We start from the raw sequence: 144,179 nt of genomic DNA, 5'->3' as shown, positions 1-144,179 counted from the left end.
GGTCCAATATACCATTATATTCCAGAAAGAAGACAAGGCGTCGGTTAATCATCTTTTCAAATACTTTGAGTAAGCAGCTAGTGAGTGCAATTGGTCTGTAACTGTTAACTAAGGAAGGGTCTTTGCCGTGTTTGAGTATTGGTAGGACTATTGCTTCTTTCCAAGATAAAGGTATATGACCGGTAGCAAATATCTTATTGTAAAGGCCTAAAAGGCAGTTTAGGGTCTCATAAGGCAGATTGTTGATTATTTCATAAGTTATTGCGTCAGAACCAGGAGCCTAGCTACCACAAGAGCCTAGGGCAAGCTTGAGTTCATGGAATGTTAACGGTCTATTGTACACTTCTGATGACTTGTTTGGACGCAGAGGAGTATTTTCAGCTATTCTTTCATGCTTTAAGAAAGTTTCGGAATAGTTTTCCGAACTTGATACTCGCTCAAAGTGCTCGCCAAGAGTGTTTGCTTGGTCTTCTATTGACTCACCAGAGCCATTGACGAGAGGGAAAGGATTTGGACGTTGTCCTTTTAGTTTACGTACCCTGTTATATACTTTGCTAACATCCGTGTATGAGTTTATTGAGGATATGTAGCGGGTCCAGCTTTCTCTTTTGGATATTCGGCGGATACGGCGTCCATTTGCTTTGAACCACTTAAATTCTATTAGGTTTTCTGTGGTTGGATAGCTTGAAAATCTACTCCATGCTTTGTTCTGGCGTTTTTTTTTGCAGTTTCGCAGTCTTTGTTCCACCAGGGCTTTGGATTGACTTTATCTGTGCAGGACTGAGGTATGCAGTTTTTAGCAGCACAGAGGATGTGTTGAGTGATGTAGCTGGCCAGTTCCTCTACACCTAGGTGGTCCACATCTTCCAGGCACAGTTTACATGAGTTTCTGAATTTCGACCAGTCTGCACTATGAATTTTCCACTTTTTGGGGTAAGCTGGTCCATCGTGCCACTTTGTTGTTTCTAGGAGTGTAGGGAAATGATCGCTCCCATATGGATTGCTGATAACTCTCCATTCCAGGTATAGAAGAAGTGACGCTGACCCTATTGCTAAATCTATACATGAATACGTGTTGTGTGTGGAACTGTAAAAGGTTGGCTCTGCCTTGTTAAATAGGCAGGCTCCAGAAGAAAGAAGGAAGTTCTCTATTGCCCGTCCTCTCGCATCACATCTTGAGTCACCCCAGAATGTGCTGTGAGCATTAAAGTCCCCGATTATTATATAGGGTTCGGGAAGTTGGTCAATCAGTTTTTCAAATTCTGCTGTGTCAAACCGTTCATCCGGTGGTATATATATGGAGCAAATCGTTATAAGATGATTGAACAATATAGCCCGAACAGCCACTGCTTCAAATGAACTCTGGAGTGATACATGCTGGCATGCAACTGACTTTTGGACTATGATTGCCACACCACCTGAAGAAGAATTACCATTATTTCTATCTTTACGGAAAACTATGTACTGTTTTAAGAAGTTCTGGTGTGTAGAGTTTAAATGTGTTTCTTGAACACAGAACAGTCGTGGCTGATATTCCGCTAGTAGATCCTTGATATCATCCAGATTGCGAAATAGGCCCCTAGCATTCCATTGAATTATTTGTGTAGCCATATCGAGGAAGATTTTGGTTGCCTGTGTTCAAGAGCACGTGGTAAAGATAGATGGATATGCACACTAGGGCGGTAACCGTTTAGGTTACCGGTCCCTTTCTTTGAGCAGTTACAGGAATTTTCTCTCTCCTAGCGCGCTCCTGAGAGCGCTGATCTTTCGGCGTCGATGACGCCGGGGATTTTTGATCGACCTCCATAACCTTTTCCGAGGTGCTGGAGGATCGTGAACTAGGCGCTGAAACTCGCGTCCCAGGCCGTGGAGTTCGGATTAGCTTTGAGACCTGCGGGACTGGAGTCGGCAGGTCCACTTTCGATGTTGATGGAGCAGCACTTGCTGCAGCCACCAGGGGGGCAGGCGGAGTGATTACCGGGCCACTGTCAGTGACCGCGGTAGACTCCCGAGGGATTTGTGACGCTGGCCCCCGTCGCGCCACCTCAGAAAAGCTCGTGTGATTCAAGTACGACAGACGTTTTCTTGCTTCGTGAAATGTTATATTTTCTTTGACCTTCAATGCAATGATTTCTTTCTCTTTCTTCCATTTAGGGCATGTTCTAGAGTAGGCTGGATGGCTTCCATCACAGTTCACGCAATGTGGAGATGAGTCGCAAGTGTCTGATGGGTGATCGTTCGAGCTGCATTTTGCGCAGGTCTGCCTTTCTCGGCACGTCTGGGATCCATGCCCATACCTCTGGCACTTAAGAGGAAGCTTTAGCTCGGGCCCAACTCCGACGCGGCCTATTCAAATACATGTAAAAACGCAAAAACGTTTTTCTGAGATAACCCCTGGACCGATTTTGATGAAATTTGTTGCATTTGAGAGAGTAGGATAAATTCTAGTGACTGTTGGAAGCAGAATTTTGATTTAGGGCTTGAATTTTGTTAGAAAGATTTTCAAAAATTCAGAAGTTTGAAAAAAATAGAAGCGTGAAGTTTACAAACTAATAGCTCTGCATCAAGAACAGATATCGCGGTTCTGTAAACGGCATCCATTAGATCATTCAAAGCGGACAAATATTATATGTAATTTTACATCTTACGTGAATTTGTTACATTGTTTACGAGGGTTCTGCAAAAATTGTAATTACATATTATTACATTTTTCGAGGTTCATGTGTAACATATCAATTTTTTCCGCTTTAGATGTGCTATCAGATACAATATACAGAATTACGATATCATTTTTTCTTGTTGAGTTACAGAGTTGTAAACTTGATAGTTTCGTTTTCTGAAAATTTGCAATTTTTGTCAATTTTTTATAAATTATTGAAGGCCTAACTCAAAAATTCTAAACCAACAGTCACTAGATTTTAAGTTTTTCTTTTAAATGCAGCAAACCTAGTCAAATTTAGTGCAGTGGTTGCCGAGAAAAACGAATTATCCTTTTACATGTATTTAGATAGGAGCACCCGAGCTAAAGCTTCCTCTTAAAGCACCGTCGAGGATTTGGGATGTACGGCCTAACACGTACTTTGATATAGCCTGCATCCAATGTACTAGGCAGTAGACTGGTACCAAAGGTTAATACTATGTGCTTTGTTGGAAGTTGTTCATTGTTCCTCCGGATTTGGATTCTTTCTACTTTGATCACATTTTGGTCCTGGAAACCTTCAAGCAGCTCATCGTTACTAAGGTCTAAGAAGTCGTCTTCAGAGATTACTCCACGGCTCGTGTTCATGGTTCCATGTGCCGACACAGTGACTGCTACATCGCCAATGCATTTCAAGTCATTAATTTTATCGTGTTGTGTTTTATCCTTCAATTCAAGGAGCAGGTCTCCATTCGACATCTTTGTAGCTTTGTAGCCAGATCCTATAGTGTTTGCGAGGCATTTCGCCACCAAGAAGGGGGAGAATTTACGCACGCTCTTGTTGCCTTCGCTGTGGATTACTTGGTATTTAGGGAAGTGTTCTTGATTGTTCTTCAAAAAGAATTGAAACGTTGCATCGGTGCGCCCTCTTTTTAGAGGGCGATCAAGGGAAAGTGGTTTGCTAGAAGCCATATAGAAGTCTTGAGTTCGGCAGCAGCGCCAACCGCCCACCACCGAGCCCAACATGGGGACGGAGCAAGTCTTACGAGTAAGACAAGCCCTCGCCAGTTGTACGGTGCCACTATAACCCAATTTGGAGTACCCAAGGTTGGCCACCCCCACAAGGTTAACCCTCGCTGCCAGGAAAGTTGGAAGTAAATAGAAGAGACGAGAAGACAGGAAAGATTGAAAGGAAGAGAAAAAGACGCAGGATGGAGAGGAGGACAGAAAAAGGCAACTACCGATTTCCCCCGGGTGGGTCAGTCCGGGGGTGCCGTCTACGTGAATCCGAGGCCAAAGGGGTGTGTTGCCGCCGCCGAGGGGCCGTAAAGGTCCAAACGCCCGGCATTGGCTCAACACCCAGGATCCCCTTTTCCCCGGACACAGCTAAGCCGCGCACGGCTACACGCGGGAGGGTCCAACCCTCGTGTGCTCGGGTACGTGGTGTCGCAACACACCAAACGCCTGCTTGCGCAGACGCCCCTGCGGGGAGGGCGTTGTTCCTCCTGAGCAGCAGTAGTTTAATTGCATGCTGCGTCGTGCCAAGGCGTCGCACTCGCGCATAGTTTTATACTTCCTTGGCTAGAACCCCGTCCGACGTGTTTGAGCAATATGATAAACCCTGCTATTGTTGCAATGCTTGCCCCCTGTGCCTTCTTTTTTCTTATTTTTGCATAAGCTGAGAACTACCGCTGGAGTTCAAAGAATGAAGGTGGATTGAAAAGGAAAGATGCAAAAATAAAAGAAGGGACAACTACAGAGAACACCTTGCGTTTCATTTGTTACATGACAGATTGATGAAAGGAATTGCATTTTACTCAGCCAGTATTTGCCGCGACCAGCCAGGTCAATGTCAAGAGAGAGAGAGGGAACCCTTTAATGAAAGGCAGAAATTTTAGCCGGCGTATAGGCATCGCAATCAATATCAAAGCAACGTTCATATACATGCATACTCCGATATAAAGACGTACCACACGGAAATGTTATCATGTAAGTCGGCACAAAGTAGTTAAACGAAAATATAAAGTTATTAGACGCTTCAAACCGCTTTAATTTTTTAAACCCGCGTCACGGGCCCCCTCAGCACGCGTGGTAATGGACTTTGCGTTAGCTTATCCAAAAGACAAATGACGTAATATAGAGAATGAATCACACAAAACGCGAATCGCGCGGTGTGAGCCATTCGAATGCTTCCTGTGAAGTGCGGTGAATCGAAGCTGCGCGATGGCCGCCGGCAGTTGTTCAGTGAATGTATGGTGCTCTGTGGCAGTGAAAGAGGTATCGCGTTCGAGTCCTGCAGGGCACTGCGTTTTCATTCACGGAGTTCGCACGTTCACGATTTCACGGCGTTCACGGCGGAACCCAAAGTTATGAAACGCAACTCCATGGCTGACGGTTCCTGCAATAAATGCCACGAAGAGAGCGTGATTTCACTGGATATACACAGCCACGTTGAAGGCGAGGGAATATGCAGCGGTGACCGGGCAGGCATAGTATATCGGCGTTCACCAGCGGCGCTAAATATGCTTGGAATGGTAAAGCATATTCTTTCAATACCATTTTCTCGTTTATCTGGTGAAAAAATGTTAATTGTTAGTGGAGGAAGCGAAAGTCGAGCTTCCACTTTCTTCAATTACGCACCGCTTCCTCAACAGCGGAGCGTCTGTGTGACGTATCGACGTACTGTCTGACGTACCGCGTGCAGCGATTGGAATGCTGGTCTGCCCGCTCGTCGCATTCACCTACAATTAATCAGGTCACGAAATTGCTAGATAGCTCGCCCTTTCATCTTCTGCATTACTGTGACCTCCTTCTGCGCTTCAACACCCTGGTTACGTCTGCTTCTGCGTGAAGCACTTCATAGACGCTCATGATGGCACCATCAGTGTCGCCATCACGGCACGCAAGGTACAGCTCTCGATCGACTCTCTTCATGGCAGGCTACACATGCCGTACATATAGATCTCTTTGTGATCGTCTACACAGAAATGCATGCTTACCTCGGCGCTCTCTAGTCCTGCTCTGGCTCCCACGTCGTAGTCTTGACTTTGTGAGAAACTCTTGTCGCGCTATATGGGGCCCTATCGAGTCTTTCACCGAGTTACCTCTGTCGCCTTTGAGATACGTCCAGTGATACCCTGGTGTCACCGACTGCCGCAGCACGAAGTTAAAGCGCCCGCGTTTCCCGACTGAAACCTTACTAATGTGACATGTGACGCGCCGCCTCAATCATATATCAAGCACCGAAAGGGTAGCCCGGGGTAGCTTCACGGCTACTCAAGATCACGATGCTCGTGCTCTTCAGGGGGGGATGAAGACAGAAAAAACGATGCCGGTGTGACTGAACGCTCGGGGCTGCCCTGAATCCTGCGCTTTTGGGTTGGGTAGCTTTCCGCATGCCAACTAGCAGGTGCTGTGCATGCCGCATCTCCCAGCTAACGTTAGCCAATTTGTTCGAAAAGACATTAAATAAACACGCTGCAAGATACGATTAAAATACTTACGGTGTTCAGTCGCCAAAGGTCTCGTGACCGAACAGCACAGGTATTAAAATCGTCTATTGCTCCGCGTCTTTTAAAGCTCCTTTCTTGAACAGCTTAAATAACTTCAGCTGGGATACACTATACACCCCCGTAACAATATAATTTTGTATTCTGACAGTTTTGGCGCAGGAAAAATTATCTAAACTTGCTATCAGCCTGAGCAGAGTTTGTTTCTCGAGTGGGGTTTCTCCTTAGCCCTTGCAGAAGTAAATGTCGAAATTCTCTTGTTTTTTCTGCCGACTCTTTATAGCATTACACAAAAGTTCTGTTGATACACAACTGTGCATCATGAGCTTTTTGCATGAGAACTGGGCGCTAGTAGGCATAGTGAAAACCAATGGCGCCACGGCAAGCGCTGCAAGGGTGCTTCTCTGGAGACTGTGGAATTTATTTATTTATTTATTTATTTATTTATTTATTTATTTATTTATTTATTTATTTATTTATTTATTTATAATACCTCAAGGGCGGCGTGAGGAACATCGCATGATCCGTGAGTACTTTCATAGCGAATACAATGACATCAGATGAGCAGAGTACTGCAGGTATTCTCATGCGTTATCACCGGTAGACACGATTTCTTCGACGATGGATTTGAGGTCGGTGATACCACCACGTTTCCATGCTGAAACACTAAAGGAAAGTGTAGACGCCCTGCGAGTCAATCCGAACTGGTTAGATGGCTGCGGTAATTCGAAAACTTTACGGATTTTGACACTGGGAAGAATACCACACCCCGCGCAAGAAACGCTAGCGAATACCGTGCTTCTGGCGCACGAAATTTCCGCCATCCCCTTACCGGCAAATATCATCAGACTTACTCACAAGCTCTATATAAATTTTATTGTTTTTCCATTCTCCACCTGCAGTTGCCTTCTCCCCTGGAGTCTCTTCTGCTTCCCTCCCTCCCTGCCCACTCCCCCCATGGAAAGTAGTATGTCAACTGTCAGCGTTCATATGCACATAGCAAAAAAAAAAAAAAAACATCTGCCTTCCAATAAAGTGCTTCTCTTCCTCTCTCTCCATCCATCCAATTGAAATTGAGTTGTCGTGCCTTTACGCATTAGACCACATTAAAAAAAAGTTGTGACATCATACGTATAACGATCACCAACAAGAGCGAAAGAAATCACAAGGAAGTAGTTATGACTTGCGAAATAATTTTCCCCATAATGTGCATGAGGGGTTCCTTCCGTTTTGATGTGCAATAAGGAGCGCCTATAGTGTTGGGGCTTTATTTTATTCATCCGTACAGCAGCGAGTAACTGGTGAAGACAACGAAATCCGCAATTGCACCGTTGAACACATCGTGCTTCCAATAAAGTGCTTCTCTTCCTGTCTCTCCATCCATCCAATCGAAAATGAGTTCTCGTGCCTGTCAGTTAGCGGCTCCATCAGAAGAGGTTCAATCGCAACTACCACGGTCAAATCCAGCTTGGTCACACTGCCTGGCACTGACGATGTATCCGCCAATCATGCGCCGAACGCAGTTCGTCCTTCTCCTCTGGCAGTGACACGCGACACCAGACACGACACACAGAGAGAGAAGCGGAAGCCAGCGACACGCGAGATTGATCCGACTACCACCACCTCGCACCCGCGACGGCACGGTCCCACGGGACGCGCAAGCCTGCCGGCGGTGCTGCGTATAGATTCTCTGCGCACGGCCCGCACATCGGGGCCCTCGGCAGAGGCTACAGACCACGTGGGACGGGCGTTCTCGACTTCGTCACGATCGAGCCGTCGTCTCGCACCGGCGAGCAGGAAGTCGTGCAGCCGCGGCCTTCGAACATCGGTTCGGTTTGCATCCGGTGCCGACGCTGCCGAGTCGCATTCCTTTTGCCCCGCATTGTGTATTGTGTGCGAGCGACGACCGGACGTGGAGGGATCACCGCTTTCTTGGGTTACGCCGAGCGCTCACGAGGTGCTCGCGAGATCTGTCGGTCGGAGCCGGCGGAGACAGGCTGCGCCGGCTCGGGTCTTAAAGGGAGACTAAATTGAGAAATTATTTCTTCTGCGTCAGTAAATTACCGTTCTAAAACACCAAAAACACCACTCTTACAACTACAAGACGTTTGGTAAGCCAACCCGCCGTGGTTGCTCAGTGGCTATGGTGTTGGGCTGCTGAGCACGAGGTCGCGGGATCGAATCCCGGCCACGGCGGCCGCATTTCGATGGGGGCGAAATGCGAAAACACCCGTGTGCTTAGATTTAGGTGCACGTTAAAGAACCCCAGGTGGTCAAAATTTCCGGAGTCCTCCACTACGGCGTGCCTCATAATCAGAAAGTGGTTTTGGCACGTAAAACCCCAAATATTATTATTATTATTGGTAAGCCAGAAAAAGCGCAAGAACGAAATGCGGGTGGCGACGCCTGCTTAAGTTCCCGCACCTGGGGGCTGTGACGTCTTGGATTTTGATGGCATCTTCTAGGGCCTACTAATTACACATAGCGGTACAGATTGACTACACTGTGTTCTAAAGGAACCAAATATTAAACATGGCAAGTTTCGGGAACTTTTATTCAGCCAACGCGGCCCAAATAGGAAAACATACTTTGGAATCCCTGACGTCACACTGACGTACTGGCACTGGGGTTTCGGCGCGGAATTCAAATACTGATACTTGGACTTTCATTTTCTCATCTAATAATCAAACTATTTTTTTGAAATGACTGCCTGCAGGGATCTCAAACAATGCTTCATTAGTCTAAACTGATTTATTGTGTCGCTTTAGTGTCCCTTTAACTTTGCGAATGGATATAGACCGGATATATGATTGGTACATGAGCGGTTGATCATTTTGGAGTTGCAGAATGGGGGTGCCAAGGGAACGGAAGCGCAGTCGAGGAGGGTGGGAGGCTAGGTGGGATGAGGAAATTGGGAAATTTGCAGGCGCAAGCTGCGATCAGCTAGCGCAAGAGAGGGGCAATTGAGTGATCGTAGGGAGGGGCGTTCGTCCTGCAGTGGGCATAAATATAGGACGATGCTGATGGTGATTGTCTACAGACGCCCACTAGGTTCATCATGTGGATGTATAGACGTGCACTAGATTCATATTGTGGATGTATGTAGTCTTCCAGTAGATGCCTGTTGTGGTTATATGTAGTGTAACAGAATAGATTACTGGGCTTAGTTGCATCTCGAAACTGTAAAAGCGCACAAAGACGAGAACGAAGAGAGTAGACAAGACGAAGCGCTGACTCACAATATTTCAGTGCGCTTCGTCCTGTCCACTCTCATGGTTCTCGTCTTTGTGGGCTTTTCCAGTTTCAAGATGTGTGTAGTCGTTTTAGTCGAGTCATACTGCGCAACGCAACGGGGAGGGAGACAAATTTGGAAAAGACATAGTGCAAGCGGCCCATAATGTTATTCTTGTACTGTTGTAGTTATTGCAGTGTGACTTGTGACAAGGATAAAATACGAAACAGCAGACGAAGACAAACGATGCCTTGGCTTCAATCGCTATTTAATTGCTCCGGCTGCTGCGTTGTCCACGCTTGTTTTAATTAGAAGTGATAAAATCTAGTGTATCCTGCGTAATATACCTAGTGGACAACGAAATCGAAGTATTTGATATAGCTTAAACGACCTGCTTTGCTAGGATACCTAACTTTTGAGACGTTTCGTGAAGCTCATAAACCAAATCAAATTCTGAAGCTTTACGTGCCTAAACCATGATCTGAGCTTCAGACACACCGTGATGGAGGACTTTGACCACCTGGGCATCTTTAACGTGACCCAAATCTATGCGCATGAGCGTTTTTGCATAAACGACCTGCTTTGCTAGGATACCTCATTTTGGAGACGTTTCCTGAAGCTCGTAAACCAAATCAAATTCTGAAGCTTTACGTGCCTAAAGCATGATCTGAGCATCAGACACACCATGGTGGAGGACTTTGACCACCTGGGCATCTTTAACGTGACCCAAATCTATGCACATGAGCGTTTTTGCATTTCGAAAAATATCATGAAGCTCCTAAGGAACGAACGTAATTTGAGGTGAATGACACATTCCACCCTTTATCAGCGCTCATTGTCCTAGCTTTTTAACAAAACCGCGATAAGCACACCGACATATCAGATATTCTCAATAACACGAAAGAAAGCATTAGCTCTCCAGTTGCTGAATATCGGGGATGGATTGATGTCTAATACGAAGTAACAGAATCTGATCTCGAAGGCCATGTTTTTGTGCATCGGAAACACAGAAAGCAATTGCGGCAGCCGGAAACACGTCACGGTCGCCAAGTCTTCGACGTTGACTATAACCGTTATCCTTTTTTGCAAGCACTACGACTCTGCGCACCCGGTAGTGGCATGACGTACCGTTCTGCACTGGAAACTAGCGAACGCACAATGTTAAATAATGAAAGTGGGCACGACAGATTATGGTTATTGTTGAGGAACAAGGTAGGCCCTAAGAGAGTGTAAACAGTTTTTAAGGCATATTGGTCATGTATGCCGCGGATCTCAGAATGACCTCCTTTTACTCTGTCTTTTTTCTTCTACTTGCACTGGATTGCCTAGCTCAGCTGGTGTAATTTCCTTTTTTGCCTCTACTCACGTAAATTTAGCTCTGTACGTCAAACGAGAAAACGAAGGCAAAATTCAAAGAGAAAGTAGAGTTTGTGGCCAGTGCTTCAACAACTGCCATACTTTACTCCGTAGTTTGCAGGCGCCTATAGTACTGACCGATGGCGCACTTCATTACACACGTGGGCTCGAGCTTCCACGAAACGTGTTGGATTTCACACCTTCATCAGTCCTGTCTCCAAGGGATCGTACCGTACACTAATCTCGGGGCGTTCCTTTAATCCGTCGTAGTTAGTCTCCATTATTGCTCAAGTTGTGCATATTAAGGTAGCACACTGTCTTCGCCGGCAACGACGCGCAGCGGGCCATTCGTGCCCGGCTTGTGGCCACTGCATCGAGACGCTTGAACACACACCGAATGCCCAAATCTCTAGAGTTGTCGCTGTGCGCTGCTGAGTGAGTTCCAGCAGCTTACTTTTCCTCGAACTGCGCTTGTTTCCAGTTTCCGAAAGCTCGTGCTCCAACTCGATATGAAGCTCATAAACATGTCCTGCTATAGTCGGCTACAAGCGAAAAAACAAAACTTTGGTGGACGCTTGAGCTTCACCTTTAAGAGTGGAACGCGATAGCATTCAAAGACCCCTGATTGCTTTTCATGGGTCCCGGCAACTGCAGTTTATGTAACCGTAACGTTTACCGGGAAGCGCTGGCTCCGAACGCTACGCACGAAGGCAAGCTTTCTGCTTGAAACGCAACCTCTTTCGTGGATCGATCTAGTGTTAGTGTGTCGCGCTTCTAATATTTCAGTCTTTGAAGAACTAACATAAAGGATATACGCTTTCGGTGTTTTCTATTTCCTTTATATCTGTTTGTGGGCGGCAGTTCTCAAAATTCCGACGAATAACGTTTAGAGAATTAAAGACAAAGTATGAGCAACTTTGGTGGTAAAATAGCGTGGTTCGCAATTGAGTTCCACACTCCCTTTGCCTAGCTCACCTCACCGTTGAATCGATGTCCGACGCCGACACCGGATTTTCTGCGAAATGGAGCACTTAACGCTGTCCAACTCAACAGCAATTTGCATTGATGCGCCAGGCAATTAGGTTAGCTTAGTGCACTGATGTCAAGTGGCACTACACGTTTAAAACGGCTGTTTTCTCCGCACAGGAATGTCTTTGCGTCTCTGGTTGTAGGACAAAACTCAACATCTGTGTTGCTTTTGTGAGTTATACCGACATCAGTGCTCGGCCAAAGGTGGCACTTAAGCTTTGAACGACAAGCTTTTATTTTGCATTTAGCCTAGCATTTACATATGCAGAGCAAATTCATTAAGCTGTGAGTGGCCTCTAGCTTGTTCAGTGAACTCTGTTTCAGTGGTAAAAGGCAGGTGCACTGCGTTTTGGGGAGGGGAGCTTGTTCTGTATTCTTAGGTTGCCATCAACTATAGAAATCTTGCTACTTGAAGACCGTCCCCATCGCTCGTCCGAATGCCTGAAGACGCCACCGGGGCATAACGGCTCCTCGCTGCCGCCTAATGGGGGAAGAAGACAGAAGAGGATCTCCCGCCTCTTCCCCTTCCCTTGACCCCATCCCGGGCATACAGTAAAATTGTTCTCTCTCTCTCTCTCTCCCTCTCTCTCGTCAGCCCACAAAGCTGTGAAGGCACTTTTGTCTTTTATGCGGGCGGCTGGCCTATGTGAACGCCTTTGATTTGCTCAGGCCCTCCGCGAGCTCACCGCGTCTTTTCTACCACCCACCCTCTCTCTAACTCTTTGTTCCCTCTTTTCCGTCCCCCAGAGTAGGATAGCCAACGCATTCCTGGCTACCATCCTTGCCTTCTCTTAGTTTACTCCTCCTCCTCAACCACGTGACCCAACTGGCCAATATGAAATGCTCGTATACTCTACGTGTGATGTGATGTGTTGTGGTGTGCCATCCTATTTCTTTATCTCCTTCTTCGCTATTTCTTTCTCTCTCTCTCTTCACCTCTGCAAACGGGTGGGAGTCGTGTCCCTCTTGGGAGAGAATTGCTAGCCCGCTTCTCTATCTATCTGTGTGTGGTTGGGTTAAGTTTACATGATCATTAGTGTGTGAAGAGCTCACACAACGCTTTGCCGCACGAGTTTTGTTGCCAATCTGGTATTCGATGAGTGTAGAAGAGATACTCACAGAATCCTCTCAGGTAGGCGTGAGTAAGGCTTGTGTGGATACTACTGAGTGCATTAAAGTGCTCGCCGTAAATACGCCAAATCCCGTAATTATTTGTTAGAGCAGTTGCTATTAATAGCTGCAAGAAACATAGGAAGTACACGCAGCCGGGCTCGGCTGAATATTACTTTCGTTTACGTCCTAAATCGGAGCGTCACCACAGCGTTAACAGTGATTATATTCTTGAAGAACGCCGCAGGCACTTGGTGAAACTGCAGACAGCGAGCAGACATGGTGTAAATACAAGGCGCTCTGGTAAAATTCTTAAGCTCGTATTCATTAATCATATTTGTGAGGGCCCATGCATTACGTTTCTAATGTCCCGCGGAGATGTGAGAAGTATGCGCTGTGCGTTTGTGCGTGCGTGCGTGTAGCGGGGGTGAGGGGAGGTGTACGTTCGTGCGTGCGTGGGCGTGTTTGCAGGTTTGTATGGGGAGGGGCGAAAGGGTACATCTGCGGCTGCACGAGCGTTCAGAAAGGAGCGCGTGACACATGACGTAGGAACAATGGAATTCCTTGCATGATTGCTCATGCGTGGAAACCGCAGTCATGCACGAGCTGATTTACGTAGAGCGACACCGCTTTGCTATACCATGCTAAGTGCCTGCGAGAAAAGCTCCCGCCGGATTCTAAACCGCGACGTCGAGAACTGTCTTAATTTTTTTCAAGAACGGGTGAGCGTATACAGGTGCTTGCTAAGAAATTGCAAGCTTGAGCGCTGCACATGGATGGATGGATGGATGGATGGATGGATGGATGGATGGATGGATGCTATGAGCGTCTCATTTGGAGCGGGGCGGTGGGTGGCGCTATCAACCTCTTGTTACTATATTGCCTAATATCCTACATATGTAAAAAATGAAATGAAGAAAAGAAACCCACGAACAATTCCCATCACCAAACTTTCTGAACCCCTATTAGGAACTTTGTCTTTATACGCCTCCGTTGTTTTTCGTTTCTCTACTTTTCTTCCACCAATCTGCCAATCGCCTCTTACTAATGTCTATTGCATACATGTTTACTTTCCCCCGGCTCTCGCTGAACCCAGGCGCTTCAAAGAATCCAGCGGTGCCTAAATCGACCGCTTCACGTTCTTCACATTCCAATAAAACGGGCTACATCGTTTCCCTAGCTTTACCACAGCAAGCACATGCTTCTTCTTCCTTGTTTCATCTCGCTTTATAAGTGCGTACTCTAAGGCGTCGTGATCGCGCTTCGAAAAGTAATGAGCTTCCTTTTGAGTTATCATAAATTGTTTCTTTCCTGATTTCGTTTTTGCCCTTATATAGTTACTCATAGCAGGCTCCTTTTCCACTGCCGCCACCCATGAGATTATCTGAGCCTCTCTGAATTTCCGCTTGATGTTCTTTGTCGCCATGTTGCACACCACACATTTCGCATGCTTGCTGGTAAGCTTCTTAGTTCTTTTCTTCCACTGTGGATCAAAGTTTTTCCTGTACAACTATCTGAACACTCTTCCAGTCAATTTACTTTCCTCCATATTCCCCAGTCGTTCTTCATACTCAATTTTACTGCGAGCTTCCCTCACTTTAAATCTTGTCCAGCCCAAATCACCCTGCAAGGCTTCATTTGCAATCTTCCCGTGAACGCCCAATGTGAGGCGTCCCACTGACCTTTGGTTGCCATCGAGTCCTGATTGTACGCTTGACTACAAGCAAACAACTGCATTCAAGTAAAAAAAAACGGCAGCCAACGTGTCACTTCGTCTCCTCTTTTACAAACAGTGCACGGTTCGTTCCTGTTAATGTCTACCAGTGCATAGCGCAAGGTAAATAAACTATACGTTAGGTCCTGTTCGCGCCCGACGTGCCTTTCATTTTTGAAGCCTTGGCTCGAGTTACGTGAGACAACCTGCATACAGAATAGATATTGCCTTTCGGTCCTATATAGACATTTATATACAAGCCACGAGTTCCGCTTTTTGACGGCTACATTGGAATATGGTCAATTTTTCGTATTTCGCTCCTTATTACTGTCTGTCTGTCTGTCTGTCTGTCTGTCTGTCTGTCTGTCTGTCTGTCTGTCTGTCTGTCTGTCTGTCTGTCTGTCTGTCTGTCTGAATGAGTGAATGAGTGAATGAATGAATGAATGAATGAATGAATGAATGAATGAATGAATGAATGAAATAGTCGGTGTTTCGTATGTCACTGCTTAATGAGAACAACACTGCCGACTATAAACAGCCACAAGTGCGGAAGTTGCGAGAACGCGGGTAACACAGCATCGGAGCCATTATAGGGCCGAGTGCAATCCCAGCCCGCTATCTGTGCCCCAAAAATGGCGCAAGCCTCAAATATCGCTATTCCGGCATTATATTCCTCGCTAGAAGCTCGCCTAACTTGGCAAACATTGTTACACTACCACCCGAAATGAGAGAGTGTCTCACGGAGGCAGGGAATGAGGACGTGGCACGTACGTTTAGAGGCGATCTTGGCAAACATGTGTCACGTGGCTTATCTGGAGCTTCTTACGCAGAAAGCGTAATAAAGATCCCGAGTTCGTGAGAACTGAGCAAACCTAGCAAACACATTCACATGATCTCTCGAAGAGTTTCCTTTGCTGGGCAACGTAATAGGTGTCTCGAGGTATCTCGCCCAGGGCAGCAGTAAGCCTGGCAAACGCTTATCTCAAAGAGCGTTCTACAGGGAGCCTATAGTATGCAGCTGGTCTCGCTAGTGTTCTCTACATCAAGAGAGAGAGAGAGAGAGAGAGAGAGAGAGAGAGAGAAAGAGACAAATGAAAGAAAGACAAAGAGGTTAGCCAGTGTAAGTACCGGCTTGGTAGCCTCTGCTAGGAAAAGGGTTAAAGGGAATAAAAAGAGAAAGAAGAGAAAAAAAATCAAAGCAATGCGTGTCACTAATGCATATCCGTGAGCCCCGAGTGTCCCGTGCAAATCCCCTACGAAACCACACGCTTATCAGATAACGTCTTCACCGGCGTAAAGCTCTGAACGTTTTGCAATGATAAAATGGAAGGTACGAGAGGTTCACACATACACATCTCGAATACAGGGAAGGGCTCCGACGGAAGTGCGCGTGCTCTGTTCACCGGCAGCGCGCTGTGTACGCACTTTGCGTTATCTTTCGGCAGCGGAAACTCCCTTGGCACTCGAACGGGATGACGAAGTACCGCGCGTTATCGCCGTTTCTGAGTGTCCGGCGGCAGACAGCTACGAGTAGCGATAAGCCCTCTGGACGCCGCGTCTGCGATTTTGCGTGCCAAGATGTGCAACCTCAGAATCACGTGCACTAAGGAAAATGCCGGCATCTGAAACCTCTTCCATAGATCTTATGAATCTTAACGGGGCAGTTTTAAAGAAAACATTGAGTGAGTCTAGCCTGGCAAATAACTTTTCTTTATATCCATTTCGCATTTATACTGCGGAGAAAGGTTGTTTACCTTTGAGAATTTGCCGTCCGATCCACACCACCGAATAGCATGTCGTCAACGTATATTTTTTTCACGCTTGCCCCGTTCTTAACTGTCCGGAATATGCTATTGAACATAACTACGTTTTATCTCTTAAGTTACTTCTGTATGCCGATATAATCATTGTCGATAGGCTGCTAACCAGTACCCCTGAACAGACGTGGTCCAAATCGCAAGAGTTCACGAAGAGAGAGAGAGTAAAACATCTTTATTATTAATATTTGAACGGCGAGAGCAGTGTGGGAGAACCCTCAGTCCAGGGTTCCTAAGATGATTGCGGCGGTGTTTTACGAAGAGCTATAGCGTGGGAAGCCCCTCTTTCGTTTGTCACGCCTTTGCTTCGTTTCTCCTCATGTACGTATTCTCGCTTCACCACCATGCACTTGCACTCACTATTATATTTCTCGTAATTTAGACATGTAAGTGTCAAATAATGGTTGGCTTGACATTATTCCTGTTTGTCGTCCCACTATAGGATTGTACCTTTTCCGCAAAACTGGTTAATGGTACACCAAAGAGGAAACCAAGCCCAACCGCACTAGTAAATCACCCTTCTGCAATACCAAAAGGCCGCTCTCATTGTTAGACCAGCTGTGACTTGTGGAGCGGGGTCGACGGGCGACGTCTGCTGCGGTACTTCTGGACTGAGCAATCTACTCGCCGGAGTGTCAAGATGCAAGACCGGCTTTCTCTTTCTCTTTCCGATCTCTTACTCCTTTAAGCCTGTAATAAAGTTCCAGACTACTACTACTACTACTACTACTACTACTACTACTACTACTATTACTACTACTACTACTACAACTACTACTCATACTACTACTACTACTACTTCTACTGCTATGGCAAAAGGAGGCGCAGTATGCCAGGAGAAAAGACGCGAAAAGTGAGGACAGGTGGCGACGATGCCATGAAATTGGAGGTTGGCTACGGCACTATGCCACCGACTGGCTACGCCATTGCGAGGAGGTCAGGGATTCGAATCCCAGACGTGGCGACTGCATGCTGATCGGGTCGCAACGAAAAAAGAAAAATTATCTTGTACCGTTCTTTGGGTACACGTCAAACAACAACAAATGGTCGAGGTCTATCCAGAGATCCAACAATTACAGAGTCCTTGTAGCCAACGCCAGCTAGGGTGCACAAGGCCTGCGCACTGCGAACCATGACGTCATGCCATCTGGCCCGACTGCCATATAACATAATAGGGAAACTCCCGAGTAAGCAGCGGTGATTTTGACGTCATCGCTTTCGTCACACCAAACTTGGAATTTGTAAATTTCAAGCACAGTAGCGTGACGTCATAAAGCACAGTGCACAGGCCATAACGTCATAAGCACAGGCCTTGTACTATCTAGGGGGCGCTGTGTGGCCTGCTTGTTCGTTTCGGTCGCTTAACAGCATAAATTCTCGCTTTTGTTTTTGCCAGTGCCTAACATCCTTTCCAAAACATGATTTACATGGGAGTAATTGAAGTAATCCGCAAGGGTAATTCTGCTATGCCTTTATTTTTCTTTCAAAGGATGTTAAAATTTTATTGTGAGAAAAAGCGTTAAAATTACTTTTTTTTTAATGACTTGCTGAGGAGAGGGCCTAGGTTATTATTTACTTATCTGTACATACTGCAGCTCGATAAGCGCTACCTGAGGAGTCGGTTGACAGGGGGAAATATACACAGCAAAACAGCATACAGCGGTAAGGATGGTGTTCTAAGACCATACACCTTGGTCTTCGGGATGGGCATAGGGAATACTTCATGCATAGTAAGTGAGGCACACAACTCGAAATAAATAGACGATGAAAAGCGCCGCTCTCAGCCACATGTTTATTTTATAACGCTGTCATGAAGTGCCTGGGGCGCGCATGACCAGCTGTCGTAATGCTCCTTCGTGTTGAGTGCATATTGTACACATTGTGCGTGTATGCACAATATGTGGACAACACAAAAACTTTTGAATGCGCGCGCGCGCGCGTATGTATGTGTGTGTGTGTGTCGCACACTTGGTATAGCAAATTTTCACCGTACGTACTTGACCAATCAGCTTGTTTCGTGTGATTTAGTGACTACAGTGAGCTCATGGAATGGATGGTCGTCTGAACGCAATAACACTCCGCTAATAGAAAGAAATTTGTTGAGTCACTCAGCCTACGACGTTGCGCGGGCGGGGGGAGCACGTTATCAGCGTCGCGTGCCTTGAGGACCTGCCTATACACGTGCTGACGCGGCCAGACAAGAGAGATTAGAGGGACGTTTTGTTCGCTTGCTTTTTTGTCCGATATGCGGAGTTGCCCAGACTCGCTCGCCGCGTATACAGAGCGTCTTGCAAGGCTCCCTTATCGCTGCCCAGTCAAAAGAGAGAGAGAGCAAGACTTCGATATGGACTGGAGGTGACATGTGCGTGCATGCGTGCGTGCGTGGAGGCCGTGGCGTGGAGAGAAGGGGGGGAGGGCTTAAGAAGCAGGACGAGATACCGCATGACGGAGGTTGGTGAATTCTGCTTCGTCATGTAAAGATTGCGGTTTCGAGACGAAATGTGCAAACCCCTTCGCTGCTTTCCTTCTTCTTTTTGATGTTTACTTTTCTCAAAGAGGATCGTCTGCTCGGTAGTCACGTAGGTGGCTGCTGGACGCGTTCGAGAAAGGGGGAGAGAGGGAGGGTAGTGTTTAACTCTTAGGTCGGGGCGCTTTGACCTGGCCGAGAGGTAGATATAGGGCCCGGTATTTCCCAGTATCGCTGACAACTGCTTCTGGTATAAAAGAGCGAGATCACCAGGAAACCCCCCCGGTTTCTTTTCTCAAACTGCTGTCGCTGGAGTGCGCGCGCATATCGGAGCTGAAGCCTCGCTTCGCAATGCCCGAGCACGAGTCCACCGAATTGAGGGACACCAGCCTGTTTGTGTACTCGTCAAAAAGCGCCTGCAAGACATTCTGCCACGAGGATTTGTGCAGTGACGTCGAGGTATATTGCTTTTTTTTTTCTAAATTACTGTTATTGTGAATGTTGTGCTGCACTCTTCAAAAAGTGTACACCCTTCGGGGCTTATCTCGTCCCACAACGATAATCGTAATTTGCTTTGCTTGCATTTCTTTTCTTGAAAACTTAGCGCTCGCTATTTTTCTGTCTAGAATGCTGTGTCACGCTCATAACGCGCAACCCGTTCGTGACTTGAAGTACAGGGTTCGCAGCGTTAAAGAAAGGAAATGCGGGCAAGACAGATGACGATTATCGTGGAACAGGATACGACTCAGATGATCTAAACTTTTTTTGGAGTGTAAGTGTAAAGGCGCGAATGTTGTCCGGATATGAATTTCAATAGCACTTGTTGAGGCGGGCGAGGTAAGCTACGAAAAGGTTTGGAAGAACTCAGTGCCATGATCACAAAGTGCATTGTCACGATTACGTGGGTGCTTCTAGCGAAGCCTGAAATCTCCAACGAGATTAAATATCCCATCTTTGAAGTCCTTTCTCGTTGGATGTTAGGACTGTCTGAATATTCATTCTGCCTGGTTATTCCATTTCGTCTACTTGCGTGACCCTTCGGACATTTTGGTTCATTGAAAATTCCGTCGTCGTTCGATACTCAACTCACAAGTGCTGTCAGCGCCACCGATAGGACTCGACACTCCACATGCAATCTGATGGCCAAGGCAAAAAATGTGCCTGCACACAGATGACTGCAAGGTATTGTTTAAAGTTATTTCTCATAGCTGACTACATAGCTAAAACTAGTTACATTTTGGAATTTAACTCAGTGTTCGGGCGAATCACTTCCGAAGCAATAGGCATCAACGAAAGTGCCAGATATGTCCGGCGTGCAATGCGAACGTTGTCGCAGAAGCCTTGAACCAATAGTAGGGAAGCTCGTTCGTGTAACTTAAGCACTGCGCTGTTTATCATCTAGAGGCAAGCCTCCATTGAATAAAGAAGAAGAAAACTCATTTCTTTTCAAAGTCAACTGCGCAAGGATGGCGTGAGCAAATCCGTATAGCACTTCTCATCGCCGTAAACAGTGAGATAAAAGGAATAACTGACGTTACTTATTAGGTCTCGATGCAAATGTTCGCAAATTCTGCAGTGGTATGATTTGATATCGGACTCGTCGTTGCAGTTTAGAGTAGAGGATAACCGAAGAGAAGGAACATCAACGTAGAGACGAAGCGTTATACTAAAAGGTCAAGACAAAAATTATCGTTTTCGTATCAAACAGCTGCGTTAAAAGAAGCAGCTGCGCAAGCGACAGCCTAGCGCAGAGTAGTTTCGTAATAAGCTATACGCTCGGCCACAGTCATGCGCTATTTCGGTGCGCGCTTTCTCGAACTCGGCGCTGAAAAAGATCCAGCGAACACAATAGAACATTTAGGCGTCAACACCCGAGGCGCCTAAAAGGTCGCAACGCCATAAGGTAGGAAGTGAGAGCTGCATGTGTGTTTACAACGAGCTGAAAACGCGAGACGATCGCTGCGTTTAACACGCGCTTTCCGGGAACAGAGAAGTATTGTTGAAAAATTTGGCGAACCAGGTTTAGTGTAACGATCTTTCGTAGTATACTTACTGGGCACTACATAAGCGTATGCGCGGAAAACACTCCGTCGGCAATACAACACACTACCTAAATACGCATCACTGCACGAGAAACGCCACCGGAGACGGCCATTTAATAACGAGATCGCAAAAACTGGAACGCGGTGAAGTTGACGCACAACAGGTTTGACTTGAGATATCTATGTGGCAGAGGACTTAATTTGGCAGTCGCATATCGTCGGGGTGGTGGTGGAATTAACGCTAAAACAAATAGTTAGGGGCACCGCCTAAGTTTAGTTCACCATATGTATCGCACTCAGCTTGCGTAAGTGTCACACAGAGGCGCGAGTGCAAAAACAAAACAGACTGTCATTGTGCGTCCTGCGAGTCCGAGTCCCAGTGAGTCAGGCTGAATAGACTTTCGGTCTGTCTCAGTCAGTGAACTATACGGCAGCTTTAATACTCTAAATGCTAGGGAATGTCGGGGTGCCTACAGAAAAAAAAAAATAGTGCGGCCAATTTTCTCGTGGGGAAGCCTGTCCTACAGTGCACGCAATTATCCGGTTTCTACAGAAAACGCACCTGCACACTACTATTTAACACATGTAATATGAAATGCGGCCAATATGGCATTACGAGGTGTCTGTGCATGAAGGCGACGACGGTACAGCCGCGCTGTGCCTTACAGAGCGAACAAGGTGAGCTGAAGAAACAAATGCTTTCGCAAGCGGCTGGTTAGAGTTTCCTGCGGAAATCACTATAGGGTGTTCAGGCACTTCGATCGTTCCGCTACATTGTAAATGTTGGTTAGTGCGTACGCATTTTGTCTGATATGCGTGCTTGTGGCTTCATATACTGAGCATTGTGGGCCTCTATTGTCCTCAATTAAGAAGCAATCCCATTTTCTTTTCTAACTACAGAAGGCAGTATACGTCTCTGCAAGCATGCGCAATCACTGCAAAATGATGGATTTACAATGCAGTGCTTCGTTTACAGGGATGAGTCTGCAAAGTCCCGAAGCCGTTTAAAGCCACTAGAACGAAGCTTAGGCCCAAACCCATTTAATGTCCATAATTCCCACACTGGTCAAAACAACATGGTTGTAGCTCCCATCAACACTACAGCGCCGGAGTTATTCCGTCTGGTAATTTTTGTTGAAGTCGCTATGGTTAGAACAAGAGCATTTAGGAAGTTGTGTCTATTAAGGAGGAAATTATATCAAAAGCTCCAACAAAGTTCATGTTGTTGGTACAGGATACATACGCGACCTCTGAAATAAAATATGTTTCCGAGATTGGGGGTGGGGGGGGGGGGGGAGTCGAGGGGGACCGCGAATCAAACAGCGTATATAAAAGCTATAGATGTTACAATGGAAAGCTGTCAGATTTATTTATGAGAAATGTAAAAGGAATGACTCCCCTGTTATGCTTCTCCGTGATAATGATATTTAAACTTTACAAATGCGTAGAAAATATGCTCGCATATGTGTATTTGCATAATATTTTAACGGGCAAATTAGACATGTCGATACGTCCATATGTCTAACTCACAAGTACCCAAATTACTGGACAGACACATGATCAAGCACAGAAACATATTTTTGCAATAACTCACGTATTTAAACAGCCTTTTTTTTCCTACGGACGACTTCCGACTGGAACGCCCTTCCTAAAGCTGTTTTTGAGGTCACTGATTTTTTCAAGGCACTTGAACATACGTTGTTACATTTGTCTGCTTTTCGTTTGAATTTACATGTATACAGGCGCACAGATACAAGCCTGTTCATTTGTTAGTGTGAACACTCACAGATGTTATCTTTTTTATTATTAATGCTGTATGTCAGGCCCCCGTATTTTTTCTTTCTTTCTTTTTCCATCGTATTCCACTCCTGCTTGGGTTAATCTGGCAGGCAGTATTGTGAAAAAGATAAATAAATGACTAACCTTGTAGTATACATAGTACAGATACACTCATTTTTTTCCATTTTTTCCAACGTCCGTGTCATCTTCACATATACAACCTCGCGTGCAGCAATAAATATAAACGAAAAAAAAACTAGGAAAGCTTTGCTAGGGTAAGGTCGCTCACCACCCAACCGCCCTGACGCAGCCCCGCACATTCCATACGCGAAACATGGAAATATATCAGGGCATCACAACTCTCTCGGAGCCGAACTCGCACTGAAGTAATCCCCCCGGGCCGCGGGCAGGCTGCTCTTCCTCCGAGGGCAATTATCCCGTCTGCGTTCCATTTAGCAAGCGCCCTGCGGTGGTCATTGACTCGCCGTACGAAGCCGCCCTTGTTTCTCGACGGAAAAGTACTGCGGAGCCCAGTCACTGACTGAACTTTCTTTTCATTCGTGAAAAAAAATAAAAAGAAGAAGAAACACAGGCTGTAGCTTCCTCTCCCACTTTTCTTTTCTTCTTTGCGTACGTTTGTGCTGCCGTTGGAAGAGATCAGCTCGGGTGATCGGTAATGCAACGAGAAGCACGCCTGTATACACGTGACCGTTCTGCCATGACTCCGCGGGCCCGGCCGATCGCCCTTAGCGGTTCCGTCGATGTGTGTACCACCAGCTTTCGAACAATGTGGCGAGGGAAACGATTGCACTGCGTGCTATGCGTGTCGTTCAATTATTTCAAACCGGAAACAGCTGCGTTGTTCAGGGCAACGTGCTTCGGAGGGAATGGGCTCACTCGATTGGAAAAGAATGCACTCATGTCAGAGAGGTATTTCGTCGAGCTAACGAATGGCTAACAGGTCTGGATTTGTGGCTTCAATGTAATAGACTTCAATTAAACATCAGTAAAACGAAATACTTACTCTTCCGGCCGCGAGGAGAGCACCCAACTGTAAACTTGGATTTAAAACTTGAGAACGTTACCATCGAACAATCTGTGCCAGTTAGATTTTTGGAGGTGACGCTTCAAGAAAACATTTCATGGACGCCTCACGTTGACAAGCTCCGAAGTGAGCTAGGGCCCGAGCTGTTGGAATCTTAAATAAAGTATGATATTATATCCTGTCTGCGGTGAAAAGACATATATACTACGCGCTTATTCATTCCCGGTTATGTTACTGTTCTTTTGTATGGTCAACAACGACTAAGACCAACATAGACTGTCTTTTTTCTTTGCAAAAGCGAGCGGTGCGTGCAATCGGAAATTTAGAACTTTCGGAAGACACTACACCCTTCTTTAAATCAAATTAAATACTGCCTATTCATAAATTGTACAAATATAAGCTGGCCCTAGACATTTTTCATCAGCACCAAACAATACCTTTCCAAACCAAATATCAAGTGAAACCTAGTCCGTACTGCCTACGAAAGAATTTAATACCCAGGCCCTGTTCCCGTACAAAATATGGCGATCAAAAACTAAGTTTTATGATGCCAGACCTACTAAACGAATATCCGGAAATAGCTGAAGCACTCGTTACAGCTACCTCGGTGGAGATTTTCAGGAAAATGGTCAGATTTTTTTTCTTAATACAGACTAACAATCGTGCCGGACTGATCCTAGTTGGTTTCCGCTTACTCTGGGAGTCTCTACTTTTCATTGTGAAAATCCGGTATATTTTCTGGACCCGGACGACTGCTGTTTCGACATACCTGTATCATGTGTCTGATTGTATCTGTATTTATGCTATTGATGTAAAAAAAAGAAAGAAGAGTTGTTGATGTCTAAGTTTTACCGTGTCTCAAATTGTGGCTTTTCTATTCTATACTTTTTGTTATTAATTTATGTGCTCATATGACCGCAGCTGCCAAGGGTGTGCGAGCCCCAGTCAGGCATGATCAGTGCCTTTTGTCGCGTCCCCCAAAGCATTTCTGTAAAGAATGTCTTGAATGAATGAATGAATAAATAAATAAATAAATAAATAAATAAATAAATAAATAAATAAATAAATAAATAAATAAATAATATCAACTTGAAAGAAAAAAAGGAAGAAAATGTTCTCGTTTAACTTTGAGACAGTGGTCTTAACTGACCGCCCGATGTTTCTAAAAGCAAAATGAAGACGCAGAATGAAATGCATGGGAGCGTGTATTTATTGCGGTAGAGTTACAGACACACCTACGGCAGCGAAAACGTGCCATTTGCTAGCAGGAAATGGCCGCATTGTTGATTGTACGGTCTCGGAAGAATTCGCGCGAGCACTATAAAAAAATAATAAAAAAATTAAGATACTTTCGTTTCTCTTCTCACCTCATAATCGCCCGCGCTCATTCGTTTAAACGTAGGCGTCGCCTCCTCTTATATATCGATTCACCGGTCGTACTCGAAGGGCTGTATTGGTATAACGCAGTTTCACTCAGCGCTGTTCTCGATGTGCTCCGTCTGCCCGCCATGCCGGAAGACGCGTATACATCGTATAGCGAAGCAGACGACGTGGCGACACTTTTGCGTTTAAGGAAGCACACGCACTTCTCCGACAACATCATTCGAACTGCGAGTCAGACGTCAACGTTCGAGGGAGTTGCGGATTTCCTTTTGGCTTGAAACGACGAAAAAAGCAAAACGAACAAGCGAGAAGAAAAAAGAATGCCTAAAGGAAGAAGAGGCACGTATATTTGAACGAGTGTTGGATACCTTTCACTGAGCCTGATCTCTGTTATTGTTACAGTGCAATGAAGGTCTCGTACAATGAAGGCCAAGGGAGCGTCGGCATGCGCTCCAAACTGGGACAGCAGCAGCTGCGCCGACCGTTGTCGGTTTTTTTCCACAACAGCTGCGCACGCCGACCGAGGGACAACGGAATCGTCACTCAAATGCCTCGGCGAGATAAAATGTCTCGCGAGAAGACGCGAGTCAGCGATGAACTCCGACGACGACAGAAACGAAGCACCCGCTTGATGCCGGCGATGCTAACGGAGACTTATTAATCTGCTGCTCATCGGCTAGCGCGTAGAAAAAGTTGGCTCCGAGCCACGCCGGTGTATTTGCGCGGCTGATATAGATTTCCTCGTATTGTGTGTCGTTTCCGAAATATTTTGGCTAAGCCCCGAGTAAGCATGTGGGCAAAACAAAACGAAAATTCATACTTATAATATTACGTTAGCATAGACGATTTGAAGTCGTTCCGCAGTGCTCTTTCAATTGAGTCTGCATTTATTGTAGTCTGCTCAACCGTATCACCGGCACCTTCATGTTAACTGCGTTTCCGAGTTCGCTGCAGTACAGAAACACACAGCTGCGCTAAACAAAGAAAAGCTAAAGTCGTCCGCTTTGCCTCGGCTATCACTTCCTCTTGGCGGTTTAATCACTTTTTCTTGCACCACCTCAAGCTATTGCACAAAGAAAAAAAGTGAAGGAAATAAGGGGAACTAAAGCGGATTTACTGCCACGTCGTTGTCAAAGCTGGTCAGTTTTGACCGTTAAATTATGATCGTTTTGCCACGCCTCGTTATCTATTCAAAGCTTCCGCCTGCCAACGACGCCGAGACCGAGTGACTTTCGCGAAAAAGATAACTCATAATGAGAGAAAGAAAAACAAGCGAAAGAAATGAAAAGAAGATAAAATAACGTTCTTTCCGCGATCCGCCGCCCAAACAACGGTGGGGGTCCAAGATCATCAAGACGTTTCCAGAATGTACGCAGCGGCGAACGGGTTGCGTTCGGTGACGTCACGTCGGCGGCGGGCATTTCATCCTCTCGTCTCTCTCTCTCTCTTACTCTTTTCCTCCGCCGTCTGTCTGAAAAGGCAGACAACCCGAGACAACGAGAGAGGATGCACAGAAGGGAAAGGAGGCGGTGAGGAAGTGAGGCCAGATTACGGCGCTCTTGCTTTCCTAGTTCTTTCTCGACCTTCTCTCCCTTCTCCTCTCAGCAGCGGTTCTCCAATCAGAGCGAAGCGTCTGGGCGAGCCTCTGCGCTCTGGTTGGCCGATTCTTCGAAGTGTTCACGTGAACACGGCATGCCCAGAGCGTGCGCCTGCGCGTCGGCGTGCAAACAGAAACGAAGGTTATAAAAAAGCCCTCCGCGTCCGTCGTCCACGCAGTCAGTTGTGCTCCGACTCCGCGGAAGGTTGGTTACGCCGCTTCGCCCCGGGGACCAAAGCCGCCATCGACGAGAGAGCGCCGATTTACTTTTCATTTATCCCCTTCGCTGCGGTTCTCGCTTTTCCGATCTACTGCGAGACACACAAAGCCTCCGACCGATAAAACAGCAACGACGCGTAATAGAAAAAGAAAAGGGCGGGCGGCGAACAAATTTTTTTCCCGCTTCCGTATTTTTTCTTTTGCGGTCCACCTTCATCGCATCCACTGAAAAGGGGGGACCCGACACAGCAACCACCAGCAGCAGACGAGGCCCTTCACGAGGACGTCCCCTCCAGCCGTCGAGCGAGAAGTATCTCCCTGTTGGCAGGACTCGGCCAGCGCCAGCTTATCACCGGAATCAGTCCGCCGTTCGATGGAAACAGGAGTGTCCCGGTACAGCAGCGTTCCAGCATGCGACGCGCCCAACATATCGCTGCTCCTGCTCAGTAGCGAAGACGCCGACCCGACGAGGTGCGACGGATCCGGGGACGTCCACGACGACTGCTGGCAACAACTCGAAGCCTTCTGGGGAGCCGAGAAGCACCGCTGCTGCCAGCAGCACGAGCCTGCCGCCTTCGAGAGCAGCACCGAGAGCCAACTCGAGAACAGGGACTTCCTCAGCGAGCCGCCGCCTCAGGAGCCGGTCGACGAGCCGCTAGCTAGGGTTGGTAGTAGTAGTACAGTAGTAGCACTCGGTCTTCGTGCCTACATCGTTTAGGCAGCACCATGCCCGTCTACGCCACGAGGGCCTGGGCGCGACATCAGGCACACGTCGCAAACTGCTGCGAAGCGGAGCCCTGATGCTTCCGTATTTCGCATATCGTTACTAGTCGAGAGCACTGATTCGGTACGGGAAGGAAGCAGTCTGACCAAGTGTAACGGCCTAGCGTAAGATACACGTTCCACGGGACATAACGGCTCATAACGGCTCGCACAAGGTGCGACGGCCTTTGTAGGCAATGGAATTTATTTTCTTCGAACGTCTCGCTGGGATCGCAGCACACTTTTCGTTGTAGCTTCGCGAGTTTCATGCTTTAGTGACTTAGGAGCCACGTATCAAGAAGCAGGTAAGTTTGGGCTAGAACGATTCGCTGCATAGACGCGTAGATTTCCAAAATAAAAACTCACCGAGCCACATTATACGTCGTGCACGAGAAGTACGAAAATCCGGAAACCGAAGGAGATTTCGAGGGAAGAATTACGAAACACCCGAATAACAAGACGCAGGCCGCGTGTCGCCCGAGATGTACGAAATCGAGCCTTCTAAACGAAGTCGCACGCACAGGCCCCGCGGAGAGCAGACACGTGGTGTTGAGCAGCCGCTTTCTTTCAAAGGTCTCGATCGTCGCGGTGCCGTCAGCCACAGCTGGGTGTAGGCAGGCCTAGCTCGCATCCACGTGTCCGAGAACTGGCACGGACAAACCGGCACCGACGAAGCGAAGAGATGGAGAGGGGGGAGGGCGTAAACGGCACGCAACCAGACGCCTGCGCAAAATATTCGGCAGCTGGCGGGCGCCCGACTGAATCACCGAAGCGCGTGCCTCCGCAGACGAGCCCCGTTGCGCCGTCTGCAACGAAAACTCCCGAGGGCAGACTCTTTCCTTCTCTAGCTGTAACGACAGCTCCTAAAGCTTTCGAGACAGAAAGGGTGCTTTTGTTTTGACTTAGGTACCCCGCTCCTAAAATAACCCGCGTACCTCAAACGGGACTAGCAGGCCGAGCGAGAAGGGGTTGGAAGAGGGGGGAGGGGAAGGGAGGAATGGGTGTTTGTGTTGAGTAATGCGAGTGGGTTGCAGTGCGGGGGTTCTGCGACCGTACCCACATTCCGCCCCTGTTTTACGAGCTTGTGTTTCCTCTCTTTCGTTTCTGGTCCGGTTTCTTTTTCTTTCTTCGCGCGTTCTTTCGAACTGACAAATAGCTCGCAACAGGTTTTCGTGAGGTGAGCCGGAATTTGAAAGGAAACTAGAACAACGGGAAACGGAAGGCATAAATGCGCATTAGAAACTACGCGGCAGATTTGAAGTTAAATTTAGAATATGTGTAGGTGGATATTCCAGTCTTGCTTAGCTAAACCGGCCTGATGCCTGAGTAATCCAAAGTCGGCTCCGGCGTTGGTCGTCGGCCGGCTCAATGTTAGTGAAAGTTCGCTTGAAATTAGATACCAACACTTTACGGCGTGCTACGGACTACTTTGCTTACTTAGGATTCAGCCGCGCCGTTGCTTACGTGAACAAACTTGCCCAATTCTGTGGTCTTCTGTTTGCACTTATACGTATTTAGACGCTTTGTGATCATAGCTTTTATGGTCATTTATTCCCAGTTAAACGAAACTTGCTGAACCCACAAACTTCCAAGTGCGGTACCCTCCTGTTGTCAACTGTCACTCGAGGCCCGATTGCTCGTTTTCCTCGCAGAAGGCGAACAAGGCAAACCAGGCGGCGCCGGCCAGCGACTTCTTGTACATCGTCAGGGGCGAGGACATCAACGATGTGCCCACCAGCTACGTGGTCAACGGTATCAAGCCGCACGAGTTTCCTGTTATCGGTAAGTGGAAAAGGGAGAGGGAAGGCTATTCTGTGAGTGTCAACCTATTGAACTGTCCATTTCAGCCACGGCTGATTGGCTGGGGTTGAACCGTAGACTAGGAAACTGGCTGTGGATGCCCGTTTCCTTCTCGCTGGTACTCCAGCCCAGCCAATCGGCAGTTGAGCAGTAGGCGAAATGAACGCTTCCACTCGGTGCATATTTACGGAATACCTCTGCTGGCTTTCAGAAGGCAAGGATACACCATCGCTTACGCAATTCCCAGAATAACCGGCACGCCTTAGTCGAAGCAGCGTAAGGTAACGCGAATGTCACAAGTAAACCACACGCGGGTGAAGGTCGATGCTGCGTCGTACATGCTTTCTTCGTAACGTGTCAGTGACGCTGTGCTGTTTACATCAAGTCGATAAAATTAATCTATTTATCTGACTCCCTATCATTATACTTATATGTAGGATGTGAAAAGGATTAGTGACTCGTGAATATTACTGTCCCAGAGAGAGAGAGAAAGACAAAGAGGTTAATTAGAGATTGTCTCTGGTTGGTTACCTTGTACCGGCGGAGGGGTAAAGGGATGCGATAAGTGAGAGAGAGGCAAAGAATGAAAATAGAAAACAAAAAAAACTACACACACAAACACACACACACACACACACATTACAAAACTGCTTCTGCGGGCACTGTCACGCAGTCTGCGAAGGCCTTCCTAGTGTTACACAATGTCACAAAGCGACATGTCGTGCTAAGCATCTGACTCATCAATGGAAACGCAAAGGGACAAGCCTCTTTGACAGGAATTGCGAAGGTGTGTCTGCGGCTCTTCTATGGTTTCACCGTACCTGTGATGAGCCCCCCCCCCCCCCCCCCCCTTGTAGAAAACAATAATGTAGAGGCGAAATCAAATAACATTAGCCGATCGAGCAAATGTGACGTCACTGTCGAGCATCATTTGCCTGCTCCATGTGCTACGTAAAACGCAGTGTTCTCGCCACTTCTACGGCGTATGACGTGTTGTATGTCGGACGCGAAGTTAATGACATTCATCATCGAAGCTTATTTACGTCTATACTGCCGGACGAAGGCATCCCCACGCGATTTACAATTCCTTCTGCCTTGTTTCAACCACCTCGATCTTGTATGCCTGTAAATTTTCTTATCGTACAATCTAATAATCAACTGCCGTTGTTGAATGAGCTTTCCTGCCCTCGGCGCCCATTCCGTTTCCAAATTGCAGGATTTCTGCTTCCACACCTCGCATGCACAACCTAACGGCGCTTCTTAATTTCAACTAGAGCACCAGCTGCACCTGTTTTCTCTTAAATCCCAACCCCCGTCTTCCCCTTTATTGAGGTCTCTTAACGTCACACTTACTTCTTCCGTTTTATCAGCAGTGCTAACATGCTTTACTTGGCAAGTTTCTTTGTTATCACTCTAGTTTGCGCCACCCCAGGTGTAGTTGCACAATTCACTGATTATGACCGACTGTGCGTGCAAACTACTTCAAAGAAACTCAGGTCAGTTAATGTTACCCGTTGGGCAGGTTCAATTGCTTATTTCAAACAGGAAATGTGGTGAAAAATAAGGAAGTGGGACCGGATGCTATATTCGTTCTGTTACCGCAGCTCCGTATTATATTACTGTTTAGCAAGTTGCTTCAGTGCTGCAGACAAGACCGACAAATTTTACTACGCAGGGCGCACGGAAGGATCGTGGCTTATACAAAAGCGGCCAGATTTCATAGCTCGCATGAGACTGGGTTCATTTTGCGGCGCAGGAGACACCTAAAATGCCGAACTTGAGGCCGTTCTGGTGGCCTTCAGAAGTTTTCCACTTTCTTGACGTAAAAGCACGTCATCGTATATGGCTGAAAAGCAAGACGACTAAACCCCAGTGGCTAAGAGGATAAATACAGGATGCAACTGGCTAAGTTAGGATCGCTTGCATTGCAAATACTTGATGGTAGGGAGCTCGTTTTAATAAGAAGCATTTCTCGGCGAACATTTGCCACTTTGACAGTATATATCTGGCCGCCTACGCTTTGGTGCTCTCATGGTCGTTTCGTTACCTTTCTAAGTACCAAAATTGGCATAGTATGACAACAGTGTATGACGAACATAAATGATCCTTCGTGACATGAATATGATGACATGTGCATCATGTAAATCATAAAACAGCCGCCCATGTCTTGGTGCTCTCATGGTCGTTTCGTCAACTTGGTCGGTACCTAAATTGGCATGGTACCAAAACTGGCATAGTACGAAAAGCGTGTATGACGAACATCAATGGTAGGTCTTGACATGAATGTCATGACGTGCGTGTCATGTAAGTAATGAAACATCCGCCTCCATCTTGGTATGTCCCGAAATTGGCATAGTAGGACAAGAGTGTATGACAAACATAAATAATAGGTCATGACATGAATGTCATGGCATGCGTGTCATGTAGGTCATGAAACATACGCCTCCGTCTTGGTATGTACCGAAATTGGCTTAGTATGACAAGAGTGTATGACGAACATAACTGATAGGTGATGACATGTGTGTCATGTTGGTCATGAAACAGCCGCCGACGTCTTGTTGCTCTCATAGTCGTTTCGTTAACTTGTATTTCTTAAGTCATAGTGTTACTGCGAAAACGTTGCTTGACAGGTTCTGGTGCTTTGTGAAAAGGTTATTTGGTATATGATCTCGAACCCTGTATGTTGTAGGCTCTAAGGAGTAGCCGGTGCCTTAAATAATGCGTCAACATCTCCTTATATCATATCAATCATAAGAAAAATATACCGTATTCCGCTACGTTGCTTGAACCCCTGTCGATTTAACGTCTACAGTCAGCGCGAAATTGGTTCTGTCGGAATTTTTCTGTTAGCATACAGAAGTATCCACGTAGAGGTATACTTGTAAGGAGGTTATGTACTCTGTCCGAGGCTTTTGGGTGTTAGTGAAAATGAAGGAAAGCTTAATGAATGAATCTGCAATACAGAATACTAAAAATATGGCTGGGACTATTCGTGGCCATGCGGTCAGGAACGCAAACAATGAACATACATTATCTATTTGTGGCAATAATGTTTTTTTTTTAGGTTCGATAGTTTAGTAACACGAAACGTGGATATAAAGGGCCAATAATAACGCTGAAGAAAGGTTAAATATACTGAGCTAGGCGGAATCAGCCGCCGCCAGGCTTCAAAGGGGATGTCCTCATATCCGTCCAACCAGGTGGCGTGACGAGAATAGGAAATCTGCAGGCATAGGATGGTGGGAGTGGGCCGTATTTGAAGATCGCGGGGGTATATGGAGAACACGGTCTCGCAGTGCGGGATGAAATTGACTGATTAGCTATACGATGGCGGTCACGATGACTTTCAGATTAGCTGGTGTTGGCGCCTCGACCCTAATCGGTGTCTCCCTCGTTTTCCCCAACGCAGGCACCTACGTGGACAAGCGCGTCGTGCCGGGCTTCCGGTACGTGGTCCGCGTGAACCGCACCTCACGCTTCCTCTTCGGCGGCCGGCCCCTGCGACTGGAGAGCGTGGGCCGCGGCTACGGCAAGCGCATCACGTTCGAGGCGCCGCCCGGCGGGCTCAACGAGAACGACAACTTCTTCTACTCGGACACCATCGCGCAGGGCTACGGCTTCGCGCCGGTCGCCGTCCAGGTCGGGGACCGCTTCCGCGTCCAGGACTGCCAGGGCGAAGTCTGCGGCGACCTGGTGCTCGACGAACTGCTCGGCGAACAGACCGAGGTCGCGGGCGACGTCCGCAAGGAGGACGGCGCCATCGTCAAGCAGATCGCGGTCGACTTCCACGCGAGGTTCCTGTGCGTGAACAACAGGCTCCTGGACCGCCAGCTGGTCTGGAACAGGGTCCGCCTCAGCGCCGTCGCGAGACTCGTCAAGCACCGCGGATCGACCGAGGCCCGCCTGGAGAAGCTGCTGCTTCGCGACTGTCCGCTGGCCGGCTACGAACTGGTTCCTTTCTCGCGCAAGGTCCAGCAGCTGGTCGACAGCGAGGAATAGATAGGTGTAGGTGTGCGGCCCACGCCCGACCGCATCAGCTCTAGTTGTGGAGATCTCTTCTTTGACGTTATCGACCCGGCCCCGCACTGTACCGGTCGTATTCGTTCAACCAAAGAGTCGGCATCTCTCTCGGAGCGCACTCCTAGGGAACCAAGGATCGCGAGCGTGAAACGACGTCTGTTCTGGTCTTTGAGCGGTCTTCTCCCGCTCACCGAAGAAGAGCTGTCGATTTCATGGCCTGACAGGGCGAACCCCACGGACAGTGACCGTGTACGAGGCGATCTACCGAAAGAGACTCTTGTAAAAAAGGAGACTAGAGCGGCTCTGCTCGGCGGAAAGGACAGTATTTATGCGAGCCGTTTCGCAAGTCAGCGTGTTCAAAGCTGTTTGTAGAAGAGAGAAAACAAAACAAATGAGCGCAGAACTATGTGCGTGGGGTCGTGGTCAGCCGGCTGGCCGTGCCCTGTTGGGAGAGTGATATATTTTTGTCGATCTTGTTCATTCTACTCCCGTCCTTGTTTACACAATTCTTTCAAGGAACTCTTTGCGCGTCTTGCAATTCTCCTTTTGTTTATTATTTTGTTGTTGTTAGAGAAGAGGTACCATACACCTCGCGCCCCTACTTTTGCCGCTTCGCTGTAGCCCTGGCGAGAACTCGTGTATATTTTATACCATTAGTAGTATTTTTTACGTTTGTTCGTCGTCGTCATCCGAGCAGCCGGGATCGTTTGTTGTGAACACCGGGTCGCTCGGGTTCGACGCTGTGCGCATTTATTTAATCGGTGAACGGTGCAATTTATGCACGGGCGAGCGATGCCACGTCTGTGTTTCGCCGTTGCTGCTGCTCGAACGTCAAATAAAGTACGACATAAACCTGACCTTGGTTTCTTGATGTGTTCTGTCGATTCCGTTCCTGGGGTTTATCCCCATCGCCATCTTCACCACGTACATCATCATCGTCGTCTTCATCATCGAATGACAGTGGTAGCGAATGATTTGGTTGACTGTGGCCACCACGTTTCAAAACGTAGTGAATGGCAGCGTACATTAAATCTCCGTTGGAGCATACGGTGAATGTGGAGGCATGCTATCTCTAAACACACCAGGCAAAAATAAAATAATCAGAAAGGCGCCTCCTCAAGCTGTGGCGTAGACGACACAAATTAATTTGAATAAAAGAAAGCAAGGCTTCCATGCAGGGAAAATTTTGAAGGATAACTGAAACGTAGAAGACAACCGCCCAAAAAATGTCTGTCGAAGCACGTAAATACAAGCAATCTAGTATAATCATTGGATGTTGTCATCCATCTCTGATATTCAGTTGATATTGCGCATAGCCATGTCCCATATGCTTTCGGTAATTAACTGGTAAAGAACTGCCGTGTTCGCCAGACTGGCCCGAATTATCCTGGATATGAGGAGATAAGCTAAGTAACAGTAACCCCGAAGAATTGTTGGTCTCCGAGTATGAAAAAAGATGCTCCGAGATCACAGTTGAGAAGACGCTTGCTAGAGACTGCCGCTGCAGCTGAAAAAAATAAAAGAAGAGTTCACACAGAAGCTCTCTGGGAGTTGTCTAAGTATGCGTAAGCATTGTGCCACTTACTGATCTCCACGCGGACTGGTGTCATTATCATTGTTATGAAACTTGGTCAGGCCAGTACAAACGACAACGCTGTGGCGACACGAACGGGGCTTTCGGACGACGGCGCCAGGTGCGCTGATGACGTTCCGATTATTATAAGCCGTTATCGCTGTTTAGTGTCCCATTGAACTATTGACCAAACATAGTAAAGTGGCGGCTTCGTATAGCACCACTGCGCGGGCCGCAGCTTGAAAGCGATCTGCGATGCCGACAAAGAGTGCCGACTGCTGATAGCTACCCGCGTTGTGTTCTCGCTGCTTACTTAGCGTTGAAAGAGAGAGAGAGAGAAAAACTTTATTTGGTTCCTTCAAGGATTTAGCGTCTCGAGGTCTCGGTCATCGTCTTGGGCGCCGGCGACTTGGAGCCTCTTCCGGCAAGGGTGGGCCCCTATTCCAGGGCTCCACTGAGCCTAGCCACCTCACTAGCGTGCTGCACTAAGGCCCTTTGGGCCGTGAGCTCGCAGCTGGTAAGCCGACTCTCCCATTGCTCCGCACTCGGGTTATTGTGTTGGTGGAATGATTTATTGTGTTTACATTCCCATGTGACATGATATAGTGTGGGTGTGGCCCCGCACCATGGGCAGGTGTCTCTGTGTTGTTTTGGGTACATTTTGTTTAGCGTTGAAGAGACACACGCGGGTCCTTATCTTAAAAGCGATCTGCGAAATCCGCAGAGTGAGGCGTGGGCCGAGAGCTCCGTGAGCGCTCTGTTCTCGCCGCTTCGTTGAAGTTGAAGCGAGAGACTGCACGAAGGTGAATCTGCTCTCGAAAGCGGTCGTCGTGCTACGGAACGGACGGAGGGCCGGTTTTCTCATTGTGTAAGCATAGAAATGTTTGCGCATTTAAAGAAGAAAGCGTAGACAAGACCAGAAAACGGGCCTACTCAAGGTACGAAAACTCAAGCCATCTGTACAATGGGTAGTCGGCGTACAGCGACATCTCTGACTTCCATCCATCTGTTGCACCTGTAAGTCCATCACTTCCTAGATTTCTACATCGCATTTTCAGTTATTTACTCGCTTATAAGAGACAACCAATGGTGAGAAAGACTAAGATAAATTGTAATCGCAAATGCTTCAGCATTCCAAAGCTTGAAGTTTGCAGTCACTTAGGAGTGAGTGAAAAAAAATATAGTGTTTAAATGGGACGGTACGATTTCAAGAACAGCATTTAAGATGCATTTACAAGCATGAGGCTAGTAGGGTTGACAATAAAAGGAATGAGAGGGTTGAGTTCGATGAACGGGAATAGTACAGTACAACGCTTGACAGAGAATAGAGCAAACTAAAATTCAGCGCTTCTAGTCCAAAGGCACTTGGTAAATGTTTTCGCATCTCAGACAAACATATTGTTTCAGGCGTTCTTCGTTCATCTACAACATTCTAGCCGACATCATAAATCTGATTATTTGCGATCAAGGTGAAGAGGCACGAAGCTTGCTTTTAAATAAACACGAAAAATCCTCTTGTGAAACGGGAAACAATGTTCTGTTCCGGCATCCGACAAACATTTGCAGCATTATGATTTGGTGCAAACCGGTTGCGTAAAAAGTAAAAAACAGAACCGGAAAGCATAAAGTGAATCCTCGGTATTCAGGTAGGTTGCGCATCATTGACGCGACATCTGTGAGCTCTCCTCGCCATCGGAGAGTCGTTCGAGCAGCTGAATGCCTTAGCGAAGTCATCGACATACATCAGCGGTGCGTTGATCTGGATCCTAGCTCTTGGCGACGATTTCATCGGGCAGCGCTGGTGGTTGCCGAAAATATAAAAGAACTGAGCGTCCGACAGCGTCCACAAACTCCAGGCCACCTTCACTGTGTGCCACTCGGTCGAGCTCAGTGCCCCCAGAACGGTGGATAACCCGAGTGCGCTGTAGACGACCTGGTCGGTGTCGAGGTCACGCGGGCGATCGCTGAGGTAAGTCTCAAAGAAGCAATGTTTCAGTGTTGCAATGTTGGCAATTGTCTCTGATTTCCACTTGATGTTCCGCAGTGCCATGGCCCACAGGCTTTCGGCCAATCGCTGGCCGAGAAGAGCCATGTTCGGCAGGCGTGCTTTGTACGAGCCGGTATGGATGAAATTGTACGTGGTAGACGAGACAAGGAGGTAGCGGTCTTGCACGAAGAAGAATTCCCCGTAGCTAGTCATTCTCTTTGCTGCCAAGATGGATAGGCGAGCCGTTTCCAAATTTAGGTTATAGGAGCGACCGTTCAGCAGGTTCTGCGCGAAGTCTGGCGTAGCAGTTGGAACCGGCACGGAAGTTCTGCTGAAAGACATAGGAGTCAGCAGTGTCACGTTCTTGAAGAATCTCTCCAGCTTGTCGGCGTCTTCAGGTTGGAAGAGGGTACTGTTTCTGAACAGTTCGCGAGCGGCGTCTTTTACGGCGACGAATGTATCTTTTAGTTGAACATCCTTGTCGCGGCTGGTCAGAAGCTCCGCCTGGAACAAGCCCCACAGTCCGTGCAGAAGGAATATGCTGTTCGCGCAGATTTCGAAGATGCGTGAAGAGACAGCGCCGGGCTCGACGACGAACTCATTGGCGCCGCTAACGACGGCGTGCCACAGAAGGTACGCGGCTTTCGATCCCGCCTGAGTGTCGCCGGCGAACAGGTCGTAAAGACGCTGGATCCTTCTGGCGCCTCGCACGCGGATGGTTTGCACGTCTCTCAGCGACAAACCGTTTGCGTTCACTGCTGCCTCAAAGTCATCGATGTTCCAAACCTCTCGGTTGAAAGCGTTAGGGTCTTTCTGCGGATGGTACGTTGCCCGCGCTTCGGGGACATGACGGATGTGCTCGCACAGCTTCGTCGCCACCATAACCGCTTCTTCTGCCATCACTGCCATACTTAAGCTGCTCTTGAGAGCGTGAACCGTACTAATGAGATCGGCCAGAGAACGGTTGTCCGGAGGACATTTGGGCAAAGCTCGTAAATACAGCGTCCAGGCATTAAAGTGGGAGAGGTGCACGACTGATACCAGAGAATACCTCAGTTGCACTGTTACGCAGAACATCAGGGCACTTCGAGTGTCCGCCTTCGTCAGAAGGCCCGCCATGTCTCGAGACAAGGCGCTGGCCAGGGAGGAGGCGAACGACTGGTGGTGCAACGTGGCTTGCACGCACGTCTGGTAGTAGGCGTTGAGGAATCGTCCGGCCTCGCGCATCGTGGCGCCCTTCGGCATCACGCCCGTGATCATGGCTTCGCGCAGCTGATGCTGCACGCCAGCTTCCACCGAGAGCGCGTCGCTGATTACGCTCGAGCAGACGTACGCGAAGAAATCTGAGCAGGGTCTCACGGTCCCGTTGACGCTCATGGCGAGTTCGTAGGCCTCCTGCGGACAGCAGAAGTCGGCGTCGGAGGGCTGCCTGCCGTGTTTTCGGCGCTCGCTCACGTAGACGGTGACGAAGGTGATCGCCGCGGCGACGACCAGAGATAAAGATAGGCCGCAAGCGACGACTAAAAGGCGCTGGGAGCCAGCAGGTGGCGCGGGGGACGGCACGTTCGCCACCGCGGCGGCTTCGGGAACTCCGTTTCCCGAGGGCGCCGCAGTCACCGGGCCTCGATTAACGCTGTCCGCCATGGCTTCGTTCTTCTGCTTCTTCTTCGTATCGCCGCGTGCGAGTTCAGCGCGCCTGCGCGAGGGCACGGCGTAAAATGTACCCTTTAGATACATCATCACCGCGCCCTTTTCATCTTTCAGGTATATCTTGCACCGAATGCCTGATTATGCACCTTATTACGAAAAGGCGCCGGGAGATGACTCTCCTATCATAGGTCTGACACGTGAGAGGCGGCAATACTTTTCTATGGGAAATGTTCGTTGTTCTGGCGTTGTTTGCTGCGCGTCTTTTTTTTATGTGTGTGTATGTGTGCTATGAATAAAATTACATATGTTCCTCCACCAAATCGTCATCGGCAGCACATGATTTCATGCGAAGTGAACGAAAGAAGTCTATTTTAGGGGATGCGAAAGAGAAGTTTTTTGGCGCGCTATTCAATGTATTTCGCGAATATCGATTGGCACCGTCCCATTTTGCCATTCGCGGAGCCGTTAAGGAATGCTAGCGCCACGCGCAGACAACGGCGTCCCAGACACCGACAAGGCAGAAACATTCGCGACAATCCTGTGCGCGATAAGCGAGTGGCAAGGAGGTTATAGCTTGCGTGGTGGGTTGTCTACCAGTTGCCATGGCGGCAAGGTGATTTCTTTTCGTTTTACTTTTCCCTGATGCGTCACGCCGATTTTGCACCAGATAGCGCTTCGGTCATCGGTCTGTTTAAGTGCAGCGTGAAGGGAGCATAGACAGTTTTAGCATGTTTAACTTAGCGTCTGCAATCAAATGCAAAGGCATTACGGACGCAAAGAAATAGCGACGTCATCCCTGCGCATGCTCCGAACGTTTTGGGGTTTCTTTGGTTTACGTGCGCTGCGATAACGTACGTCATTCGACGAGCTTAACGTCCGTAATGTTTACGGACACTAAAAAAATAACGTTGTTGAACGCGGCCGTACCCATGGCTCCCACTTCAGCGTGAATTCTCGTAATGGCTACGCTTTCACTCGCGTTGATCGGCAGCAACTATAGAAATTAGCTTTCGCTCTCTCTGAGCTCGTGAGCCATAATTGCAAGTAATTCACCATTTGTCACTGAAAGTGTCACCACGAATGCTTAGACTTGCTGACTGTGCCATGTCAACTTAAAAAAAAAAATATGCAGATACCACGCACTGTGGGAATTGATGTAAGCGAACCTTTCCGGGCTGGGTGCTTTGATTAACAATAATTAGCGGTGATGTTGACGGCTAAAGCTTAATTTATTCAACGTTAAGGCTAACACGAGAGTGGTGAGTTGATGTAAACGTTACCTTGCGTGCACCACTGCTGTTTGTCTACGTAGTACACAGAACAGAACGGGGAGAGGTGTTTTCTTGAGGCGTTGTTGTGCGCCACATTTCATAACCTCTCAACAGGTCGAGCATAGTCATTGCCTCACATGGCACATTGCATTGTGACAGAAGTACTCAACTTGAATTGGATTATGGGGCTGTACGTGTCAAAACCGCACTCGCTATATGAGGCAAGCCGTAGTGGCGGACTCCGGATTAATTCTTTAAAGTGTCCCAAAATCTAAGTGCACGTGCGTTTTCTTTTTCGCCCGTGTCGCAGCAACCTACTGTACTGCACCTTGAACTTAAGTTTATCCTGTTCCCCCCCAACCGTTGTCTTATAGTAGAGGGGTATCCTTGCCCTCACGTTGCCTCCCCACCTTCTCTTATATGAAAATTGCCTCTTCTCCTCCCTCTCCTTCTTCCCCTGTTCTCTCTACAGTCCTATCTGCGTCCCCTCTGGCCTCGCACGTTAGTAGAAAGGGAAGCGCTGCAGTTTCTGCGATTCTTCTGGGGGGAGTCACGGATAATTGCAGCTGTCAAGCGGCTAATGTGGCGACAGCCAGGTAGCTCCAGAGGGCATTGTGCACATTCGACGTGGAGGGGTGAAAACGAGTTTCTCCCGTCTCCTTTCCTCTCTGAATCGCGCCTGTCATCTATATGCACGGTCTGAACCACCCTCCGACGTGGTGCGCGCGACAGCAACAGTAGCCCACAGCAGTAGCAGAAGCAGTGGGAAAGTCGAAGGAAGAGGAAAAGAAAGCATCGCTTTAAAAACTATCAATGGGAGCATAGAGTATGTTGTTGACTCATTCTTAAAACAGGGGTGGCTTGGGACCATGAACGGGAAGCTTCCCGAACAGAGTATCTAGGTGTACAACCCAACTTTGCTTCGATATCGTACGCTTACACATGCACGCAAGTATGTAAAGTTTAATTTTATCCAGGGTCAAGGTAGTAAAATTAAAGCCTTCTATTACAAACGCTATTGAAGGCTCGACCCTTCACCAGTGCTTTCGTGCGCTCTCTCCCCAATGCCTCCATTTGACGCTGCTTCGACATCGTCTCACAAGTGAGTGCGGCGGCGCGTTTCCACCGGCTTTCACGTACAGGTCCTGGGACCAGCACCTGCTGTCCTCGCCGTCGGACCGCTACGTGGAAGACTCGGAGGCACTGCCGGTCGCTCTCCCTTTCCGGTCGACTGCCGTTTTCCTCTCACGAGGAGGCCCACAAGAGGGATCCCGAATGGCTCGAGATATAGCGCGACGGCGCCAGGCCATGGGAGTCGGCTGGGACAACCTCCGTGGGATTTGGCTAGCAGTGGACACCGCACGTTTGTGTACTCCGAGAAAGAGAAAATTGTCAGTTTCGCCCTAAGGCCGAAGGAGCGACAGCGACCGCAGTGTTTACCCCCGTGTTCTCAAACCATCCTCGACTCGACGCTGAGCTCCGCCGAGTTGAGCTCAGCGCAGCCCCTCGACTGGGGATGGCACTAAGCTACTTCAGCATTGCCGTTGAGTGTCAACTGTAAGTCCAATGACTACTTCTGTGCAGGGGAGGCGCTGTCATCTACTTTCCTTGGTCGAGGGACGTTCTTAGTGTTGTGCACGAACTCCTGTGACGGCCGTGTTCTACGCTGCCAAATGCAATGGGCGTCTCTGCAGATTTCGCGCGCCATCTTGTAAGAAACTGTATGGCGTGCACTAGCGCCACATGCACCGATATCGGGACAGCACGACAATGCCAACGGCGAGAACGCGCTTCGAGAGTACGTGTAGTTGCTATCGCATTAAAGTGCTCTACACGCCATAACGCAATAAAACAAAATGTAATGGTCAGCCGGTAGTTACCAGTGCCTGCAGACTGACCTTTTAATGTGAAAGCATTACATGCCTCACGACGCGAAAATCTGTCGTAGCCGGCGGCGTGACCGCGTTATTGTGACAAAAATGGCTGACGGCGCAAAGAGTAAAAACATGTCGTAAAATGCACGGATTGACGTCAAATTTCTCAGGTAGGTTCCTGTAAACATAGTAAATCGTTGACTTTCAAAAAAGTCGCCTTTCGCCCTAAGGCGAAGCATCGATTGCTATAGCAAATTAGTGGACAGCCATGCGGAGTAAGGATAGTAGTTTTTTCAGCCATATAATATTTTAAACATAGGCAAACTAGCTAAATTAACAAGCATGATGTCACAAGCGCACAAGTAAGCGTAAACACCCCTGAGTCGATGACCGCGGAAACTCTCCGTCAAAACGTTGCCGTGAGGAAACGCGGCAGCAGCAGCGAGCGATGTGACGTTCGTGCTGTATACCGCTTCTAAGAAAAATGAGTGCCGAGAACGCACAGCACACAGCAAGCTACGAGCCACCGACGCAGCTAAACTCTGCCCCCAACGCACATCGCTCTCATAGGACGGCGGGGCGACCACGTGCAGCCGCCACATGAGCAGTTGCAGCCGAAGTAGACCCCCCCCCCTGCTTTCCCTCCTCCCCCACCGCCTCACAACATTGGGTGCCTCATATAGACCCATCTCATGCAAAAGGAGGAAAAGAGAACAAGAACTCGCTAGCACCACTGGCAAGTAAAGTAAGCTACAAAAAAAAAAGAAACATGAAGGTTTCAGAATTGACCACAATGCATGACACAGCTGGGGTAAAGTGAATCTGCATTAGTTGCAGACATCAGGGCTTCGAAGTTCAGGCGTTGTCCACAACCGCGAAGTGATATTAAGAGGCATTCAAAACGAGGTTGAATGCCCTATGAAAAGCCTTTAATGCTCACAGACGCCAGGTTGTAGTCAACATGCAAATGGCCGAGGCGAGCGTACAGTGAACGTTCTGCGCCGCAAGTCGCATTTCAGGGCCATCGATAGGTAGAGCGACATCCGATTGCGTGCAAAGCATGTGACATAGCGTGACGCTTTTTTTGCAGGCACCATCACCTGCTTTTTAATATGGAGCCCTTTGTTCAAAGCGTCTAAACACGAGGAGCGTTTAGCAGCTTCGCCACGTTCGCCATTCGTCATGTTCTATGCCAGTGCCCGCAGTACAGTGTGCAGAAACAATCGCTTTCCATCGTGATGAACCAGTTCGACGACCAGCCGCTGTCGGAAGAATTAATTTTACAACATCTAAGCGACTTAACATCCCATCAGAAGGACGTGCAGGCGCAACTGCACTTATTGAGGTCGACCGGCCTGTGTAAACGCCTGTGATTAGGACGCCTTTTCTGTTACCTGTTTTGTTTTTTTATTCATTTTCTTATTTGTTTCTTTCTCCTCTAGCTCTTTGTCGTCTTTACAAACCCTCTATGCCCCACCCCAGTGCAGGGTAGAAAACCGGAAAGTCGCTTATGTTTAACCTTTTTCTCTCTCTCTCTCTCAACAGCTTCGCTTCGCATTCTCTGACCTAGCTTTCCGCATCCTTTTTTTTTTTTCAAAGGGGGGCATCCCGTCTCATCAGTAACAACCTAATGTTTGTTTTATCTTCTGGACTGTAAACGAGGCGACCAAGTTTAAATGACCCGCCGTGGTTGCTTAGTGGCTGCAGTGTTAGGCGGCTTAGCACGAGGTCACGCGATCAAATCCCGGCCACGGCGGCCGCATTTCGATGGGGGTGAAATGCGTAAAAGCACTATACTTAGATTTAGGTGCGCCTTAGACACCCCGGGTGGTCGAAATTTTCGGAATCCCCCACTACGGCCTGCCTCATAATCAGATAGTGGTTTTGGCACGTAAAACCCCACAATGTTGAGGTTGAGGTTTATTTTCCTTCAAAGATGAAAGAGGGAACTGCGACAAAAGGCGGTAAAGCCTGACGAGGTCACAGTTCCCCAAAACAGTCGATACAGCAGTGAGCAACACGGAAATAAATATTAACTTAGTATGATAGTGAACAAAATATATTGCATCAAACGACAGTATTACCATGAGAAAGATTACTTGTGAAACAAAGACCGTGCACCATAGATCAAACATGGCATGAGGTCGTAATAACCTAATCGAAGTTTAAACGTGGAAGCGTTCATTAAAGGGGCAACGACATCAAGCAAGAAATAAAAACGTAGTAATCACTCTAAAACTGCACTAAACAAAGCGTTGTTGCTTATCTTCTCCGTCGAACAGCCGCGACCCACAGCCGCCTTCGCTCTTTCTCGTGAAGCAGCACCGGCAACTAAGTGGGTGCCTGGCGATTTTTTGTACGTATTGAAGCACCCAACTACGGAAAGTGGCTTCAAGACATCGCTAAAGGCTGACACAAGCGTTAAATTCCGATCGAGAACGCAAACAGGACAGCACGTGCATAGGCGCAGACGGTACAATCACAGAACACGTATGGTACAATGCTCGCTCGAGCCCCCTTACGCTTCGCGCTCTTGGCGACAGGCGGCGTTGTCGGCGTTTTAGGCTTTAGGAAATCAGGAAAGAGACAATTTGTGATAACTCAAAGGGAAGCTCATTACTTTTCGAAGCGAGATCGGGATGCCTTAGAACACGCACCTATAAAGCGAGACATAGAAGGAAGAATAAGCATGCGCTTGCTGCGGTAAAGCTAGGGAAACTATGGATCATGTTTTATTAGAATGTGAAGACGTCTATCCCACGGTCGATTTAAGCACCACTGGCCTCCTTGAAGCCCTTGGGTTCAGCGAGAGTCATGGAAAAGTAAGCATGTCCGCAATAGGGATTAGTAAGACGCGATTGGAGGATTGGTGGAATAAAAGTAGGGAAAGGACAAAAAAAAAACAACGGAGACGTACAAAAGCACAGTTCGCAATAGGGGATCAGAAAATTTGGTTGTGGAAGTTCATAGTGTTTTTTTTTTCTTTTTTTATTGTTTAAGCTAGGTAGGACATTGGGCAGTATAATAGCAAGAGCTTGGTGGCGCAACCCACCGCCCCGTTCCAAAGGGGACACTCATAACATCCATCCATCCATCCATCCATCCATCCATCCATCCATCCATCCATCCATCCATCCATCCATCCATCCATCCATCCATCCATCCATCCATCCATCCAGCTTTATTTACGCATGGCGTCGCGGCGCTACCAGTCGGTGCGGTGATTTCGGCGAGTTCTGCTGTGCGCGCCGACGGACGAGCCTGTGACTGCGACTTCTCAGTGAATAGCTCCGGCCGGCTCGTTTGGACGTCCACGCAAGTACGCGAACGAGGCCGAGGCGACGTCCGAGAGACGTTGCAACGCTTTCGCATTCATTCGCGTAGATATACCTAAATCCCCTTCAATTTTGAAGTTTCTATTAGCGACCGACGGTAACTATTTCATGATGCTATAAAAGCGCCGCGATAAAAGGTATGCGCGCGAAGTTGAATTTCGTTTCACTGTATGTTTAGTTTTTGCAAAGTGCTGACGCTCCACGAAGTTTGAAAACTATTTTACGTAGATAGCCGGAAAAGCTATGGAGGTTATACAAGGTAGTATGATCGCAGCGCAAGCGCCAAGATTGGCTCCAGCAACAGTGCCATGAGGGACAGAGTACCTATACTCCTTTCGGAACACCGTGGAAGGTACGCAAACAGTGCGGTATCCAAATGTTTTCACCCCACGCGATCCACCTGCTAGGAACCAAATAAGCGCATGGTTTGCCTGCGTTTAAGATTAAATTCTTATTTTCATTCTCAACGGACCTTATATAAAGAACATTTTCACAAAAAGGGGACAAAAGACACCGAACTATTTCTAAGTGCGAACGCACCCTGTGCAAAAAGTATCCCTAGCCTCCACAGCCTTGCACCTGATATACGAAACGGAGTGTAGACGGTGTAATCTTAGAAAAGAAATTAGGCAAGAGCGCACCCTCTCATCCAGACCAGCGGGCGAATTGATCGTGGTGCATCACGCGGCTATTGTGAAAATGAGAACTACGGTTCTGGTTGTGGGCGCACGCGTGTTGAGCCAGGAGGCACTGGTTGAGCGTTAGCTAGTACGCGTTACGACGGCTGCGCTGATCGGCGCGGCATTTGTTTTTAAGGCGAATGCCTTATATCGAGACATCACGGCCTTGCATCGAGACATCCGACTTGCAATGAATTTATCAAGGCCGCTTTCGCGCCGCTACACTCAGCAGAGCAAAAGGTAGACCGTGTGCACCAAATGCTGTAATTCCTTACAGAGCGCGCTAGTGCGCCGTGTAGCCGAGTAAATTATTTTCGCGGCAGAACTGCCGACTGCATTCAATAGTTCCTTGCGACTCTGTGAATGGCTCAGTGCCGTCCCCTCGACGTACACAGAATGCATTTCCGGATGCTGAACATCCAGAGAACACAAGCCGAAGGGTTCGGGTCTGGCTCGGTGAACTTCGGGTCGGGTAGCGTGCTGTCGCGCTTGTCATGCCTCCCAACGGCCCAGTGTGGAACTATGCTCCGTTTCAGAGATCAGATGAAACGCTGTGGAGGCTAAAGATACCTTTAACGCGATAGCGTTAAGGAGCTCGTGTCGCAGAAAAGCCGGTGTCGTCGGCGTCGGCGTCGGCGAAGTTGGCCGTGAGCGATAAATCCCAGCAGGGACTTCATGAATAAAAAACAACTTGCAAGATGGGCTGGGTGAGAATCGAACCAGGGTCTCCGGAGTGTGAGACGGAGACGCTACCACTCAGTTCGATGCTTCAAAGCGGTACAAAAGCGCCTCTGGTGAATGCGGTGTTGCCTTAGAAACAAGCTGTTTCTAAGGCTCAGGCGTGCGTCGCTTGCTCAGGCGCACATTTCGTTGCCGCGCCGAACGCGGCGTTGCTCGACGCTCACCGCGTCCGATGCGGGGCGCGTAGTCGCTGCGCTGTAGCCCACTGTCTTACACCCCTTGGCGGGTCGACGGGAACGCTCTCGCGTTCCACTCTTGAAGGCGAAGCTTAAGCGTCCTACAATTTTTTTTGCAGTCGCTGCTTCCGCACTTACAAGTAGTTCGATGTTCCTGATCTCGAAACTGTTCTTCATATAGGCGTAGTATTGAATGAAAAAAGAGTTTTAATCCGTAAAAACAAACAAGCTGTGGTGTACTCGTACGGCTACTTAATGCGTTGATTTAGAACAATTTGTTTTGCGTTGCGTTTGTTTTCGTTTTTTTTTTATCGGCATCTCGCCGCGGCAAGCTCACGTGCACGCTCGCCCGAGCAAAAGCTGTTGGCGCGCAGCGAAGCATGGACGCAACGCGCGCAGTGATACATTTTCTTAACCGAACTTCTTGGTTCCATAGCGTTGTACCTGATGTTTGAAAAGCATTATACTTGAACGAGATAGAGAGACCACATGAGACGCTGGCTATAGCGAAACATTTGAGATCAAGGTGAGTGCCAGCCTTCGCCACTGCCACCATTATCGTCATCGTCACGATGAGCCATCAGCATTTTTATTGTATCCACTGCATGACCAACGCCTCTCGTAGCGAACCATAATTAGCATAGAGCTACCTACAATAATTACTAGAAGAAGCTCTAGTGCTGCGATCGTTCAGCGAGGTACCATGGAAAAGATATGTTCGTGTGCCAGTATTTACTGCCCTTAAGTCCTCCCAAATTTGCATGTAGTAATACTTTTCTAAACACAAGAAGGCCTTAAGTTTCTGCGCACGCGAACAATCATTGCGGGTTGTTGCACTTATAATTCGATATTTTTTTCAATTCCCACAGTCACAAGGCCGTTTGGAGTCAGAAGGACAAATTTTAGGCCAACTAATGTGCTTCCCATCTCATTTCCATGCTGGCTAAACCCACACTTGCAGCTCTCGTAAGTCGCTAGAGTAGTACGGTAACAACTTAAGAATTCAGTACGATCTCCATCTACAAGAACGCAGTGCCCCTGCCCTTCTCTTTGGAAAGAGAGTTGAGACAGCTGGAGTCCGCTCACAATTTGCTCTGCTAATGTACATTCTAGGCTAATTGGAAAACAAAAGCTTGTTGTTTCGAGATAAAATTTAGCCTTTCGCTCATATCAGGATCACTCACCAAAATTCTCTAGACGTTCCGGTTTCGTCCTGAAACCAGTAACTCAAAAGCAATCTGTGCGAAGGGAACAGTTGCTTCAAAGACGCGAAACCACTCGACGTCTGGCAAGCAGGCGAGCCTCATTAGCTGGTGCATCTATGCAAATTGTGTTTCAGCTGGACAGCGGGCACATAACCTTTCATTTTTTTAGCATGTCGCCGACTAAAGCAATTTCTTGTACGAAGCCCTTATGCCGGGTACTGTGTATTTCGTCAGCTGATTGCATCGTATAGCTGCATTTTTTTTCTGATCGCCACACACCGCCAGAATCTTTGCCGTTTTCAACTGACTTTCCACCCAGCCCCTTTGCTGAAGAAGGGAGTTGATTTTCATCTATCTGACGTAGGGTGAGAGGTCGGGGAGGGGCACAGCGTTGAGCATTGTCAACACAAGGGGAAGTGCCTTGCTTCTTGAAGTCCGAGCTGGCCGCCCTAGCAGAAAAAAAACAAGAAAAACAAACAAAGAAAGAACATAGGAGCAAATACTCGTAACTGGGTGAGGCATCTGTACGCAGCAGAAAAAAAAACAGGTAGGACTTAGCACGATCTAGTGGGATGCAAGGATATTAAGCTAAGCCAGGACCATATATGGAACGTCCGCGTTCCATAGGCGCTGGGCTACATGGCTGATGAGAGCGTTAACTAGTAAGTGGTCGAGATACGCAAGGAACGTCTAAAGTATTCGCGGAAATAAGGCAGGGAGGAGATAGGATGGGAGGTTGCATGCACAAGTAATTTTACAAAATAAAGGTGGTAGACAGATTTCTAGATACGAAATCTTAAGACATAAGCAGATTAACAGGGCTAGATGACTATGTGTGGCTATCCTTATTAGATAGGGATGCCGTTAGAAATCGTCATCATCATTGGCTTTGTGCTGGGGATATGGAAAGCTCCCCGGAAGGCCTTGTTGAGGAAGTGCATGTAGCCAATGAAAGCCGTAGCTGCTTTCTAAGCGTCCATAGTAAGCGGTCGGTACGCTATACTAAAGCTCTAACGACAGATGCATTCGAACTGTTCGTAACTTTTATAAGCCATAACTTGAAGCACCTCTATGTAGCCACCATATTTTGTCGTGTGCTGCGGAAACTGATAGAGAGAGCGAAATAGTTCCAGAGTTTCATACAATAATTGCTAGAGAGAAATATGGCGCTAAAGTCTACGGGAGCTGTAATGGGGGCGGTCGAGCCAGCGAGGGAATTATGGGACCTACATGGATTTGCCTAAACTTCGTCCTTCCGGCTTCAAGCGGCTTCGCGACTTTGTAAGCTCGTCATTTTCAACAATGGGCTGCGTAATAAATAATTAAATAAGCATTATTGAAACGGTCCGACGGTAGGATTAGAGCACAGGACCTCTAGCAGAGACCCCCAAAATTGAAACCATTACGCCACGGACACATGCATCGAGAAGCGACATACAGATTAAATACGCGCTTATCAATTTACCGCGGGTGAGTCACTGCCAAGGTCGATCCAAGTAGGTCGCGAAGCTTCGTCCGAAAAGCGATTCAGTAGAAATTGTGACCGGCATCTGGGGGCAAAGGTGCTTATGGGAGCAGCGATTGAAGCGCGACTATGTTTGGAGGGGACAAACATAGGGAAAGAAAAAAAAAGCGTTTTTTTAATTCAAGCGAGACACAGTTAGATTCATTCAATGAAAATAAAACTTGTGGTCAATTTTATATATTCGTCACGAGTTAAGGAAATACAAGTATATTTCATTTCATTATTATATTAAATACATTTCTGTTCCGCGCCCATCGTTACAGGGGGAGTTGAGCCCGCTATCGCTCGCAATGCAATGCAGCTCTTGAGATGTGCAAGAAAGGCGCGCTCGTAAAGTTCACCTGTTGAAATACGCCCCCTTCATACGTTAGGCTTTTTTGCTTGTCGACGTTTGTCTGAATTTGGTGACGCGGGTAGCTTCATCGCTTCTAAACCTGTTCAGTCAGAAGTAGTGGGTTATGACCGCCAGACAATTGTGTAGTTGTTTACGTGCGACTGCGCTGGCCGACGGGCGTGGCGTCCGACGATAGAACCATGCACTTTACGCCAAAGCTTTCGTCGGCCTCCAAAGAAAGTATGTTCTGTGCAGGGGTGCGATTTCGACAACCGTACGGCTGGCCTTTCCCCGCATCGCTTTCCGCGCTGAAAGTTCGAAACGCCCATCAAGCCTAATGGCGGGGCACTTGAATATATAGCTCTAAATACAGGCCAACAAAACAAATTTCGCGCCTTCGAAAACAAAATGACGTCACTTATGTTTTTAACGGATGTGGCGTCCCATTATTTTTTCTTCCGCCCGAAGTGTTCCCTGCACATACAGATGGCGCTAAGACCCATGAAAAGCCAATGAACCGCCATGTTTGGAACGTATGGGCTCGTATGGAAGCTTCGCTACCAGGTACATTTAGCTGGTCAGTGTCTCGAGACGCGTTGAAACGGTAATTGTCAGTGCCATGAGCTGAACCGTTGCAATTAGTAGCGATTGTGAGTGTACGCAATGTCTTCTCCACTTAAAAAAAGTATAGATTGCTCTGAAATTTATGAGAATGAAGCCTAGAAGGCGTAATCCATGTACTTCTAATCATTCCCATGGTGACTCAACGATTGCAGCGCCAGAGTTCCCCCTAGTAGATTGTAGGAAACTCTACGGAAAGAACAGTCCGCGATAGCCCTCAGCCTGTCTTCACTCGCGCGCTGGCCGCCATTGTTCGCTCGCCATGGTTCTGTCGTCTGCTGCCCCGTGATCGAATTGGCAGCCCAGCCTGGGCTGCACCGATAGCAGGTCACTAGGGTCGAGGTTATGTGCGCTTCCTCTAAGCGGGTGTACGAGAGCAACGGATTCTAGTCTATGAGGTATGCATGAATTAAAAGATGAACCGAGACACTGCCGCTGACCAAGTTAGGGCGTCTCAGACAAGCCAGCCGACGTTTTGATAGGTCACCGTATATAGCTTTATTAATGGAAGACTTGCCTTTCTTTGTTGCTCGTGAGCGAAGCATCTCATTTATGTGGCACAGACAAAAAAATAAAAAGAGAAACAAAAACAACTCTGCATATACATACTTTTGCGCAATGAGACCTTTCTGTCGATGTCGGAAGAAAAAGAAAAGGGGGCGAAAATTCTCATATCTTCATCACCTCGTTTATTAGAAAGACGTACGTTGAGCGCTGTCTTCTGTGAATACATTTAAATCATGTTTTGCTTGCTTGGAAACGACGATTCATGACGGAGTTTGAGGACCGAACAGCATCAATTTCGCCGTTTCTTGAGCGAAACAGGTCTGTAAGCAAAATTAACACATAAACGCAAGCGTCAGGAAATCAAATGAGATTCGCATACACAACTATGCAGGCAACATATGTGTCCAACACACAAACACAACAAATCGTTCAACTTGGCATGGCCGTTTTTAACACTCACTCACTCACTCACTCACTCACTCACTCACTCACTCACTCACTCACTCACTCACTCACTCACTCACTCACTCACTCACTCACTCACTCACTCACTCACTCACTCACTCACTCACTCGCTCGCTCGCTCGCTCACTCACTCACTCACTCACTCACTCACTCACTCGCTCGCTCGCTCGCTCGCTCACTCACTCACTCGCTCGCTCGCTCGCTCACTCACTCACTCACTCACTCACTCACTCACTCACTCACTCACTCACTCACTCACTCACTCACTCACTCACTCACTCACTCACTCACTCACTCACTCACTCACTCCACAGTGACCAGGAGATCACTGCTGGTGCTTGCCCAGCTAGCGCCTGCGAAACTAGGCACTCACCGTGAACGCCTGGAACTTCGACCTGATTCCTTGGGCTATTTCGGTGCTGGGTGCGTGACTGTCCTGAAACAACGAAGGGAAAGAAGGGATGCATAACGTGTAAGCGAAACGAAGTGATGGTTGAGCAAGCTCAGCGCCACAAACGGCGATTTCGTCGCACTAGTGATACCGGTAGATTAAGCACGGAGTGAGCTTGCTTAATCGAAAAATTAGGCTAGGCAACCAAGTGTATAAAATACTGCTCTTTAGGGAAAATGAAAGGACTGGACTCCTTTATTCATCCAATAGAGTGATCTTAAAGCTGAAAGAAAAAGCTTAGTATAACAGCTGCAGCAGTGTTTTATATATTCTAAAGTACAGATAGGCTGAACAAGGCAACGCGGTGATAAAACCATTGTTTATCGCGATGGCTTGACGATTACGTGTAGTACATATATTAAACAAGGCTGTCGCTCACAACCGGAAGTATACGGTGTGCTGGTTTTCCCGAAACTGTGCAATGCGCTTTCCGTAAAACTATTTCCGTAACTAACGTCCTTAGTTGATTTCGTAAAGTGTAGCTTTCTTTTTTATCCTCCGTAAAATTCTGCTGAGCTTAGTGAAACTCTTGCATAAATTGGCGAACTTACAACGTATTCCAGAAAGTCCGTCGGCTGGTACTGAAAAAGAAAGGACAAGTGAGAAAAAAAGAACAGTGACAGATTCGTAACCGTGAGTACGAATTAAACTGTAGAAGCGTTTTGGTTAGTTGTCTCGTATAGCAACAGACGAAGCGCACTGTCGTCAACGTTTCCTTTACGCTTTGCGCATTGTCGAAGTTGAGCTTCATATGTTCCCCGTTTTCACTAGGTTCAAGAGAGAGAGAAGGAAAGGGCATTTTTCTACCTGACATACGGACGCCCGTTATAAGGCAATCGAATCGGGAGACATTACAAATAGAAAACACATAGTAAGCCCATAACATGGATGAGTGTTAAACAATGTGCATCACTTGTAACACTGCAACCTGTAACACACAGCGAGAATACAGTTTTGTTTTATTACCTATACACCAAATTTTTTAAAGAATTGCCTGGCGCAGATATATCAATTCTAATCATTGATCGAAATGACTCGATGATACGGCCATTACTTCAACGAGAAATCGAAATGTTTAAAAAAAAATTACCATACCCATGCTAATTAAGTTTCTTACTAGTTACTTCACGGCACATATTTCAATCTACGGATTGTAGCTAATGAGTATGCAAGGCATATCGACACACAAAGAATTCTTAGTATGGCACCGGTCTTGAGATATGCGCCTTCAGTGTTTGGGTAACTATATGCTGATGTTCCACTTCGATAATAAAACGTTGTTTTATGCACCGAAGCACAAAACTGGAACATCAGTGTATTTCGTCGGATACCTTGAAAGTAAACATCTAGAAATTGGCGTAGTTCTGAATATTCGTTCTAAGTCGACATGCCTTGCAAGTGGCTATAGCTACAATTCGTAGATTGATGTTTGTGCGATAAAATAATGACTTAAAGGGGAATTTGTGTAATTATATTAATTATTCAATTAATAATTTTGATTTATCGTAGAAGTAACGACCGCCTCATCGATTTATTTGGCCTAAGAGTTAGAAATTTGATGTGTACCGCAGGAAATTTTGAAAATTTGGTGCAGCTAAAGAAGAACACCATGTAGGCTGTGTAGGGCGCCTTCTGTAGCTATGTTCCCTTTAGGGTGGTTGACGAGTGTCTCTCTAAGGACCAGCCAACGGTCCTTAAAATGGAGGAAGCAACTTAAAGGAAACTTAAGTCAGTTTACGACACGCGAGCATTATTAGTTTTCAAGTCGACACCCATCGCAGAATCGTATTTCTTTTTATACTGCTCTGAAAACGGGTAATCGAATTAACTTTTAGCCGGGTACGAGACCGATGCTTCGATCAGCAACCTTTCCTAACCCGTGTTGCTATGCCCTTCATACTTTAACGCACCAATAGCAACCATACAGAATTCCCGCGTGTCGGAAGCCACCGCTTGCTGCATACAGTGTCTGAAGGCCGAGCTCCATTTGCATTACGACACCTCCTTCGTCCCGTGGAACAATGTCGACCCGCAATGAAGCAGCGCCTGTGAGTTGGGTGAAAAGATAGCACGCTTCTATAGCTTTCCTGATCAAATACGGGTGTTAACGGAGTGTTGGGGAATACCTTTAACGTGCCTGTGCGCACCTACGTGCGCACCTGAGACGGTTAGTTCGCGTGTTCGCGGTATGCATCAACTTATCTTTCACCCAACGCCTTGAGTATAGCGTGCCAGAGGGCAGTATGAAATTGGGAGCGAACAGGGAACAGCTGACATTCTGTTAGAACTTAGAAGGAATACAGCGGGCTAGATGGCGTAACGCATAGATGATATAGGCGGTGGACTGGCAGATGAACGGACTGGGTGCCGAGGGAAGGAACACGCGGTCTAAAACCGCAGAAAATGTGATGATGTTGCGCGATCCGAAATTTCGTGGTTAGAGGATGCGATCGGCTGACGCAATACAGAGGATATCAGCATAGAACTTGTTACAAGAAATTAGTAGGTGAAACCTTGGCCCTTGCGTTTTACCGGAGCTAAGAGTGTGGCAGCTATAAGCCATGTGGCATGGGAATGATTGGCTGTAGTATACGCGAGTAGGCTGGTGTTTTGTCCTTCTGGTATCAAACGGCTTTCCGATCTTGCAAATGTAACAGAACATTATCCTGTAAGTGCAACGAGTCGTAATGGAAATGCGTGTGCCCCGAAACATGTGTGACCCTCGCCGGTTTAGGAAAGTATGAGTCCTTGGATGTTTAGAAACACGAGGTGCAGTAAATACTGCCACGGGAACGTCTCGATCACCAATGCTCAATGTAGAACAGATCGATGCACTATATCCATCATTCCCACGGTAGCTGATTTACCGATCGCCGCGCTGGAGCTTCTTCCAGTGATTTTCGTAGGTAACATCTCTTTGGTAACTGCAGACAACCGCGGGTGACTTTTGTCATGCAGTGGACAAGAAATAGACTGATGAAGGTGACGCCGGCGATGGTGGCCGTGACGATGCCCGGCCGTCACCCAGGTGTCCAGTTTTTAGCTGCAGCCGGGCTCCCGTGTTCCATCTCCATCCCATGCCACTAGTTCCGCACTGAGCCGTTGGGAGGCGTGACGAGCGCGACTGCACTCTACCCTCGCCCAACGCTCACCGGGCGAGACCCGCGCTCTTCGGCTTGTTGTCTCTGGAGGTTCAGCACCTGCAATTACAATGTGTGCACGTGGAGAGGACGTCATTGAGCCTTCCGCAGAATCACATGGCTGCCTTTTGCATTGCAGTGTTTAGACGGCGGTGTAAAAGGTGTTTTGATTGGTGCACCACAAGGCGGCATCCTTCGTGCATGTTTAGCTTCAAAGGGATGCGAAGTCGAACGCCTCTAAACGAAATTATCTGTGTAAGGATAATTATCTCCAGGTTATATTGTGAGTCGTGCACTGCGCAGCATTTGCAATGAAGTGACATGTATAGCGAATAATTTCGGAAGCCCAAGAGACTTCGTTCTAAAAGGTGTTCGACTGTACGCACTACACTTCAGTTAAGACGAACGCGGCTAAGCCAAATTTTCGGATGTTACGAACCCTGTAGGCAAACACCCGTTTGGTTTGATACAGACACAGGGTAAAAAATAATCCGCCTAAAACGAACAGGTGCTCTCGTTAAGCTGAACTTCAGCATCCTCTACTGGCGGGAGAGTCCTGAATTCGAGTAGTGAATGATGTTGTCATGAGGACATAAACAACTACGTAAACGACGACGTGTATAATTGCAGGGCTGACACAATACAAACAATAATTGAGGAAGTCCTCGAGGTTATTCTTAAGGCTCATAATTAAGGCGTGCACAGTAGCCACAAGGACCAGATGTATGGGGCAGCTAATAATCCCCTGAATGCTTTTTCGTCTTTTTGTAGCAGGACGAGGGTACCGAAGAAAATATGCGATGAAGCTAAGTGAAAAATCATATACAATTCATGATGTTACAGTCTTAGTACTGAACCAAGGATACCGGCGCACAAAAAAAAAGAAAAAAAAGACGAAGCTTCGTTTTCGTGTTTTCTAGTAATCGACTCCACACATCGAAATGAAGGAAAGTTTCATTTAAAAGTACACTTACACAGTCTAAACGGTTTAAGTGTGTCTCTTTAGTAGCCCTTTTATGTCCAAATCTCACTGTACTAGTCTGGTGAACTGCGCAAGACATATTACAAGCCAACATGCGACTCCATGCGGTAATAACAGCAATACTAAAGCTCCGTATCACCTGTATATGACACTTACGGTGGCGCTCTCTTCTGCTGTCATCTGGGAGTTAGCCAAGCACGTTTGCTCTGGAACAATAATTCGTCGATTAGAGTTCAGGCAGGAGAGAACATGTGGAAAAATAAATTAGCAGCTAACACTTGATGCGCACATTGTGAATCGTCGAACAATTAGCACATCGATCACGACAAGAATATGAACGAAGTCGGCTACAAGCTGCTTCGCGTTTGTCCTCTACGATTAGTCAATAGGTATCATTCAGCTTACTGAGCCATGAAACCCACTTCAGGAAGAGATAGAGAAAGATATAAGATGAGAAGAGAGTGAGATTGAACAAAAATAATTGCATTGGTATTCTCATCGCCTGTATAGTAAATCAATATGAGGGCATGAGAAAACGTTGAAGTAGCACTACGTAGTCCCTTGCAAACTCCTATGCGAATGTGAATAAAGAAAAAGTCAGTGGCGATTTGGGTCCCATATCCCCCAATTTTTTAGGTCTCGGACCCATAATTTAAACCACCCTCGCCACATTAAAAAGTATTGTTGGGGAGCTCACTCGGTCCAGGACCTGCCTTTTCGAGGAGCGAAGTGCAACTGACTGTGGTCCATAGCGGATCATAGAAAAAAACTCCTTCCCCGTTTTGCTTACTTGTTGGCGATGTCTTCGCGTAAACGTGTTCCTGAACACTCTGTATTCCCTTTAACCACCTTCTTTTTCATGCATAAGCCTGTGAAGTTCCCTTCGCGGCTGCCTAGTGCCGCGGGAGCGGTGCGTTTTCGAGACCTTTGGCGCTGCCTACAGGGAGGAAGCTGGAACCACGTAGTTGCTTCTGAGCATGCGCTACCGAGTAGACAGGACGTCGACACTCCCAGTAATAACCGCATGCACCCTTATGCCATTCCTGACGATTCTGCTCGATGAGAGGGAGGAACCGCGATAGCTACAAGACTGTGAGGTCATCGCAGCAGGAACGGCTCTTGATCAGTGCTGCCTGCTACGCAACCACTCGTCAATTGAGAAGAAACCATGCGCTTGTACGGTTTGTCCGTATGAGCTGGTGATTGATGATGCATACGGCACGAATGCTTAGGAACAACAACAACAACAACAACAACAACAACAATTATTATTATTATTATTATTATTATTATTATTATTATTATTATTATTATTATTATTATTATTATTATTATTTACATCAGAAGCGCTGGCATTTAAGCATGCCGCTTTAGCGTCTGTGCTGGCCTCGACACAACTGATTTCCTGAAAAATACAGAGATATAAATAATGCACCTCTATGCCAGCAATTTTGGCTGCATACAAAAGGACCAAGAATGTTTTAAAGTTAATGTATTGGATGCACTCCCATGCCCGCTGAATCCGCGCATGCCCAAGGTGCATGGCTATGACCGTGAGTGCCGAAGTCCTGCCTACAAGGCAGTGCATGCTCAGGAGCAACTGTGTTGTTCCAGCTTCCTCCTGTAGCCGGTGCCGAATTCCTCGGAAGAGCCCCGCTGTCGTGCTCTAGACAGGGCATGACGGGGGCTGTACTTAATATTATTAGCTTCCTCTTTCAGCAAGGTAGTGTTAATCGATTCATGCGAACTTTTGCTTGGATGTTATTTTACCTTCTCACACCACTATTCATACGGTTGTACTTTCCAGACATTCGTGACAATATATAGACGCAGCACGAAAGCTCACTTGTATTTGCGTTTGTCATCGTTTCTGCTTTGTCTTGCACAACGTTTGCTTTCACACAGCGCAGCTTAGAAGAAAATGTTCAGCGTTGAAAATGTAGGCACTAAGACTATCTTGATGATTTACAGTGGCTGTGAAAATAAATACTGAATTAAGCATACGAAAAGGCAAGCACAAATCAATACAAATAGGGCAGACATGGCGCCGCTGACGTGCATGTTCTCCTGCTTACCAAATAACGTTCCAGGTGCATGTTCGATAGGTAAACGAGGAGTTACTAGGCGTCTTGGTGACGTGTCTGCGTTTGCTGCGGAGCGCTCCAGCTAGAGAGCCTTTGGGTAACGGTGGCTGTTGCCTCAGAGATCACGGTGCCAAACGTTGCGTCACCCCGTCCCCTCCCGCCTATTCTTGATGATTACACTTTTATGCGAAGCATATTACTAGAGCTCAACCCAGCTCCTCAGGCGCGGCGGTGTCGCCTTCAATACCACGTGACACCGTGACGTCACGACAGAGGAGAAACGGGGCTCCAACTCGCGCCGTCGCTCGAGAGATCAACCCAGCTCCTCAGGCGCGGCGGTGTCGCCTTCATTACCACGTGACACCGTGACGTCACGACAGAGGAGAAACGTCGAGCAACGCAGCGTTCGGCGCGACAACGATTTATTCATGAAATGCAACGCCGCAGACACCGACACCGACGACACCGGCTTTTCTGCGACACGAGCTCCTTAACGCTGTCGCGTTAAAATAAAGGCTAGTATGCTTCGCATCCTGGGCGTAACCTTAGCTAAGCCACAGCCATTTTTAATTACACACACAGCAGTGGCGTAGCCAGAAATTTTGTTCGGGGGGGGCTATGCCACTGGCGCAATATATATATATATATATATATATATATAGCTGCCCGTTGCAGCTCAGCCTCCGCCTTAAGAGGTAGCTTTAGCTCGGGTGCTCCTATTTAAGTACATGTAGAAGGGGAATTCGTTTTTCCTTGCAACCACTTCACCAAATTTTAGGAGGTTTGTTGCATTTAAAAGAAAAAGTTTAATTCTAGTGACTACTGGCTTCGAAGTTTTCATTTATGCGGTCAATTATTTATTAAAAATTGGCCAAAACTGAACATTTTCAGAAAACGAAACTATCAAGTTTAAAACTCCGTGACTCAACAATAAAAATGATATCACAATTCTGTGAATTGCATCTAATAGTACATCTACAGGGGACAAAATAGATATGTTACACATGAATCTCCAAAAAATTTAGTATTGTGGAAATGCGGCTTTTGCAGAACCCTTGTACACAACGTAACCAATTCACGTAAGATACAAATTGACACAGCAAACTTGTCCGCTTTGACTGTTATAATGAATGCCGTTTACAGAACCACAATATCTGTTCTTCATGCATTGCTATTAGTTTGTAAACGTCGTGCTTCTATTTTTTCAAACTTTCGAATTTTCCAAGATGTTTTAAACAAAATTCAGGCCCTAAATCGAAGTTCTGTTTCCAACAGACACTAGGATTTAACTGGCTCTCTCAAATGCAACCAAGTTCAATAAAAGCGATTAGCAGGATTATCTCAGAAAAGCGTTTCTGCGTTTTATAAGTATTTGAATAGGCCGCGTCGGATTGGGCCCGAGCTAAAGCTTCCTCTTAAACAATTTATCGAGGGATCAAATACATGAATAATAACTGCATTGTCATTGCCAAAGATGCTGCAAACGAATTCTTGAAAGCTACGCACTGTAAATACAAGTAAAATATCTATTTTTTCATAAAATATTGTACTCGTATGTGCCAAAAATTGTGCCCAACATAACTGACGTCAATGCTTCCATGTTTTTCGTCTATTTATTAAGTAAAGAAAATATCACACGAACTTTAGAACTATATCAGTTCGAAACCGGGAAAGCAGTGCATGCCGCTGATATGAAAAATGAAAAGGCAATGAACTGAACAAGTTGTATTAGGAAGGAACAGCGCCAACTAAGACGAACACAAGAGGGAGAACGGGGAGTGTTCGTCTTAGTTGGCGCTGTTCCTTCCTAATACAAGTATGCACCATCTAGCCCAAATGAATGTTCTCCTGAACAAGTTGAGGACAAATATGTTAATGAAACTTTGTCATTCAAGAACCGTGCTTACATTCTTGTATATATGCAATGGCCAGTGAAAAATCTCAATTACGCTGTCGTTTGTTCTAATGTATTAAGCAGGAGTAGCTGTCCCTTGTCGTGTATCGTGATTAATTGCACCGAAGCTATAGTCGCGACAGAGAGCACGTATAAAAAGCAGGAGTTCTGCAAGATATATGAGGGCAAGTCAAATTAATGAGCCAACAACGGGGTACCTTATTTAAATGTAGTCTTCCTGAGAATTTAGACATTTGTCCTATTCACTAACGAGTTGCGTGATTCCCGTCTTATAAAACTCCTTGGGTTGCTGCTTCAAAAAGTCTGTATCTGGTTCCCTTGAGCTGTTTTTTCGGTTGCCCCAAAATGTAGAAGTCGCAAGGTGACAGGTCTGAGCTGTATGGCGGATGTTGCAGCGTTTCCCACTTGAACTTTGCCAGTTTTGTATTAACCACATAAGCGACGTGGGGACAGGCATTTTCGTGGAACAAGATGACCCCATTCGTCAATTTTCCACGTTGTTCGTTCTTGATTGCGACACGCTGCCGTTCTGGCGTTTCACAATATCGGAAACAATTGATAGTCTCTCAAGATTTAGCAAATTCTATCAGTAATGGACCCTGTCGATCGAAACAAAAAGTCAAAAACACCTTTCCAGCGGAAATGATGGCCTTTACGTTCTTTGGGCGTGGTAAATTCGAGTGTTTCCACTGTAAGCTTTGCCGTCGTGTTTCAGGCTCGTAGTAGTGGCACCAAAGCTCGTCCCCAATCACAGTTGCAAGCAAGAAGTTGTCATGCTCATTGTGATACCCGATCAGATGAGTCAAGGCAACGCGAAACTTCTCCGTCTTCTCGCGATCCATAGATAAAAATCTTGGGGATCCATTGCGCACCAAAGAGCCGATAATCGAGAAGCTCATGAATTATGGCGTGAACCGAACCGTGACTGATGTTCAGACAGTCTGCCAGTTCATCGATGCTTATCCTCCGTTCTTGTTTCAGCAGCTCATGAACCTTTGAAATTGTGTGGGAGGTGGCACGATGGTTTTGGCCCGGTCTTGGTATGTCTTTGCAACGTCCTTTGAACCGTTTGCTCCAAAGCTTCACAGCGGTCAATGAAATGCAGTGTTCAACGTACACGGCAGTCATATGGTGATTAATTTCTATTTTGGAAACACCTTCAGCTGTCAAAAATTTCGCGACACCAAGCTGTTCAACTTTTGAAGTGTCCATTATGTGACGCAACCATATTCAACCCAGTGTATGAGAGCATTAAAGAACATTTTTCACACCTGTGTGTCACTTTTGTAAATGAGACATGCCGTTCTCCTGCGCGCATGCCTCGCAGATAATGAACCGAACCATTATTGCGCGGTTAGGGTAGGCTCACTTTCATTTGACTCACCCTCATACATTAGAAATGCAAAGATACAATGAGATATGCAAATGCGAAAATACGGCTTGATAAAGGACAAAAAAGTGTCACTGGAGACAAAGTTCACTGCATGTATACACAAAACCTCGCAACAAGATATTTAAGTATACGTATAAGTCTCCAATGAGTCTATGTATGTAAGAAGTAACTGTACATAATGCGTCAAACAAGGTAAATAAACATGTTGCACAATCATAGATTCACAGAATCCTAGATTCCGCCCCCATTGCATCCACTCCCCCCTATGTATTGCGCGCGACGGAAGGCGGCGCGCTTGCTCCCCGCTTTTCTCCTTTGCGCACACAAGACTGAGCCACCATCGTCGGCTCACCCACTCCACCTCCCCTCCTACGCTTTCACTCGCACATACAGCATGCAGCACGTGGTCACGATGTTATCACCCTTGGACTTTATACGAAACATGAGGGCGATGGCAGGAGTGCGCCTGGAGTGTCCATATAGTTGCTTTCGCAATAATTTAATAAACGTATCCGGCAACTGAAGCGTCCCGTCGCCCATTACTTTCCTCAAAAGAAGTATCAAAATCGAACTTTCACCATGCGACAATTCGCTGCGCCGCAACAATGCATTTTTTTTCTGTGAGGCGGAGGCACCGAAATGAAAAAAAAAACACGCATAGGAAAGTATGTTGGCCAGAATCTAATGCCTACTTCGGGCACCTAATGGGGCTACGGAAGGAATACCGAAGAAAACATGAGACGCTTGGTCCACTGAGAACTATACGCATACTGCTCAGTATCCTACAGCGGTGAAACAAGACTTTCCGGAATGGTTCCGCTCAAGGAATGCGGTGCAATCCTTCGAGTCCCCACAGTGATGGCGGCGAACGACCATTGTTTTTTTTTTCTCATCTGCTAGCCAGAAAGCGTCCAAAACCCTGTCCGATAAAAATCCACTCGGCCAGAGCAAACCGAACGCGCACCGAAGTGCACCGCACGGTGGTCGGGGCCATACGAGAAAAACGTATGCGCTCTGGCTGGCTCTGGTAGCCCGCGGGTAGGGTAGCGAGAACAAAAAAAAAAAATTGAAGAGGCTCAATGTGCCCTCGCGAGTAAAAGTCAAAGTAGAAAAAATAAATAAGAACGTAGTTACTTTGGCTGGCCTTAGTGTCTTGACATGGATGTTCTGGCGTATGTTAACAAAAATGTTGGTATTTTTTTATGTGACATGACGGCACAAATGAACCACCCCAACGCTTCGTCTCATTGGACCTCGCTGCCTGCTTTGTCAACTCGTCTGCTAGTGTGTTGATTTGGCTTGTCTCGTTGTATGTTCAGATGTAAGACTTTAGAAAAGTCAATAGACCTTTGGCGTCAAATGTTTATAACAACATTAAACCCACAAAGTTCCGCAATTGAAAATCTAAAGCACAACTTTGGAAATGTCAATGCACCTTTCACATCAAGAGCTTATGAGATTTATACCCATAAAGTTTCGCAATTGATATCCATGCGCTCCATAGATTCCGTGGCCTCAGTGAGATGCCGCGGCGAGCCCGCTCACCATCAAAGCGCCATTGAAACTTTGTGCTCGGATGGGACTGCTTGGCGTTATGTGACTCCCGGTGTATGGGCGTTGCCACGAAATCCAGCCCGAGTTTGCAATCTTCGCGGTTAAATGTCTTTTCGAGCGTCAAAAAGACATTCTAGACAAAATTCAGAGTGATTTCCGGCGCCAGGGGTTGCTTTGGTCGGCGGTGCATGGACAGCACGAAAAAATTTCGGGGGGGGGGGCTGAAGCCCCATAAGCCCCCCCCCCCCCCCCCCTGGCTACGCCCCTGACACACAGTACGCAAGCTGTTTCACACAAGATTATACGAACCAGTGCAAGCACTAATAACGTAGTTCGCTATTGAAAATAAAACACCAGTCAAGCACACGTCTCGGAGGCACGGTAACATATGAAAGGCTCCAAACAAGAGGCTTTACGAAACCGTGCAAACACTAAGTATAGCTACAGTAACTAAGAATATCAGTAAGTATCGCAAGTAAAAACATATAAACTAGAAGCGCATTAAATGGCGTCAGCGTAACTTGCACTCGGCCTCACACGATTGCCATCCGTTGAACGTTCCCGCACTTTGTCTATAGCGCATTACATTTCAACTATACTAAGTAACTTTACTCTCTGTCCTATTGCCACCGTAATGCACCGACTCAATTTCAACAATCGCGGCCGTTGTGACATCTTTAAGCCCCCGTTTCGCTTATGGCACGCAGCGCGACACATTGAAAAAAAAAAAAGAACGAGAAGCGCTAGAGACCCACCAAACACGATCGCCAAATCGAAAAGCGCTCACCCAATCTTTCCAAAATTGCCCCCAGGTCGCGGGATCGCTGCGGTCCTGCGATGCTCATCAGTGGCAGTAGCCAGGGCCGCCGCCAGCAGGACCACGGCGCAACACGGGGCCCAGAAATTGGCCATGGTTCTCAAGATGCTCAGAGCACACGTGGGAGACGGAGTGCGCTCTACTATTCGAGCGCACCGAGAATAAAGCAATCACTCATTGGATCGCCGTTCGCTCTGCTCCCTCTATATAACAACGCGTGGTCCGCCGCATATCCGGGCCCCTTGGATAAGCCCGGTTGCGGATAGGCCCGCTTATCTTCCTGCCACGCGGGCTGAATTCAGCGCGTACACCGCATGGGCAAGGCAAATGAACGCTATCTTGATGCGGTGCCAAGGTGGCGTGCACGCATGCGCACAACGTTCGTTATATATATATATATATATATATATGCGTCAACGACGGGGTTGGGTGGTGCGTTCTTTGTCAAAAACAAGACACCAGATCTCTTGTTGATGGGGCAGAACTCATGGATGAAAGCAGACATCGCTTGGACTTCAAAAACCAGGTTTCGGATTACGCATGTAGTCTTTTTGAAATGTTGCCATTTATTAGCACTTCCTACAAGAGGTACGTTGTGGCTAGTGCTTCGTCTTGTTTTCTTTTCTTTTTTTAAATTTTAACTGAGAGACAACGCACTCTGCGGTGTTTGCGACAATTTGGGCATGACTCAGATTGTCAGGCGACCATTGTAATAATCTAAAGAGAAGCAAAAATAATTCCGACGGCAAACATGAAATCTGAACAAGAGTCGAGGAGGTAAAGCGGTTCGGAAGTTCTTAATTTTCATGTTGAGTATGTATATATGTCGCTCTTCTGCATCTTCCCTTGAAAATATTTTTTTCTTTATTTTCATGTGGAATATGCATATATGTCACCCTTCTGCATCTTCCCTTAAAAATGTGTTTTTTTTTTCTGTATTTCTTCACATCTCTCCTCTAACGTCCGTAGCAGGATGTCATTGTATGTGGCTATATATTGGTAAGCCTGCTCATTAACGATTCTCTTTAACTATCAAACGCTGCTGTCTAACCACTGTCCCGCACCACGTACGGCAACCAGCCCCTGGCAAACAGTTACCGCGAAGTCTGATTGTGGACTCTTCCGGAGTAATCCGCGCAATGCGATGAGACATGCCTGGCGATAAGGCACCGGCTAGAAACTAGAGAAGAGCAATAATACGCGATAACTTGTGGCACGTGTATGACGGGGCCGAGACAGGCTTGACAGAAGCTGTCACCCTGATTCATGTCTCGGTGAAGACGACACCTATCTGTTATTCTCGCGCAGAGAACGAAACAGTCTTGAAAACAGCGGCAACGCATGCGACTCTATATATAAAAAAAGTTGGGTGAGCGAGGATTGTCTTTTTGAACTGAACCAGAGCGTCTGATCACGAGATTTCTTGTTATGTTCTATTGCATTATCCTTTCACCTGTCCAGAATGGGCTTTAAGTTTGGGAAAAGGAGGACAATGAACCCGCATCTTGCTGTACATTCAAACAATGTAAAATTGTAGAGAGAGAAGAATTGAGCAGCTGGGATACCTGAGCTATGAGGTCCCCATCGTAGAGCACCCATACACTGTAGCAACAATCATCAGAACAACGTCTTTTGGCTGCGTTCAGATGAGATAGATAGATAGATAGATAGATAGATAGATAGATAGATAGATAGATAGATAGATAGATAGATAGATAGATAGATAGATAGATAGATAGATAGATAGATAGATAGATAGATAGATAGATAGATAGAAAAAAGGATATCTCAGAATAAAAAAAAGGAAAAGAAACCCTCCTGCGGTGACGTGGTAAGAGTACCTGACTTGTGAGTGACAGAACTTGAGTTCGGATCCTATTTTCCGGGATCTGTTTCTTCAGCTCAGTAATTTTTTTATCAGAGTATAAATGCCTAATTTTATTAATTCCACCTTTGTGTAGCATCAGAAAAAATGACCGTTACTCCCTTGAGGAGCATCGGAAAAGGGATACTGTTAGTCCTGAAGGAGTAACCGCATGGGGAGTAACAATTCATCCCCTCGCACTTACCCCCTAAGGCGAGGAATGGTTGTGGCAGATCAGTTACTCCCCTAAAGGAGTAACCTCAATACCTCATTTCCTCCTTTTTTTCTTAGAGTATATATTAGCTGTCCGGCTGGTGACTCTTCACTAGAGGACGCAAGCATACAAAAGGTGCTCACAATTAATGTTTATAAGGAAACTGAAACTACTAGACTGAAATCGTTGGATGTCAGACAAGTTGTCGGAGATGGTATTGCTACGCCGGCACAATGCAGAGCGCTGCGCATTTCAATTTTTTTTGTTGTCACGTAGGAAATCTTCATATTCAAAAAAGAAAAAAAAAGGAAAGAAAGGACACTCTGCAAGATCGTAGATTTCAAGGTGGATCTTGAATATTCCTGTCTTACAAAATATAAACTACATAACCTGGAAGCCTGGAGCACAAATTAATGGGCATTTGTGATGGAAAAATACGTATGGATTTATTCATAGACAGCATACGTAGTGAACCTAGCGGAAATACTGCGAACCTGCTTGGCCGTAGATCCCGGTCAGTCGGCAACAGCTGCTCGCCCAAATTCAGGCCGTCCACGAATAACTGTATCCAGGTTTTCATCCCGAATGTCCATTAACTAGTGGAACATGCCCCCATGTTATACATCTATGCAATTTTCTGAAGCAGAAAACTTATATGGCAAGTCTGAAATCTGTTATTTTGCCGAGTATTGCATTAATTTGGAAAATTTCCTGCATGACACGAAAACAAAAAAAAACAGGAGAAAAAGAAAAAAAAACGAAAAGAAAAAGCGTCAAGTTCTCCCAGGCAGCCAAGCGACGAAGGGGGGAGAATAAAGCTGCTTATTGGGCTGAACTTGCGCCAGAAAAGCAAACAATTCAACAATTCGGCAGTGATAGTGGCAATACTTGCACTATAGTCGGCAATGGGGGACACCCGTCGTGGTTACTTAATGGCTATGGTGTCGCGCTGCTAAGCGTGAGTTCGCGGGAACGGATCCGGGCCCCGCCGGCAGTGCTTCGATGTGGGCTAAATGCAAAAAATACCCGTGCACGTAGATTTAGGTGTACGTTAAGGCACCCCAGGTGGTAAAAATTATTTCGCAGTGGCTCCATTTCGGCGTGCCAAATGATAAGGCCGTGGTTTTGGCGAAACCCCATATTTTGAATTTTTTTTTATCGTCGGATCCAATGACCATGCGCAAATCTGTCTGCCATGTTTACACCTGTACACGATGCATCACTGCTAGTTCTAAGGGCCGATTTACGCTCGAGCCGCCCATCGCCGCAAGCCGCACCGCACGCTTGCGGTCGCGCGAAAAATTGCACATATCCAGCACTTGTGCACAAATTACCATTTACACTGTGTGCACAGTGTATACCTTACATATTGTAAACCGAAATTTGTGCACAAGTGTTTGATACGTGCAATCTTTCGCGCGACCGCACGCGTGCGGTGCGGCTTGCGGCGATGGGCGGCTCGAGCGTAAATCGGCCCTAATTTCAAAGCCGTCGATCATTTGATTTGTGACGTCTTTATGGTGCTTGCGTCGATTCGAAAATCTCCTTTGCACGAGCAAAGCAACGACGCTTTGTTACAAGCACCCCTTTTAGCATGTCTAATGTAAAGTGTATTCTGCTTGCATTTCGGTTATCTTGGTTTGGCTTTATTTTGTTCGCTTTGTGTGAGAGCTCCAAAAGCTGTGCATATTATTCGCAAGTTACAGTAAATCTGCTTACCTCTTTCTTTTTAATGTATGGCTTCCTCTTCATCACTTGGCCTCAATTCCTCATTGTTGCTGTAAAGGTTACACATGTCTGTCAGATATGTCATGCTATGGTACGTTGTCATAGTGTCGAGGGAGCATTCCCCATGTCCAGCTACTAAATGCAGTAACATTTAGTAAACATTCCTTCCTTTCATGTAAAAGAATAAATAAATGGAACAGAATTGAATTCGACTATGTGGGATAAAACTATGCTGTACAAAGCTTTACGACCAAAAACAAGCGGAACAACGGCCTGGCGGACGGCACTATACGCTGGGAGAAATCGTGCTGGACACTATCATTCAGGACAAAACTACGTGGTGACAATAATACAATGCGGCACTAAATCTCTCGCAACAAAAATATGGCGGACGAAAATTTAATATGCAGGGTATGCAGGACGAAGTTATGCGGGGCATAATTATGCGGCACGAAGGTACGAGCGATAATGATATGCGGAACGAAGTATCACGCAGCAAAGATGTGCCGAACGAAAACTAAACAGGCGTAGTATGCAGGAAAAGGCTATGTCGGACAAAATTATGCGGGACACTATGCGGTACAAAACTATGCGAGAGATATCCGCGCTACAAATACACATTACCAACCTTCACCGCGACTTTCTTTTTGGCACGGAACATTGAGCGTCCTCTCTAGGTTGTTAGGTCCTCTCTAGGTTGTAAGGTCCTCTCTAGAGCGTGTCTCTCTAGGTTAGTACATGCAGAAGAAAAAAAATACAAAAAAAGAAAGCAATGGAATGTGGCCGCTGATTGAGTTGGCGGCCTGTCATAACATATCTCGTCCTGTTGCATTGTGTGACAAGCTTCATTCGTTATTTTCGCTTCTGCATCGCTCGGCTTAAATTTAGATCTCTTCAAATGCATACTGACATCAAACACCGTCTTCATTGTGCAACGCTGGTGCAGCTGTAGAAAAGCAGACAAAGAGCATAAAAGAAAAAGAAAGAAAAATCTACTTCGAACAATTAGCAATAAAAGAAAATGTGACGTCCGCGACAGGACTCGAACCTGCAATCTTCTGATCCGAAGTCAGACGCCTTATCCATTAGGCCACGCGGACCACGTCAGCGGAGCGGAATAAGTATCACCAAGCTGTTGAATGCCTTGCCCCTCGGCATTTTGGATTTTTATAATATTTGCACACGTAACTAGACTTCCGTCGTATTTAAAATTCGTAAGCAGCTTGCTTGCTTTACTTGATTAGTGATCCTTTTCAACGTGCATAGGATTAGTACATAGGATTAGTACATAGGATTAGTACATAGGATTAGTACATAGGATTAGTAGGATTAGTAGCGCGTCGCGTGTGGAAGAGCGTTACACGTACTGAAAGTCTTGTAGTAATTAGGCGCCATTGCTTGCACGAAAAAAAACAACATAAATGTCGTTTGGGGCTTATATCGGTGAGCCCGATATCCTTCTAAATTTATCCGCAAACCCTTTTGTGTTATTCCTCACACCGCCGTCCATTCCAAACATTTTCCTAAACTTTACCATTCGTCAGACACTTAACGCGCCCGCAAGAGGTCGGGCGCCCCTTGCTCATCAATAAATATGTTTAGAGACCCTTTCGAATACGTTTAGAATTATGTTTAGAAATATGTTTAGGTGGCAGCAACAAGGGCAATACCAATAAGGTTGGCAATACCGACAACGAAAGGTGACAACTTTGTGGTGCTCAGTGTTCTGTGCAGTTATACAGTATCTAAAATGTCGTCGTAATGCCTAAATGAGTAAAATGAAGAGATTTATGAAAAAAACAACAACATAAGCGTCAATTAGAATGGCCCAGGGATGCCCCTTATCCCTCCTTCCTTGAGCTTCTCCATGAAAGGGGAGGAGGGGGCGGGGAGGCATGTTCCGGGCTGCATAGTTTAGGCAACGGAATTACCCACTGTGACAAAGGAGAATGTTCAAAGGAAATTATATTTGTACAAACAAAGTGAGCGCTTCTCTTCCCCGGATCCCGGGTGACGCCGTCTGGGTCGGGGAATCTGGGAAAATGGCGACCACTAAGTCACTTAATTGCGACGTACTCAAACACGCAGAAAAAAAAATAAATAAAAGGAACATGCATCGAGAAACAATGGAGTTGACTTCCCAAACGTTGTATAAAATGCTCTGTTCAAATTATGTATAGTGTATGTAAGCTACTTACTGCTGCATGTTGAAATTTAACATTATATGCACATCTTATTATGGTGTCACCCTGACAGTTTTTATCTTTGGGACACGCCATCGTGATACTTCTTTGGAACTGGCGCAACTACAACATTACTGCAATAAATCTGAATATACGAAACGTCTGAAAAACCCGCCGTGGTTGCTCAGTGGCTATGGTGTTAGGCTGCTGAGCACGACGTCGCGGGATCGAATCCCGGCCACGGCGGCCGCATTTCGATGGGGGCGAAATGCGAAAACACCCGTGTACTTAGCTTTAGGTGCACGTTAAAGAACCCCAGGTGGTCGAAATTTCCGGAGCCCTCCACTACGGCGTACCTCATAATCAGAAAGTGGTTTTGGCACGTAAAACCCCATAATTTAATTTTTTTAACGTCTGAAAAGAGCATGGAGCATAAGTGGCATGGCCCACAAATTTATGTGGGACAAACTATGTGAGACTGAACTGTGTGGCAGAACATTCTCGCGCAGCAGAAATGGGTGACACGAAAATAAGTAGGCAGGGTATGCAGGACGAAGTTATGCGGTACAAACTTACTCAGGACGAAGGTACGAACGATAATAATATGCCGAATAAATCTCACGCCACAAAGATGTGCCGAACGAAAATTAAACAGGCGTGGTATGCAGGACAAAGCTATGCCGGACGAAATTGTGCGAGACAAAACGATGTGGGAAAGAAGCATGCGGTACAAAACCATGTGAGAGATAACTGCGGCACAAATGCATATTAACAACCTTCATCGTTTTTTTTTTTTCGGTGCGGCACTGCAAGCGTCCGGTCTCTCTAGATTATCACACGCAGAAAAAAAAAGAAGAAAAAAAAGAGGCACTACAATGTGGCCGGTGATCGAGCTGGCAGCCTGTTACAACTCATCTCGTCCTGTTGCATTGTGCGACAAGCTTCACTCGTTATTGTCGCTTTTGCATCGCTCGGCCTAAATTTAGATCCCTGGAAGCTCATGCTGACATTAAATATTTTCTTCATTGTGCAACTCTGCTACAGCTCTAGGAAAGCAGACAGGAGCACATCAGAAAAAAGAAATCTACTTCGAACAATTAGCAATAAAAGAAAGTGTGACGTCCGCGACAGGACTCGAACCTGCAATCTTCTGATCCGAAGTCAGACGCCTTATCCATTAGGCCACGCGGACCACGGATACCCAACGGAGCAGGTGTCACCAAGCTGTGGAGTGCTTTGCTCCACGGCATTTTAGATATCTATAATATTTGCGTACGCAACTACACTTCCGTCGTAATTAAAATTCTTAAGCAGCTAGATCACTTTACTTGATTACTCATCCTCTTCAACGTGCGTAGGATTAGTACGTGCACGTCGCGTGTGGAAGAGTGGCACACGCACTGAAAGTCTTGTAGCAATTAAACGCCATTGCTTGCATAAAAAAAAGGAACATAGAAGTGGTTTGGGGCTTATATTGGTGACCACGATATAATTCTAAGTTTAGCTGTAGACCCTTTTGTATTAAGACGGCAAGCTGGGCGAGTTGGTGGTTGAACATATTCCTGTGGGTGGGCAGCGCAACCCGGATGAAGGACGAAAGGAAGAACACAACACGAGCGCAGACTAACAACTGGTTTATTATTTCAAGCAACGGACTATAATATACAGAAAATGTAAACACGTGTAAAATGACGTTTACAAGGGTGTTAGCCTATCTTGCCATTCAAAAAATCAGCTTCTTTATCCTGTAGAGTGATAGAAGGCTGGCTGACGCATGCGCCCTTTTTGACCCTTTTGTGTTATTCCTCACGCCACCATCCACTCCAAACATGTTCCTACATTCCTCCATTAGTCAGACACTTAGCGCGCTAGCAAGAGTTCCGGAGCCGCTTGCTGATCAGTAAATATGCTTATAGACCTTTTAGAATACATTTGGAAATATGGTTAGAAATATGTTTAGATGACAACAACGAGGGGGACATCGATAAAGATGACAATACCGACAACGGAAGGTGACAACTTCGTGGTCCTCAGTGTTCAATGAGATATACATTATTTACAATGTCGTCATAATGCCTAAATGAGTAAAAGGAAGAGATATATAGAAAAAAAATCCTAAGCGTCAATTATAACGGCGCAGGGATGCCCCCCCCCCCCCCTTCCCTGAGCTTCACCAAAGAAGGGGATGGGGAGGGGGGGAAAGTAGAGTTTCATGTCTCTCCCTGCGAAATTCTCTTGTCGATAGGCTGTCGGAATGATTACGTTGTTTTTAACTACGTCTTTTATCATCGCACGTCTAGATAGAGCTCCGTTGTCGGCCTCCATACATTTTTGTGAGGCCCTAATTGAAATTGAAATTGAAGTTTATTCAAAATAGGAAAGTACACAGGAAATGTTGTACAGGACATCTGGATCCCTAGCTCAAGGATAGTTGGGATCCATGCTAGTTATCAATTCACATTCTTAACATCAATACGAAGAAGTATAAGTAAGTCATATATACATAAACATTCAATTAGAACACAAGGCAGGGTACGTCTATTAGCTACGAGAAACCGACACAAAGGAATTTGTATTTAGTAAATTATACACTGCAAGTGAAAAGGGTAAACATGTGTACACAATCCAGATGAAAACTATGCAGATAATAGTAATGAGTGATAATGGGATTTCATTGATAGTGAAAAACATTTTGCTTGTTTTACTTCTGTTGGTAAGCTGTTCCTTAGGAGTGCTCCAGTGTTGCTTAACCTTCGCCTTCCATATACATTATGCATTTTTGGCAAGAGAAAATTTCCCTTAAGTGCACTGCGTTTATTGCTTCTGGAATGTAAAAAATGTGATACACTCAAAGGACAGTTAGTGGTTATGCTGTTATGAGTATGCAATGTAGATTTAAGATTCAGTAATAAATTAAAAGGCAGTATATTTAAACTTTGAAACCAGTGCGACAAGAAAACGCCCTTGAACGGCGTAAACATTTTTACAGCATGTAATTTACTCAATAACCGAAATGAGGTCAAGCCGCATTCACTCGAAATGACAATCAATAGCAGCCATGCGCAGCAGAGCTTATACTCCAACTCACAGTAAAAAACAGAAAAAGAGAGAGGTAGCAATTTCGCCGGAAAGGCCAAGCATTGCTGGCAATAGCAAAGTCAAATGCAATTCACGAAGGGAGATTACACCACCGAGACACGCTAGGCAAAACTGCGGCTTTTTCATTTGTTGTTACTTCTTCTTATGCCGCTTCACCTCCTCTCTCTCGGAAATAACTCCGAGGTGGGAGTATACTGCTTGTCCTCTAGCGACCCCCCGGTTCGGAGTTTTTTTTGCTCCGTATGATCGGAGTAGAATTTTTACTCCGTACGAGCGGAATTCTTGCGTGGAATTATGGGAGTTTTTTTCTGTCTTTTCTTTATTTTTTGCTTTGCTATTGACGGAGTTTTTCGAGGTGCAACGGGAGTATAAAAAGAGCCATCGCGTGAGTTTGCGCGAACATGTTTACATGCAGCGGCTGCTGGTCAGATTTCGAAATATGCACACGAGACCGCGTCGAATTCGACGGAACCAGTCAATGAAAGCACATATATCATGACATACATCAACATTTCAGAAACGCCCAATGCAGAAATTTCAGAGACATCACACGTACACGCGATACTCAAGAAGCAACGGTGCCAGTATATATAGCCACGATATTGTGTGCCTCGAAACCGCCTAGGGAGCAGCTGTGCTGTTTTCAGAATTACGACTCACATGCTCGTTCATACGAGATCTGTCTCTCTGAAATTAACAGAATACCTTAAGCAACACAAAACTGTTAATTCAAAATAGTGAGAGAAAAAAAGTTAATGGCGTAATTTTTCAAAATTATCATGCCATTCTGTGAGTGCTGAAGCGACTTCGCGCACTGCCGGCGTTCGCGGCCAAAAAGTAGTGCGTTAGTTACAGTAAGCAAGAAAAATGTAAGTGCATGTGTTGCATAGCAAAATTAAATTTTTGCGATATAGTGGTAGCGTAGCAAGAAATTATTACGTTTGAGCATGACCCGCAGCAGCCGACATAACACCGAGAAATGCGCAGTCATACATTTTATACACCGCACTACTTGCTCTGCGTCCGAGCAATCTGTCTCGGTTGCGAAAAGGAGCTACATCGCTGATCTGTCGAGTGAATCCCTAAACTCGGAGCCAGCAGGCATGCATCTAAATCAGTGTCTCGGATAGAGCGTAATGTTAATGCAATATCGGAAGCAACGACGTGACCAAAACATATATGCGCGATAACAATTCGATTCACATCGCTCAATAAGAAGCTTTATTTTCAGTACGCATACTTATGTCCTACCGTTTTTCTTCGGGCGAGGATATCCGTTCACAGATACATAAAAACAGTTGCTTGCACTCCGGTCTTTCTCACTGGCAACACAGCACCGCAACGAACTTGGGTTACGCCATTCATGCGCGACTAGCAAGGATGTCGTCGCTCGAACAGTGGCTACTGTTGCCATTGCTACGCGGTCCTTTCAAACACTACACTGGACGTTGTCAGCATGTACTCAAAAGGACATAGAAGTCGCATTTCACGTACTGAAGAACACAAGACAGGGTGACGCAGCACGAAAACACAGCCAGAACGTGAGCCGACAACACGAGCCAGTGAGCAGCTTCGAGGTATACCTAAGCCTTTTTCCGCACTTGAAAACGTAGTTCTTGCAATCATCGTTGTCAGCAAAGCGATCACAGCTAATGTACTTGACGCTGAGATACAATGAGCTTCAGGCATGCCTATAACACTTTCTGGAAGGAAATACGGGAAACAAATTGACGAAACGCTGTCACGGAACGACACTTCACAGACGTAAACAAACCGTCAGCCATGAGCACTGCCCGCACCGCCGAACGCGCCCGGTCGCTGGCGAGGCGCACAGCCTCATGGGAAGCTCCACGTGACGAACCTGTATCGGCGGAGGGGAGTTTTTTAAAACTCCCTGTCGGAGTTTCACGGGAGAACAAGATTTTTAAGCGGAGTAAAATCGCGTCATGTCACCTTAATACTCCCGCAGCTAGCCAGCGGAGTGAAACGAGGGGATGGCGCTGTTTTGCTCCCATACATCGGAGTAAATATTTGAGGAGGGGAGGTTTTAGGGCACATCACCTCTTAAAAACTCCCAGGTGGGTTTATTTTCGTTTACAGTGTACGTCAAGTGTGCGCCGTAAACCATCCTCCAACATGTGGCGAGCACGTCACCATCGGTGATGTTCGACTGCTGCTCAGCCAAGCGAGTCGGGCTGAGTCACTTACGTCAAACAATGCAGCAAAATACTCCGCTTGTAACGTACGCTCTTCACCGCTGGTCGGTTGCGTATGCTGTCTCAAGATGGGAAACAAGCTCGTTGTTTCCTGTATACCATATTACATTAACAATCCTGGCGAATGACGCAAACAGCTTGTACGCAGCAGACGACAGAGGTTAGAGGCGTCTTCGTCGGAGCAATTTCTCAATTTTTCGCTTGTCTTCTGCCTTGTTTTTTATTATTAAATTAAACAAGTAGATGGCTATCTCTTAAGGGCCGCCATGCCGAAAAACTCGATTTCGCTGCAAAGCTTGTGACGGCATTATTGCAAAGACAAGCAATAAACAATCTAGTTTTACAGCCGCCACAATTCCTTCGCACTTGATACTACTGCGTGCGTGTCAACGTTGTGCGACAGTCTGGCGGCGTATCGAGAACTTGCCGCAGACCGTTTATGTGTGCCATTGTCACATGTGCAGCTACATTTACTGTACATTCCCTCATAACGTTCAACCATGCTGTCCCTGGCGGCGAGAGTTCGGCCCGCACACACAAGAAACACTTCAGACAAGACACTCGCCCCCCGCTTCCCCTGGAGACAATGCAAACTAGAACATTTTATTAGGTGCAATGGCCCCGCCCACCAATTTGTGCGACCTTAAATGCGTATTATTTTTTATTCGGGAACCGTTCCATGAGGCGCTAAAGGCCTAAATGCGACTCTCCAGGGATCGAATCTGGGACATATAACGCGTGCGCACGACATTCCAGCTTCGAGTCCAAGTCCCGGTTTTTTACTTCCATGCCTAACGAATACGTAGGAGAAGTTCCCCAAATCCCTCCCTTACCAAAAAAAAACAAAAAAACTTTGAAGTGCAGGTATTGTCATCATGAAATATATACGCGCGCGCTAAAGATCCAGTTTTAAACGCTCACTATACTTTAACGTGCACTGCGCCGTAAACTACAGTTTACCACAACTGCAATGCACCATATCGGTGGTCCGTGCTGGTGGCATAGGCGTCTCCCGTAGCAATCAATATATAGTTACCATGCGGCGGTGACGCGGCCTGTTGCACCTGGTAACACTGTCTTCACCGCTGCGGCATCGCAGGAAGTCGCATGATTCGCTTCGTTAAAGCAATAGAGCAAGTTGATTTGTAACATCCGACTCCGTCGCTGAGCAGGCTCGAGGAAAGATGGTCCGGGTCGTCAGTCCTGATGCACAGTGTGTGGTAATGTACGCAGCGCTCAAGATGAGCGCTATATTCACTATGTGCAGTAACAAAGAGTAAATAATAAACGAGGCCCAGCAAACCTCGATTCACATTCAAAAGATACGAAATGTCCGATTGAACCAAAACAAAGAAAGAAAGAAAGAAAGAGAGAACGCCAACGGGACAGAAACAGACTGGTTAACAGTACTGGTGGAAAGACTAATATGAAAGGCCTATAAAAGAGGTGGGTGACGAGGGGTGTGGGGCGCTGATGCATTACCAGCGAGTGTCCCAAAAAGGCTAGTTGCGAAGTTGCCACAGTAATAGAGAAAACAAAGTTAATGTGGTGTACAGTTCATACGCTAAAATCTGCGTTCCTCAATACGACGTAGCAAATGGCAGTTGGGGGCGAAAACCAAATATATGCCTCCGTAAAATGTAGCGGCTCATTCCGGAGTCGTCTGGGCGCTGAGGATGCCGTACTTGTCCGCCACGTTGACCATCACGATGACCATGCTCAGGACGATGACCTTCGCGAGCAAGCCAAACAGAAGCTGAAAAAGAAGAGGAGGAGGAGGATTGACCAGTGTATATATATATGACCAGTTAGGACGAAGAATTAACCGGCGCTAACTCCCGATTTTCCTATTGAAATGCATGTGACCGGCAGAAATGCGCTCTCCACAGTCGACAGACGCACGGATTTGAACTTGAATGAAATTTGCTGCACTATGGCGAAAGCTGGGTTTTACCGACTCAAGGAAGTATAATCTCGATTTAGGGCGTCATATAGTTTTAAAAGCGAAGCTTTTATTTGCGAAACTCGCCGAGTTTTCGCGCCGAGTTTTCGAGCCGAGTTTTCGCGACCGGCGTGGCTGTTCCCTGTTCCCCATCACCGCCGCTGGGTCCCTTTTACCACCACCAGATGACGCTAGGCTCCACACATCCATGACAGTGGCGCCGCTGGCCATGCCGATAAAAAAGAAAGAACCAGAAAGCTTGCCTGTGCGCGTCCGCGGCACCGGTGGCGGAATCGTTGCATTAGCCTCTACACAGCGCCTGAATAAACCTTTCCTTGTCACTTTGTGGGGACACCTTTACTTGCCACTTCGTGGGGACAACAAACTCTGTTTCGAACCTTTATGCACTCGAAGAAAGCTTCGCTGTATAGAGAATCTAACTCGTTGGATATGCTGCCTTTTCTTTACTATAACTGCCCAATATCGTTAACTTAATTATACTCAGTGCCCTTCCACTCTGTGAAGAAGGATGACCAGCGAAGATGTGTATGTGGACCCCTGAATGGCGAACTTCACCTCCGCCGTGGGCCGGCCCCGTATTGCACTCTCTTGTTTTTTTTTTCTACATGCGGACCCGACAGTGGGGAAAGCAGTCATTAACAGCTTCACTGTAAAAAAAATTGCTATCTCTTGGCTTCTTTTTCTACACGCGGACCCGACAGCGGGGAAAGCAGCCATTAACAGCTGCACTGTAAAAAAAATTGGGGCGGGAACTCTACGCTGCGGAATTGTCACATAGTGCGTAAACATTCTTTGTAATAATGAATTATGAAGCCTTTACTGCATCCTTGAAATGAAGGCTGCCGCACTTTAAGGGAAAAGCAACTGCAAAGAATACGACACACACAGTGACGACCTACCCAGCAAATTTATGTTTACTGCCATTCTTGTGTTTCGTAAATAAAAGGAATTTGAACAGGAACTACCCGCTGGGGAATCGTCATATAGTGCACAGTGTTGCAGAGATGATGACCTCTGTGACCATTACCGATGAAGATTACACCTAACCTTTGAAACCAAGACAGGCTTAATTTAAGAGGTAAGCAACTGCAAAAGAATACCTCGCCAACTATGAGGATCGCCCCAGTACACTCATTTACTGGGGAGATCGCGCCGCAATTTGCACGCAGTTTGATAGAACTTTGAAAAATAACGTAGTTGTTCGTTCCCCTCCCAATAGTGTAACTTAGCGGCTTTACACAGCTATACCAAAACAAAACTTTTTTTTTGTGGTAACACCCAGTACCTGTTAAAGCTAATTGCGGTGAACCGCGTGGGAAGTGGGACACGTACCAGCCTCCAGAAGGACACCCGCGCCAATTCGTGCAGCAGGGCGAGCGGGGCCGACGCCGGCATGATGACGTTGGACGAGGCGCCCACGATCACCGGTATCGCGTAATACGTCGGGTGCACGCGCTGCACCTCTGCCTGCGGAGAGGCCGAGCAAAGAGTCTGCGTCAATGGCAGGATCACGCAGAGGTACACACATTCTTGATCGGAAAGCATTATGCGTGCACCTCCTTTCTTTCTATCTCTCTATGCATGTTTTCGTTTTTGATTTTGTTGATATGAACAGCAAATGAACCAAAGGCACCAAAAAGTGGAAGCCGTCAGGCAAACCGCCGTCGCTGTCATGCGTCGTCGTTTGCCATTACTCCGAGTTTCTAACCATCTTTTATGCGAAGCACACTAGCCGCACAACCACGCTCTTCCTTGCTGCGCCGCGCGCGGCCGCGTAGCTACCATATGACGTCATAACAGCTGCAAAAGCGGAGGCTCAACTCGTGCGCTCGCTTGCGGCCGCGTAGCTACATAGCCGGGTCTCAGCTCGTGCGCTCGCCTGCATGAGTTGTTTCTTCGTCTAGCCGAACCAAATATAGCCAAGCAACAGCAGTTCACCAGGCTAAACAGTGGTTCAACAACTAAAATAAAGGCTAGTATGCTTCGCATCCTGGGCTTAACCTTAGCTAAGCCACAGCCATTTTTATCTTTGTTTTGTCTCTTTCTTTTTCGCACTGATGCATTGCCGCGTCGCCTTTCGGAGCCGCTAGTATGATTCCGTCAATATGTTTATCGTTTGCTTATTTTCCATAAACATATAAAAAATTTGGGTGATCAAGAAAGATGTTCTGTGGCCGACCTGAGCTAATTTCGTCGAGAACGGCATGTTGGCACGTCCTCCGTCAACTCGCTCGATCCTTTTACGATTGGTGTCACATCCACTCGAGGAACAAAAGCTCCACCGACATGGCTGACGAATTTCCGAGATATGGTTGTGCCTGAGCAAGACGGAGGCAAGGGCATGGATACAAAGGATGCGAAAGGAGACTACAGGACGAGGACAAACGGTCAGTCTATAGCTATGCCGTGAGGTGCCTCCTTCGTCCGCACTGCTCGACATCGCGGCTTTATTGGTGCGCGTAGTGGGTGACTGCACTGCTCTCGATCTTGCTGATCACCTGGACACATGGACTTTCACATGGACACATGGATCACATGGACTTTCACATAACGATGGTCTCTTCATAAATGAATTATTTCACGAAGAGCAGTGGGAGGCATGGTTGGCTATCACTCTCTCTCTCTCTCTGTCTCTCTCTCTCTCTCTCTCACCCCTCCTTGTTTTGTTTTTGGGAGGAGCACGCTTTCCTCAACGCGTGCCGCAAATACGGAGACCATGGTCTAACTAACCCACGTGGTCTAAGTCATAACGTGTACTACTAAAATTACTAGAGGTAACTTTAGCGTTGAGATCATTCAGCTTGTATGGAAATGATAGTTACTACACGAAATTTTTTTTTGATTTTCGTGCTTATGCCTTCAGACTTTTGTGTGGCTTTGTTCACTTTGCACTTCATTTTTCTCGATTGGCCTAAATTTTTAAACAATGCTATTTTTCCCTACGCCCAAATAATGCAAAGAGTGTCTGAGACCGCAGGCATGATCACTGCAAATCATGTCATTTTTAAGGCAAAATTTAATTTAGATAATCATTTTGCAAAGTCAGAAAGCCTTTTGACACCAGAAAGAACAAGTCTAGACCACTCCATCAGCTAGCCTCCATTCTCGTGCTGGCTCAACCCCCATACTCACTAGCGCCAAAGTTACCTCTAGTAATTTTTATAAGAAACTCTATAGTCGAAGCATATATTCCTATAGTTGCCCTTCAGTCCGCTAGGACTGCTACTACCCCGGCATCCCTTGCGGCAGCGGTGGCGTTGGGAAACTTGTTGCGAGATGAATCTGTATCAGGTTTAAGGATGCATGCAGCTATAATGCAGCCCTGATTTCACAAATCGTGCGCTGCCGCATGACCCCTGAGGCAGACTCCGCTTAACCCGTGCTCGTCGCCGGGTGTGCCCAGACGTGTAGATGACGGTCTCGTGATCGCTGCATTCCACTCACGATGTTCACCACGACTGGCGCCATGACCTGGACGAGCACCCGCTTGTCCGCCGTTTCGGCCATCACCGAGCTGGCGATGGCCAGCATGACTTGCGCCTCGACCGCGGTGCAGTCCTCCCAGAAGGAAGTGGACACCAGCTTGAAGACCTCGTGTGGGATATCGTAGACCTGAGGAGATTTCATCAATGGTTCAGTCGCCATTGAAATTCTTTACACATCCGGCAGTCAGAGATGAGAATGAGCCTTCATTAGTTTGACCATTAGTTCAAAGGCTGTCTTCTGTTTCCAATGCTCCCAAAAAGGAAATAAAAGGCCATCTTATTTATATCTTCCAGGCCTCGCACAGCATGCCAGAAGTGGGCTACCTGCTACAAGTGCAATGTATTATTATGTTGTTATTATTACTGAAGATTGCGGACGAGCGTCTGAGTGATGGACTAAAGCCAACACTAAACATATGGGATGTTCTGCAGGTTAACTTCCCCACCTAGACAAGGTGCAAGATGGTGCAGCGCCATACAACCGCGGTGCTACGGCGAGGTTAACGCGCAGCTTACAATGTTGGCATTACCACTCAAAAGCTGTTAAAAAATGTAGCAAATGCAAGGAGTTGGCATCTATATACAGCGCAGCTTAGTGTGCGTGCATAAAGAGCCGAAAGACGAGCTTGTGTTTATCGAATGTCCGTACCAATTGACACGGAAGGCTTTCTTCAGGCTGCCGCAGAAGTACGAAGGCAAGCCTTCTGGTTCTTCTTTTTTTTTGTGCTCCGCATGGCCTGCGCCGCCGCCTGCGCCAACATTTCAAGACAACGTTACAGACGTTGGCTTGCGCGGTTGCATGGAGGCGAGCGCCACCTGGTCGTGGAACGCAGCGGTGCGCTTCTTGCTCTGTGATTGGTTGGCCTATTCGGCTAGAGGACAGCTACGCCGCAGCACTCTCGGTCACAAAGACCCGGAAACGCTCGCAAAGAAAAATCTGCGCTTTAAAAGCAAAACACAAGCGATCGGTGGAGAGGCTCGGCAGCTTAACTGGCATGGACTTACGAATCCTTTCGTAAACTTCGTCGGTTCTTTACGCCCTTGATTGTGATCACGCTATGCAGCAATCAGATGCCCCTTAACAATTAGCACGTTTATCTACTTGTTAGGAATACTCTTTAATTCACACCTTCGGGGCGCCTAAGTTGTAACCGGGAGACTGCTTGAGCTATAAATCGCCAGAAAAAGCGTCAGAAAGACCAGAAAGGGCCACAAAGCGACGACATGGCAGCGTTTCTACCAGATAGCGAAGAATGCGTCGTCATAGGTCGCCGACACCGGCGTAATGGCCGCCGCAGCTTGTGTCTCGGTGGCGCAATTACGGGACGAAGAGTGCAAGTGGTGGGCACCTTACGGCCGAGATTGTTGCATCCTGCATTGCTAGCAGTACTTCTCCCTGGGTGTTGCGAGAGCTATGCCAGCGGTTAACGGTAAGCAATACAGTTTCAAAAGATCAGCGCCCAGCTATACACTAAGGAAACGTTGGGTTCAACAAACCACATTAATGAACAGGAAATACTTAAGGTGAATGCTTGGCATCTGTCTGTCTGTCTGTCTGTCTGTCTGTCTGTCTGTCTGTCTGTCTGTCTGTCTGTCTGTCTGTCTGTCTGTCTGTCTGTCTGTTTGTCCGTCCGTCCGTCCGTCCGTCCGTCCGTCCGTCCGTCCGTCCGTCCGTCCGTCCGTCCGTCCGTCCGTCCGTCCGTCCTTCTGTCTGTCTGTCTGTCTGTCTGTCTGTCTGTCTGTCTGTCTGTCTGTCTGTCTGTCTGTCTGTCTGTCTGTCTGTGCGTGTGTGTGTGCATGTGCGTGCGTGTGTGTGTGTGTGTGTGTGTGTGCGTGCGCGTTCGTGCGTGAGTGCGTTCGTGTGTGGGGGGGGGTGCGCGCGTGCGTTTGTGGGTGCGTGCGTGCGTGCGTATACCTGCAGTAGCTTCGACGAGACTTGGGTGGCCCCGATGAACAAGAGGATGCTCCACGGCACCATTTGCCAGATCTGCCGGACAAAGTCGAATGCAGCTTCCAGGCATGACGTAACCAAGCTCGTGGCGAGCATCATCGACGTCAGCGCACTAAGTAAGGCCACCCTGCACGTGGCCCATGCATTTGAGCACCTATTATTGCGTTTGCTGTTTACAGTTAGTGTGCACGTATTGGTTACTGAGCGGGGAAAGTGTCAGTGCATTACAGCGCAAATACTACGGAGACGCGGAAGCGCGAGAGGCTCACGGCAACCGCGAGTCAAGCGCAACGCCAAGCAGCTGGTTTTTCGATGTCTCATCTTAAACATACACCTTGGGCTGCCCATGTTCATCTATGCCCTACGCACTGCCCAGTACCAAGTGGTCGCGGCCCTTCAAGTGTCTCGTAGTGTCTTCCCCTACACCACGTCGATTCCAAACCGACTCACTCGGCGCAACACTCGGGCAATCGTCGACGAGGCATCTGCTCACGCTTCACCTTTCTCAACATCATCAACTCTCCCCTGCTTCATCTGTTCCCGCGAACATCCGCCTTTTGAGCAGAGGCACCGGCGCTGTATAATAGCTGCCGCTTGAACATTATTGCGTGAAATTGACTTGAGGTGGCGTGGACGTGGTTTGGCGTTGACGTGAAATCCCGCGTGCGAACACTTGCTTGCTACATCTCTTCCCGTGCGCATGGCTCCATCGCTGTGGCGTCGTATATGATGAGGATAACGCGAACTGCATGCGAACGTTTCTAAGCGTAACGGGCTCACCTACTCAAAAAAACTGCTGTCGGCTTTCCTGTACTGTAGATCCTTGCCGCCAATACATTGAAATTGGTTACGAACGAATCGCAGAGAATGCGTTTCCTTCGGGCGATAGACAATTTGATTATACCAATAGAGAAGCCGATCCCGTAATATATAAACAAATACTGACGATTACGATACTTCTTACTTCGAAATTTGAGCACAGCTGTACACATGTTTTCATTTAGCCATATATTGGCTGGCGCGGACGATCCGTCTCGTGCGGCACAATGCAAACGGGGCGATGTGTAGTGCGACTGCCTCGCTAATCGCGGGAGATCGCGAGAGGCAGCGCGTGGGTGACGCGTGGGCGCGATTCACAGCAGCCGCCGCAGACAGACCTTCGCTCATGCAGTGCTTTGTTTCCACATATGGTATCGGCGGACGCGCTCGCCGCGTGACATCGGTGAACAGACGTCGGCACGCTACTCTGGCACCATCTCCTAGCGGTAGTCGTCGCAGAGCCCGCTTTGCGCGGCGCTACGCATTCCGCCTCATGATTCTGCGGCACCCTCCTCCTCCGCTTTCCTCCTCGCACTGTTTTAGCTATCACCGTCTTTCATTCCCCGTTGCGCTCAGCGTTCGCTTTTTAATCCTTCGCTATGCTCGTTCATTCGGTTGCGCCGACGCTGAACGCAGGAACGGGCGCCTAAAAGCTGCAGCATAGAGAATGGATTCCAACAAGAGGGGACACTCGGCGAAAACTGGCAACCGGAAGTACGTCGCGCTAGCATTAATGACAACCGTTTGTTGCAGCGAGAGATGGGAAAAAGTCATTTGAAGTGAAGTTAACAGATATTCTTTCATTTTTTCTATTCTTTCCCGGCAAAAGTAAAAATATGTGCGTATAAGTTAAGTTATACTTTACGACTTACTTCTCTTGCGTTACCTAGAGATAGGCCAATGACGCGCCAGATGCATGCGTCATGCGTCAGACACGCCGCCGAAGCGAGCGAGGCCCGCTGTGCATTGTTACGTTTCGCCTACGACGCACGGTATAGCCGGCGCAGATGCAACGGACGCCGGGGCTTCATTCAACGCGGCGGACATTTTGGCCCGTTCAGCGCTGCCGTAACGCTTCCTGCCAAGCGCGTCCAGGCACGTTTCAATGCCACGTGTCTTCGTGTGTGTGTGTGAGTGTGTGTGCATGTTGGTGCGCACGCTTGTCAAAGCGCGGCAGCCGGGGAGAGGAGCTCCCCAACTGTGAAGCGAGGAGTTCTGACCGGCACCGGCCCGGCGTATGCGTCACTTCTTGTCTCAACGTGTCCGTGCCCCGCCGTCACGGGCGCCTCTCGCAAGCCGTTCCTTCTTGCCCTCGACTCCGAGAGTATAAAAGCAGCTGCCCCCGGACGCCAAGAGAGAGGCTCCGAATTCTTCCGTCGAGTAACGTGCTCTCCCGTCTCTCCACTTCGGTCGACCTGACCGGCCGCTCTTTTGCGATGCTAGAATAAACAAGTTGTTCTGTTAGCAGTTGACTCATGCTTTGCCAAGACCTTCGGATGCTTCCAGTTGTGCCCCAGGCCGCCAGGCCAACGCTACCCTTGGGGCTTGCGACCCAGATTGCAACAGCATGTGAGCGTTCGCGACCCGTCCGCCTGTTTTTCTTTTTCTGGATTTAGCCTGGTTTCGTGGGCTCCCGGCATATTCCTGCGTTCCTTCTGTACTTGTGACGCAGTTAGTGAAAAACAGCTCAACCACCTGGCGCAGTTGATTTGTGTTAATGACTCGTACTGGGAGATGTTTGCGACGCTTTCTGCGAATCCAACATTGTTGTTACTAATTTCGGTAGATTTTGGGCACGCTCGCTGCGCCTGATGTTGTGATGCAGAGGAAAGCAGCTTGGTCACGTGAAGCAGTTCTTTCGCGTATACTGAATCTTACTGGGACAAGTTCGTGACGCTTTCTCTGACCCTCAGCATAATTGCAAATAATTATTTTATTTTTGGGATAATTTTGAGGCACACTCGCCGCACCTGTCGTGACGGAGTGATATGCAGCTCGGCCGTGGTTATGAAATTAGTTTGGCGTGTACCGAGTCTTAGTGGGACAAGTTTGTGACGCCTTTTTATGGCCCCGCCACAAAATATGCCTTCTTTCGGTACTCACGCTTGTCGAAAACGCGATGAGCGATTGCCAAGAGGGATAACACGGGGGTGTGTTGCTTGCGCTGGCAGAACGTGCAAAAGATAACCCCCACAGAGCTCAAACACCAGGGATTTGTAACTCAAAAATTCGGTCTTCCGAGCGACTGAAAACGGGCTTTTCACCCAAGAATTTGTCTTGAGTGCGAGTAGAAGGAATTTTGCGAGCGTCCAGCGTTGTCTGTTTGAGAGCCTGTGTTGTGGCTATCTCTGTGTAAACGTAGCGTACTATCGCGTCGATTGAAGTCATCTTCTTTTTGAAACGCGCAGTCACCCATTTGATTATTTTTTTAAAGTGCAGAAAATAAGGCCAGCGAATGGGGGAATGCTTGCAAATCGGATGTTTTCGTGGTATGCACGGCACTGTTTGGAATGAGGGGGATATTTTCTACGCCATCTGTGTAAAAGCAAAGTGCTCTTGCTTGTGATGCCGCCCATGCACCATTTTCGCAATTTTCGCCTCTATAGGCATTATTCCTAAAATGTGGTAAAACCAAAATGGCATATGCTTGTAATTTAATTAATTTAAGCTGACGTCGTCCGGTCGAGATTCGTACGCAAACTACTGCTGCTTACGTGGTTCCACAACGTTGGATGAATGAATGAAAAGCCCGGAAGGAGCATTTATATAGGGTGAAATAAACAGTTCCTCATTTCACAAGGCGTTATGCGTCTTCTTCGTGAAATTGCACGAGGCACATATTCTAAAGAGGTATCTAGAAATTGTTCGCAATTATTTTTTACTTAACAGCACAAGTATTCCGCAATAAGACCGGGCGTGGGCGAGCATTAGAAGCAAAAAAAAAATAAAAGCAGTGTTTATCAGCGCCGCCGGTTCAACGCGTTCCAGCTAGCGTTCAAAACGCGCGCACCCAGAACTGAAATCGAAGGGTGGTTCAGGGATTAATGCGGGCGGCTTGGTGCGCTGCAGTCAATTCGGCCGCTATTCTCTATGGCAGTGTCCGCTCTTGTTAAATCCCTTTTCTATGGCTGCGCTGTAAAATACCCCTGGAGTGTCCATATGTTTCTTATCGCAATGAAACACGTTGATTTATTCTACACTGAATTGTTGAAATGACAGTGTACCCACACGCACATTGTGCTTGGAGCCAACCATGACGGCAGGGCCACGAGATACCACTCTGCTTAACCTAAATAGTTGCTCAAGCTATCTAGGTAGATTATTTTCCACTGTTTCTTAAAATAATAATATCTAAGAAAATTACTTGAGCAGTGCAATGCAGTTGTGCACCTAGCATGAACTTCTTAACTAATGAATGCTTGAAAACACATGCACTGTCTATCGCTAGTACAAAATAAAATTAAAAAAATAAAATTTGCGGAAACTGCTCTGGAATTGTGTAAGTATGCGTCAGCTTATCTGCAAATTTCAGTTGGACGACCGCCTAATTTCAGGTTGGCCAACACCAAATTTCAAGCTAACCAACCCCCAAATTTAGGTTGACGCGCCTCGAAATTCCAGTTGGGCCACCACTTAATTTCATTTTGGCCGAAATCAAAATTTGAATTTAGCCCAACCTCAAATTTCAGTTGGCGAACCCCAAAATCTTAAGTTGGCCCACCTCCAAATTTATCTTGGCCCACCGTCCAAGTTTAAGTTTCCTCACCCTCAAATTTCAAGTTGGCCCACCCTGAAATGTAAGTTGGCCCACCCTAAAATTTAAGTTGGATTACTCCCAAATTTACGTTGGCCCACCCCCATATTTCAAGTCGGTCCACCCCAAATATTATTTTAACCCACCCCCACATTTCAGGTTGAGCCACCTCCAAGTTTAAGTTGGCCCACCCAAAATTTCATTTAACCCACTCCGAATTTCAAGTTGGCCCATCTCCAAATTTAAGAAGGCCCTCCTCCATATTTCAAGTTGGCCGTCCTCCAAATTTCAAGTTGGCCCGCCTCCAAATTTCAAGTTTTCCGGCCCGGAAACTACAGTTTGCCCACCCCTACCATAAGCATCCCTATGTATTTTCTGTGGAGCCCTATGTAACCCTATGGGTCTTCTTTCAGATCAATTTCTTTGCTTTGAATTGTCCCTGATCGCTTATAAAGCTACCAATCATCTACGTTTACGCTATTATAACTATTGAAAGCCTTAAATTCGCAAATTGCGCATTTTTGTGTAGACGCAAGCCATTACACTTTTCGCGTGACGGGCCCTGGGGTGTTTGCCAAAGAATGCTGAGGCATAAAACGGGGTCAATATAATACTGGAGAGCATTTTTCTAGTTTTTTTCTCACTTGCCTTCGTTTTCGATTCATGCTCGGTTTCTCAGACATGAACACGCACAAACTCGCCCATCTATCGGGAAATTTGATTATGGATTGACAGTTTCCGAAAGTTTTGCGTCAAAATTAACATATACGAAGCCTTAGCGATATCTCGGGTTAAGCGAGGCAAAATCCATCGCTTGCTATAGTACCAACTATATTGACAAGCTGGTTAACGGTTGCCCATGAAAAATTAAAAAGAAAGAAAGAAATGTACTGTTGCAATTTTCGTGAAGGAAACAGTTAAAAATCCCGGAAATATCAGATTTATGCAGAGCCATGACTGCATCGTGCGTCAGGTCCGCGATTGCACGTCCTCCGCACGCACCTTTAGCCCTACTTGCACGGCTTGTTTCGAAAGACCCCTCGCCCCCCCCCCCCCCCCCTCCCGACGTGTGTTCAGCCAGGTTTCGTTGAAAAGAATGATTTGAGAAACCTTATGGCGAATGAGACACTGCAAGCTCTCCTTCACCTGAAGCTTGGTCTGGCAGAGAGTGGGGACTGCTGCAAAGATTTTCAGCCAGATGAACATTTGTGTCGCGTTTCAACTCGACATTTCAATATGGTCCATGTGACAGTGGAAGTTTATTCAAATGGGGCTAGATTGCATATTTCATCCATTTTCGTAAATCCCCAGTGAGTGAAAAATCAACAGGTACTCTACACAATGTCCTTTTTTCCCCGTTCTTTGTTTTAGTCAAGCAGCTACATTTTACGTGGAAGTTGCGATTGTTTCATGGTACTTCTTCAACGTTGCAAAATACAATGATACGCTCTGTAAATATATGAAAAACGATGTTAGTCCAGAGTGAAGACGGCTAGGCAATTATTCAGCAAAGGTCGGCCAGTGATTGACTTGCCAACGTCAGGATGATAACTCGTCGGTTTTCATACCGTACTCTTGCCACAACTTTCTTCCCTATAAATTTTGTGCCTATGAGTAATTTCAATTATAGCGTGCTTTTTATATGCTCGTACTTTATTATCATTGTAATTTCTCATTTGTTGTCTGACTAGTCATTACATTGCACATTGTTCATGCGTATTTTCCAGCTCTGATGAAGAAAAAAACACTGCATCCGATACATAATAAAAGCTTGCGGTACTGTTACGTCCATATTTGATTGTTTTTGCACACATCGCAGTGGTGGTTGGGCAAAGAGTTCTTGTCAGTTTGGAAAGGTACATATATAGTTCTACTGACTTCTTATTTTGATGTATAGTGCTTCAGTTTCTTAGATAAAGGGATTTACTTTGTACTTCATGACAGCCATGCGCGACCTATATAAATCGATTTTGTGTTTCCTAGCGGAATTACATTTCTTTATTTTTTTTCATGTCACACTGAAAATGAGTTGCGTTAAACTCTTTTCGATACTAATACCACCTGTATATTTGCCAGCACCTTAGTCAGGTGGCAATTAAAGCTAAAAAACTTTAATTCATCTCTAATGTTGTGGTTCGTTCTGTTTGTTCCCATTGAAAGGCTACCTGCAGTCACAACTGCCGATTCTTCGCTCGAGAAAAGCGCGAGGATTCAAGTTTTCTTCAGAGTACATTGAGCCTTTAAGCGGCAGCATTTCCTAGCTCAACGTCGAGCTGCTTTCGGGTAAACAGAAGAAGAGAGCGGGAAGAAATGTTTATTTTATGACTGAAGTTTAGGGAATACATCCCTCTTAATTCCTTGACCTCGGGCTTCCTCTTGGGCACGCGATCGGGAACAGCCAGACTGATCCTCGATCTTGGCGCTGGCAATTGTTTGCTTGGCTCATTAGAAAAATGCCTCGGGTACAGTGAGGCGTGAACTAAAGGTAAGTAATATCGTGGTAAATACAAATGACGTCATGAGCAAGTCGAAAAAGAAATAGTTGCGCTCGTTGTAACAATGAGTGGTGTACAAACCCACGTCTGAGTGGCAGCTCTCAAGAGAATTCTTTTCGTGGATCTTGAGGCCAGTGTTGTGCTGGTTGCATGCGGCTGAAGTAATTTTGGCGCCGAAAATGCGCGGCGAGATTTCGACACCAATTACACCGCATATAAGACACCTGTAGGACATCATCAAACGTCCAGGCTATATCTTTGGCTACTCTTCACCTTTGAAAAAAATGAGTTTGGCTATTTTCGGGTGACATTTTGAGATCGTTTGGCTGTTATTCTGGGGGGCCATCTGGCAACCCTGCTCGCGGATCAAGCAAGAGCCATCTCGACGTCGCGCACGACGGAGCGTGTTGGCCGCGTCCGCATATTTTGGCTGTGCGTCGAAATATAGACGCTGTTGTACGCACCAACGTGACGTAGCGTGAGGGCGCGCACGCGCTCACGCTATGTCGGACTAAACACGCGCCTTGTGGCTCACCGCATCAGGATATTTTGGCTGTGCCAGTGCGTCGAAATATAGACGCTGTTGTACGCACCAACGTGACGTAGCGTGAGGGCGCGCACGTGCTCACGCTACGTCGGACTAAACACGCGCCTTGTGGCTCACCGCATCAGGATATTTCGGCTGTGCCAGTGCGTCGAAATATAGACGCTGTTGTACGCACCAACGTGACGTAGCGTGAGCGCGCGCACGCGCTCACGCTACGTCTGGCTAAACACGCGCCTTGTGGCTCACCGGTGGTCGATGTTGAGGAGATATGAAGGCAGGTACGTCGCCACAAATACTGCCGCGTAAGCAGCGCAGGCAAATTGCACGCCTCTGCGAACATGAAAAAAAGTGTAATGTGCAGTCGTTATGTGAACCTTCAATCTTCTAATTGGCGGCAATGAAGAATAACAGTGGCGTTAGCCAAGTTGCGCCAGCGTTAATGTGGCAACGTTTGACAAGGACTGAAATTCCTGTACACTTAAAGGGAAGCTGAAGCGGTTTTCAATTTCCATGAATTGCTGGGATTGGGAAGAACAGACCTAATAATTTACTTTTCCGAAATTTTTTTCTTCGTTTTGTTAATATAAGGGGCGGAAATCGCTTTCTAAATCACCATCGCGGACACGCCCCCATCGCTTTCCGGAGCGCCGGGTGAGGAGGGTACCAGTGGAGAGAACCGGCGAGAGTGACGTCACTGGCGGGGACAGAGCTGCCGGACCGGCGTGGCGCTGGCATGCCTCTTTCCGTCCTGCGCTTTACTGAACGACGCTACGAGAGATCTGCCGCCGCCGCCGCTCACGTTTGTTTTGCGATTTTCGTAGACTGTTCTTTCCTTCTGTGCTGCGTGAGCGCCTACAGCCAAGGGCGCCCAACATGCCCTCGTTCTGTGCAGCAATCGGCTGCGCGAACACACGCGGGCAAGACGATGTGGTGTTTCACAGGTTCCCGAAGCACAAGAAGCTTGCAGCGCAGTGCGGTGAGGAGAGATAAGTTCGTGCCGACGAAATCAACTGTGCTGTGCTCGGACCATTTCCGCGATAGCCGGATGGGCAACCAGCGCTGAAGCTTCGCGTGCCGACAGCAGCGCCGTAACACACAGCCTAGCGAGCGGTAGACACAGTTTCCAGTAGCACACGCAGTGATTTCGTGTCAGCAAATTCACCGATTGTCTTGAGTCACACTTTTCACGGCTCCTCAAACGGCAGGGAACCGACGTGCTAGGACGTAGCAGCGCATGCGCTCTACGCAGCGCGCATGGCCATGGACAGAACTTGGCTGGCCGCATCGGGCTAGACAAACACTGATACAGGCGCACGTTTTTTATCGCTAAATATGTCGTGCCATCTTCGTAGCCTCCCTATCGGACGGTTTCAGCATATTTTAGTAACGCATGAAAAATGTCGTAGCGCCTCCTGGCCAGCGCTGGTTCCCCATAGCCTTACGACAAATGCGGAAACGCGTTGTTGCTAGCGTTGCTATACTCCGTTTCATACATCAGGTGCAACGCTGTGGAGGCTTGAGATACTTCTTGCAGTGGATGCGTTCGCACTTAGCAAAAGTTCGGTTTTGATTTTTGAGAAAACTTTTCATATATCAGCTCAGTTCTGAATGAAAAAAAAAGAATTTGCCCATAGAAACCATCCGTGTACTTATACGGCTGCTAACACGTTCTTTTAAATCAATTTTCTTTTCGGCATTCTTTAATTGCAGCCCGTCGCGGCAGCTTGACGTGCATGCTCGCGCGAGCAAATGCCGCTGGCACGCTGCGAACCATAGACGGAAACGCGCGCAGTAATAAATTTTGGTAACCGGACTTCGTGCGTAGCTTCCACAGCGTTGCACCTGAGGTATAAATTTGAGTATAGGCTTGCCTCGTGACATTCGACGTACGGTTGCAGTTACCATGTTTACCACACGGCGGTGCTAAAACTGCCTAATATCTTTATGTCAACACTAGCATGGAGCGCGCATACCGATTCTTGATCGAGCCACAATCGCAAAGTCGTCGAACCATATTCTGAATATTGCACATATAATCCCCCTGACCATCTCGATCTGGATGTGTATGATAAGCAACGTCCATGACTGTACCTCGCAGCACTGCATGTGCGCGCTTTGAAACGCGGCACTTATGTTCGCGATCGTGTATCAACGCTCAGAAAACCACAGGACTTCAGACAAGCAGCGGCAAGGTGCTTGACATCGCGGAATTGTACCCGTGTTTACAATCTAATGAGAAGTTAGTGCTTCGGCATTCTTCCAGCAGCAAGTTCCCAGTGACACTTTAGCGCATTTTTTCTCCCGTCATTGGAACGTGCAGCTACATGAAAAAAAAAAGCATACGTAACAGCTAAGATTTCCAGCGCGCGAGAAGGTGTGCACATCGCTCTCGCTTTTGGCACACTCAACATCGTCGTTGCCGCCGTTGCCGCCATCGTTTTCCGTATCGGTTGTCGGTTCGAACATGTACGGCGAAAATACAAGCTGTCCGAGACAGCGAGAACGTTCCATAATGCTTACAACTCAGCTATGCAGCCAGAACAGAACAGCGTGCTACCCTCTCAAACGGCGGCGCCGACCGGCGACTGCCGCCACTGACGTCACAGCGGCTCCGACCAATCACGGGCAACAGCGGCGTTCGCGCGATACCCTGAGGCGCTGGTGCGCGTTTTCATGAAAAAACAGCCGCTTGCGCTTGTTTCTGCCCTTTTTGAACGAGATGTTCGTGTTCAGGGGACTCAAAACTGTAGAATGCCGCAGAGAACTCATTTTTTTCGAAAAGTGTTTCAGCTTCCCTTTAACCCGGCGTTTACAAATTTCACGACTGTGGGCTGCTGCTCGTAATGTGCCTAACCGCTTGTTTGATAAACCATAAATTCAATAAATAATAAGGTGCCATGGCATCATGACAATCGCTGTTAAACCTCGAGTTCGGGTAGTTCTTGCTACTCCTAATAAATAGTTTAGTGGGTTATGCCGTGGAGTTATTCAAAAACAAAGCAAAACACAGCCCTGCTCTAAGAGGCAGGCTCGTCGTTAAGGGTGCGGTACGCGGGTTGTATATAAAATTCCCCCTTGCGTGCATCAACTATAGGACAAATGCGAAGGTGTATCAGCAACCACCCACGTGATCATGCGGCTTCGCCTAATGACTCTCCGCACAGTCATCTTGCTACCCGTTGTCAGAGCTGAGATTGCATCCGGATCTTTGAAAAGCGCGAGGTTGTTATAAAGTGTAGCGCGAATAACGGGCATGCGAGATTTTGGAGACCTTTAGCATTTCGGACATGCGGGAGTTGTGGATCAACTCTCTGTCCCTTTTCGTATAGTGACAAAAGAAATAGAAGATATGTCCTGCTGGTTACTGTCCATCGGTGACGTGTCACCTTCCTCGAGCATTTATACGCCACTTCACTAAATAAAGGATTTATTTGTTAGTCTATGCCTCTATTATTTGGTTGTAAGCCTTTGGTCCTATACGCCTCTTTTATGTGTCCGGTGTCACGCTCTTTAAAATTCTGTTGTTCGACAATGTGCACCTTAGGGCACGCTATCTCAAGGGTGAGTGGCGCTATTGATGCCACACTTTGTATAATGCGCGGGCTATTTTATAATAATGAAGGCCGCCGCGTTTGGAGGGCGAAAAATGCAACTGCCCTGGTTAACGGCTGTAAATACTGAAATCCGTCGAATCCCATCACCCGTATGGCCTGGAGATTCTAACATACGTAAACGCTTTGTTACTAACAGGCATTGGGTAGCTAATTTATCAAGTTTAGTTCAACTTCGTGAACGGGCAGGGACTGTTTATTGCTTATCTAATTATTAATATACATGGTGTCACAAGTATGATGCACCATGATTTAAATATTTGCAAATACCGGGTAGCTGGACAGAACCAAGACAATGTTGTTTGGCGTCGATTGGAGATATTGAGATTAGTTTCTGCATTCAACCTAATTACATAATAAGTCCTAATTATTTATTATCAAATATTATCACTAAATAAATAGTGTCAATGAGAAAATTGTAAAGCCACACCGAAAACTCCCGATACAGCTTTCTGTTTCTCAGTGCGTGCTACGTAAAAGCATGTTTCTCGAGCGTTAAAGAAGCCCACGACTACACGCAAACTACCTCGAGCGGCCAGCCGCGCGACTGGCCGTTTAAGACTAATTACGTAATTAGGCGGAATGCAATAAATAATCTGAGTATCTCCAAGCGACGGCAAACAACATTACCTTGGTTCTGTCCAGATACGTGGTACATGCATATCTTTAAATCTAGGAGCATGATAGCTGGCATACCCTGCATACCATATGTGTATATTGCTTTGCTCACCCTATATAAATAAATACAAAAGATGTATTCCATTCGCACAGTAAGCGAGGAACCAACACTGCAGCACTGCAAGGTGCACGGCGTGTCTCATAATCAGAAATTGGTTTTGGCACGTAAAGCCCCATAATTTGATTTTTAACAGCACAATGCACCACGGCCACAATGAGGTGGTAGAGTAATAACTTTACCTCCATGCACCTGACGACATCCTGTTTTGCAAATAGCCAGTAAGGAGAAATAGTCAGTTGCAGTAATTGCCGCGGCTAGAAACAAACTTGCAAACAAATAATTACGAACTTTCCTTTTTCCATCTTTTTTTACGAACTTTTGCTACGGAGTTTACGCGTGCTACATGCCTGGTGTGCACCGGCGGTAGATTCTGGATGTTATCTATGAGAACGATGTTTTATGATGTCGCGGCATGTTATATCAGTCACGTTATCAATCCGCGTAATCTGGGTCTCACCTCTGCCGCCGCTGCCCGTATGCGCGCTTCTCGCGAGCAGCTCTCTTGACGGCCAGGTTCTCCGACGAGTACGGCTCCGGATCACTGGGCCACGGGAGACGACGACACATTGCTCGCGCCCGACTTTTACGAGAATTGCGGACATTCCATAAGATTCACGTTAACTATCTCTAACCTTTTATAAAAACCTCTCTAGTAAACCCGCTGAACTTCGCTGTCAACTTTTCCGAGGTATACTTATATGGCTTCCGTTTCCCGATACTCTCGTGTAACTTTTGGGCTTCGCCGATTTCTTTGTTTCTTTTTATTCAAGCACATGTGAATTGCACATGTTTCATGGTTTGGCAAACGTTCAGATGAGCGAGTGAGTGATTTTTTTGAATAAAACTAGAAATCTTGGAAACTCCACCTACTGAGCTCCTACACATAGTCAAATGATTCATGCTTATGAACTTCATTTTTTTTTACCGCAACGTTGTCACTATAATCGCATGAAAATTACGTATTGATGGATGGTTTAGCAACGATCGCAAGTCGAGAGTTAGAGATTTTTAACTGCTAGTCGTAACCGGATTTTTTTTTGCGAATCGCTTTTCAGTTAGCTGTGCGGTTCTGCAATTTATTACTGCATATGCTGCTGTACTGAGTTCACGCTACGTTTCTATGAAAATTACTTTATTCATGGAGGATTTAGTCAGAGTGGCTCATAAGTTGAGATTGAATCGGGTTATGACTGCTCATTGTAACAGCAATCACAAGACAATTCTTGTTATTACTAACAGCTATAACTCATGCAGCTGTCTCAATACGATGCACAGGAATGTTGGTCAATGCAAAAAGAAAGAAATCGCAGATATATGCAAGTGCAAGCCATCGAAATATCAATGCGAGCGAAGCTGTATAAAGAAGCTCTCGTACCCTGTGGAAGTTTTCCTATTCTAGCTTGCCCTTGCCCAAAACATTGCAAACGTCTCACATCATTCGGCAGAATTTCCTTCGTTATAACCTAATGCTTTAGGCGGGCGCTTCGCAATATCAGAGCTTAGTGCTTTACTGTAAGCTACACCCGAGGTATGTTCTCGTAGTCCGCGCTGCTGGCTGTTCTACGTCGACATTTGATGGCGACCGCATCACCATGCGCCGCCGCAGTTCGAGGATCGTTGCGGAACTCCGCTTAAGACGCCAACAGCTACGAAATTCTGGGTCGTGTAAGAAAGCCTAGGTTCAGATAATGTAGATTCAGAACAGTCCAGCTGCAAAATTACACAAATGAAGAACGAGTGAATGCGCCGCGAAAGGCTCGGAAAACTCGGCGTTCATGACAGCGGAACTGGAAAAAAAAAATGTCCGCCATTATAAGCTCGCCGGAAGTGACGTGCAACCCCGACTGCGCGACTCCCCGGCGTGACCTCCGAGATTAGCCACCGCCTCCGGCCTTCCGCGGGGCGCGTAAGAATCTCAGAGGTGGCATGAGACTTGCATTATAGCCGCTAACCACTAGGGGCACGCGTAGTCGGCTTGGGCGCTCCTAAAAGCCTGATAATAATAATAGAAGTAACAAGAAGAAAAGCGAGGCAATTACCAGCCCTGTAACGTTGGCTAGATTGTTGCAATAGTGTTTACTGCCGAGTCATCAGCATTTCAGCCAAAGTGTTAAATCTGTTTCCCTTCGGTATTTTAACAGCTTCGCCGCAACACTTGTAGAAATCTGCGAGAGGCCCGTTTACAAAATGCCGCGTGCAGTGGCTGCCTCACTGTGGCCTGACGTAGACCAACCAGATGACCGCGCTGCAGGTGACCAGCGCCAGCAGCACCCCGGGCAGCGTCACGATCGACCACGTGACGCCGGAGACGGAGCGCTGTGCCGCGCGCGACCTGCGACAGGAGTTCTTGCGTCACTGCAACGCTTGGTCGGTCAGTGGTGCTTTAAAGAAGTCCCAACCCAGTAGTCGCAGGCTTAGCGAAAGCTTCCGTCTCATTCGTATTAGATGAAATAACTTTGCATTTTATATATGCTACATATATATTATATTATATTGATGGGAGTATTATAAACCGCATTAGATTAGTACAATCACTACGTGATTTCTTGTCTGCCCATTAAACGTTCGCACCGGGTGAATATAATTCTCTACGTAATTTCTTTTTGTGCATATAGAATGCAATAGTGCTTGCATATTGGCAAATAAAAATACGTATAAAGTGCACTGCCAGTTAGGATTATTACAAAGATTTAATTTTAATCTTGGAAACCATAGTAGCAGACGAAGAGTGTGCATATTTATGTCGGAATTTGTATCGTGATTTTGTCACTTAATTGTCACATATGTCACTTAATTACAATAGGAAGCCAGTGCATGAGTAATGCCGTGCATTAGCAAAGTAGTATTAGTGCAGTGGTAGTAGTAGTACTCGTCTGTCGTAAATAATAATAATAATAATAATAATAATAATAATAATAATAATAATAATAATAATAATAATAATAATAATAATAATAATAATAATAATAATAATAATAATAATAATTCACGTACTAAATACATCTTTGTGTTTTGGCACGATCATTGGAAAGGAGCATTAAATGTTTGCTGTGGGATATTCGTCATAATACTGAACAATTTATCGAGAACCCCCAGCACCACTTCGTGACTCATATTGTGCTTGAATATACGTAACATGTGAGAGATTGCAGGTAGTGAAATGGTGAGTGAGCACTTGAACTGATTGTGTATACGTGCGAACGTATACGCAAGCTTCTCGAATTGATTCTCAAACATTCGTTGGGCTAATAGCTGCCAGTTGTGCTAAATTGTCTTGAGGAAGCCGAGTGGTCTCCAATTGAAAATCACAATCTCTTATTTGACTGGACTGTTCATCGTCAACAAACGAATGGGCTATTGGTTTTCACTGTAAGTACTTGCTGGCTAGGTTAATAGGCTCCTGGAAATCGATAACCATATGCAACTATGTAATTTTTCCATAAACATGTTCATTAAAGTTTGAAATGTCAGACATGTAGGAAAGGCTTCTTTGACAAAAGACGCGCTCTGTCTTATTACCATCGCTCCATCTTAACATCATGTCATGCTGTAGTTGCCATGCGCAGTGAAGTCCATATAAGAATGTGCACTTAAATAAAGAAGTTATAATAATATTTGGGGTTTTACATGCCAAAACCACTTTCTGATTATGAGGCACGCCGTAGTGGAGGACTCCGGAAATTTTGACCACCTGGGGTTCTTTAACGTGCACCTAAATCTAAGCACACGGGTGTTTTCGCATTTCGCCCCCATCGAAATGCGGCCGCCGTGGCCGGGATTCGATCCCACGACCTCGTGCTCAGCAGCCCAACACCATAGCCACTGAGCAACCACGGCGGGTTAAATAAAGAAGTTGAAAGTTATCTTCTTACATTGTGGTTCTAAAATATGTCCTTTTTTATCGGTGCTGTTTCCCAGTATGACAGACCAATTATCCTCAAATTACTGCTTTGGTCAATTTCGTTAACTCGAGCGGTACCTTCCGCGGCGAATACCGTAAGTCTCTCGCCAAACGTGGACACATGGACTATTACTCGCAGAAAGGAACCCCCGAGTCATCAGCACTTGGTGTTATGAAAAATTTCCTTCCAAACAAACATCCAGCGAAGACAGGCGTCTACAACATGAAATGTTGGGTGGGCAAAGAGTGACGTAGGCGACACGGATACGTCCCCTAGCTGAGCACTACCCCAACAGCATTCTAGCACGGCCACGGGGAATGCAGCCATAGTGGGACATTTGCACTTACGTGAGAGAGACGCCTCTCAGCGCCTGATTGTTGCCGCCCGTATGGTAGCTGCAGATGTTTCCCAGCACACTCATCAGCGACGGGCCCAGAATGAAGGCATTGTGCACGTCCACGCGACCGCTGCAAAACCAGGGCCTCGTACCACGTTATTACGAACATAATGAAGACCGGAGTATGTCCCTACTCTGCTAAGCGGAAGTGCCACGTGTGGTTACCTACGTGTGAGAAAGCAATCTCTTCGTTGGCTAGCTAGCCTATTGTTGAGGACACATGGTACTCTTAAACGTTCCTTGGTTCCGCACTACTACGAAGAAGGAGACGAAATTCGCGAGTAGATTTTCATTGGCGCCCCGTATACGGCCTACAGCGATGTCCACTGTTAAATCGAACACTTGAGCTTATGGATCACGTGTTGACTATTTCCCTTTGGAAAGCATGGAATAGCCTGGCTTCGGGGCAGATTACTTGTGGCGGGTGGCCCTGGCAACTTTCTACACACATTTTCAGTGCATTGGCCCGCCTTCATGCTAGCACTTGCAGCTCGAGCGCAAGCAAACTGACAACCGCTCATTGAACCGCCCTTCTTAATAACGGTGCGCACTGTACAGTCAACCGCAAAAGTTTACGGGACGCAGGATCTGCCAAGACGCTGAATTCGCGCGAAACGTGGTCACACAGCCTCGAATTAGATGTTTCAGCATGTAGTAGCCTTCGCCACCTACACAGTGATTCATTAAATACGAAGTGTCACGTCTTAACAGTGCAGGAATTTACATTTGAAGGGGAAACTGCATCCCGTAAACTTTTGCTGTTGACTGTACGTGTAATTCTGCGTTATACTCTGACGCAACGGTAACGCGCTCAAGTGTGCGCAGTCGCCGCGACAACGTTGCCTCGGCGATGATGAGGCCCTCTACATGCAGCCCGCTGCGATGGCGTAACCAACGGGAACAGCAGCGTTGGACGTCCTCGGATTCATGCGATGTGGAGATGGAGCTCGATTGCCAGAAAAAAGAATCTCAAATTTGCATTTTCTTGAACCTCAGGACGAATTAAACCTCATATGAGCCCCCCCGCCTTTGGCGTCGCGGATTTCAAAGCAATTTCTCGTATTTCGGCTGCTGCTGCTGCTCTGTGAAAACTGTCCGGAGCACTCTTAAGAATCCAATACTTGGCTAACTTGCGATGTGATGTAGTCTGTCTTTAAAGATTAAACACATAACAAGGCCCGCGAAGATGACGCCAAATTTCACGACGTCAAGGTGCAGGAACTTCAAGGCAGCGTCGCCACATGTCCTTCGTGTACGATTTTTTTCTGGCTAGCCTATCGCCTCCACCTCTCGGGGTAGGAGTGGAATTTTTTAATATATTGCAGTAGCGTAATATTAGCTGTATTTTGAATCATCTCAACCTAATTTTCTCTATAATGTCTCTTTATTTAGCAGTTTACTTTCTAGCCTGCAAGTTTGCTAATCAACCTATTCGACGTGTCAGTCACGATTATAAGTTAGAAAAAGAAAAAAAAAACAGCGCCACCTGCACAGGGCATGCACTGTACTCGCCTTCTGGTCTTCTTCTTGGTTTCGGTTCCAAACTGGCTCCCTATGTGGCTTGCTGCGAGGGAGAGGAAAGGCATGCTGAAATATCTTCGTGTCCGTGCTATAAAGTTGGGGTACAAAGCAGGATACAAGTCAATGACCACCTCATTGACAAAATTCCTCATCACTTCCGCTCCGATTGGGTCACACGGCTGGAACGGCCTCTCTGATTGGCCCAGAACAACGACGTTACGGATGTACCCCCGATGACGTGGGGACTTGTTAGCGCACATAGCTCCTACTTGACGAAATGAAAAAGTGGAAAATCCTAAAATTAATGTCAGTACTGCTTTAAAAATTGGAGGACGCTTAAGCTTCGCCTTCAAGAGCGGAACGCGAGAGCGTTCTCGTCGACCCGCCAAGGGGTGTAAGACAATGCCTACGGCACAGCGACTACGCGCCCCGCATCGGACGCGGTGAGCGTCGAGCAACGCAGCGTTCGGCGCGGCAACGAAATGTGCGCCTGAGCAAGCGACGCACGCCTGAGCCTTAGAAACAGCTCGTTTCTAAGGCAACACCGCATTCACTAGAGACGCTTTTGTACCGCTCTGAAGCATCGAACTCATGGCTGAGTGGTAGTGTCTCCGTCTCACACTCCGGAGACCCTGCTCCGATTCCCACCCAGTCCATCTTGCAAGTTGTTTTTTATTCATGAAATGCCTGCTGGGATTTATCGCTCACGGCTAACGCCACTGACGCCGACGCCGACACCGACACCTACGTCGACGACACCGGCTTTTCTGCGACACGAGCTCCTTAACGCTATCGCGTTAAAATGAATGAAGACTATGGAACGGTGGAGGCACGGCGCCCTGACCGGTCATGGACTGTCGGGCGCTGACGCCGCTTCGCGTGTAGAGCGTGTCGTCGAACCAGTGGCTTCGGGAGCCCATCGCGCGGCTCGGCGCGGTGGGACGGCGGCCCCGGTGCCAGCCGCTGCTCTCGCCGCACGACGACATGCTTCCCACGGAGAACTTGGATGGCCCGCTGGGCCCCCGGCTGCCAGTCGTCGTGTGCAAGGGGCTGCGAACGCAATCACGCATTATACCACCTGCGTTTAATGCGGATGTAACATTTTTTTCTCCTATTTGCTATATAATGTTTTGTAACATTGAACATTATTATTTGCTTGTTTAAATATTTCATTGTTCTCGCGAATTACTGATGATATATTATGTAAAAAGTGTAACAATTTTACTACTTTGTATATTTGATTGCTTGCCGCATATAATTAGTTCTTTTTCTAGTGTCTACATTGTTGCACTGTATTTGCATGGTGTTTGTAGGTTCTAGAGGTCTCACGGGAGTAACAACCACCGCGGGTTCGAGCTCAGCGAACCACAGGGCTGCGTCAGCCGTCAGCCTCTAGCGCCGCTGCTTGCTAGCTCAGGCCACAAGGGGCTACCGAGCGACGCACGCAAGAACACAGTAGAGAGTTTCAGTTTAGTTGACGCAAGGGGCTTGCGTACGCAAGAACTAGGGGTGACGGCACTGCGCATGCGCAGACCCCTGCGTCTGTGTCAGCGCATGCGCAGTACCGCAGCCCCTAGTTCTTGCGTACGCAAGCCGCTTGCGTCCCCTAAACTAAACCTCTCTAGTATTGCCCTGAGTTGACGGAAACCGTTTATTGTATCCGACGGCACTCGATACTGCACAAACGCCCGGTCCCGGGGCGCCGGGGAACCACAGGGGTCCCGCATCAAGGGCGGAAAATACAGTCAGGGGGCGCCTGCAGCACGTCGCAGCGAGAGCTCAGGCTCAAGCTGGGACACGCCGGAAATGTCCCGGTGGCTATGCTACTTGCTCTTGCACTTATATATATATATATATATATATATATATATATATATATATATATATATATATATATATATATATATATATATATATATATATATATATATTGCCCGAAGCACCTCCTTTTGCTACGATTCGCCACAACCGCCTAATGGGCATCTTGACATTAAAAAAAACTAAAAGTAAGATATTTATATAAAATGAAATAATTGAAGGTAGCGGATGAAAAATTGCTGGCGATTTCTCTACGCGACTCTAAGCAACATTTGCTTGGTCTTGTTCGGGTACAACGCTACGCGTTATTGAAAAGCTGCGCGCGTGCGATAGCTGGGACATCCTTCGTTGTATACACATTTGGCAGGCATAGGGGTACATTTCAGGACATAGGACGTCGCTATACGTGGCAGTCATTTACAGTAAACCCTGCAGCTATGCCTCATTGGCCGCAACGATAAACAAATTCGCGCAGAACTCGTCGCATTAAGGTTTTCTCTGGAATACGCTTAAACCACCCACGCAATTCCCGCCAGCCACCGAATTTATACTCGGGATTAATATATTAGGTAGTCGCTTCTGAGGCAATCTTGAAAAGTATCCGAGGCAATTTTGTACAGATCATAATGAACACGGATTCAGCACGAGGATGCAAGCCGCCTGGCGAGGCGTGCGCACCTGATGAGGGTGTATTTGCCAGGACCAAAGTCGACCGAGGAAGGCCGCCGGGCGAGGCGTGTCGGTGTGGCCGACGTCTTGAGAATCGTCGGCAAGCTCTTCCTCCCATGCGCGAGTCTCGGGCCCAGTTCTTCCAAGTGCGCCAAGGCCGTGGACTGGGACGCAATCGAACGGGTTAAACATCGCGGACAGCGCGAACGACCTCACCACCGGGACAAGGTACACAGCAGCGGCATAAACCCTGATCGCATTAGAAAAAAAAAGAAGAAAAAAAAAGCACAGTATACCGGCTCTTGGTGTCCTCGGAACTGCTCACTGAACACTGTCATTCGTTTGATTATATTTGCAATGACCATGCTCAACCTTCCGGTGGAAACGCATCTGCAGCAACAATAATTGGCGCATAGTTTTGTAAAAAACCACTAACCAATCACTAATCCGTTGAATCCACCCATTGCTCTTAAATTCATATAGTCAATATCAAGGGTTGATCGTATGCGAAGAGATAAATATTTCAAGCACGAAAGTGCACGGTAGATTTTTTTTTACAGCGATGCTATTATACTTGGACTATAATTGATCGAAAGCGATTATATGCATATATATAAATTAAAATAAAAGTTGGACGCAGCTTTTCAGCTTGCAGCCGAGCCTTACTCACCAGTGGTGGACGATCGTGATTATCGTTTTCAACTTCTTCACGACCTTTCACAAGTTTCTGCTGGCAGGGAAACACACGTGGCCTTTACAAGGTTTGATCCCCGAGCAGTGCCGTCAATTTGTGCACTATTTCAATCGGTTTTATGGCCGGACGAGCCAGATACTTTATAATAATACGTAGCGCAAACGACGGGTGCGTCCTTTCCATGGACATCGGATGACAGATTACTGAAGCAATGCGATGAGATCGGGCGGCTGCTGACGGCACTGCTGACTCACGTACCCTAACACACCCTCAGTAGACTGCGCGCACCAACCCATAAAACGAGGTGAACAAAAAATGGAAGTCTCATTTACATATGGTCCAACCTCATGCTTGAAAAAGCGTCCCGCAGCTTTACAAGTGTACTTTAGGAGCCACACACCTCAATGTCGTGAAAGAACTCAACAGGCTACAAAATGACATATTGATGTATTGAGGACAAACGACATACTGATGCGATAGGGGACATCATATGAGTAATGCGTGGCCAAATTTCAGGAGCATCAGTTAACGCTAAAATTCCCCTAACAAGTGCTGTCATCAACTGCCATTATCAACAATGCTTCCCAGTACCCTCAGATAATTCTAAATTAACCATCGAGCTCATATGTCGTGAAAGTGGGGGGAATATGAAAAGTAATGTGTGGCGATACTTTGCGGCTTATTTATAGGCCTCGAAAAATTATTCAGCTTTCATTTTCTAGATATCTTTATTCTTTAAACGAAGCACGTAGTTTCCGCAGTCTCCTGGTTGCACTAAACAAGCACTTGTTTTGTGCTTGCTGACAGTACCGGGCATGGTATGTGTAATGCGTAGGCAAAGTTCAAACTGTGAGGGGCAATTACAATCCTTGCAGTGAAATACGTGTGTAAGCGCTCCAGAACATCGTAACTGTGTTTCGCGAACCGCGAATAATTCCGCCCACTCTGCTGTCTTGAAGTTCACGATGTCCAAAGAGAACTACTGTACGACACCGACTTGATATTTGGTAGAAGGAGCAATGCTAAGGGTGATGTTCGGAGAAACTTTAGCGTTTATAACTTACGACTGTTGCGCATAATTACTGAACTCGCCACTTCTTTTCTACATTCATGGTTTATGCGAGGCGTCAGCGGTATCCCCAGTGAACTAAACGACTCATTTTGTTATAATGATTTCATGCAAACGAGGAGCAGTTTATGTGTCGTGTGTAGACAGAGTGAAATGAGTATTGCTTAACTAAGGCTTTCGTCCTAAGTTGCTTATGCAAGTGCTTCAGAGCGTTATCAGTGCATTTTAAGAAAGGTGTACAATTACTCACCTAAGAATTACCTATAACAACCACCATGATCGAATTTGCTGAATATAGGACTAACATTATGGTTGCGTGCATGCCAAATTAAATGCACGTGGCTGAAGTGGAGCCTTCGCTGAATATTCCTTGACCACGAAAGTGCGTTATGCGGGTAATGTTTCAAATGGGTTTGCGATATATGCGGGCAACGGTTTAAAATGCCGCGTCTATTTACGGATAAGTGAAGTTTGTAATGTAACTGCTCGAAATTGAAACAATTTGCTGGGGATTAGGCTGTGATTTTGCAAGATTGTACAAGTGTGCCGTCTTCCCTTCCCCCCTGCCCCCCCCCCTCCCACATTTGCGAGTTCAGTAATGTAGGGCAAGAACATTTCCAATACACGGCAGTTAAAGAAGCTTTCAGAACCAAGGTGCTACCAAGGCTCCTGCTTTCATGAACCTCTCCGCAGGTTTTCGTTTCTAAAACTCCGATGTAGGCTGGGTATCTTTGGTTGCTATACGAAGACGTCGGCATTCTGAAAAATTCTATATTATTCTACGGAAAGGCTAAAACTGACACTGGTTATTACGAAGACGTGTAGGCGGTTGCATACTAAGGCGCTCAACTCTGCGCTACGAAGGCTCACCTGTCGTTTCACTAAGGGCACCTTGTCGTTCGTTTGCGGTTCCTTGACGCCGGCTTCAAAGGACACGACAGATTGCTTTCGCTTCTCCTGCAACCTAAATCTGGCGCGAGAGTTGCCGGAAATGAAGCGTGGCGTCGGGGCACGAATGTCACTCGCAGTGGACGCCTTCGTTTGCTCCACCGGTGTAAATACGTCTTCCGTCGGCACCTCGGAAGCGAATCCGGACGCTGCTAGGAGCCCCGTCTGTGTCGCAGGGACGATTGACGTCACAGACGTCTTGAGAGCATCTACGGGGTTCGCGGCAGGCTGCTCGTCTTTTCCGTTCGCCACACTCTCCGGACAAACCGCCTGGCCGGACCCGAGCTTCGTCGCCATCTTGGTTTCCCTGTGTGCGCGGTCTTTGCCTGCCTTATTTCGGTCGGAGCTGCGGCGAGCGCGTTTAGGGGACGGCTTCGACGTACGGGGTTTCTCGGAGGGCTCCTTCACATTCGCGTCGTCGTCTTGTTCGCGCTCGAGCTTGGATTCCGACGCCGCTGCCGTCGCATTCACCTCCGGCTCGCTTGATTGCGGTTGCCCAGACGATGACGTTTTCCTCGCCTGCTCGTCGTCTGCAGAAGTACGACGCGTATCGTGGGCTCCTTCGGCGCCAGTCAGTTGCCCCGCATTAGGAGGCACGGCCGGTTGGCTCATTGCAGCGCTGCTCTTTATTCCTTCTTTTAGGAACGGAATAGCTTCGAACCCTATGGCCTCCTGATGTCGACCTCCTTCCGACGCGGAACGGGGAGCCGCGTTCAAATCTTCTGTCGCGTTCGTTAACTCGGTCATCTCGTTTGGAGAGCCCGCAGCTGCTTCTGACGGCTGATCGCTGGCAGGCGTGCCACCTTTAGAAAGCGTCGAGTCGCCGCAGGACAACTTCGAGCTAGTGCTATCCGCTCTCCTCTTAGCGGATCGCTTTCTTTTTTTCGTGCCTCTGATCTTGTCCTTCCCCGTGTGCGTCTTTTGACGCCCCTTCTTGCCACGTTGGGCATCTTTACCTGTCCTTTTAGCCGGTGCAACTTCGCTAAGCCCCGGAGCAGGCCTTAAGCAATTGCCTTCGACGATCCGCTGACCGAAGCTATTGTAGACTTGACCATGAGCGTCCTTCCCGACGTCACAGTGTGGCTTTTCGTCGACGCTGGTCACCCGATCAGAAGTCGGTCCATCGGTGTGGCGTTCAAGGTTAGGACCACCAACGCGGTCAGGCTCGGGAGGAACCGGCTTGCTGTCGGACGTGTGAGTGTCAGTGATCGTTGGGGTCAGGTAAGCAGCAGCAGAAGAAGCAGGCTTTGCTTGAGTTCCAGGCCGAAACTTTTGTATAGATGGAGTAACGAGCGTTTCAGTGTCCGTAATAGCGGCAGGGGTGTGGATCTGAGATGAGAGTTCGGGTTCGCGAGGACTCACAGTGCAAGCCCTAGTCGACGTGACCTTCACAAGCTTGGTCGTAACGGGTCTTTGATCTGAAGAGCGACTGTCGAAAGTCATCGTGCTCGAGCTAGAAACCTGTCCTTTATTCGCTGGGGCAACCTCGAGGTCAGACGACTCCACTACCGGAACCAGCGGAGTGGGCGTCTTGGTCAATGTGGCCGACGTACTGCTCTGAAACGACAGCTCGGGCTTCTGCGACGCTGCATCCACAGTGGCAGTGGCGACAGTCGCGGCATCGTCTCTGGCGGCTGGAGGTAGCGGAGGTGTCGAATGACCAAAGAATTCGCTTTCCGCATTCCCGAAGTTCTCGCTGCGGTGACCACGCGGGAGCCTGCTGGGCGACTCCGAAACAGGGCCCTCGGTGAGCCCGCTGCCCCTCGCTTCCGTCTGTTCCTCGTCACTTGCGACAGGTCCCGTACCGTGATGCGTGGGCGCATCCCTCGCGTTTTGGGCCAAATTGGACGGCGCTAAAGAGAGGCGCCTACCGATGAGCTTGCCGGCGAAGACGCTCATCCTTCGGTACCACGCGGGACGCGGCTTGCCCTCCGTGGTTGAAGTACTCGTGCCTTCGGTTTCCTTGGTGTTCGGGGTGTTATGGGGTTGCTGGTTTTCGCGCCAGAAGAAGACGTTGAAAGCGCGGCTTTTCCTTCGCGACACTTGCCTCGTCGCGGTTGTGTCCATGACGGAGTGCCCGGACCCGCCCGCTCTGCTGCTCCCTGGCGCGAATGGCTGGGAGACGCCGAACTGGGACACGGCCGATGCCTCGGGACTCCGCTGCAGCAGGTCGTGCCCCTTCCCCTCGCGTTCGGGCTCCCGCATCCGTAGCACCTTTCTCAATATGAGATTCAAGGTGCCTGCGGGGAGAGAATCGAGGAATTGCACTGCGTTGTGCTCCTTCATCTTGTAATGCGCCGAGTACAACTGGGTGAAGCTTGTAACCACATTAGGTCACACCGGAAAAGAACGACTTGCTCTTTATCGTCTGTGTCTGGTGTGTCCTATCGTGGTTAGTAGTTTTAAACGTGAAATGAGTGAGTGAGCAAACTGCGCTCGCAACACGTCAAAGAGTGAAACTTAAGGTATTTAGCGATATTGAGGTCGCAGACGAATAAGTTATTTAGGCGGCAGTAGTGACGATACCGGCGAACCACTGCGGCATGGAAAGTCAAGCACTGCTTGAGTCAATCCACTAATCAGACATGCGTAAACTTACATTCCAGCGAAGTTGGTTCTGATTAAACCTGAGCGTGAAGGTTTGATAATGTACTATTGTCACAGCAAGTACAATCTTATCTGAAAAGTACGTACGTCACGTGATCGAGGTGCTTTCGGCCGATTAAGTTTATCTTTCACGTTCTTCGTTCACTACTAGTTTGCAGACGTCCGTCATGTCCACTTGAAAGTATGTTTTACACTTAAACTTTACTTATAGCTGAAATGCCACCTCCCTCAAATGGCGAGAGATGTGGGGAGAGGGGTTGAAAGAACGAAATACTGGTTGAGGTAGTTGATGGTCTTCCTGAATTTGTTGGGGTTGGTTTTGTCTACATGACGACGATAAGCGGTATGTGCCACTTTTTTTTATTCTTTATTTTCCGCTAGGACGATCAAGGAACTTAAAGAGGCGCAAGTTGAAACCGGTGATTTACAGATTTACGATCACATTTACAGATTTTACAAAACATTGCGTTTACAGATTTACGAAACATTGCGGTGGAAACATGCACTCAATCTGCGAGAAGGCAACCTGTCGCGTTATTTTCGGGGCCACCGAGCACAAGTCGAATGAACTTCCTGTCCCGAGGAGGCGCTTGAGGTGCCTCACCGTCGGACTTGGGTGGCAACGGTCGAGCTTGCGTCGGCCTCGCCTCACCCGTATCGTCCTGCTGGTTGGTTGGCTTGTCCGCGTCCTCGCTTGCGGGAATGTGAGACGTCACTTCTTGCAAGTTTTCCTACGGCAAGCGAGAATCAAACAGCACATTTACAATTTTCCCCACTGTAGCTTTCTTCCGCCCCGACTGCCGTTGTTAAGAGGAAGGTTTAGCTGTGGGGCTCCTATGTAAATACGTGTAAACTGAGAATACGTTTTTCTCGTCAACCACTGAACCAAGGTTGACGGGGTTTCTTGCATTTAAAAGAAATTTATAAAATGTAGTGACTGTTGTTTTTGAATTTTTGATTTAAGTTGTCAATTTTTCATTAAAAATTGCCAAAAATCGAAAACTTTCTGAAAACAAAACTATCAAGTTTACAGCCCATTAACTTAGATATGAAAAACGGTACCATAATTCTGTGAATTGCATCTGATAGTACATCTAAAGTGGACACAGTTGATATGTTAAATGTGAATCTAAAAAAAATGACTAATATGGACATAGAACTTTTGTTGAATTCTTGTACACGACGTAACATTTTCACGCAAGACATAAAATGACATATCAAATTTGTCCGCTTTCAATGATCCAATGGATACCATTTACAAAACCGCGATATCGGTTCTTGGTGAAGAGCTAATAATTCGTAAGCTTCGTGCTTCTACTTTTTTCAAGCTTTCGAATGGTTGAAACTTTTTCTAACAAAATTCAAGCCCTAAATCGAAATTCCGCTTCCAATAGTAACTCGAATTTAACTTTCTCTCTCAAATGCAATGAACTTCAGAAAAATCGGTCCAGGGATTATCTCAGAAAATTGTTTTCCTTTTTACATTTATTCGAATAGGCCGCGTCGGAATCGGGTCGGAGCTAAGGCTTCCTGTTAAGTCATAAGGTTTTGTCTTGGCGCACTTTGGCCATACCTGGCCCTTGCTCCACTAAACAACACACATTCATTAATCCAAGTCATAAGGTTGCGCTCGAGTACAAGATTTCATGAGAATGTAGCGTTGGTCGCCTCGGGGGGCCTTAGCTATGAGTGTTGGACTCTGCGCGAAGGAGCAGACGAACTCGGGACGAAAGAAAGAAAGAAAAAAAAAAGCAAGATGTGCAGGGTGGGATGAGCACTCGTTTCATCCATGTTTATTATTTACCTTTTCGTTTCCTTTTTTTAATGTAAAATGTGCTTTGTGTCCAACGTGCTCTTGGGACAAAGAAAGGACAACAACACCGTAGTGCAAACAATCAAAAGCAGTCTGCAGAAGCAAAATAAATATGAAAAAGCTACTGCTGGCATAAATAATCATGTTAGGCAAGTATAAGGCAGTAGTTTTCTGTTTCATTTCGCTGTCTACAAACACCCAGCTTGTCTATAGGCAGGCGTGATGGCGAGGATAGGCATTCAAATCATTGAAGAAAATACGACAAGAGGAGAAGTGTGATTGTTAAAGGGGAGTGCCGAAATGTCCTGCCGCGGAACAGTGTTACAGCACGCACAAAGTGCAAGAAAAACAAGAACGGACGAATCAGAATTCTTGGGTTTTCGTGGGCCTCGATTGCGCTGTCACACTGCTACAAAATATGCATCACGAAGCAGCCCGCAAGCGAACATTACTATCCGGAAGGCGTACTTGAATCGGCGATAGGCAGACGCTTGAACCCTCCCGCAACAACGGCAGTCGTTTGCAGTGCGCGTTTCAAACCGGCTTTCCCTCCCGTGAACTGAGTCGAGCCATTTGTTACCCTAAAGCCCGATCCACACGACGGACCAAATTGGCCTTTGGACCGCGGTCCGCGCATCACGTGATAGGAGGGTGCCAGTTCGTGCGTACCGCCGTTGGCCCGCGCAAGACCGTGGCCCTCGCCGTCCAACAAATCACCGAGGATTTTCCCGCTTCAGTTTTGGCGGCGGACCGCATGCAAACCGCAGCGCTTTTGGCATAGCCAACGAATGTTTTCCGGCAACAGAGTGTCTTCCGCCAAATTCAATCTAGTTTTCGGCTCAGCAAAAGCCAGTCAAGCCAGTCGTTTCATGTCCGCCGTTCCGCCTACACGTGCGTGAAGCACATATATTTTTTGAACACCGTGTCCTCTTGGAGTGACGAGGAGGTTTTTTATTTTGTATCCCTCGTTGAGCAGTTCCCGGCTTTGTGGGACTGGAGTCGGAATGATAACAACGATAACACTCTGGCCGAGAGTGTAGGTGGCTGGTCTGCTTTGCCGTCTGCTATGGCGGTCCGCCGTGTGGATGTGCTCTGCGCCGGACCGGACCGCGGCGGGCCGTGACGTCGCATCACGTGACCGATCGGCCCGCGGACTTGGTCCGTTGTGTGGATCGGCCTTTACGGGCACCACAGATTGACCAGATGATGTTGCGGCTGTTTGAGCTTCCTACAAGTGCTGCCGACGCCAGGCGCGATATGAGAACAGCACGTGAACAGTAAACCACGCGCGACTGCTTGGCATGCTTGAACTTGATAAGCGTAGCTTGGCCCTACCCCCAGCGTCGTTGGAACAGCAGCTGCTTCGTCACCAAATCTATATGTAGTCACGCACGGCATGCACTGTTGCGAAAGCAGAAAGTTAGCATGTTAGCAGAAAGCGGCGATTTTTGCCTTGGGATAAACGGTGGCTCTAGGGGGAACAGCAAATTCGGACGTGTAAGTTTCCAGGTAACGTCCCTCACGAGATATACTCTCTCCGCACGCCAGGTTATCTATAGTCATGCGCTGACGTCCGGATACAGAAAGCTTGAGTCCCTACATAAAGAAAGCGCGGTTCTTTGTCGATCACGTGCGGAAGGAAATTTCAACTCTGCGTGACGCAACGTCGAGCGTGGCCTATCGTTGGAGCGACGCGGCAATCCTGCCCGATGGTTTATCCAACGAATGCGTTCGGGAAATGACGTCCCTTGTGACGTCCTGGAAAGCGATGTACCCGTCGGCGGCTCCGCGGCAGCTGGACTCACGATGATGGCTCACCTGTGCGTCGGTGGCGCCCTGCTTCTTGAACCACTTCAGGGGCCACGAGCCGAAACGGCCATCCTTGCGGTCGTCCTTGCGGTCGTCCTTGCCTGGGGAGCTACCGTCCGTGCACTCCGGCCCTGCGGGCTCGGCGGGAATGATGCTTCCGGACGCCTACAACACGGCCATGGCGTTATATTGACGGCTTCGAGCGCTTTACAACATCTCCCAGCCATACAAGTACCATAGCTTAGCAGCCGGGACTGCATGTTTTTTCTTCACAAGTGATAACCAAAATTGAATGAGGGCGTTTCGCGTCTAATCTGTGGTGTAATATGACTTCTACTCGTAAACAAAACCTTAACTGACTCGTATAGAAAAGTTGTTACATTAAATTATAATTAGCGCGCTCTGATTGAGACGTCGCATGATGCAGTACCCGAATAACCAGAGAACCCGACGAGCTGAAAGATTATAAGAAGTTCTATAATATGGGGACAACACCTTGTCAATCAAATAGTATCAACTTTCCGAAGTCTGTTAAAAAAACAAGATCATCTGCATGCAGGCCTTTATTGAATGCTGTTCCATGGACATAGTCCTTGGTACCGAAACTTGGTTGTGCTCTGATGTAGCTGAGAGCTAACTATGGCTTTCGAATAGTGTTTCCTTGTTTAGAAAAGACAGAAGCGCATCTCGAGGCGGTGGCGTCATAATTGCTGTAAATAAGAAGTTGAGTGCGCATCTTGTTGACACTTTTCCCATCCTGGAAATATTGTGGATCGCACTCCGTTTATCGCCGTCTGTAACTTGCGTTATCGGGGTTTGCTATCGGCCACCCAGTTCGTCAGCTGACTTTGGTGAATGCCTTCATGATTGTTTAAGCATTATTCAAAGCAGGTATGCGTCATCGGAAATAATACTTGCAGGTGACTTTAACTATGCCGGAATTGACTGGCCGACATGCAAATCCGTCGAGGGTGCCAGAAGGCATGAACGTAGGCAGTTTCTTGATGTTCTTTCTTTGTTTAGTTTCAGCCAAATGGTATCGTGTCCCACACGTGGTGATTCAGTTCTAGATTTTGTACTGACTACAGATCCACAAAGTATGTATGTACGTGTCCTTGACTGCATGAGTGACCACAATGTTATCCACTGCGGGTAGGCCATAAAATATTAAAAACCTCATAATGCAAAGAGAACCATATACGATTACAACAGAGGGGATGTAAGCTGACTAAACGATGACCTACTAACATTTTCTGCGCAGTTTTTATTGAGCTTTTCGGAGCGTGATATAAACATAATTGGCAGATCTTTCAAAGACGCTCACTGAACTTAAGGAAAGAAATATTACAAGAATTACTATCACATCTTCAAATAAAAACACGTGGTTTACAACACATGTTAAGCGGTGCTTTAATAAGAAGAAAAGAATTTATTCAAAGGCAAAGCATTCGACCTCTGTGGACGACTGGGAATGCTATCTCGAATAGGCAAGGCTTTGCAAAGCAGAAATTGAAGCATCGAAGGAAAAATTTTACAACTACGACTTATCACAAATGTTAAAAAACAACGGTAAAAAAATTTGGGAAGTAGTGAATCCGAAACCATCGTCATCATCCCTTGTGTCGATAACGAAAAATGATGAGCCTCTTCTGCAGTCCGATGTTGCGGAAGAATTAAACACTTTTATTTGTTCGGTTTTCACATCAGAAGAACCAGTACCACCAGACCTGAACTTTATCAGCTTAAATACTTCAATGAATGACCTCATAATCACTCGCGAAGGTGTAGAAGCCGCTACAGATCGTCTACCAGTCAATTCGGCACCCGGACCAGATGACATTTGCGCAAAATTGCTAAAACTTTCAAAACCAGCTATATCACGTATCTTAGTTGCTATTTTTCAACAGTCAGTTGATACAGGATGCGTGCCTGACGCCTGGAGGTGTGCACGCATGATTCCCGTTTTTAAATCTGGTGATCCCTCCTTAGTCTCAAGCTACAGGGCCATCTCATTAACAAGCATGTGTTGTAAATTACCAGAGCACATCGTATCATCCCCCGTCATGAAATTTCTATCAGATCACAATTTCTTTTCTAGCAATCAACATCGTTTCCTTCGTGGTCGCTCATGTGATACCCAACTATTCGAATTGGTAACTGACCTCCACGAAGCCGTTCATGGTGGACAAAAATAGATGCTATATTTATTGATTTTGCAAAAGCATTAGACAAAGTTCCGCACATCCGCTTATTAATGAAGCTAACGAATCTTAACATAAACAGTAGGATTACAAATTGGATAGCTAATTTTTTAACCAACCGAAGTCAATCAGTCTACGTGAATGGGCACTCATCTTCACTTTCGCCTGTAAAATGTGGTGTACCTGAGGGTTCGGTCCTGGGTCCAATATTATTTCTGATATATATTAACGACATAGGAAACACTTTACCTTCTACCATAAGGTTATTCGCAGACGACTGTATCCTCTACAGACGAATTAGTAACGCCGAAGACGAGAACTCATTACAGGTAGACCTCGACAAACTCGCATTTTGGTGTTGCCAGTGGCAAATGGAAATTAACATTTCTAAAACTAAGGCCATGACTTTCACGATAACACATAATCCGGAATTGAGCTACTACACGATTCGGGGAATCCCTGTGTAGGAAGTATCCACATTTAAGTATCTCGGAGTTCAATTATCCTCTGATTTATCTCGGAACGAGCACATTAATACCATAACCAGTAAGGCATCCAAAGCACCCGGCTTCATTAAATGTAACTTATACTTGGCGAACTCTGCTACTAAGTTATTAGCATACACTACGCTTGTTCGTTGAAAGGTAGAGTACGCATCCATTATTTTGGAATTCGCATCAAACCTATCTGATCGATCAGCTCGAAGCAATAGAAAATAAAGCAGGAAGATATATCACAAAAAATACTCGCGAAACAACAGTGTTACGGATACCAAGGAATCACTTTCATTGCCCTGTCTTCAAAACCGCCGACTAATAACAATGTTATCACATTTTCGCGCCCTTTATCATAGCAGATTCCTGTTCCGCGAATCGTACATCAATGCAGCTCATAGTATTTTTCAGCGTTTTGATCACCCATTTAAAGCGCAACCCCTTTTTGCTCGCACTAATCTGTACCGTCATTCACCATAAAAAGTCATAAAAAGTTTTTTTGGCAATATATCATCGGAATAAACTACCGAGGGACATTATATCTGCCATCAACCATGATGTTTTTGTTAACAAGTTGAAGGTTTTCCCATATGTGTGATTATTTCTGTGTTGAGTGCTTACTTGCGTATGTTATTCTTTGTGTATATAATTATGTCAGTGTATCTTACTAATGTTCTTTTTTACACGTTTGTAATTGTAACTCTCTCCCCTCCTATGTAACGCCCGAATGGGCCTTTAGGGTACATGAATGAAAACATGAAAACATGGGTACATGTTTAGGGTACATGAAAATAAGAGGACTACAAAAGACCGCAAGCGGGCCGCCGGGTTCTGGGCACGTAAACGTGCTTGAGTAGGCTATATATTTCTGAATCTCTTTAGTCCTTTATCATCCGCTACGGTGCCTCCCAGACCCCGTGTTACTTGATGACTTTCTGTTCTATCGGCTTGATAAGTGTTTTTTCTAACGAAAAATCGGGCCCATAGAATACTCCGATTCTTTTGCTTCTCACAAGTTAAAGGGACATTAAAGGAGAAAAGTGAGTTGTATGAGGATACGTAATTTTTGTGATATCAAATAAGTGACTCTAATGACAGGATCCAGGCTTCGGTTAGGGCAGAAAGGATGCAAAAAGAAAAGTGGTGAGGCCGCTTTGAAGTTCCCCATACACCCGACAGCCCTGATGTGATGAATCTTGATGTCACCTGCACGAGGCTACAGTATCGACAACTCAGGGGAAAAGAAATGAACTTAGGAGCTCCGACTATTTCTTAGTGCGCCACTACCAGCCCAAAAACTTGAAAATACTCTCAAATCCAAGATGCATGTTGCAATAGCGTATACTGGCGCTGGAATTCCGACACGAATGAGAAATTTTTTTTTTCTAGTATTCTAGTGTTCTAGGAATGGTTTTCTAGTAAACTGGCAACGTAGTGTGCCTATCCGGAAGAATACTTGATCCCTTTAAATTGGTTTAGTGTTGATCTTCACAAGTCCTATCGTACACAGCTGGAGACGGTATAGAAGCTAGGCAAGTAGTGCGGTCGTAGAAGTCTCACTTGTTTCTCCGTAGTGAGCATACATACATACATACATACATACATACATACATACATACATACATACATACATACATACATACATACATACATACATACATACATACATACATACATACATACATACATACATACATACATACATACATACATACATACATACATACATACATACATACATACATACATACATACATACATACATTTCACAAAGACTGTGACAATACATACATGCCGACGGTTCCCACGGAATAATTACTGCATATATGGAATCTACATATTGTGGACGTAAGTTTACGCCCAATCACGTGCTATTTGTGCCCCTCTGCGCTTACAGTATGCCACGTACTATATATTGATCACGAGCATGAGCAGTGCGCTGTGGCCACTGAAACATATCCCTCCGCTGGTTGGTCGGTAAAAAAGTGCAGAGCTCGGACTGGAATCATGGAATCATAGCGTGAGACCTTGCGCCATAAAAAAAACATCGCACCAGATCGTATATCGCACTGCGTTACGCACATTTATATATTTTTATTTCAATAATGACGCCCTATTTTTTTTTATCGCGATGGCAAGCAGTGTGAAAGAACTCTCTCTCGTATTCGTACTGTTGTCTGCTACGTATGAAATGGTGCAGTATCCAGTTGAACTCATACTCACTCACTCACTCACTCACTCACTCACTCACTCACTCACTCACTCACTCACTCACTCACTCACTCACTCACTCACTCACTCACTCACTCACTCACTCACTCACTCACTCACTCACTCACTCACTCACTCACTCACTCACTCACTCACTCACTCACTCACTCACTCACTCACTCACTCACTCACTCACTCACTCACTCACTCACTCACTCACTCACTCAATAAATAAATAAATAAATAAATAAATAAATAAATAAATAAATAAATAAAGTGGGAACCTGTGTGGTGGCCGGGGTAACAGGGGTCACTGGAATGCCCTTGGCTGCGCCGAGCTTCCTCACACGCGCCTTCCGGCGCTCGGGCTTCTTCATGGTGAGCACGACTTGCGCCAGCCGGTCGAAGAGTGTCTCGTCCTCCACCACGGGTGCCGACCGCAAGGAACCGCTCGAATCCTGCCGGAGCACGCGACGCGAGCGAAGAAGTGGGTTCCAATTCTCGGGCAGGCTCGAGAATTGGCATGAAAGCGCTACAGAGAGCGCAAAAAGAGGCACAAGCGGCTGACCAAATGACTTTCGCGGAAATCGTCGACGTATCATATAAATATACAGTTAGATTCGCGACTAAAACTTGGAGTCCTGTCTATTTTGTTAGCAATGCAATAATAACCCCGAAGCATTCATATTATTCAGCATCGCCGTCTGAGATCACATTTGCATCCCCTAGTCGTTCCTTCTGTGTCCATGTCCCTTAATCCCTTAAGTTCTGCGGCTACAATATGCGAAGAATGAACAAACTGGCCAAGTTAAACACCCCTTTTGGCTGTCTGAGAGTTGAGTAGCATTCGCAAAATACCATAATATGCACGAAGGGCGAATGTGTTGAGGAAGGTACTTAGGCGCCCATAGAGCGCCTTCATCTTATGCAGCTCTTGATGACGCGATGACAGAAATACGTTTGTGGGGTTTTATGCTTAAAATAAGGACTGGTAGCCTGCGACATAAACCGATCTATCTATCTATCTATCTATCTATCTATCTATCTATCTATCTATCTATCTATCTATCTATCTATCTATCTATCTATCTATCTATCTATCTATCTATCTATCTATCTATCTATCTATCTATCTATCTATCTATCTATCTATCTATCTATCTATCTATCTAATCTTCGACCTGCTGCGAGGTGAACGGGATGGCGGCCAGCAAGCCATCCGGCGGCTGGTCCATCTTCTCCTTGCGGATGGTGTACAGCACGCGGTCCACGAAGTACAGCACGACCACCGAGGCCACGGCGCCCGACAGGAGCCACGCGATCGCGAACGAGCAGGCGCACGCACCAGCGAACAGCGGACCACGGCGAAGGCCCCAGCGCGCGCACAGCAGCTGGGCCGTGTTGCGCACCAGCTCGCTCCAGGCGTCCAGCACCGCGACCACGAACAGCAGCACGGCCACGGTTAGCACTTCCAGCTGAAGAGCGCGATGGCCGCGTCAGTTTTAAAGCGAAGTCCTACACCTCTACCGTCCAAGGATATTTTCGTGTCCAAAGCATAGAACACCACATGCATGGGACGATCCCGGAGATGGTGCAATGCCGGGCCGACCCGCGGCGGAGGTGCACATGAAGCAGGCGCTAAGCACTCCCCATACGTGGACCGATCTCCAAGATAGTGCAATGGCGGGCTGACCCGCGGCGGAGGTGCAGTTCGCCATTAAGGGGCCCACATACACAGCTTCGCTGGTCATCCTTCTTCACAGAGTGGCAGGGCACCGGATTTCTTGCGGCGTCGCTTTTCGGAGCTTACGTGATCAAAGCGAGTTTTAGCAACTCGTTTCCGATTCCCGTTCCGAATGATGGTTTCTATGGGCGCCCCTTTCCAAACAGGGCGGTGCAAATAGTCACCTAGCCTTCTTGAGCTCCACTCCGTTTAAGACATCAGGTGCAAAGCTGTGGAAGCTGCGCAAGAAGTTCGGCCAGGAAAATGTGTCACTCCGCGCGTTCCCTCAATGCTTCGCTGTGGACGAAAACGGCGTTTGTTCGCGCGAGCATGCTCGTGACGCTGCCGCGGTGGCCTTCAAGTAAAAAGCCCGAAAAGAAAACCAATGCAAATCAAGCTTATCTAAAGCAACGCATTAGCCACCGTATACAACAGTTCCTCTGTTTCTAAGGATTACAACATTTTTTGCTCAATACTGAGCCTCTCTATAAAGATGTTCGCAGAATTGAGGTCTGAAAACACGAACTTACATCCAAGAGCGAACGCAGCCACTACAGAAAGTATCTCTAGCCTCCACAGCGTTCCATGTGATGTCTGAAATGGAGTACATTCATGTTTCAACAAATATATTTGTGGTCTAGCATATTGCACATCTACTTTCTACTCTATCTGGTAATTAAAACATGTATCTCTATATATTAAAGTTAGCGATACGTCTACAATGACCGTGGCCCCATCTCTTCCTTGCGTTATTTCGCAAATATACTCCAAGAGAATCTTATTTACATCGCGCTTAACGCCCCCGTTAGCTTCGAATCCAAATGTCAAATGCTTGTGCCAAATGTGGAAGTTCCCTTTGTTCCTGGTTGGCTGAGTAGCTTGTAGTTTCGTTAAGACGTGTCGAGTCGTCTTCGGACTTTTGATGCAGCATACTAGCGGCAAATCCCGTCTTCATTATCTGTGTATTTGTTCTCATGTAGGGGTCTAGCTCGAGCCTCAAATATCGATATATTGCCTTTGTGCTATCGTTCAAATATCCTATCGTGGATTCTTCCTTTCCTTTTTTCTATGCCTTCATGGTTGTTGTTGTTGTTGTTGTTGTTGTTGTTGTTGTTCATTTAGGCAGTTCCACTTCATAAAGTCCTGTACTTGTTTGCCAACTCTGACCGCTTTCTCCAACTCTTTCTCTTTCTCGCCACTCTTCACACGGGCTGCTATGGGTTGCTACAAATGAGGCGCTACGGCAAATTGCTATATTACCCCCTGTAGGACCACTCCTTATGCTGTGTCAAAGGTGTGCTTGTGCATAATGGGTCCTATTTGCTGAGCCTGGTTGAACGTATCATCTGGTATACTCGAAGAAGCTGTCTGCTTATCTGTGTGGCGTTAACATAGCCGGCGTTGCTTCAGCAGGTAACGTTATTCTGACAAACCGCATGCATTTTCTACAAAGAATGGACTTGGGTCTCCAATGAAAGAAAAAAATAAGGAGAACAATACTCTTCAATGGTGTTAGGCTCAACGGCGCGGGCGTGTCGACGATGTTCACAGGCACTCTCTCTACCGCAAGCAAGGTTAGCTTAACTATAAATAAACCTAACGTGGCGGATTGAGATCCAGTTTGATCTTGCTGGTAACTGCTACCTGACATCGCGTCGCACCGAGATAAAGGAGCAGATAGATACCGATCACCTCTGGACCTCGGCGACATGATATATGCAGTGGTTTTACGGGAAAAAAACGTTCTGCAGGAGGAACAAAGGACAGTGCTAAGTGTTTGGCAGCGCTGACAACGCGTTTTTTTTTACACTATAGTGATGATAGTGATCTAAAGAAAGGAAAGGCGCTTGATTCTGCACCCGTGAGGGAGAAAGAAAGGAAAGGAGGGAGATTCTGCACCCCCGAAGTGAAGCGTTGTCAGGGGAGAGGGAGTGGGAAGTGAAAGATGATACAAAAAGGAGGGAGGATGTTGCCTAATAGACTCCACTATGGGCGACAGGTGGCAGATCTCAGTAAAGTACCCAGCATTGTAAGGGGTGCTCACAAGCTGGCGATATACACGTGTCCCGCGCTTAGCGCCGAAGAAAGCAGGTGTCCTCGGCAAGGTGCGCGAGATAGCAGGAGTTTGAGCAGGTGGTGCTATTACGTAAAGGGAACACACGGGGTGCTTGGGCGCACCCGTGTTCGCATGATCGCGTTCCTGATTGGTCGAAACCACATGTAGCTTTTGTTCGGACACCATGTCGTCATGACAAATCGTACATCCGCATTTGGTAGATATTCAGGATTCCAACACCGCTGCCACCCTGCAGATACACTTGCTAGCTGACATACCGACCCAAACAGACGCGCTCACGTGCTTGAAAAGAGAGCATGTAAATATATACGTACGGCTAGGTACTGGCCGGCGATGAGCTCCGGTTCCAGCAGTCCCAGAAGCGGTACGGTGACCAGGTGTACGAGCGCGGTAGCTGGCTTGGGCACCACGCTGAAGGCGCACAGAATCAGCGGGAGCAGCAGGCAGTACAGGCAGCCACCGTACTGCAAGTTTTCGAAGGTGTTCTACTGCCTTACCCCATCACAGGACAGCTAGCCTTTGCAGGATAGCGGATAAGCTCAATATCCTTTCCTCTCTTCCTCCTGCTTATTTTCCATCATTTGGTGGGCGGTATAGAGGATGTAGAGGTTACTAGCTTTATTGGCATTTACAAAAAAAAAGAACAATAATGGTTTCTAATACTCCGAGAAACAGGACCTGAAATCGCATTCGTTTTCGTCTCCAAGTGTACTCTGCAGTTGGTCGGCTGTCTTCGATGATAATACACATACACCATTACGACAGGGTGGCAGATCTACTTTTGCCGAATATTCTAGCGCAAATACTCTTCGTGAAGATGGGCGCTGTGTTTGTATTCACAGAGGCGATCATATAGCTAAAGCATAGTTCCTGAACAGGTTCTGTCTAATCATGACAGCGAATACATTACTATAGGAAACAGCAGGCCAATGTTATCCTTATCGTCACGAGAGAAAAGCCCGTCTGGATTCGGCCCAGTACAGTGCACTCGTATACGTCCCTCTGCTTCGATGCCCAGCTGCCGATTTCGACATCTGTCACATACACACTCAGCTGCCTAGCACGACGCGCGCGAGGAAAACCGAGCGGGGCGAACGCTCCCCAACCAGTGGCTTGGTGACGCACTTTGGCCCCAAAGAAGAACAGCGGCATCAGGAAGAGCGGCATGAAGACGCCAAGAGGCCACAGTCGTCGACAGCGCAGGCGCCCTCCACCCGCCGCCACGGATGGCGCCCGCAGCGAGTACGTGGATTGATGACGAAGCACTTCCGACTCCGCGCCACGGGGATAGCCTGCGCGTACAGCCAGCGAAGGCGCTGGCATTAAACGGAATTGTCAACAAAACATTCATCCCCGACTTGGGTACTGCTTAACGCGAAATTTGAGCGCAGTTGTATACGCGGCGAGACGAGATGGCGATAGGATAATCGTTTTCGGAGCCAGCCATTACGGCAGGTTTACAAGACAGCATTTTTTGTAACCGAAACAATTTCTCTAGCTACGTAGGGTAATTGTTTTAAAATATCTTCCACATTTTAATTTTTCTTTAGAAAATGCACATGTGGCGCGATGCACTTGTACACCTTGCATAAACCTTTTGTCTAACTTCCGCTTGAAAAAAAGAATCGAATAAAATAGACATCTACCCTCTATCGCTAATATAAGATAACATAAAGGCAAGCAAGTCGCTACCAGCATCCGCCGCCGATCCATTACGATTTCATTTTTGCGTTAGGTCGTATACAGTGCTTATCTGATTCTTTTATTGATTTGCCCACATTTTAGGTATTCATCGGATGATATGGTCATAGATGATTACGGTACTCCCTAATGCGAAATTTCAGCGCAGCTAAACACGCGTCTTCATTTCGCGATATATTGGCCGGCGCGGAGAATCTGGTGTGTGTGTGTGTGAAAACTTTTATTGTACTGAGGTCCGGAGGCTCGACTTCTCAAGCCAAGGCGGGCCGCTCCCACGTTGGCACTGTCAGGCCAAGCCTTTCAGCGACATCATGGGCCCTCTGGACTGCCCTTAGTTGGTCCTGAAACAATGGGCTTTGAATCCTTTTCTCCCACTGTGTCCTTTTCTCCCACTCCCATGATGCCATTACGATCATTGCATTCCATCTTAATCTCCCTCTCTGGATATATTTTATTAATGGTGTACGGTGTGGGATATGTACCCGTTTGCAATAAGCGCAGTGAGACTGCCTGAGCCCTGTTCAGTTTTGAATGTGGCAATGGGAATTGTCTGCGTCCTAAATAGTAATGTTTGGTAACATCATTGTATGTTAATAAATGATCTCTGGATTCCTTCGCTTGATGGTGAACGGCTCGGTTGTGACTGTCACGGTTAGCAAGTCCTCGTGCCAAGTCATGAGCAACCTCATTGAGGTTTACCCGAGTCTCGTCCACTTTCCCCATATGCGCAGGAAACCATCGGATTTCAGTTGTCATAATCACAATGTTTTCAAAAAGTTTAGCTGCAACTCCAGCTACGTAGCCTTTATCAAAACACTTTACAGCGGTTTTCGAATCACTGTAAATGAAGGCCCAATTATTACTCCTAATGGCTAGAGCAATTGCCGCTTGTTCCGCCACCGTGGGGTCCTTGGTAAAAATTGTGAGAGCGTCTTGCACCTTCCCTTGATAATTTGAGACAATGGCCGTATAGGCTTCTTTACCGTTCACCCAGGCGGCATCAACTATAGCTGCCAGTTGGTTCTGCTGCTCTATTTCCTTCAAGAGTGCTTTAGCTCTTGCCTTTCTCCTTTCGACATTATATTCTGGATGCATGTTTCTGAGGACAGGGTTGGTTCTGATCTTGCTCCTAACTTCAGTCATTAATTCTACTTCAGCCTCTATTGGACTCCTCGATGTATTCAGTTCTGCACCTATTGCCTGTAATATGTTCCTGCCAGCTCGTGACTTTGTCAATCTTTCGTGTTGCGCTAGCTGTTGGGCCTCCGCAATTTCTTGCATTGTATTGTGCACCCCTAGACTCATGAGTTTGTCGGTTGCAGCGTTACTGGGTATACCTAGGGCTACTTTAACGAGCTTCCTGAGCATCACATTAAGTTTGTTAAGTTCTGCCTGCTTCCATTTGAATAATCCAGCTACATAAGTGAAGTGACAGAGAGCAAAGGCATGTATTATCCTTAAAGCGCTGTCTTCTCCCAGGCCTCTGTGTCTATTGGTAATTCTCCTTAGTAACCTAATGACCTCATCTGTGCGGCGCGTTATCAACCGAGCGAAGTATGGCCCGACAGCCTAACTTATTGTGAGATCGCGCGAGGCATGCAGTGCGTGGGTGACGCATGGGCTAAAGTCCCTTGATAATTTGAAAGTACCGCCACTCTTTGAACTCTGCCGCCGCCGCACAACCTCCTCGGTTTCTCCACGCCCCTTAAGAAGTGAGGGCCGTGGAGAAAGAAGTATTAGGGTGGATTAAGGTGGATTATGGTGGATTAGGGGCAGTTAGGGCGGATTAGGAGAATTAATGATGATTACGGTGTATCAGGGAGCTTTAAGGTTGCATGAACAACGAAAAGGGTGTATTAAGGAGGATTAGGGAGGATTAACGCGGTGAAGGAGGATTAAGGTCGATAAGTGTGAGTTAAGGTGAATACGGATTGATGAAGGAGGATTAAAGTGGATTAAGATGGATTAGGGTAGATTTAGCTGAATTAGAGTTGATGGAGGTGAATTAGGGTGAATTACAGTACGCCTTACTAGGCTTTCGCATTGGCGTCTCTTAGTAGATAACCAAGGACACCTTGGGTTTTTGGAATTTGCTTTGAACTGCACTTCCAGTACGCATGAGTGGGTGACGATTATTATGCCGATTATGCTCAGAAGCGCGTACGTGCGCAAACCGGTAGTACGTCACTGATATACATCCCGCTCCGGCGGCCTACTATTGGCTAGTCACTTATAGCACTTCCGGGCTGCGAGCGACGAATTCTAGATTTGCCGAACCGAGCGATCGCGCGACAGGACCGAGCGATCTGTTCAAGCGACGGCCCGATTCGTCGCTCGAAGCTTGCCGTCGCTCGTCGCTGTCGCGCACAAAATGGCGCTCATGGGGTTTAGCCTTTAGCGTGGGCGCGATGCACAGCAACCGCCGAAGGCAGACCTCCGCTCCAGCAGCGCTTTGTTTCCATGCGGACGAAGCGCGCTGCTCTGGCGCCATCTCGTAGCCATCGTCTCCGCGAAATCCGCCTTGCGCAGCCCTAGGCCTTTTATGCGAAGCATATTACGAGAGCTCAACCCAGCTCCTCAGGCGCGGCGGTGTCGCCTTCAGTACCACGTGACACCGTGACGTCACGACAGAGGAGAAACGGGGCTCCAACTCGCGCCGTCGCAAGCAGCTGCGCTTGCCTCTGCTAGACACTCACGAGGTGAGATGCCTCCTGTAGACAGAGCTCTGCTCGTTGGAATGAGAAGCGAAGGTTGCGGCGTGCTACAGAGACTGATTTTCTAGGTGGCTTTGGCTCAACTCTTGCAAGATGGGCTGGGTGGGAATCGAACCAGGGTCTCCGGAGTGTGAGACGGAGACGCTACCACTGAGCCACGAGTACGATGCTTCAAAGCGGTACAAAAGCGCCTCTAGTGAATGCGGTGTTGCCTTAGAAACGAGCTGTTTCTAAGGCTGAGGCGTGCGTCGCTTGCTCAGGCGCACATTTCGTTGCCGCGCCGAACGCTGCGTTGCTCGACGCTCACCGCGTCCAATACGGGGCGCGTAGTCGCTGCGCCGTAGCCCATTGTCTTACACCCCTTGGCGGGTCGACGGGAACGCTGTCGCGTTCCACTCTTGAAGACGAAGCAGAGTAACGCGTGAGTTGTTTCTTCGTCTAGCCGAACCAAATATAGCTAAGCAACAGCAGTTCACCAGTCTAAACAGTGGTTCAACAACTAAAATAAAGGCTAGTATGCTCCGCATCCTGGGCTTAACCTTAGCTAAGCCACAGCCATTTTCTTCTCACGCTTTCCCCATACCCGCCTCCTCCGTTTTCCGGCTCGCGCTCTCCTCGCTGTCGGCGTCTTTCATCTGCCGCTGCGCTCCGCGTTCGCTTTCACTCAACGCTGTGCTCGTTCGCTCCGTTACGAGGGACAACGCCGACGCTCGCCGCAGGAACGGGCGCCTGACAGCTGCGCTCTAAAGGAACACTAGAACGACATCTAGCGCTAAAGTGTGTGCGAGAGCTGCAAGCAAGGAGGCTCAGATTGCACGAGGTTCATCGGCGTGCATTTCCCTATCGACCTTATGTGGCTTCGAACGGTGTTGTCAGTTCGCAAAGTGATCATTTCCCACAAAATTTTGCTTTTCAAATGCCATAATCACCGGTGATTATGCATGTGCTATATGCGGTTCGAAAAAGAATGGGTTGCTTCGACATTTGTGCCAGTATATGATACGGCAGATAACGCACAGCAAACAAAGCCTCAAGGGCTTCTGAAGTCCCAAGCACGAATATTGGACAAGTATATATACACGGAACTTCATTTATACTGCTGACTGACTGATGCCGAGCCATAGGTGCCACTATAGCAATTTGAGTAGAAAACCGGCTATAATCCGTATGGCTCTTAGTCGGATGCGGAAACAGCTGCTACCGGCCGATGAATGTCAGCACGGCTCACCGTGAGGCAAGAATTACGAGAGGGAGAAGCGTCGTTTAAGAGACACGGACTCACGAAGTGCGGATAATCTTGAAGCGCGAGTGCATTAGGCCTAGCTATTTTCCGTTTTGTCTTTTAATCGGTGGTGGTAACAGGAGCCGGCGGTTAATAAGAACCACATGACGTAACGGTTCACCGTGAGGAAACAAGACGACGCCCATTTTCGACAGCACGACGCATCGTTCAAAGCGATAACAACGGACGTGTCCCGCAAGGCTACAGCAGCCAATAAAAAAATCCTTGTCACGCGCACACTTTTAACTATAGTTCAAACCGAAAGCGAGTGAAGTCTGCGAGTCCCGTAAGCTCCATTGTGCGAGCTTCCGGAAAGGATTAAGTTGCGGTCAGAAGTTTCATCCTCGTCGGACTCGACCGCGATCAAAAGTGCCATCGTCGACATCGACAGGGGCAACGGGGCCGTAAACATCGCCTGCCAACAGCAGCGTCATAACATATGGTGCGGAGAAAACACTTATCAGCCGCACATTCTGTGATTTCGCGTAAAAAAATTCACCACTCCTCTTAAGGTGCATGCCTCCTGCTACGAGCCTGTCAAGACACCAGGCGTACTATAATGGAGCGCATGGGTACTTCACAACGCGCATGGCCATAGAGAGAAAGCGTTATCCTACAGCACAATTGGTTTCGAGCAGAACGTTATGACCAGCGTGGGTCGGCGTGTGTCGTCGTCTCTTCCTATCGGTGTCAGAAGGTTCTGCTGGAAACCAATCATGCTACGTGCAACCAACGAACTCAGGCAAACACTATAATTCAGTTATCCTACTGCTTTGACATCACTTGAGAGAGCGTGCAATGTCTTGAAAGCATATTATTTAAGTGAGGCACATTCATCGAGAGTCGATCATGCAATTCCTGTCTGGAGACGTTCAACCAAACGCCTTGCACAGTGAGTTGCTTACATTCCTCCCTGCCAGGCCGATTTTCTTCGTCCATGAAGACGCGTTGTCGTGGTCGACGACTAGACGCGAGAGAAAGGCTACGGAGTCCGCAGAACGAGACGCTGAAGGTAGATGTAGGTGGTCATGCACGAACCCGCTAGTGCACGGGATGACGATGACGATGATTAGGACGCTGATGATGACCCTCTGTACGATTGGCACATACCTTCTGTAGGAAATCGGAAGATTAATTTAGAGAATTTTAAAAAAATGAAGGAATGCAAAAAAATTAAAAAAAAATTATGTGCAATCTTCTACTTCTTTTTCACAGGGTATATATACTCCTGTGCACAGTACAATAATGAAGAAATGCAAATAAAGTTACACAATTCTGTGCAATCTTCTACTTCTTTTCCACGGGGTATATATACTCCTGTGCACAGTACATTAATAAATTTTGAGATGCACAGATGTCGTTCTTAGGCACTCGTTTCCTCATGTCTCTTTGTAACCAATTCAAAACAAATATCTTTTGCTGGTTTGTCGGCGCTTCTCGTCCTTGAGAGGGAGTCAGACAGACAGACAAAGAACTTTATTAATGGTCCTGAGGAACCGGCGTTAGGGTACCCCCCTTTTCAGGGAGTCCCCGTAGCCGTCGCGGGCCGCACCCACGTCGGGGTCGGAAGATCGTGGTCCTCCGCCCTGTCGCAGGCCCTCTGGACAGCCCGTAGTTGCTCTGAGAGGTCGCCGCTCTTAAGGGCTGCCTCCCAGTCGGTTAGAGTGGTTAGCGATGAGCTGCGTAACGCAGGGCATTGCCAGAGCATATGGGACAAGGAGCAGTACGCCTCCCCACAGTCTGGACAGTGGGGTTCTACGTTAGGCGCGAAGTGACTGAATCTGCCCCTGGAGGGAAATGACCCCGTCTGAAGCATGCGAAACGCCGACGATTGTGGTCTATTAAGTTTAGGGTGTGGTAGCGGAAAGGCCCGCCGAGCAAGTTGATAATGTGTCAAGACTTCGTGGAAGGTGAGAAGCGAATCCCTATACAGCCCTAAGTCGCCGCCCGTGAGTCCACCTGAACCGCCGCGGTGTGTAAGACCTCGCGCACAGTCATGGGCCAACTCATTGGCGTTAACAAGCTCAGAGTGTACATTGATTCCCATATGGGCCGGGAACCATTTGATGCTATGAAAACCAGCAGCCCCCTCGCTGCCGAGGATGGCCGCCGCCTCCTTTGAGATCGAGCCGGAGGCGAAAGCTCGGGAGTGCATTGAAAATTACTCTGCGCCACTTTGGACGGTCCTTAAATATTCAAGCAACGTCACCGTTTGGAAGATCCGACTATCGGGCAGGAATGTATGCGGTTCTATAGAAAAGCTCATTTGTGATTTCCACCGACTAAATTGTTACTATATTGTTCTCCCACTTGGTTGTTACCCTGTCTCGGTTTAGTAGATTCATATTTGTTTGTGTTTTACAGTTTCTCTCAATTAAAAAATGGAGGTTATATCATCTGCATGTGAGTGTTCGATAACACTCGTTACTTTCTCCTTTTCGTTTAATTTCAGGAATAAGTGTTGATCAGTGGTGTACCGACAAAGAAGGTCGACGCATTTCTTAAGCTTCCACGCGTCTTGTGTCACAGTGCATGGTACACACCCATTCTGCGCGATTGGATAAGAATTAGCGCATTCTCAGTGATACATGTCCGTTGGCTCAAGTCGTCTAATTGGACACCTACCCAGTGGTAATGCCCCAAGCTGTCAACCGTACTCAAACCCAGTGACTTTGTTTAGTCAGAAAGACAGCAGCCAGCAGCTAGTATTCCGTGCGTACACGTACCACGTGGCACACTACCAGTGATCCAGGTTGTCTACTTGGCAGAACAGCAGCACCATCAAAGCGAGGGGAAGATGCATAAAAAAGTTGTCTTTTGAAGAGACCGACACAAAGCTTATTTGGCGTATGAAAGAAACACGTAAACGCACTCGTTGAGTCTTTCTGTTCCTAACGATTCTTTGATCACTGCAACGATACAAACATGCTTTTCGTCTCTCCTGGTGTCAGGTTTTTGTCTTCGCAGTCCTCGTGTCCAATCTTTTAAGCGCTACGAAAATACTTGAAGTACGACATAATCCTGGGCTAGTCGCGCACGCAGTTCGTGCTGTTGTACATTTATTGGCTCGTACTTTTCCCACCACTGTTCACCCTGCGTAGAATGCACAGACCAGTTATGGGCCCCGCTAGGCCTTCCCGCCTTTTCCATATCTCTCTCTGAATTGTGCCCTGAAAGACCGAAGAAGTGTAAGCTGACTAGTTTCATGCACTGTCGAAGCGGTTCACGACGTCGACAGGCTAGAAACAATCTACTACGATGGAGGTATTATATACGCATTGCCATTGCTTCGGAGGCCTATGTGTCCTCGAATTGTGAAACGGAATTATTCGTTTGTTGCGCAGTTTGTACCATATACTCATTTTTTTCCAACGTGTATTTTGATTACATCTGCTGGATACATATTGTTTATTTGTTTCGGAATTCGCCTATTGTACAACGTATTGTAGTGTCTTGCTTTGTGTAATCAGAAACCAGATAATGGATTTGTTCAATGAAATAAATATGTAAGGATTTGTATTCATCATCTATGTGATCGCAAACGTATTTATTTTTCTTCTTGGGTGCACAGGCCAACCATTCTTCAATGACATATTTCTTTTATCACATCCTGTATGTATTGCGTGCGTGTTATGTCAAATAAACTTTGAATAACGTCGGCGAAGCATACAGCCCACTACAACCGCGCACAACGTACTCTACCCCCGCCCTCTCCCTCTTCTCGCCTTGCGGTAACAATTAAAGGGAGAGGGGAACAGTGCATGATACGCACGCGCGGAACGCATGTGTGTTCTGTGTAGACTCAGTTCTTCGTGTTGAGGCATTCGGTGAGGCCGTGACCTTCCAATCGATCAGTTACAGCAGGATGACCATGCAGTTCGGCCTAACTTTACGCACCTGGTGATGTTTACAGGCCACCTTTTGTATTTAGTAATGAAAGTGTCACTTGAATCCCTTTGACTCCTGAAAATACCTTGGCATTAATATTACTAATGACCTATCCTGGAACATGCACGTTGATTACGTAACCCACAATGCTAACCGCACTCTTGGCTACCTGCGCCGTAACTTTTCCAAAGCGCCGTCTTTCTTAAAATTAATTCTTTATAAAACTTTAGCCCGTCCAAAACTAGAATACGCATCTAGCATCTGGGACCCCTGTCAATCCATACTAATCGCTTCCCTTGAATCTGTTCAGAATTGCGCAGCCCGGTTTATTCGGTCAAATTATTCCCGCTATGCTTCTGTATCCACTATGTAGAACAAACTAAACCTGCCTGATCTGTCTTTACGTCGTAAATTTCTTCGTCTCTGCCTATTTCACAAAATCTATCATCAAAATGAAATGTTAAAAAGCTGTCTTTTTCTTCAACCGACGCACATTTCATCGCGTGTGGACCACAAGTTCAAGGTTGGTGTGCCATATTGCCGAACCAAATTATATAATTATTCTTTCGTTCCCAAAACCAGTGCAGAATGGAACCACCTTCCTGCATCCATTGCTGCCATTGTCGACACTAAGTTCAGAAGTGCCATTGAAGATTACTTTTTTGGTTAACTTGTATTTTCATAAATTGTATTATTGCACACTAGTATATTTATTAACCCTTCCTTTCTGTAATGCCCTCGGGCTCTGAAAGTATTTGTAATAAATAAATAAATAAATAAATAAACAAATAAATAAATAAATAAATAGCCATGCGCAGGTAACGTATGAACGTGGCGGGGCCCAAGTCTCCCGTTTCGATTCAAATTTAAATGACCTACACGACTGTATTTAATTTCATTGCGACGTCATGGGGCGCGGCATCCCAAACGAAAGATTAAAAGAAGCAAGATTCAAATTCGCCCTTGCTGTGCGCCGTTCTTCAGGACAGCATTAATTACAGCGTAAAACCAGATTAGCAAAGCTAATTTTACTTAGTAGCAATGCTTTACAGTTCAGTCACTACTAAGATTAGCCATCTGTTTTGACGCTGCACCTACTGCACTTTTTCAGCGGTAGTGGTTCGATTTTCATCCACCCAATGGCCGCCACATCTTCTAGCTTTTTCAACACAATGTGCAGTAAATGGCTTTCTGAGGTCGATGTTGGCTGCCCGAGCACACACACACACACACACACACACACACACACAAAAAAAAAAAAAAAACATACGGGAGTCAATATTCGCTTCAGTGGGAGGGATGTGCCTGGTGTAGACAAAATCCACGTACGGCTCAGCACGTTGCAATGGGATACCACGGGATTCATCCACTTAGCCAAAACCTCACGCAACGTCCGCCTTCCAATAGCGCCGAGGATCGAAGCAGATGGCAGCGTTAACTAGTCAGCGGTCAAGATAAATCAGATAAGTTTAGAGTATTGATGAAAAAAAAAAGCTAGGATGAGATAGCAGAGGAACCATTGCAGGAATGGGTAACTGTACAAATTTGAGCAGGCGCCGCGCCTCGTGTTGTGACGCACTTAGGGAAAAGCAATTCGGCCGTGTGACGCAGTTGCACGTGTACAGAGTCTTACTGGGACAAATTCCTGAGGTTTTCTTTGACCCCGAGCATTATTGTTATTAATATCGTTAATGTAATTAATTGATTCTGTTAAAGAACTCAAAACCAAGAACTTGAAAATTCTGTTTTCTCAATGACTGAAAACAGGCTTTCCACGCAAGCATTTGACTTGAGTGCCAGTAGAAGGCATTCTGCGAGAGTCTAGCAAGATTTGGTTGAGGGCCTATGTTGTGGCCACCTCGGTGTATACGTAGCCTACTCCCGCGTCGGTAGAAGCCCAGTTCTTTTGCAAACATGCGGTCACCTGTGTATCTGTGCTCTTAAATTGCAAGAAATAAGGCTTAAAAATGGGATATTGCTTGAAAATCAGATGTTTTCGTGGTATGTACGGTATGTACAGTATTGTTTTAGATGAGTCGGGTAGTTTCCACGCTATGTCTGTGAAAGGGAATTGCTTTTGTTTGTAATGCCGCCGATTCACCACTTCCGCACGTTTCGCCTCTACATGCATTATTCCTATAACGTGTTAATACCAAAATGACACATGCTTGTAATTTACTTTTTGGAGCTGACCTCTTCCGATGGAGCTTCGTACGAGAACTAGTGTTGCCTGCCTGGTGAAGATTGGATGAATGCACAAAAAGCAGTAAAAGAAACATGTCCTCATTTCAGAACACGTCTTGCGTCTTCCTTGTAGGATTGCACGAGGCACATATTCAATCGAGGCTTGTAAAAATCTTTTGCAATTATTTTAATTTAACAATAAAACGATTCCCCACCATGACCACATGCGGTTAAGCATTAGAAGCAAAAAAATTAAAAAAAAATGCAGCGCTGATAGCTCAGCCGGTGCAATGCGTTCCAGCTAGCGTTCAAAACGCGCGCACCCAAAATCGAAAGTGCGGCTCAGGCTTTAATGTCGGCTGCTTGGTGCGCAGCAGTGAATTCGGCCGCTAGGCTCTATGGTATTGTATGCTCTTGCTGAATCCTTCCTCTATGACTGAGCTCTAATATTCCCTTGGAGTGTTCATATACTTCCTTTCGCAATGATGCACGTTTATATTTATTCTACACTGAACTGTTCAGGCGGGTCCTGTGTGTGACGTCGTGCTTGGAGCCAACCGTTACGGCAGGACCATGAGATACCACTTTGTGTAGCCTACATGGTTTCCCAAGGTACCTAAGTAGATTACTTCGGATATATTTTTAATCGATAAGATTTTGTGAAAATTGCTTTAAGGGCGCAATGGATGTGTGGACCTAGTATGATCTTCTTATCGAATGTACGCTTGAAAACAGATGTGCCCTTTATTGCTAATACAAAATAAACCGAACAATTGCAGCAACTAGCAGAGAGAACGAAAGAACGGCAATTCCCAGCCTGTTTGTTCTCATCGCATGGTCGCCGCCAGTGCTAACTCTCCGTGGCTTTGTCCTGTGCTGCCAACACATCGGCATCTCAGCGAGAGGTGCACCATGCAGCTGGCCACTGGGTGTCGTTGGCAACTCAACGTAGCGCACATGATACATTGGCCAGTACGAGGTTAACCCTGTAATGGTTGACTTGGGGGTTAACATGTGGGCTGCAGGATTGAGTGTGTTTGCTCTGAACGGCTCTGCGAGGGTAACGCGTATTGGTCCATACGGTATGCATGAAAGATGGTGTAATGAGACATTTCTGCCATAAAGTGTCATAGAAAAATTTCTAGACGAAATTCTGGCACTGCAAACATTCAGCCTGCATGATGTTTGATGATTATTACAAGGACTTGCCTGTTTATCGTACTTTGGGACAAAATATGGGGCAGCCACTAAGACAAAAGAAAGCCCGCTTATTCTTTGTTTATAACTGCTCTACAAGGAGGTCCCAAGGGGAAAACTGTCAGGGGGATCTCCTATGGGTGTAACATTGGTCGGTATTAGGATGGGTAACTCTAAAGCAGCTGACGTAGAAATTATTTAAAAGAAACACAATGGACACAAGTAAAACAAAAGAATAGTACATTAAGCACAGGTATAGATATGTCAGCAAGAAGTAAACTTATGCATCTAAAAAAACAAGAAGAAAGAAAAAATTGGAAAAACTGAACTGTGCATACTTTCGCACATTGACACATTTCTGGTAACCTCGGAAGAAAGAGCAGAAAGGTGCGGAGAATGTCGCATTGACCACCTCTCTTACTAAAAATACGTTAATCTTTGTCTTGTGTTATAATTTATCTTGCGTTAAGCTATACAACAGTTAACAACCAAAAGCAGGGCACGCTTGCGCGTAAAATGAAGGCAAAAATTATGTAACATTCCGGATAGCAGGACTTATAGACTTTGTAAAAAAACGAAGAAAGAAAATCATGGCATGGAAAGAAACTAAGCAGTGGTGGATTAATTAACCTAACTACACAAAAGGAATTTCGTCGCACTAGCGATCCTAGCAGACTTCTCACGTCGTGCCCATGCTTAGTCACAAACTAAGGCTTGGCAACAAATAAATAGAGGAGCGAGCAGCGCGTTTATGGGCTAATGTCTCTTTTTTTTCGGGGGGTTTATGGAGGGCGGGGGAGAGGAGGACTAATCATCAAGCACACACACGGAACTTTATACTGGCGTAAAGAGATTTGATTCGTCGCGTCTTTATCAGTGCTCGGATCGTTTCGAAAATTTACTATGTACCAAAGCCTTCGAGACAAGGCCTTTTCACAAGTTCCCCGATGCCACATGCGTATTGTAACGCGTATTGTGTTTGCGCTTAATTTCCTTGATTTGCCTTAGCTTTCTAAGAAGTTTATTATTTATTTATTATTTATTTATTTAAGAAGTTTATTATTTATTTAGAAGTTTATTATTTATTATTCCCATGTAAAAGCAACTACGCGCGTTCTTTCTTTCCCTCTCTTTATTGCACTTCGTACTCTTCATTACAGTATCTTAATTGACCATTACGACTGCGTACAAGTGCTGTCTGTTATCGGCCTACTGCCGTCCCGTCGAGAGAGTATCGACCTCGTCTAGCTACCGAGTGTAGTAGCCCTTAGTGGGTGATCTTTTCCTTTGATGTAGTGGATGAGTAAACGGGGTTTAACTGAACTATGCTGGAAACTCAGCGGTGCAAAATGTTACTCGGCAAAAATATGCGGAACAAGGATATGCTTGGAAAAGTCGAGCGGGATAAAATCATTCAGGACAAAACTACGTGGGGCATACTAAGCGCAACAAAATCTCGCGTAGCAAGAATATGCGGCCCGAAACTATGCAGTGCCAATGCCATGAGAGGCAGCACTATATGGGAAGAAACTATGCGGAACTGGACTATGTGGGACAAAACTACGCCTTGTAAAACTATGTGAGGCAGAACTGCGGCACAAAGACATACGGATGACTCTCACTGCTTCTTTCTTCGACGGGGAATTTCGGGCATCCGGGGTCATCACAGGTTATTACACGAAGAAAAAAGAAAACGAAACATTTGGCTGCCGGCGGTCTATTATGAATCACAACCCATCTGCCCCATTATGCGACAAGGTTCATTCGTATTTCTTTCATTTTGCATTGATCGCTTTAAATCTGTATCCCCTGCAATGCACACTGATATTTTCTGTTTTCTGCTGTAGATGTACAGGGACAAGGAGACACCAGAAGAGATATCTACTAGGAAAGAAAAATAACTACAAAAAGTGCGCTGTCAGCGGCAGGACTTGAATAACCGTAAGAACATTTTCATGAGCCACTGATGTCGCTCGGAGTGTTGCTTCTGCATGCGAAGCATTTCTAGCAGGCACGAGTCCATGGAAGAGCCAGTCCTGCTCGGTGAAGTTCTCGCCGTCAGCTGCGCAAGCCGCGTCATGATGTGCTCTTGAAAGTCGGATTGCTTCATTCTTATCTTCACTGATGCTTGAACCATCAATCTCCTGCAGCGTCTACCCAGCCTCGTGGGCGACGAACTCGCGAATCTTGGGAGTCGTGATGTTTTCGGTTACATTCTACTTGAGGTCTTCATCCACTTCACTCGTTGAATGATACGACTGATATGGTGCGCAAATCTGGCTGTACTCAGGGTCATCCACATAATAGAGGCTTCTGTCCTGTCACAGACTGCGCTAATGTAACATTCCACGACAAACGCGCACAGAACCAAAGCATGATCTCTTCATTATTGCGATAGCAATTATACGGACACTCCGGGCCCATTTCTGCCGTTGTCGTTACCGTCACCGTCGGCGTCGCTGTGAGGTCTCCGTATGAGTGAAAGCCTGAGAGGGTCAGCCGGTGAACGCGGTTCAATCTCGCGTGCGGGAGCTACGAACGCGGCCCGGATGCGTGCCCTCTCCTGTTGCGCGCGAGGCAGGGGAGTCAGGCCAGGGAGGAAGGGCCCGTTCTCCTCCGGTGGTTGCTAGGGTGCCTCGATGTGGAGGCAACCCCGCACCTATACGGCGTTTACTTTATTTATTTATTTTTATTTTATTCAGCATTGATTTAGACACAGTGAAGGTCTTGGATGGCAAGGCTAAAGGCAGTACATTGTCTGCCTGACTAAGGCCCTGCCACCCATACATTGCTCAACAGTGCGGTAGTATAACATACAGATAGTATACACACATATCAATAGCGTGGATTAGACGTACGTAGCATACATTGCAAACATATGTGCATTAATTATAACAATCACGGTACAACTTTCTAAGTAGAAACAGTTTAGGATCAACAGAGTAATTGAACAGACACAAAAAAACTTTATATATATATATATACAAGCTCAAAATGAAACGCACTTAAAATAATTGTACATAAAACACACAAAAAACCAATTAGCACAATGTTGGCCACGCGAATCGCGGACGCCGTAGTACACGCCTTTTTTGGCGGACGCCGTAGGCTCGTGTTGCCGGCGCTCGTGTGTATTGAAAGCGATCTACCACGTGGCCAAAGTGAGCGCCCGCGCGGAGCTGATCTTCAAAGCGATGTGCGATGTTTGCAGATTGCGTACAGTGCCGATACCTCCGTATGCGCTGCGCTTTCGCCGTTTCGTACGCGTTGAAGCGACAGATGCACGGCGGTCAATTGGCTCGCGGCTGCTGCCGCGATTCCTAACTCCAGCGTTTTCACACAGCTGTCATCAAGCGAGATATGTAGACGTTTACCGGTGTGCGCGTGACACCGTGCTGGTTCATTTAGTTAGAACACGTAAGCGGGCTAGTTGGTTTTAATCCATGGTAGAATTTGCAAGGGTGACAACAAGGACATATAGAAAGAATAATCAAAGGCAGCGCTGTCTCTGTGTGTCTGTTTCTTTCTACGTCCTCGTTTGCTCACGCTTGCACATTCTATCATTGCTAAATTAGGTAGTAAGTGAATTTTTACAAGTTTATACGGCCGATAACACGACTATCCTTACTTCGTACAGTCATCTAATAATTTTTTGTCGCAATCGGTGCTTCGCCTTTCGGGCGGAAGTGCAAATTTCTTTCTCTTTCTTCTACTCCCCATTCTCACCAGATCTGTCCTTTGTCATCTCGGCCCACTACACAATTATTTTATGCGTAAGCGCCAAATGGCTCATTGAGCGAGAAAGCCGGTGTCCTGCGTCTGTATCAGCGAAATGGCACCTAAATTCTCATTGCTGCAACGCCATGTAACGAGCCCGCCTCGATGACGTATTCTGTGACGATCGCCTCGGCAACACTATGTCCAAACAGCAGCTGACCAAGACGACATTGTGATGAGGCATTGGAAACGCCTCCGCAGCTCGCGCTGCCATGACTGCTTCCGCGGAGTCAGTCTATTGACCCGCAGGACGATACCGAACTTCATGGCAGTGTCCACCAGTTCTTCTGACATACGTCGTTTGAGTGCACGTCCTTCAACTGAATAATGAAGCCGCCACTGCACCTTGAGCGCGTCCCATGACCTGGGTCCGATCTAGAAAGAGAGCTGCGCAAGACTCTTGACAAACAAGAGCGCGAACGCGTGTCATGTAGGATGCGGATGTCGAGGCGCCCAGGTTTTACTGAGGAGGAAGCAGGGTAGCAAACTTCAAGTATAACTGCTCTGTGATCGGAAATAGAAACTGGAGAGAAAGGTAAAGTTATCACATCAGGTTGTGAGACATACTCAGCTAAATTTCTTGGCACATAGGCACGGCCTAACCTGCTTGACGACACACGGTGTCGCCACGGCCAGGCAAACAAAGATCCATGAAAAACTCGAATATGTATCCAGCAACGAAAAGTGCTGGACGAGACGACCCAGCTCCCGTGCATTCCAGTAAGGTGGACCCCAGCCCGAGAATCGCACATCTGCTCGCGTGTCTAAAACACAATTTAAAACCCCAGGAAGCACCACGTCACGACCTTCTAGCAAAAACACGTCCAGGAGAGGAAAAAATCATTAGAGTTAGGGGCCCGCGCTGGCCCGTAGGTGTACAAAATACGTAGCCTAAATTAAGACAGTACGCATTCGAATGCCAGTATCCACCCTGTCCCATCATAAAGAAACGTGGTGATCTAGAAAGAGAGCTCTATTCAAAATAATGATACCGACTCCACTAGAGCAATATGTCGTGAATGAGAAAAAATTATCGGCCCTTCCACTCCGTGAAGATGGATGATAAGGGAAGCTTGTCTCTTTGTATACCTAACGGTTCCCTTTGCCACATGCACTTGTGATTAACGAGATGTGCATTGTGTGGGCATCAATGAAGACAAATTGTCAGTGAAACACATGTTTATTGAGCAGTGGAAACTTCACCAGTCAATTTTTTGCAAGTGAGCAGAGTAGCCTTGTTTTCGCTACGGTATACTGCAAGAGGTTCGGTCATCTCGAGGTCACTCATGTCGTTTCCAAATACCAAATCTACACACGTACATCTTATAGTAGTAGGTACGTTCACCTGAGTGCAACATCGAAGCGAGAAGCGTTCAAACATGAACGTAATCAGCCACTATCGTTCTGGTTTGGAAACGTCCACGTTAAACTCTGGAAGCCTCTGCATTAGGGACAGTTTTGCTCGCTTACGGGGGTATGAGCTATTCGATTTTTGCGAACAGACGTAAGTGTTGGGGTTTGTTCGATTTAGAACACGTGCTTTGGCGCTGCTTGGTGTTGGCCGGTGATGGTTCTCGAGGTGAACAGTGGTGGCAGCGGATGCTGCACAGTGAAGTGCTGGCGGACCAACTCAGGGCTGTCCAGAGGGCCCGTGTGACGGCAGAGGGGCTCGGCCTCTCTGTACTGACGTGGGAGCGGCCCGTATTAGTCCCAGACTGATCCCTCAGGACCTAAATAAAGTTATTCATACCACACCATACGGACGTTCAGGCTAGGCATAGACAAGCTTCGCTTGTAAAAGCAATCTACGTTGAACGTGCGTTTGAAAGCAACACATGTATAATGGTGAAAAAAATGTGTCTCTTGCAAACGTAGAATGTCGCAATTTTAAGTGCAGGTCACACTGATAATTTCATCTTGCTTTCTAGGACTTCAGAACCCATGTGCGCTCAATGAAATAATATTCAACGTGTCAACCATTTCTAGTTACAACAGTGACGTCAAGCTCCTGTGTCTAGAAAAGCTTATTTCAACAAGAGACGATACGAACACTGAGTCACAATCACGGCACAATTCCACCAGGACCATCACATATACAAAGTACGAAGCACTGTATATACACGACACATTTTCAAAATGTCCGAGTCCTCACTCACTAACACATAACTACATAGAGCCACGCAACACACAGTTACAGAGTTACAGAGAAACTAATTGTCACGTTATATAAAATGATGTTGATATATACAGTCGTTATGTACAATAATGATGTGATAGAGACATTTTACATAATTTTGAAATGTTGCTATGAGATCGGTATATGCAATAATGATCCGGTGAACGACATCACGCACACGCACAAGTCACACGCACCAACATTCTGTGCACTTTCAGTGAACACCTCTGATGGCCTGGCTACAAGAACCAGGCTGGTCGAAAATTAAGCCGTACGCGTCTATCAGACATCGACAGGAAACGGCATGACCACTGTCGAAGGAACTTTTTTTTTCTCCAAGGGAGGACAACTCCTCTCGCAGAAACGACAGTAGCTCAAAGTGGAGCCTCCCCAGAAGTGGAAACAGAGCGCGGCGACGATGTCCCGCAGCAAGTGCCTCACACCGGTTACGCCATAGACAAAACGCCTCCGCAGCAATTAAAAGTCGGCGCAAAGCGGCCACGTGAGCAGCGACCAGATGTAATAAAGCGGTCAACTCCAAGGCCATGGAAACCGGTATGCACGGTCCTCCAAAATTCCCTAGCAACGACGCATTGCAGCAGCACGTGTTTATTGGATTCCTGAAGGGGGCAATTTGGACACTGCGAAGATGGGACCATGTCCCACCGCTCTAATCTGTCGCGAGTTGAAAGCACTTGCCACCCTTGACGCCACATGAAGTCACGTAGGTGGCAAGGCAGAAACGACGCCGTGATTGCATCCTACGACACATTATTGGAACGTGCGCGGAGGGCTGGGGGAACTAGAGGAAGCAGTAAGGCTGACATAGCATCTACAACACGGTTTTCGAGAACGTCTACATCAGGACATACCAGTTTTGCGTGGCCACAAAATGCCACGGCCGTAGAGCTAATGCGGGTGCGTTCGACACTTGTGGTCTGCAATTTAAGTGCACGCCCCGTAACATGTAACGAATTTTCGTGCCAAGGAAATGGCAGGAGAGTTCACGCACAGGACACTGATCGCGCTGTAGCAGACGGAGCAGAAATCGCAGAGCAAGCAGCCGGCAGCGGACAGACACGGATGTGAACGCGAACCCATCCTGAGTGCGTTGTTGCCCAAGCGCCGCGCGACAGACCAGTTCTGTTCTTCCCGACCAGAAAAAGTAACCAAGGGACTGCAGAGACCTAGTAACTCGCAATGGTGGCTGTACAACGTGACAAACATACCACACTCGGCCGCGAAATACAGACTGTCCTAAGTACCTTCTTTCTAATGGGGGTAAATCATACCCTTGAACATCTTGAGTATTTCGATATACATATTAAATTGAGAGCCACACAGAGTGTGATATGCCATCATGGGTGTAATCAATGCCTAAAGTACGAATAGAGTCGCTATTTTGAAAACGGGAAATAGGACATAGTCGCTTCCGTGGTGAACCAATGAACAAATAACGTCATTTTGAAAAATTTAGCGCAGCACCTGTAATATTTCCGTACTCAGTGACAATTCGAAGGTAACTAAATCAGCTATCTTCATTTATGAGATGCAATGTAACATAACTGATGGTGAACAAGTATTTGTGATGTTTCGTAGCTGAATTTGGGAGTCCAACATTGCTTGGAAGCCATAAGAAGGAACCCCCTCGTTTGCTCTAAGTAATGTTCTCCCTTTCGACCAACGTTTTCGTTAGCGCTTGCGACGATTGTAAAGCTTAAGTAACACTCGTAACAAGTTCAATATTAAGCATGTTTCTTTTTACTTAATCATGACTGCCTTCTTGTTGGAGACAACATATGTAATGTACTAGGATAATATTGCGAACAATGTTTGTTTCCGAAAAGTATAGACGTACATATTTTTCCCGTTTTCCTTTTCTGCGCTGGTCCTCCTTCCAAAACGGTGATGTACTCATTGGAAGAAAATCATCGCTCTTGCCATCTTTATAAAACTCTATTAAAAGTGACATGGCAATGCTTGACGCTCTACGTCGCTCCATTAGCTCCCCTATTAGGACGGCGTCTAGGGAAACGAGGAGGCTGTGCCCGTCAGCACCGCTTTAACATACTTCGACTATATATATATATATATATATATATATATATATATATATATATATATATATATATATGTATATATATATATATATATATTGTACCCTTAAGGCCGAAGTAATGCAGAGGGGAGTGGGTAAAAAAACATACACACGTAAATAACAAAGCAGCAAAAAATGGTTAGTTTTTACAGCAAAATTGATTAGTTAATTGTATCCGGAAGTGATGATGTGTGATAAGGCTGAAGGAAACTGAGTTTTCCTTGGACTATGTAGTGGACTATACAGGCGAATCACGCGTTGCAGCGGCACCTTACGGAGCCTCACCCGGATCGGCAACTCGCCAGCAGTCGACCTCCACATCCCGTTCCTGTTCGCGGCGTCACAAGGCGGAAACGGTCTCTTCTGTTGCGGCTACGGATCGGCTGCTACTGGCCTGGCTCCATCTCCGACCTGCTCAGCGTGCGACGAGGCCTAAACAATCGATGAACTTCCTTGGTTCTGTCACGCTTTCTCAAAAATTTGAGGAGCCATTCCACTCTGTGGAGGGGGATGAGCGGCGAAGCTGTAGCCCATCAGACAAGGTTAAACAAAGCTACATGGCTAATATTTTCATCAGTTGGCAATTGTAGTGACGATAGCTTTGTAATTATTGTGATGCGTACTGATTGGTTCATACGACCATACATATATTCTTAGCCAAACTTAAATCTATGCACGACCGTTGTTGAATAGTTGGGAAATTTGTATTTGTGCGGCACTTCAAAGCACACTCTTCTAGCGCAAACCGAGTGAAACATTTCTTGTCTGGTTTGAAGCGTCCCCATTGAAGTCCCTAATGATGATCACAGCGGTAGCGTCATCGCGTCTAACCCATGCAAAGTGCGTGGTCATGAACTCTTCGATATCACACTTGTGTTCGAGACACCTTTTCTTACGTATCTAGCCTCCAACGCCGGACACCTATAACGGGGTAGTGGTGTCATCTAGGAAAGTTGCAGCGAAGTAGTTGTGCATAGATTTTTATGCCATTATTACTAAAGGGATCTGCGGCAGCAGTGTCTGCGGGACCTGCCAACAGAGCGATTAAATCAGCGTGGGGTGTCATCGCTAGTACGTACATTTGCCTAAACTTTATCCTTTTCGCTTCAACACCTCGTGAACTCATCATTTTCAACTAGGTACGGCGTCATAAATAATTAAAGAACCATTACTACAATGATCCGCAGGCAGGATTCGCACACAGGAACACAAGCCTGATATTGAAACCATTACTGATGGACGCTTTCTTTTTGTTAAGGCGAAAGCCTTAAGTGGTTTGTTGCAATAGTTCATACACAAAAAAAGCGGCGTCTAGTCTAATGGGAGAAAAACTATTATCAGGATGGAAGCTGCCAGAGCTCAAGGGCGCGTGGCCGACGCCTTGGCGGGGATATTCACCCAATCTCCGAATAACTCGCCGGCCCTGTGAATAAAATTCTTCTTCTTCCTCCTCTTCTTCTTCTTCTCAGGGATGGCTTATACCTCCGTAAGCAACCAAAGATGCAATGGTTGAATATGAATAAAAAAAAACGAAAGACAGAAAGAAGGAAACAAAGAACAAAAGCACAAAGGAATACAGAAGAAAGAAAGAAAGAAAGAAAGAAAGAAAGAAAGAAAGAAAGAAAGAAAGAAAGAAAGAAAGAAAGAAAGAAAGAAAGAAAGAAAGAAAGAAAGAAAGAAGCTTTAGATAGTGCATAAGGTTCTCGCACGTGTCGTTGTGGAGGTCGACCTATAGCGCAATACGTTTACTCATGACGAAAGATCGTTATGAAGTGCAATAAGTCGGAACCTTCCCGTCATAACTTAATGCATTACCAAGTGTACAACAGGCTTTCGCCTTCACGTGTTACAGGAGTGTAACTTGCTACCGAACGTTTTTTTAAATTATGTTCTGAACAATACGTAACCATGTACAAAACAGGTTACTTGGCGTTAGCCAATATTAATATATCATTTGGCTAGACTGTACTAAATTGAAAGACCTTCAAAGACGCCATCGCAGACGCAACAGCGTCTTGCTCCTGGAACCACTGTGGCGGTTCACTGGAGTGCTCTAGGGCATTGCGCGTGTGCGTAAGACGTTTAAATAGGTGTTGCCTCACACTCGGTGCATCTAAGCGGGCAGTCCTGACATCCACGTGAGTTTGCCGCACGCAGTTTATAAACAAAAGCATTATAATGTCGGCCAGCACTTCCCCTACGTCACGCATACGTCGACAAGCGGCATAGAACACTCTTTCTCGCGGGCATGCAAGCCCGTTGTGACGCTTGGCGCGTTTCGATACGTAGTTTGCACTAGAAGTAACGGACCCATCACCACGAGCCATGTGCATCTTGACCAATCCGCCATAGCGGGTATACCTCAGTGACAGAGGGTAAACAAACAAACCACGAGTGCAACATGCACACTACGTACACCACTGAAAAGGTAAACAAAGATTGCATGCATGGCATACTACATGTAAATATTTGTAAAAAATATCCAGTCCGTCTATAGTTCATTGCAAATGAAATTTCTTTCTTTTAACACGCTGCTATAGTGATATTTGTGCCTCCAAAACATCACTTCATGTATTTAACACATGCATGGTTCAGGAGACATTCACAACAAGAATGCTTCGCCTTACGTAGACGAGAACGGGAGTTGAGTCCACCTGATTTGCTTTCTTGCTTCTTTGTGGCTTGGAAAGTAAACTCGACAGCTCTGGCTAAGTTCCATCATCCCAGTCGACAACAGCGTGA

At 46.9% G+C, this 144,179-nt stretch overlaps 3 protein-coding genes and 2 non-coding genes across 11 annotated transcripts; 1 reads left to right on the top strand and 4 right to left on the bottom strand.

Moving 5' to 3' along the window:
- The first annotated feature begins 19,139 nt into the window (after positions 1-19,139).
- LOC135915917 (uncharacterized) lies at positions 19,140-34,376 on the top strand. Of its 2 annotated transcripts, none has more exons than XM_070534194.1 (3): positions 19,140-19,331; positions 29,352-29,481; positions 32,909-34,376. In XM_070534194.1, exons 1-3 carry the CDS (start codon positions 19,224-19,226, stop codon positions 33,496-33,498), a joined length of 828 nt encoding a protein of 275 aa, XP_070390295.1. In that variant the 5' UTR covers positions 19,140-19,223; the 3' UTR covers positions 33,499-34,376. The 2 variants fall into 2 exon arrangements, with proteins under 2 accessions (XP_070390295.1, XP_070390294.1); XM_070534193.1 differs by lacking the exon at positions 19,140-19,331 and adding an exon at positions 26,879-27,601.
- Positions 34,377-51,181: 16,805 nt separating this feature from the next.
- Positions 51,182-64,054, bottom strand: LOC139055580 (uncharacterized). The gene is made up of 6 exons (XM_070533102.1): positions 63,770-64,054; positions 56,193-56,242; positions 55,067-55,114; positions 52,466-52,495; positions 51,837-51,899; positions 51,182-51,318 (listed from the first exon to the last, which is right to left on the bottom strand). Exons 1-6 carry the CDS (start codon positions 63,825-63,827, stop codon positions 51,259-51,261), a joined length of 309 nt encoding a protein of 102 aa, XP_070389203.1. The 5' UTR covers positions 63,828-64,054; the 3' UTR covers positions 51,182-51,258.
- Positions 64,055-68,632: 4,578 nt separating this feature from the next.
- On the bottom strand, positions 68,633-68,705 carry TRNAR-UCG (transfer RNA arginine (anticodon UCG)). Its single transcript has one exon. It is a non-coding gene; the product is annotated as a tRNA-Arg (tRNA).
- A 2,202-nt stretch (positions 68,706-70,907) lies between these two features.
- TRNAR-UCG (transfer RNA arginine (anticodon UCG)) lies at positions 70,908-70,980 on the bottom strand. The gene has a single exon. It is a non-coding gene; the product is annotated as a tRNA-Arg (tRNA).
- A 4,392-nt stretch (positions 70,981-75,372) lies between these two features.
- LOC135897443 (uncharacterized) lies at positions 75,373-127,159 on the bottom strand. Of its 6 annotated transcripts, none has more exons than XM_070534186.1 (19): positions 127,023-127,159; positions 121,546-121,736; positions 120,735-120,884; positions 117,802-118,095; positions 116,905-117,078; positions 111,724-111,879; positions 108,697-108,823; positions 105,408-107,725; positions 102,784-102,938; positions 101,132-101,337; positions 100,279-100,330; positions 98,717-98,836; positions 96,680-96,799; positions 94,925-95,008; positions 90,364-90,447; positions 82,467-82,629; positions 80,511-80,678; positions 78,399-78,533; positions 75,373-76,859 (listed from the first exon to the last, which is right to left on the bottom strand). In XM_070534186.1, the coding sequence occupies exons 1-19, from the start codon at positions 127,054-127,056 to the stop codon at positions 76,752-76,754; spliced, it is 4,839 nt and encodes a 1,612-aa protein (XP_070390287.1). In that variant the 5' UTR covers positions 127,057-127,159; the 3' UTR covers positions 75,373-76,751. The 6 variants fall into 6 exon arrangements, 5 of the variants coding, with proteins under 5 accessions (XP_070390287.1, XP_070390288.1, XP_070390289.1 ...); XM_070534187.1 differs by having other exon boundaries at positions 121,546-121,712; positions 127,023-127,147; XM_070534188.1 differs by lacking the exon at positions 96,680-96,799.
- Between the last annotated feature and the right edge of the window lie 17,020 nt (positions 127,160-144,179).

This window comes from Dermacentor albipictus, chromosome 2 (assembly GCF_038994185.2).
Source record: "Dermacentor albipictus isolate Rhodes 1998 colony chromosome 2, USDA_Dalb.pri_finalv2, whole genome shotgun sequence".
NCBI classification, from domain to species: domain Eukaryota; kingdom Metazoa; phylum Arthropoda; class Arachnida; order Ixodida; family Ixodidae; genus Dermacentor; species Dermacentor albipictus.
This window is presented reverse-complemented; position numbering and strand designations above follow the sequence as displayed.

Coding starts and splice junctions, on each gene's coding strand:
- LOC135915917 (XM_070534193.1), top strand. CDS start 27,311: ATGGAAACAGGAGTGTCCCGGTACAGCAGCGTTCCAGCATGCGACGCG. Junction 27,602..29,351: donor TCGACGAGCCGCTAGCTAGG/GTTGGTAGTAGT, acceptor TTTTCCTCGCAG/AAGGCGAACAAGGCAAACCA. Junction 29,482..32,908: donor GCACGAGTTTCCTGTTATCG/GTAAGTGGAAAA, acceptor TCCCCAACGCAG/GCACCTACGTGGACAAGCGC.
- LOC139055580 (XM_070533102.1), bottom strand. CDS start 63,827: ATGAGCATCGCAGGACCGCAGCGATCCCGCGACCTGGGGGCAATTTTG. Junction 55,115..56,192: donor CAGCAGAAGAGAGCGCCACC/GTAAGTGTCATA, acceptor TTGTAATTGCAG/GTGCTGAACCTCCAGAGACA. Junction 52,496..55,066: donor AAGAGCGCGGGTCTCGCCCG/GTGAGCGTTGGG, acceptor TTTCTTTTTCAG/TACCAGCCGACGGACTTTCT.
- LOC135897443 (XM_070534186.1), bottom strand. CDS start 127,056: ATGGACGAAGAAAATCGGCCTGGCAGGGAGGAAT. Junction 100,331..101,131: donor CGCCCGACAGTCCATGACCG/GTCAGGGCGCCG, acceptor TCTCCCTCGCAG/CAAGCCACATAGGGAGCCAG. Junction 90,448..94,924: donor TACGGGCAGCGGCGGCAGAG/GTGAGACCCAGA, acceptor TCATGTTCGCAG/AGGCGTGCAATTTGCCTGCG.